Below are 120,823 nucleotides of genomic sequence, written 5' to 3' on the forward strand. Positions count from 1 at the left end.
GGGAATTCACCAACAAATATGTATTGAGTGCCTACCTTCTGTCACGTAATGTCCTTGATGCTCGAAATATGGCAGTGAACAGAATGAGGAATGGGAGAAAAATCCCTGCCTTCGGGTGGAGGATGCATTCTGGTGGAGGAAGACAGAGAAAAAACAAAAAAATCAACGATGTAGACAATTAAAAGATGAATACTTTGACGAGAAAGCCAGGAACCTCAGGGGGAGGGCAGGGAGGAGGATTACAATATGAAAGAGTGGTAAGGAAAGGCTTCGCTGAAGAAGGTAATCTTTGAGCAGACTTGAAGGAGGTAAAGCAGTGAATACTTGAGAGAAGGGAATTGCAAGCAGATGAAACAGCAACAGGTAGTGTTCCCTGAGGTAGAAACTTGCCTAACAAATCTAAAAACACCAAGAAAGCCGAGACAAGTCACTGGAGCAGAAGGGAAGTGAGCGAGGTAGCAGAGGGCAGATCATGTAGGGTACCAAACATTTTCTGTAAAGGGCAGGTAATAAATGTTTTAGGCTTTGCTGGCCATAGGGCCTCTGGTCACACTGCTGTTGTAGTGCGAAAGCAGCCATAGAGGATATGTAATATGAGTGTGACTGTGTTACAATAAAACTTTATTTACAAATAGCTGACCACCTTTGGCCTCTGGCTATAGTCTGCTGACATTTGATAAAAGGCCTGGCTGGTCACACGGATTTTAGCATTTACTGTGAGTGATATGGAGGAACCACTCCCCCTGTTAAGCATAGATGATGGGGAGAGATGATAGCGGCTTGGGTCAGAGGGCTAATGTTGCAGTTGTAAGAAATAGCCAAGATTCTGGATACATTGAGTAGGTATAACCAACAGAATTTGTTCATGGTAGGGGCGCCTGGGTAGCTCAGTTTTTTGAGCGTCTGCCTTTGGCTCAGGTCATGATCCCAGGGTCCTGGGATGGAGCCCCGCATTGGGCTCCCTGCTCAGCGGGAAGCCTGCTTCTCCCTCTCCCTCTGCTGCTCCCCCTGCTTGTGCTCTCTATCTCTCTGTCAAATAAATAAATAAAATCTTAAAAAAAAAGAATTTGTTTATGGTAAAAGATGTAAGGTATGAGGGAAAGAAAAACTTTGGCCCATCAACTAGAAGGATGGAGGGGAAAAAAAATCAAGAGTTCAGTTTCAGACACATGTCAGTCCACTCACAGACTGGATGGCTTACAAATAACAGAAATTTACTTCTCACATTTCTCTTGGCTAGAAGTCCAAGATCAGGGTGCCAGCATGGTCAGGTGCTTCTTCTGGATCCCCGGCTTCTCGTTGTATCCTCACAGGGTGAAAGGGGCTAGGGAGCCCTGTACGGTCTGTTTTATAAGAGCACAATTCCCATTCACAAGGGCTCCACTCTCATGACCTAATCACCTCTCAAAGGCCTCACCTCCTAATGCCATTACATTGGGGGTTAGCATTTCAACATGAATTTGGGGCAGGAGGGGTGGGGCATACACAAATGTTCAAACCATGGCAACATGTAAGTCTGAAATGCCAATCAGACATTGTTGTGGATGAAGACACTTGAATTTATTAATTAAATCAGGTCAGGAAATAAAAATTCGGTAATCATCAGGCTTTATATGGTATCAATATATGATACCACAGAGTGACTACAAATAGAGAATTAAAAGGTCAGGAAGACTGGACAGTGCAATAAAAAGAAGGGAGATGAGAGTGAGCCAGCAAACGAGTCTGTGAAGTTACTGGTGAGAAAGAAGGAAAAGAGCTAGCTTCCAGAAAACCAGGTGAATGATGTGTGTTGAGGATTGGGGGGGGTGTCAGATGCAGCTGGAATGGAAGATGAGCATTGAAGGCAAACATTAGATCTAACAATGTGGAGGGTATTTGGTGCCTTTGACAAAAGCTATTGTGGAACAGTGGGATGATTGAATAGGATTCAAGAAAGATGGGGAGACAGGAATTGGAGACAATACAGGGACCCATTCAAAACCCGAGTTGGTATGAAGATTATTTTAAGCTGAAGGCATTTGGGATTCAACAGATACAGAAAGAAGCCTTCTTGGAGCTTCCCTTATCTGACTAAAAGAAACTTCTAGGAAATAAGGCTGCCATAAATTCCCTCTTTGGGGAGGGGGGTGGATGGGGGTGGCTTTTATTACCAGGAAGGAGACCTAGAGAATATCTACCATAAATTCTCTCTCCAGGGAAATCTTATGGCCACAAAAATGGAAAAACCACCCCCACCTGCATGAACAACCATTATCACAAACTTTCTGATCTCCCATTTGTTCTTCTAGAAACTCATGTGCTCTTCCCCAAAGACCTCTTCTAGCCCCTTCCTTTCCCTAACTTTAACCATTTATCAAGCTACTTCTTTTGTAAGCTCCCATAAGTATATGAATAATTTTTCCTGTTCATCTTCTTTTGTCAGTTTAATTCACAGGCCCCCAGGCACTAAATCTAAGAGGGCAGAGGAAAAGTTTTTCCTCTCCAACAACAGGAGGTGTAGACTTCAAGAGGTTTTGTAATGAAGGAAAGCAGAGAGGTATAGCAGAGCTAAAAGGGGAGGTGGGGCTAAGAGTTTTGTTTATTTAAGATGGGAAAAAACCCAGTATGTTTATATGCTGATAGGAACATTCAGGCAGAATGAAATCTGAAGCAGGAGAGAGAAAGGAGACTTGCTGGAGTAATATTCTTAGGTAGGTGAGGGGATGGGATACAGTTCACAAGTGAAGGGGTTGGCCAAGTAATGAAATAAATAGCATAGCACAAGAAAATCCCAAACTATTTATGGGAATGCAATAAATCCAGTCCCCAACACAGTAAATGTTGTAGGGAACTGAGGGAAATCTGACTGTTCAATAAATGGCTTTTGAGAATAGGTTACCTATGTGGAAAAATGAAGTTGGATCCCTACCTCACACCAAATAAATACAAAGATTAAAAGGCTAACGAGATTAAAGTTAACAATTGTGAAAAGCAAACTTCAAAACTTTTAGAATTCAGGCATTCCTCAGAGATATGGGTTTGGTTCCAGACCACAATAAAGTATCACAATAAAGCAAATCAAATGAATTTTTTGGTTTCTCAGTGCATATAAAAATTATGTTTATACTACACTGCAGTCCATTAAGTGTGCAACAGCATTATGTCTAAAAAGAAAAACTATGTATGTGCCTTAATTTAAAAATACTTTATGGCTAAAAAATGCTAACCATCATCTGAGCTTTCAGCAAATCACTGATCACAGATCACCATAACAAATACAATAATGAAAGAGTTTGAAATATTGCAAAAATTACCAAAATGCGACCCAGAGACATGAAATGAGCAAATGCTGTTGGAAAAATTGTGCCTATAGACTTGCTCAACACAGGGTTGCCACAAATCTTCAATTTGTAAAAACACAGTATCCAAACAATGAATCATGGAACACTACATCAAAAACTAATGATGTAATATATGGTGATTAACATAACATAATAAAATTACATTTTAAAAAAAAAACGCAGTATCTGCAAAGCACAATAAAGTAAAATACAATAACATGAGATATGCCTGCATAAGAGATAATTTTATTATCTTGAAGGTATTATAGGATTCCTTAAATAAAAGAAAAAGTGCTACCATAAAATAAGAGATTGATAAACACGACTATAGTTAAATTAAAAACTTTCTAGTAATGGCTTTGTAGCTTATATTTTATTGGGCTAAAAATCATGCATATAACAAGTATAAACAATGTAAAAATTATAAACAATATAAAAATTACAGAAACAAATGTATCATTACAATTTTAAATTATAAACAATTATAAAGTGTAAAAAAAATGTCTACTTGAAAACATTGGAGAATGACCAAAAGTAGGCAGAAACTGGAGGGCCAGCAGCAAAAATAGTAACAATGCATCACAGGATTTTAACATACCTAGATGAATTATAGATGACAACAATAGCAAAAAGGATGAGATTGTAAATGTAAATATATCACTACAAAGGTCTTACATCTTATATGAAGTGGTAAAATATTAACTCTAAGTAGACTGTTTTAAGTTAAGGATGCATATTGTAATTCCTAAACAACTGAAAATCAATGCAATGTAGAGCTAATACATTAAGAGATATTCAAGTGGAATATTAACAGATTTTTTTTATTTTAAAAACAGAAAAAGAGGAAGAGAAAATAATTAGAACAAAGAGAAAATAAATAGCAAAATGGTAAAACCAAGTACAACCAAACCAATAATTACGTTAAATGTGCATGGACTAAAAGCTCCAATTAAAAGATAGAACCAGAGGAACCTGGGTGTCTTTGGTTAGGCATTGGACTTCAGCTCAGGTAGTGATCTCAGGCTCTCTGTTCAGCGGGGAGTCTGCTTGTCCCTCTGTCCCTCCCCCTCCCCCTGCTCGTGCTCTCTCTCTCTCTCAAATAAATAAATAAATTCTTTAAAAATAAATAAAAGATAGAATGTGTCAGATTAGACTTAACAAGCAATTCCTAACTATGTGATATATGTAAAAGACACAGGCAATTGGGAAGTCAGAGAATGGAAAATAATATATTATTCAAACAAATATCAAAAGAGCCATAGTATTATATTGAAAATAGACTTCAAGACAGGGAGTACTACCAGAGAAAAAGATATCACTTTATAGTCAAAAGGGTCAATTTGTGAGAAAGACATAAAAAACCATAAATGGGTATATACCTGATAATAGGTCTTCAAAATGCATTAAGCAGAAACTGACACAATAATAGGAAGAGAAAAATCCACAATCATAATTAGAGATTTTAATTAAAAAAAGAAAAAAGAACATAGAGATTTTATATGCTTCTTTAATTGACAGAACTAAACAAAAAAAAAATCACTAAGGATACATAATAACTGAACAAAAATATCAAAGCTTTGGACTAACTGAAATATAGAGCACTATATTCAACAAGTGTAGAACACATATTTTTTCCTTCTCCTAGTGGTATAAGTTTACTAGTTCTAAAAACTTCTTGTATATTCTAGGCTTGAGTAAATGAATAAATATACTAATGATAATGGGAGCAAGATTTCTCACTGTTGGAAAAGGCATTATAAATAAGGAAAGAGTGAATACTAGAATTTAATCTGCAGGGGTATTAGATTAGAATCAGAGGTTTTGGTATGAACTCATATATGGAATACATGTAACACACACACACCACACAACCACAATTTTCTAGCCCTGGTGAGTGGTGCTGGAGCAACAGCAGCAATGAGCACATCTGTTTGAAAATATCATTTTCCAAGAGGAACCAGGGTTCTGTGGGAAAATGGCCAATTCCAGGGAAAAGACAGGATAAGCCTAGAACATTTATTAGCCCCGGAAAATAAGGAAGTGCTCAGAGAATAATGGGAACATATCAGAACTCAGAAATTAGTTTGAAGGGCCTTCCACTGTACTGGCCCGGAACAACTGGAAAATCAAAATTCATAATAAAAGGATTAAAAAACATTGAATAATATAAAAATCAGTCAAGGGGGCGCCTGGGTGGCTCAGTCATTAAGCGTCTGCCTTTGGCTCAGGTCATGATCCCAGGGTCCTGGGATCGAGCCCCGCATCGGGCTCCCTGCTCAGCGGGAAGCCTGCTTCTCCCTCTCCCACTCCCCCTGCTTGTGTTCCCTCTCTTGCTTTGTCTCTCTGTGTCAAATAAATAAAATCTTTAAAAAAAAAAAAAATCAGTCAATACTGAAATAAATGAGAAGGGAAAACTTTCCTTACAGAATGCCAAGTAATAGATATAGAAGAAATTAAGTTAGAAAATCATCAATGGATGCCAAAACTGGTGAGTTTGTTGAGGAATGGGATATTCAGAGTATCAAAGTATCTCCCTGATTATTAAGTAAAAAGGATAAAGCAATAACTTTATAGTGGGGAAACCTGGTGGTCATCACTGTAACAAACTCGAAATGTTTTCAGCACCAGCTTCACCGAAACAAACGGATTATCCTGACCCTCTGTACTGGAGGTACTAAAGACACACCTCTGCTTTGGCTTTCCTGCCAAAAATGTATAACCTCAATCTAATCCTGAGAAAACAGACAAATCCAATTTTGTGAGACGGTCTATATAACTGGCCTGTATGCCTCAAAAATGTTAGTCAAGACAAAGAAAGGCTCAGGAATTGGAAATTAAACAGACATAACACTGAAATACAATGAGGAATCTTAGAATTACTTGATCCTGGACCAGGGGAAAAGAGCTAGAAAGGACATTATTGGGCCTATTGGCAAAATTTGAATATGGACTACAGATTAATGGCATCATATTGATGCTAAATTTCCTGATTTTGATCATTATACTGCAGCTCTATGTTCGTGAATATTCGTATTCTTAGGAAATACATACTGAAGTATTCAGGGGAAAGGGCCACAATGTCTCTAACTTCCTCTCAAATTGTTCAGAAGAAAACAAGGATAATAAAGCAAATGGAGCTAAATTTCCTGGAATTTTTCTGTAAAAATTATATATTTTTATTTATTTTATATATGTATACATATATTTTATATGAATTTTAAAATATTAAAAAACTAGCTAAAAATGAGACAGAGAACACACAACAAAATGCTCCATCTCATTAGCAGAGAAATATAAATTAATACCACACAGATACATCATTTTATGTCCAGCAGAAAGGCACATTTTTTAAATCCTGCCAATGCCAAGTCTGACAAAGATACGATTAAGTGCAAGTTTGTACACCTACTTTGAAGAACAAGACAGCCTTAATCTTCTGCACTTTCTACCCAGCAATTCTATTCTAAAGGGCATTAGAGGCTAAAGCATAAGAGCGACAGTGTTTGGGAACGGGATGTTCGAAATGGCATTATTCCATATAAAACGAAACAAGTATCTTCACAAGACAGGGTAAATAAAATCATGATAGATGCATACGATATTATATGGCAGCAAAAACAAATAGCATTTTGGATGAATGAGGGAAATCAAGAGTGAAAAAGCAAGCAATAGGTGAGTGTACAGTGTTCCATTTTCCTAAAATTCAAGTACTAGTAAACAATGCATTGACTAGGGATACATGTGGTCAAATATATATGAATGTAAAGGAATGATGAACACACCGCTCAGAACCATGATTTCCTCTTTACCTCCTTACATAGTCAAGCGAAGCAGATGAAGAGCACCACTGAGTATTGCTTTGTGTTTTTGAAGATTTTTTTTTTAAGTAATCTCTACACCCAATGTAGCGCTCGAATTTAAAACCCTGAGATTTAGAGTCCCATGCTCCACCAACTAAGCCAACCAGGGGCCCTGTTGTGTGTTTTTAGATAAAGGATGGTTTCTCCAACGTTACGTGATGCTTCTAATTTATAAAGAAGTAGTAGATAAATATTCCACCAGAATGAACACTTCTTAAGCACAAGAATTATTGTTTTGTTCAGTTATATCCCTGGTACCGACAATACTGCCTGGCACAGAGTAGGTATATAAAAGAATATAATCTTTAGAATGTATAAAATATTACATTAAAAAAGTGAATGAACAGATATGCCTCACCTAAAGATGGTGGGAAAAATGAAGATAAGAGGGATTCAAACTATGCAGACATCAAACTGCCCTTGGACAGGTAAAGTGAATCATCACTTCAGGATCAAACATTCTGATCCTGATGACTGATTATGAAAGAAAGACTCAAGGGCAAGAGAACTAAGCTTGCAGTTGAATGGGGACTGGCAAACTGAATTTAACAAGAAAGCAGGAACTCTTAGAGCCATATTAACACTCCCATCACTGTAAGGAAATGACACTTTCACTAAGGCTAGACGGAGACCCAGGGTTGCTCGAACTGTTCAGAAGACAAAGGCAAATAGTGAAGAGAACTCTCCTGAATAAAACTTCCAACAAATGACAATTCAGTACTGACTGGTGCTCCAGCTAGCCCCAGCCAGCCTGGTTCTACCCTGACGTGGCCAGCTTCTGTTTATTAGGAAGCAGAAATGCAGAAAGCACATGCCCACGAACTCTTCTTGCCTGACCGACCCCTGTAGATGGAAAACCAGAAGGGCTTTCCCTGCTGCTTCAGGAGAAGCTGCTCTGAGCTGTCTTAGGGCAATTCCATCAAAGCATACTATGAGTTCCTATCAGACAAAAGACAGTTTTCTCTAGAGGCAGAGGTAGTCATGGAAGGCTCACCACACTGCCAGTCTACCCTCCTTGCTGTGTTCACCTTCTATCACGTCTAGGTCCTGCCTGCCCTCCACGCATCTGACCGTGGGTGGTACCCTAGAGCCTGAACGAAGCCTTCATTCAGGTGGGTGGGAGATCACCTCCCAAGGGGAAGGACGGAAGGCATGTGCAGTGTTTTGTGAAAGGCTGACAGGCCAGTGGGAGAAGAACATCAGGACTCCAAAGAGTGAGGACCCCTGCTGTAAACAGCTGCCTGTGACGGGGACGGCTGGCTCCTGGGCCGTGGTCAGCCTGCAGGCCAACTCCCGCCCACCGGCCAATGCCCTGGGCTGGCCTTCACCTGCCCCAGCGAGGACACAGTGTGGAAAGGGCCTTGGGAGCTAGGTCCAGCTTCACACAGGAAGCAGTTCAGGGCTTTCCAATGACAGTTTAGAGTTTGTCTTTTCAAAATGAGGAATTCTCAAATATCTGCCATCTATGCAAGGAAAAATTCTCAAAAAATTTATTATAAAAGAGAACAATGACAGAATATAAGCTTACACATTAGTATTTACATTATATTCAAAATATATTACAGCTTTAATTTATGAACAGAAATATCCTGTCTTTTCTTCTTTTTCTTTTCTGTTTTCTTTGCATCGCTGATTTGCATTTTTACTTGATCTTGTAATTTGGAAAAGAATGCTTGAGATGACTTTAAGGCTTTGTCTTTACCTTCATCCTGCAATTAAAAATAGTAACACACTTACGCTATAAAATCTGCTTATGAGTAAAAAAAGCCAAATGATTTCAACAGTGTACAAAGTATAAAAATCCAGAAACTAAGAATAAATTATGAAAAATCACACCAGTTAGCACAGACGTATTCTATGAGCTCTATGCTGCTGCGATGTTCTTGTAACGTTAAGGGAGGAGGGAGTGGAAGACAAGGGCTGCCAGGCCCCAGGTGCCGTGAGGGCCCAGAGTTCGGGCTGTTACCCTCGCCAGGCGCCAGTGGTCTCGCACCGTCAGGCGGGCGGTGTCACCCACTGCTTGCCACCGCCTTCCCCACGAGGGCCCCCTGCAGTGGTTTTCTTTCCTGCATCCTTACCTTTAGTAGTGAAGCTCTGCCTGTTTTGGTCAGCTGTTTTAACTTCTCAGAAGCCACTGCCTTCGTGTATTTCTCCGCTTGGTCTGGGTGGTTCTTTTCAAGCAGTTTTCTCCGCTTTTCCTTCTCTTTTAGTTTCATATGCTTCTGATATTTCTTTTTCCTCCTTTCTCGTTTCTTGTCTGTAGCTGTTTTTTCAGCAGCTGTTTTTACATCTCCGGCTTTATTTTTTTCCTATTAAAGGTAACCACCAGCATACCAGTTAATCCAACTTAACACAACTCGGAAATGGGAGGAGTAGCAATTCCACAGAGCATGGCCAATGGGCTATACCTATCGCCAAGAGTTGAGTAACCAGTACCCATCTGCACCCCATAGAGCTTTGGGAGCTCAGCTCTTTAAGACCTGGAATGCATTCTTTGACAAAGCAGACTCTTACAGTGGCAGTTCAGCTCCCAAACTACATCGCAAAGGCAGCCTGGAGAGCTGGTTTATCCTGCTGACAGTCCCAGAAGCAAGCCCCCTCCAGCACTTAAGACTCCAGATGGGGGGCGCCTGGGTGGCTCAGTCGTTACGCGTCTGCCTTCGGCTCGGGTCATGGTCCCAGGGTCCTGGGATCGAGCCCCGCATCGGGCTCCCTGCTCCGCGGGAAGCCTGCTTCTCCCTCTCCCGCTCCCCCTGCTTGTGCTCCCTCTCTTGCTGTGTCTCTCTGTCATATAAATAAATAAAATCTTTAAAAAAAAAAAAAAAAAATCCTTAAAAAAAAAAAAAAAGACTCCAGATGGGCTTTAGGGACAACCTCGGAGCTAAGCTGCAGAGGACAGCCACTGGCTGGCAGGAGGGGCTCCCAGAAATGGAAGGGAAACATCTATCCAGGAGGATCAATGTCCTCTCTCTTCCCCCCAGCTGCCAGCTTATCCCGCCAGGGCCGTCACCTGCAGAGCTGGCAGAGGTCCTGAAGGGGTGGGTGTGGGTGCAGCAAAGCAAGTGCAGAGGGACAAACAGCTGTGCTGCCAGGCCTGCCGGGAAGATGAGACCTGGCAGAAACCACTGTTTCTGTGTGTAATGCATGAGCTCCAATGTTCATGAGCCAGGGACTGCCTACATTTGGTTGCATCCAACTTCTTCTAATAACCCAAATGTTCTATTCTAGACACTGATTCCATTGTTGATAAGCATTAAACGGATACAATAATGGGGGAAAATGCTGATATTAAAGGACTGCTAGCATATGAGCAACATAAACCATTTATTTTAACCCAACATCACTGCTAGTATTCAAGTTGGATTGTAACAAGATACAGACATTGGATATTTACAAGAAGCTTTTATAATAATTCTCATACCTGTACCTCATAATATCTGATTACAGAAGACTGATATTTCAATACTGTGTAATACTATTAGTTTGACTATACTTAGAAACTGCTGATACATTAGAATAAAAGCTACAAACTCCAGGATAATGACACTGAATAGAAATCTAGCTATAAACAACTAATTTATATATATATATATATATATATATGGCTAAATGTTTCAACACTGGTTTCTTACCTTGACTTCCTCTGGGGCCAGGAGAGCTGCGTCACTCACGCTCACTGGGGCTACCTCCTCCATGGTTATGGCCGGCAGATTTGACACAACTTTAATCTCTGGAACAGGCTAGAAAAGTGACAGTACGTTTAAGAGGAAGTCAGAAATAGTCCTAATATAAAATATTTATATTGCGAAACGACTTTTCTTACTATCCTTTAAAATTGACTTTACTATTATTTTTATGTAGTGGTTCATCACTTACATACAACACCCAGTGCTCATCACAACAAGTACCCTCCCTAATAGCCATCATCTATTTAGCCCACCCCCCATCCACCTCTCCTCCAGAAACCCTCAGTTTGTTCTCTATTGTTAAGGTGTGACCCTATTAATTTAAAGCATAATACATAAAATACTTTATGGCGGGGCGCCTTGGTGGTTCAGTTGGTTAAAAGTCTGACTCAGTTTTGGCTCAGGTCATGATCTCGTGAGTCATGAGATTACGTGCCCTATAGGGCTCCTTGCTCCGTAGGGAGTCTGCTTGAAGATTCTCTCTGCCCCTCCCCCCACTCACTCACTCACTCTCATATAAATAAATCTTTTACAAAAGCTCTCCTAGGTTTAAAAAAAATAAAAGTTTATGGAGATTATTTAAAATGTGAGATGGCTGATAGCAAAAATCTTAAGCTAACTGGAATGATGGCAGTGTTGGTGGGCATTCCTGCTTGAGGAATCTTGGTATCTGAGTACTTGAGGGTCTTCTCTGTCTCACTGCCGCACCAAGAAGACCTATTTCTACACGTTTGCAGGACATTCCTGCCATATTCAAACACCAGTTCTTTTGCCTACTGCACTAAACTATTCCCATCTGCCACGGATGTGGACATTTTCCAACAATCCTATCTAATGTTAAATAAATAGATTTTTGTGAATATTATCCTGCCTTTGGTTATAGAAAAAAGGCCAGCTATAAGAAATATATAGAAAAAGATGCAAGGAAAAATGCTTATCAGAACAAGAGTCAAAAATAGGCTACTTGATAAACAAATTTCCTCATCTTCCAGCTACTGAAAACCTAGCTTTACAAACAAATGTGAGATGATACAGAACTGCTTTGGAAAACTAAAACAGTATTGAAGTAAATCAAACCTATTAATTGTAAAAAGGAGAAATGTTATGCAATATTAACTGAAGAGCCTTTTTTTTTTTGTGGAAAGAAATGCCCAGGAAAGACAGAAATTAAAACAAGCTTCATACTGATCATGGTAATAACAGGACACCAGTGATTATTTACCTAACACTTACACTAATGCTCTTTGCATCTAATTCTTGCACATCTCTGAGGACCACCAGGGGGCAGGGACAGGGGCTCTGTCGCTTAAGTGGAGTAAAAGATGGAAGTGTGCCCTGGAAAGAACACAGGACTGAGGAGAGAGGGGCTCTACTGCAGAGAGTGTCACTGACTCCTTCACACACCCTTTTTCCTTACCGCAGTCCTGGCCATATGACAATCAACTAGCAGATGTGTGCCCCAGGAAATTTCAGAGAGAACAACAAGTCATTCACACAACAGGATCCTGGATTCTAACAGGAAAAAATGTCAGAGTCTGAAAGAAATAATTTCTTCCATTGGACCACTGTTTACTTATTTATTAGGAACATTGTATTCCATTCTACAATTTAAAGAGAAATATAAAGAAAATGGGAGATAGCCCAGAAAATAACAACAACACAAAAAATGATGAATGGTCAATAGGGTTTAAGGAGATCATGAAATATGAAACTGAATATGAAAAAAAAAGTTCATATTAAGGGGAACCTGTACCGAAAATTCTGTATTTCTGAAGAGGAATAAGAAAGGCTTTCAAACTGGGTCATGTAGGCCCAAATACATTCCCTCCTTCTTCAATTCCCAAGGTTCCAAGGAAGGTCTGAGTACTTCCCCATGTCAGGCTCCGTGTTAGTGTGATGGACACAGCAGGGAAACAGCGGTGAACAAAATACGTTTGTGCAGGCTTGGAAACGAGTAGAGAACGATCGTCAATCGACCAATGGCGATCACAGTGCTATGAGGGAAATGAATGCAGGGAGGAGGGAGATGGCATTCAACCTGACACCCCAGAGATAGGAAGGAGCCAGCCATGGAAATAAGGAAGTACAGCCTAACAAGCAGAGGAGAACCCAGCAGGAAGGTGTGAGGAAGGGGGCGTCCTGCCCCACTGAAGGCACTGGAAGAAGACCAGTGTGGCTGGGGGCAGAAAGCTGTGGAGACCAGAGGGGTGAGAGGGAGCCAGATCACGTGGGGCCTTTAAGGCACAGGAAGGGATCATGTTCTTCACATCAATAACTTTTTCACAGTAAGACCTGCTGGCCAAGAGGGGTTGAGAATTCCTATTTTTTCTTCATCTATTACCTAGCCTACACTAGGCGCTTTGGTATCTAAAGATGGCTCCTGCCACCAAAAACTTACTGTCATAAATTACACCTGATTAACCAAAAACAAAAAAAAAAAGCAGGTGATAAATGCTGAGTGTCTGAAAAGACAAGATACTCACACATGACAGAACACCTAGCCATCAAAGAATCAGAAGGATTTTGGTGATTACCTTTTCTGTATAGATGAAAAGTGAAGCAATTTGCCTAATTCACAAAGCTAGTTAGGGGCAGAATCAAATTCAGGTTTCTGACTTCTAGACTAGTCCCTGAAATTCACGATACCTCATTTCTAGAAAACACAAGGGACACAAAGGGGCAATAGGTGAGCAAGTACCAAAAGGATGGCACAGCATGTTTTATGGGTTCACAGAGGATAGTGAGAAGGAAAGGAAGCTCTAAAAAGTATAGAAGCACTGAGCCAAGCGTGGGGGAGTCAGACAGACAGACAAGATCACTGGAGATCTGGGCCTGGTGCGGGGAACATGATGCAACGGGGAGAACACGGACCCAGTTAGATCCAACCCTCCCAATGTCCTAATAAGCCTTGGTTTCCTCATCTGCAAAACAGAAAGACTACTATCTGCCTTAGTGTTTTGTGGATGAAGAGTTAATGGGCAGGGCCACTACCATCATCAATCCCAACTTTAGTCCTCCTCACAAGACAAACTAACTAGCAACTATCCATAGATGAGATAGCACTGGGAAAATCCCAGAACCGGAGGGTGAGGCTGAAGCAACCCTCCGGACCACAGAGACTGAGAAGGACTACATTAGAAGGGTAGGAGAGGCTACACTCTCACCATATCTCCCTCTCCCAGGCCAGCACCGTGCCCCATTGAGAGAGACCTGGCCTATGGTTTCTCCAGTGGGAAGGGAGCCCAAGGTGGCATTCCACTCCCCATAATTGCAGGACACTTCTGGGCAGGCCCAATCACGTCTGTGTCACGGGGATTGTGGAGGGAATCTGTGGGGCTTGACCACTGAGAATCAGACTGGGATGAAGAACAAGGGCAGGGCTTCTAGCAACCAGTGCTTGGATCTTGGCAGACTGTTGCTCCTCGCAGGAGTGTTCAAGTCGAGATCCCAGCCTGCAGCCTTGCCCATCTGTAGAGCCAAGCTGGTGCTCCTGTCTGGCTCAAAGAGATATCTCCACCCCCAAGATCACTGCAGCATTATTTACAACAGCCAAGTCATGGAAACAATAGAAGTGTCCATCAACAGATGAAAACAAAGATACTATGGTGCATATATAAATACACGTGCAGGGACGCGCAGTGGAATACCATTTAGCCATAAAAAGAAGGAAATCCTGCCATTTGTGATAACACTGATGGACCCTGAGGGCATTATGCTAAGTGAGATAAGTCAAACAGAGAAAGACAAATACTGTGTGATCTTGTTAGGCAGGAAACTAGGCACGCGACAGGAGGATGGACCTTAGATGTCCTGCCAGAGCCCTGCCCAGGGACCGCCACATTCTACCCATCTAGCAGTAGGTTTAGTCTTTATTTGACCTATGTCTCTAGAATAGAAATAATGTTGTGGTTGCCCACTCTTGCAGGCACTTAGAAAACATTTTGGAAAGGACATGAATACCTGGCTAATTATTAATAATCCAGGCCTATCACTCAAATGTTGCCACCCTAGGACCCTCCCAAAAGAAAAAAATGATATAAGCCCACACCCCAGAGTTTCTGGGGCCTTTGTCTCTCTTGACTGGCCCGCTCCTCCCTTGGAGTGTATTTTAATAAAACTCTGGGACCCTGGGATCATGACCTGAGCCGAAGGCAGACACCCAATGACTGAGCCACCCAGGCGCCCCTAACTAAACTTACCATGGTAATCATTCCCCAATATACACACCCAGGTATGCCATGCCTTTCAAAAGTTCACACTAAGCCACGTTGCTTTCACAAAAAGACCTACGTTAGTACCTGTTTTTGTTAACTGACAGATATCTGAAAAGAATTTTCACTTTTATAAAAAAAGTGAAAGCAAAAATAGCATTCAGCATCTGTTCTGCAGTGAGCGGCCCTGCCCAGCTCCTTCCTCAGGAACTACACCTGGTATCTCAGCATCAAGCCACCATAGCTTTAAACAGTGTCTGTGAGCATCTGTGCTTTATCTCGATTTATTTGTACATCCATTACAAGACTGGTCCTAAAGTATCAGAAAAGCCTAGAACAGGTTATTTTTGGGGTCTGAAAAGCTAAAAAAAAATTCCATTTAATTAATGGTAATCGCTTTTTTGCTTTACCCCATTTAGGTTTGTGAAAGGTTTTATAGGAACATTTTGCTTTCTGGTGGTGGGGGAACCTATATTATCAAGCCACTGTTGTACATCTTAAACTTACACAGTGTTACATGTCAATTATATCTTAATAAAATTGGGGAAAAGGGGTTAACATACATAAAGGACTTAATATGGCAAATAGCAGGTATTCAGAAAATACCAGGTACAGACATTACAAGTCTCCAGACGAACCACAGGAGGAAAATACAACTGAAGGCTGAACAACAAGAAAAGAGTGAGAAATGAAGAGACCCCGTGGCTAAGACTTTAGGTCTGGCAAGGGCCCATCTGGAGATCAGGGTCGATCAGCAGAGGAAGCCAGAACTGTCTAGGACTAGAAATTCCTACAGGTTTATATCCTAAAACCAAACAAAGAGCTAGCCCCACAGAAGCTCAAAGAGGAATTAAGGTCATATCTGCTCTGACTACACACAAAATTGTTAACACACTTACTGGTTTAGGGATGAAGTGAAAGTTTGAGAGGGCATCCAATTTTAAGAAGAGGGAATCCATCATCTTCTGAATTTCTTTGTGCTCTGGATTTTCTTCTTCTGCTGTTTTTTGCTTAGGAAATAAGTTCAACAACATCAGACTGAGCAGCTTAATACACATCATAGACAAAACACAAGGGTCAATAAGGGTATGTCCCCACTTCTCATCATTAAGGCTTTGGCTTCAAGACACATTACAAGGCAGAACCAAAGTTATCAATACCATGACAGTGCCAGCACCAGCCAAAGAAGCAATGTGGTGTGCATTTTAGGAGCTGCAGCAGCCCCTCCCTCTATGATTCAGAACTTACAATTTAATCCCCTTGGCATTTACTTCTGTCAAGAACTAAGCCACTCCCACTCAGACGGCTACCATTAAAAGAAAGGGGAGCTGGGTAACAAGAGTTGGATGTTGAGGAATTGGGAACTGTTGTGCACTGCTGGGGATGATGTAAATGGTGCAGTCACAATGGAAATGAATAAGGCAGCTCCTCAGAAAGTTAAACAGAGAACTGCCATATGACCTGGCAATTCCATCCTTAGGTAAATACCCAAGAGAATTTAAAAAGAGGTTCTCAAACACATGTAAACATCTGTTCAGAGCAACATTATTCCCAATAGCCAAAAGGTAGAAACAACCCAAATGCTCACAATCCCCTTTTCCCTTTGCCCATAATGCTTATTCTAAAAGGCTAAGACTGTTTTTATTTGTTTTATTAAGGCATAACAAAAACAAAACAAAACACACCAGAATGGGGAAGTGACTGGCTCTTTGCCTCCACAACCCTGATGCCAGAGACGCACTGGAGTCTGTTTCCAATGTCTGTCATCAGAGCCCGCCTTCAGCCACATCTAAGCACTTGCCAGTGCTTCTTTATTTTAACTTAACTCATTTTTTTATCCTGAACATGTTGCTTGCCTCATCCCAGATAGTAATGGCTGTGAAATCATACACATACAACTAGAAGTTCATTCACGTGCTGCGTACCATCAGCTTGCTTACTACCTCCAGGATGGATACAAAACTTTGGAAAATACTCATCATCATCCCCAGATGAACTCTTAATGGAATGGCTCTAGAATTAGCCTAAATTAAGTTCATGCTCAAAAACTTGTGAACTGGGGGCACCTGGGTGGCTCAGTTGGTTAAGCGAATGACTTCGGCTCAGGTCATGATCTTGGAGTCCCAGAATCGAGTCCCGCATCGGGCTCCCTGCTCAGCAGGGAGTCTGTTTCTCCCTCTGACCCTCCCCCCTCTCAGGCTCTCTATCTCATTCTCTCTCAAATAAATAAATAAAATTAAACAAAAACAAAAACAAAAAACCTTGTGAACTGGCTGCTGAATTCTGAGACATAAATAAAACTAGTATGTACAGGGCTGGTATAGCTGTCGTGTTACATATTTAATTTTTAACTCTCATCATTACAAAATGCTTTCTCTATTTACTGAACCCTCTCAAAGTAGCCAGGCAATGTTCAATGACATGTTCCTTCAACTACCACTTTGGGTTGCAAAGCAGCCAGGAAGAATTAATTCAAATCTTTCCAGATCTTCAACTTAACAGTGGCATCCAGGGCACTGATGGCTATTGCTGCTAAAGTGACATTAATTAATCAAATCTGGCAGGAATCTTAAATGGCTTTTGCAAATAAAAACGCCATCTCATCCCCAAGCACATACTGACCACATCCTCAATAAATCAAGTGTGAAGAAATAATTCAATCACTATACTGGTAATATATTATTATTGGAAATACGACTTTGTCCTATTTAACCAGGTATTTTTTTAAGAATCTAAGTGAAAAGAAACAAGAATCAAAAACCAAATAACCCACCAGACCAAAAATCTGAATGAATTTCACAGATAATGTTCTATCAGTAACTTCTAAAGTATTAATGAAAACTGATTTTAAAATTGTAGGACTACTATAATAATTGCTGGAGAGTAATTAGCTGTGGAACAATTAGGTGACCAATGAATAATTGCAAAATAAGCTCTCCTACCCCCTCAAATTCAGTGGCAATATTATAACCCCTCTATCCCTAACATACTTTCTCACATTTAAATGAGGTGAACCAAGAGCTCAAGATTTATTTCATGAATTTCAGCCATCAGGGTGGAACCAGTAGAACTGATTCTCTACTTCTCTTTTTTTAATAATGATGGCTTTGCCTTCTGGGCTTCCTTACCTGGTTGAGTTTGATGTACTCCTGCTCATAAATTTCAGCGAGGCTCAATTTGCTCTTCTCATGGTCTAACGCTAAACGTTTTTTATATTCATATGCATCCTCTTTAGGTCTTTCTTTACGTACTACATCATCCCAAGCCTGCAATGTACAAGTTGGAAGGCACATAAATTAACAGAATCTATCATTTCATTCTAGGCTCACATAAGACTCTTCCCCTGGAATATTTATGGTCAATCCAGAGTAAGCAAATTATAGCAAAAAGTAATTAATTTCAACCTGCAAAATGACTATTCAAGTCACAAAAAAATAAGTACTAATGAAAAGCAAAGAGAGCATTACTTAAGTTTCCTTTTTGTTTTTGTTTTAAATGCATCTTTCTCCTGGTTACCAACTTTAATTCCCCATTTCCCCATCACGATTTGTTTAGAAGTCAATACTTTTTGTTTGTCTTGTTGCATTCAAATTTAAGGATAGTCCACATATAGTATCTACCCTTCAAACTCTTCCTATTTGGAGCAAACATACACGTTTTAAAGCCATCCCTTATTGTACATGTCACACACCCTGTTTTATTCTAAGTTCACAAAATAAGATCAATTCTTTCTTTTCCCATGTGATTGATATTTATTGAACACCTCTGTAGCAGAGTGTGTAGATGCCCTGCTTCATATCCCCGGCCCATCTCTGAGTTCACCTGTAGCTGCAGGGAAATCATGTCTGTACATGCTGACAGCTTCCCATATCAAGCTGGGACTCTGCTTATCCTGTGGGTTTCTGGAATGCCAGGGGATCTTGCCTGCCTGTGCTCAAGACAGCTCTGAGGTGTCTAGCACGTAACACCTCCAGAGGCTGCTCCTGACCCATTAAGGACTGAGTTTAGTGGATAAATATTCCAGCAGATCCATTCCCGGTGGGGTAAATCTGAGACAAATTCTACATAGATCCTCAGGGGTCCCCAGCAGGTTTCATTCCCAGTTGCCCACTGTGATGGTTAATTTCACATGTCAATTTGACCGGGTGAAGCGATGCCTAGATGGTAACACATTATATCTGAGTATGTCTGTGTGGATGTCTCTGGAAGAGATCAGTATCTGAACTAGTAGACTGAGTAAAGAAGATGCCTTCACTAACGCAGGTGGACATCATCCAATCTACCGAGGGCCCAAACAGAACAAAAAGTGGGAGGGAGGGTGAATCTGCTCTCTACTTGAGCTGGGACATCCATCTTCTCCAGTCCCTGGACATCAGTGCTTCTAGTTTTCAGACCTTTGGGCTCGGATTGGAACTTTATCACCAGCTCCCCTGGTCCTCAGGTCTTGGGATACAGCATTCCTGGTTTTCTGCTTGCGGATGGCAAACCATGGGACTTCTCAACCTCCATCATCACATGCATCCTTTCCTTCCTCATTTGGGGTTATTGAAACACTTTTCAGTATTCGATTTTAATGTATCAATTGTGTTTTTGATTATCTTCCTATACTTTTTAAGTGGTTGCTCTAGGGATCTAAGATCAATCCTTAAACAAAAACTTTGCTAGGTTTTTTTTTTTTTAAGATTTTATTTATTCATTTGACACAGAGAGAGAGAGAGAGAGCACAAGCAGGGGGAGCAGCAGGTAGAGGAAGAAGCAGACTCCTCGCTGAGCAGGGAGCCCAATGCAGGGCTTGATCCCAGGACCCTGGGATCATGACCTGAGCTGAAGGCAGACGCTTAACCCACTGAGCCACCCAGGTGCCCTTTTGCTAGGTTTTTAACATTTGAAAAAAAATAAACCCTTTATTTGTCCCAGCAGATACTGTGCCTAGGTGAAAGGTCCCAAGTATGACCACATCAGGTAAGAACCAGTCACCATACCTATCACCCTCCACCAGCTTCACCAGGCACCAACAGACAGGTGAACAAGGGGCAAGGAAGATCAGCAGTGGCTCTGGCCGCCCCCTTCTCCTCATGAACAACTGCCCATCTTTCCAGAGCACTAGTGAAAGGCAGTGTCTCACACAACAAAAGCAACAACAAAAAATGTGGATAGTGTATACTTAGTAGTAGACTTCAGGGTAGATTTAGGGCTTTAAATGAAGAATTGATGGGCACCTGGGTGGCTCAGATGGTTAAGCAGCTGCCTTCGGCTCAGGTCATGATCCCAGGGTCCTGGGATCGAGTCCCGCATCGGGCTCCCTGCTCCTTGGGAGCCTGCTTCTCCCTCTGCTTCTCTCTCTCTCTCTCTCTGTCTCTCATGAATAAATAAAATCTTTAAAAAATAATAAAAAATAAAAAATAAATGAAGAATTGATACAAACAAAATTTCTATGAAAACAAAGAGTGATGGTCCCAAAATAGTCTCATACTATTTCTAAAAATTTCAGTGAATTTTAAATTAAGTTTCATTCTTACTGACCTGATCTCTTATCCTCTGCTTAATGATATCTTCCAGTTGAAGGGTGGTTTCCTCTGTGATCACAGGTGCTAAGGGAAATATAACATGTACTCATTAGGTAGGTATAAATTAGGCCAGTGGTTCTCAAAGGGTGGTTCTTGAACCAACAGCATCAACACCTGGAAACTACTAATTGCTGGGTGAATTAATAGTACTGTGGCTATGTAAGAGAATGTCCTAATTCTTAGAAGATACATGTAAAAGTACTTAGAGGAGTGAAGAATCATGATATTGGTAAGTTATTTTCAAGTGATTCAGGGGAGAAAAGTACACACACTCGATCACATACATACCCAAGGCAGGGAAAGCAAATATATCAAAATGTTAACTGGTGAATCCAGCTCAACAGCATCTATATGTCTGCTGTACTGTTTTTTCAACTTTTCTGTATGTTTACAAGTTTTTTTTACATTTTTTAAATTACTTTTATTATGTTAGTCACCATACATTACATCATTAGTTTTTGATGTAGTGTTCCATGATTCATTGTTTGCATATAACATCCAGTGCTCCATGCAGAACGGGCCCTCTTTATACCCATCACCAGGCTAACCCATCCTCCCACCCCCCTCCCCTCTAAAACCCTGTTTGTTTCTCAGAGTCCATAATCTCTCATGGTTCATCTCCCTCTCCAATTTCCCCCCCTTCATTTTTTTCCTTCCTACTATCTTTGTTGTTTTTTGTTTTTTTTTAACATATAATGTATTATTTGTTTCAGAGGTACAGGTCTGTGATTCACCAGTCTTACACAATTCACAGCACTCACCATAGCACATACCCTCCCAATGTACATCACCCAGCCACCCCATCCCTCCCACCCCCCACCACTCCAGCAACCCTCAGTTTGTTTCCTGAGATTAAGAATTCCTCATATCGGGCGCCTGGGTGGCTCAGTTGGTTAAGCGATTGCCTTCGGCTCAGGTCATGATCCCAGGGTCCTGGGATCGAGTCCCGCATCGGGCTCCCTGCTCTGCGGGGAGCCTGCTTCTCCCTCTCCCACTCCCCCTGCTTGTGTTCCCTCTCTCGCTGTGTGTCTCTCTCTGTCAAATAAATAAATAAAATCTTTAAAAAAAAAAAAAAAAGAATTCCTCATATCAGTGAGATCATATGATACTACAAGTTTTTAAAACGAAAAGTTGGAGGGAAATAAATAAAACTTCTCTTTCTATGAAATAGAACCGTAGAAAAAGCGAGGAAACACACACTTGCAGGAGCCCAGTGGGCTCACATACCCATGCGGACTGCGTGGTCAAAGTGCAGAGTCTCCTCTAGGAGGCTGTTCTCTGGGCGCTTTTGAGCTGTCACTTCCCCTTGAAGCTGCCAAGGTTTTTTTTCCAACAACTCTTTTTCTAAAAATGCAATTTTTTCATTCATCTAAGAAAGAGAAAAAGTTATTACACATTTAGGAAACAAAATCAGGATTATAGCTAAATAAAAGCAACTGACTTTTTTTTTTTTTTTGACAGAGGGAGAGACAGAGAGAGAGGGAACACAAGCAGGGGGACTGGGAGAGGGAGAGTAGGCTTCCCGCTGAACAGAGAGCCTGATGCAGGGCTCGATCCCAGGACCCTGGGATCATGACCTGAGCCGAAGGCAGACACTTTTAACGACTGAGCCGCCTAGTGCCCCTCAACTAACATCTTTAAAAGCACAGAAACAAGAAATGCATTATTCCTCAATACGCTTGTTTTAATCTTGCCACCGTTTTATTACTAAGCCAACAGTGACCTCCTATTCCTGACACTTGAGGTGGGGTAACACGCTGCAGATGACCCTCCTCTTTCCCTCCCTGATTTGAAATGCCATGTTTATAATATACTGAATTCCCCCAGAAGAATTTGGGTAGATTTCTGGGCTCTATTCTAATCTAATGGTCTATCTATTCACAAGCCACTATCAATTTTAATTATTAGAGCATTACAAGATTAATTTATTAGAACATTAGTAACTGAAGGAGCCTCTTTTGACCCCACACTCCCAAATCCAAATTATCTCTAACTACTAAAAGACATCTATAATGACTTTATAGCGTACAGAATGCCAGCCTTCTCAGTCACTTTACTGAGTTCTCATATTTTTCCTAATAGCTTTCAATTCATCTGCTTAGGTTTTTCCAGTATCTTTTGCAAATATTAACACTCACTTTAGTTTTTCTTACCTCTTATCTTTCTCTTTCGTAGTTGCACTAATACTTCTACAAGGATGTTAAAAAACAGTGGTAACGGTAATTGTGGACGTTCTTATTCTTCATTTTAAAAGGGTATTTCTAGAATTTCACCACTGAGCATGACAGCACTTTCTGGCTAGATGGGTTTGTATTTCACTACAAGTGAAAATTAGGAATGGATACTGAATTTCATCAAATGTCTTTTTGACATATAAAAGAACCGTATGGTTTTCTCCTTATTCTGTTATTCTGTTAAAACCAAGAATTATAGTAATAGATTTTCTAATCCTGAAATCAAGAAAATGAGGCCCATTTAGTTGTGGTGTTGTTAGTCTTCCACTGTGTTATTTTGGATATTTACATCACTATTCATAAATGAAACTGTGTGTGAGTGTTTTAACGTCAGGTTTGGGTATCATGTTATAATAGCTTCACAAAAAAAAAGTTTAGAAGGTGTACTCTTTATACGTGGGAATTGATCAAACAACATTCAATCATGTATTTCTTGAAAGTCTGATATAATTCTCCAGTAAAACTAAACCTTTTTTTTCTTCTTTTTTTTTTGAGAAGACACAGGGAGGTTAGGACACTAACTCAATGCAATTTCACATTTTCTTTCCCAATGCTGCCCACCCCCTTTTAAATCTTCTCTCTCTTCTAGGAACAATCTGACAATCATGGATTTAACTCATTCTCTTTTTCTAATAATTCTTTTGATATCCATGATATAACTGATTATTTGCCTAGCCTCGTTTCTAATTGTGTGATATAATTTTAATGTGATTAAATGGCAAAGACAAATAATTGGAACCAGGCTATATCTATTTTTGCAAATGGCACTTCATTTGTCTGAAATCATTTCATAAGGAAATAATTTTTATCAACTTTGGAAGATGTGTTTGAGATGGAATTAATTAACATTCAGACTATGTGGAGCCATCTACAAATTATCTCAAAGAAGCAGTATCCTTATGAGCAGTTGAAACAGCTACAAAGAGAGGTTCACAGGACAGCTAATTAAAAAAAAAAATGCCATTAGTATAAAGAAACCAGGGACAGAGGGAAAAAACAGGTTTTTACACAAATCGAAAGCCACACGTTGGGAAATACAGCACTTTTGCAAATTAGCTACCTTCCACATGGGGATTTTTATACAGTGTCTGGTAGAGAGTAGCACCAAGATTTTTGTTTTTTATATTTTTTTAAAGATTTTATTTATTTATTTGAGCAAGCGAGAGAGAGAGAGCACATGAGAGGGGGGAGGGTCAGAGGGAGAAGCAGACTCCCTGCTGAGCAGGGAGCCCAATACGGAACTCAATCCTGGGACTCCAGGATCATGACCTGAGCTGAAGGCAGTCGCTTAACCAACTGAGCCACCCAAGCGCCCAGATTTTTGTTTTTTAAGCATCTGCCTTCGGCTCAGGTCATGATCCCCTCCCCCATCCTGGGATCAAGCCCCATATCGGGCTCTGTGCTCAGCAGGAAGCCTGCTTCTCCCTCTGCCCGCCTGTCTGCCTACTTGTGATCTCTCTCTGTCAAATAAATAAAATCTTTTAAAAAATAAATATATAAATAAAGGATAAGTAAGCATTCCACCAAGAAAAAGAGTAGATTAGTTATCTGTGAGTTGCACAGTTCTGGTAAACATATAAAAAATTCCTTAAATTCCCAATTCTTACCTTTTCCTGTCTTTTTTCAAAAGAGGATTTAACTTCATCAGAATCTTTCTGTACATTTAAGATATTTGTATCCTCACTTTCCTCATCATCTGGCAAAGCAAAGGTCACTCTTTTCGAGGTTTCTTTATGTTGTTTACTGTCTTCACTCTCTTCAAGGTCATTATCTTCATCACTATAGTACCAAAACACTTATGAAAGGATAATACACTATTTTTCATTAGGAAAACAAAACCAATTCTCTAGAAAAGATATTCTGTATACCTTATGCAAATAGTCAGAATTCCAGTCATTCAATTAAGGAACAGAAGGTATTATTTAGGTGAAACGGAACAAAAAGTATGCAATATATAAAAAATAAATTATTCCTCAATCTATAATACAAATGTATCTCACAATAATAACAGTATTTTTATTGGCACAAAAAGCAAACAAAAGCTCCTTGTAATAAAGGTTTGATTGCCACTGCCAGCGATATTTATCTTCATCAGATTATCTCTAAAGCCCCTTTAAACTCGGAGACTTTCTTCTGGCTACCTTGTGACTATCTGATCTTAGAGAATGTAACTTCTTAGGACAAACGTATTTGACAATTATGAGTACACACATATAATTGGATGGTTCTAGCTTACAGGATTCAAAATACTCACGTTTCAGAAATGCTCCCTTCTCCTTCTTCGTCAGCAATTTCTTCCTCATCTTCATCTGAACCCAGTTCATCATCATGAACACTTGCTAGTTCTTCATCACTTTCAACTGGATCAAAGAAGTCTTTGTATTTCAAGTTTCTGGAACTTTTACCTGACTAAAGTAAAAAGACTTTTCAAACTTTCAATTAAGAACAGAAGAACACATTAAATCATGCATATATGTGAATGCCTATTACATACAGGGAACTGGTAACTGGCAACACTACCATAAAACTGTAAGAACTACTAGACTTGAACAAACTGGAAGGAAGCATAGATTCATTTATAACTGGTAAGACAGAGCACAATATTCCTAACTCTAAAGCTTCTAACTATAATTATTTCCAAAATATCCCTGCCTAAAGTATACAAATGCCTTCCTCTCCCTGTTATTTTTAGCGTTTGGTGAGAATATGTTTGAGGGAAATTCTGAATACCTCTAACGTGTGATTATGGTTCTTACGCTACAAAACAATGTGGTAAGGAAATGATAGCTTCAGTTTAATTTTTCTAGTCCATTGTTTTCAACTGATCTAAATATTTCATTTACACCCTGGTAAGTTTTGAGGTATTTTAAACCTCTTCTCAAGAAATAAAACAAAATCTAATTTAAGGAGGTAGAAAGTCCTCTCTCTCTTCTCCCAAAACTTTACCTTAGGTTTTTGACTTCTAAGCAGTTCTCCCTCATCTTCATCAGAATCAACGTCTTCAAAAAAATCAATGTCTTCCTCTTCCTCATCATCTTTTTGTTCTTCTTCCTTTTCCATGTTTTCTAAAAAGGTCTCCATTTCAGACAGTTTGAAAAATTTATCATCTACTATGGACTTCTCTCTTGGTTTCCTAGGCACTTTGTCTTGCACCTTGCTCTGTTGCTCCAATTTGCTGATATCAAAATCAAGATCAGAATCCTCATCACTGAAAACTGGACTTTTCCTCAGATCAACTTTGCTCAAGTTTTTAGCTCTCTCATCCACTTTAGAATCATCAACACTCAGGTCAGCCACTTCCTCCTCCTCCAGATCTTGTATGAGGGCCTCCTGGCCATCAGACTCCACCTCTGAGCCATCCTCTTCACACTCCTGCTCTTCAATCTCTGGAAGAAGACTGATGTCTTTGTCTTTAATGGTTTTACTAACTGCATCCTGGAAGTACTGTAAAATTGGTTCATTTTGCAATTCTAGTTGTTGCCAAATCTGCTCATCATCAAAATTGTCTATCACCAGTTTTTTTAACGGACTTCCATGGATCCTGTCATTCTCTAATATTTTATTAAAATCATAAAGTACTTTTGTTAATGAAGTGAAGTTTGATGCCAATTCATCTTGAATCCTATTAAGGGAACACAAGGAGGAAGTTTAAAGAGATTTATAATTATAGGCAATAATTTCACAGCACTGTGAATTAAAAGGAAAAAGAAGCCCAACTCTTGTGCAAAATCAAACTTGAATGAAATATCAATTTTAAGTATAGATTCTGGCCCCTAACAGTGTATTATCTTGCTGAGGCACCACACTAATATATAACTAAGTCTGTGATCTGCTATATGGATTTTAGGCAGGCAAACTATTACACACCTCTTTGCTTAAAGATATATAGTGAATCTTAGCCTTAAATGCTCAACTCTGCTATATTATATGCCACTCCATTCAGTCAGCCAATGGTTAACACTTGCTTTGGCAAGAGTGGTCAGAGAATACCTCTGAAGATGTAACATCTGAAATGAGACCTGTATATAAGGAGACAGTCTTACAAAGACCTGGAAACATATATTTCAAGCAGAAAAAACAGTGAGAACAAATTTCCTAAGATAGAAATGAACTTGGTGAGTTTGAGGAACAGAAATGCCAGCATAGCTGGAGTGTGTGAAGGAGGCAGAAGGCCAGGGAGGTAGATGGGAGCTGTATCATGCAGGGCTCAGAGGTAAGAGTTCGCTGTTTTAAATGTAAAGAGAAGCCATCAGGTGATTTTAAGCAAAGGAGGAAAATGATGTAATTTACACTTTGGAAAGATGGCCAACTGAAGGAAAGGAATGAAAGTACAGTAATTAGGTTGACACAGCCATCCAGGCTAAGGATGATAAACAACTGTGCAGGGGTTAGAGCAGCAGATACTGCGACAAGCAGTCAAATTTAGAATATAGTTTGAAGATAGAACCAACAAAATTTGCTGATGAATTAGAGGTAGAAATGAGAAAAAGGAAGATATCAAGGAAGCAGCTTAGTTATATGTCTGAATGACTGAAAAACCAGAGGTGCCAGTTACTCAGGTAGGGAAGGCAGGTGCATGTGGAAAAGATTTCAGGGAGGGCAGAGTATAAGAGAGTAAAACAGAAACAACAGGTCATTCCGGACATAAGAAATTTGAGATGCTGAGAGCGTACATGGCTGTAGCTGCTGTGCGCCTGAAGCTCAAGGAAAAGAAAGGTCGGGTATGAAACACAAATCTGAGAGCCACACTTTCACAGATCATACTTAAAGTCCTTCAACAAAATACGAAGAGCTTGTGTTGGGACGAGAGATGAAAGTCCTAATTCTCAAGAAGCTCACCGTGGGGGGGGTAGATAGACAACAAATTTAATACTTTCAATAAAGTATGAGTAAGTAAGCACTGGGTGGTTTGGGAGCGTGTTGGAGAAAAGAGCAACCAACCTAGTGCACGCGCACCTGAAGAGTAGGGGGGTGCGTAAGACTCAATGGAAGGCTCTGGGCGTTCCTAATTGAGCTTAGTTTGGTTACTACACGACTGGGAGATCTGCACTGCACAGCATTTAACAATTTAAAATTTTTTGATAGGCTAGGGGAGCGTAACTATCTGAAATCTGGGGGAAACAGATGTACGCTTCCCTTCACCTTCCCCCTACTCCAGAATTTGCTGGGGGCCAGCAGTCCGCGCCCACGTGAGACCCGGGCCGCACCCCGAGCCCGGGTTCCGCTCACTTACGTGAGAAAGCACTCTGGCTGGCCGGTGGCTTTACCAACCTCCTTCACACACCGCTCCAAGGTCCGTCGACGCCAGGCGCGCGGGGCCATTGCTGTCTACAACTCGGGACACAGCGCCGCATGCACAGGAAAAGGGCCGCCCGGAAACCGCGCCACAAAGACGCGCCTCGCACAACCTGGACCCTGGAGACAAAGGTTCCGCGGCGTACAGGTTCCGGACCCACCCCCTGCCAGGGCCAATGGCAGCGCAAGAACTTTCACTGGGCCATTGGTCAGTTCTAGCGCCTTTCTCTAAACTTTCTGTTTTGTATTCCTGAGGGGCCCACAGGGGTGACGCGTCCTTCGTTTAAGTTCCTGCTTTAGATGCACTGGGTGGCTTCAATACGTAAAATAAGAACAAGCCCACCCGCGGCAGCATAGGAACGCAGCAACGCTCGCCACGCCCCCTAACCTCGTAGGCCCCGCCCCCGGCCGCGTTGACCTGCGCGTCGACTGAGCGCCTTTCCCCGGGAGAAGCACGTCGGGCTTCAGTGGGTCACTTCCCACGATGGCGCGCGTGTTGAAGGCGGCGGCGGCGGCAGTGGCGGTGGCGGTGGCGGCCGAGAGCGCAGTAGGTGAATACCCCGCGCGGTCGGGGCTCTTCGGGGGGCGGGGCGCGCGGGACGCGAGGCCTGGAGCTGGAGGAGGCGGCCGGCGGCCAGAGCACCTACGTCCACTGCGCTCTGTCCCCCGGTCACACCGTAGGCAGAAGGGATCTCCCAGGAACGCCTCAGGTTAGCGTGAGGGTTCTAGTATTCGATTCTCACAGCCACCTGAGGAGGTGTGTGCAGTTGACCTTGCCCCTCTATATAGGTGGCCTCAGAGAGGCGAGGGACCTGCCCAAGGGGACAGACAGCAAGGCTGGGACAGAAGTAGATGAAGTAAATGGCAGAGAGACAGTGAGTGTTCATTTCCAGTACACCGTAGGAGATGCGAGAAACCAGAAAAAAGGGCAAGTCCTTTAAAAAACGTAAGCTGAACTCCCAAGTACTTCCAGTATCCCTCTGGAAACACTCGGAGGCCAGTTGTGTGAAGAATACCAAGGGAGTGTTTTTTCCCTCCTGCCTTAATATGTTTGTTATTCCGTATATAAACAGGAAAGACAAAGGCAGACGGATTTGGAAGGTTCCTTGAGTCCTCTACACCTCCCTTAAAAAAAAAAAAAAAAGCTGGATAGACTCAGTAATGACAGAAACTCAAGTTTTCTGACTCTCAAGCCACCCACTTTCTCCTCTTTCTTTTTCCTCTTCTTCATCAGAGGGCCACTATTTCAATTAATCTGAAATTCCCTGTTAGGAAGAGTGCCAGGTGGTAATGTCTCAAGAGTTACTCCTGAACATTTGCCATAAAGCCTTCAGCTTAGAACCTTCAGAAAGTGTTCAGGGATGAACCTTTAGTAATGTTAGATCGGCTTGCTAGATAATGCTCTCTCTATTCCACCCATTCAAATTTACAGTTCTAGCCATCCTTTGAAGTCCCGTCTCCAACTAACCAGTTCTTTATTGATCACTATAGTCTTCCTTACCAGTCACAACATTTCTTACACATTTATCATTGCAAGTCACCAGGGCTAAGTGATGAGCCACATACAAAGAAGTGCACCATAGTAGTTTTAGTTGTCTCCACACTTGATCAGTTTGAAGAGGTGATATGTATACATGAAAAAACATTAAAATAGGCTGAGCAGAGCTTGTTGAAATGAATCTAATAGGTGATTCTCGAGTTTTTATAGTAACACACCCTTCTGGTCCCTCCTTCCTCTCCCTGGTAAGATACAAGCAGCATCTTAGCTCACACACAGTTGCAAGTAACCCTTTGCAAAAAAACAAAGATAAAAATAAGACAGAGTCATCTCTTACTATCTCTTAGAAAGCCATCTGTTAGAATGTAGATATTGTTCATAAAACATACACTGAAGATATTAAAAGTTGAAAAAAGAATGGTAAAAATTTTAGAGGAAAGAGAAGATTCAACATTATGGTTTAGTAACATCAACTTTGATGTCAGACAGACCTGGGCTTGAGGCCCAGCTTAGTGTGACCGTGAAGAAATTACTTAATCAGGCCTATTTTCCTTGCCTGAAAATGGGAAAAATAATATTGTCTGATGCACAGAGTTATGGTGAAGATTGAAGGGCTCACTGAACTATTACTGGTATGTCTATTTTATGGCCATGAGAACTAATAAGCAGAGCTACGCTAGCGCATGATGTACTCCCACTTCAGAATTCATGATGTCACAGTTTGCTTAGGCAAGATTACAGACTTAGGCAAGCTTACAGGGCAGATTGTTGCATAACTCAAATGAAATAAAGCCATGGGTCTCTACTGGTAATGAGGTCGAATCAACAAGATGGTACATGATGGTATGCCATAGGATTCAGTTCTCTACTGTTGGTAAATCCCAGCAGTATGGAGAATGCCTAGAGACTAGGGAGTATCTGCATTGGGGATAATAGCTAGCTTATACAGTTCTTGAAAGGCAGAACTGTTACATAGTTTCCACTTCTATATGATATTAATAGGAGTTCTCAAAGCAATCGTCATGAGCAGTGTGGGTGAGTCAGAGGGTTACTATAAACAACTAATTTTAACTTGAAAAAATTGTAAATCACTATTCTTTATCAAAAAGCAAAAGGAGAACTATGCCTATAATACCTTCCAGCAGCATTATTCCACCAGGGTGTTAGTAGTCACTAAATACTGAAATACTACCAAAGATCTAAAATCACAGCCCACATCGTAAGTTTTCCAGAGTAAAAGGAGACTAGTCCCCTTGTCATAAAAAGTAGTAAGTTGTGGATTGATGAAATGATGCAGGGAATACAGAAATACTATGTGTGTCAAAACATAAATACAAGTAATACAAGTAATCTTTAGTGTTTGAGAAAGATTTTTAATATAAGTCTAGTATCATATATAGGGTAGGTGCACAGTCAGTTTTTTCCTTTAAAAGCGTAAAATTATGTTAGAAATCAGAGATGCTTACATTTATAAGCAAGTTATGGATGTAACCTTTCTGTAAGTGCTAATAATGATCGTTCTTGGAATTTGTTATATACTTTGTGCCAGGTACTTTCGTAAACCCTTTATATGTATTATTCATTTTAGTCTCATGACAATTCTATGAGGTAGGTATTATCTTCCTATATGAGAAAAGAAAGACACAGAGAGGGTACGTAACTAGCTCAAGTTAGAGAACTAATGGTAGGGTCAAGATTTTAACCAGGGCAGCTTAACACTGGAGCCCACATTCTTAACCATAAGGCATGCTGCTTCTCATATGATACTTAGACACAAAACCTGAAAGTGAACATATAAATAATAATTTGAATATTAGAGAAGATACATTTTTATATGTGTATTTTTAGAAATACTTTTATTCAGTAGTTGATGGGGGGAAACCAAGAGGAAGGGAATGTAACTTCCAAAGAGTCATACATTTATTGCAAGAACTGAATGCTAATAAAGATACATTTTTTTTGGTAAACTGTATAGACATCTTGTCATAAGGGAAAAGTAAAATGAAAAAAGTGTATTCTAAAGGCCAGCTCTGATTTATCCTCTTGTTTTAGATGCTTGAACCTTAAATAACCCCACTTTTTCTTTTATTGTGGTTAAATATACATAACATAAAATTTGCCATTTTAACCATATTTAGGTGTACAGTTCAGTGGCATTAAATACAGTTGACCCTTGAACAACACAGGTTTGAACTGCATAGATCCAATTATACTCACAATTTTTCAGTAAAGTACTGTAGATATATTTTCTCTTATGATTGTCTTAACATTTTCTTTTCTGTAGCTTACTTTACTGTAAGAATATAGCATATATATTACAAATAACGTGCAAAATATGTGTTAATCAACTGTCTATGTTATCAGTAAGACTTCTGGTCAACAGTTAAGATTTTGGGTAGTTATATGTGGATTTTTGACTCTGTCGGGGGTTGGCACTCTTAACCCCCCATTTTGTTCAAGAGTCAACTGTATATTCATATTGCGCAGCCATCACCATCATCCATCCCCGGAACTTTTTCATCATCCCAACCTGAACCTCCGTGCCTATTCAACAATAGCCCCCGTTATCCTCTACCCCCAATCCTTGGTAATCATTATTCTACTTTCTATGAATTGGACTACTCCAGGTGCTGTACATATGTGGAATTATACAATATTTGTCCTTTTGTGAGTGGCTGTTTCTCTTAGCATGTTTTTAAAGTTCATCCATGTTGTACCATGTGTCAGAACTTCATTCCTTTTTAAGGTTGAATAATAGTCCATTGTATGTGTCCACAACATTTTATCTTTTCATCTGTAAGTGGACACTTAAGTTATTCCCAGATTTTGGCTATTGTGAACAATACGTCTATGAACGTGGATATATAAATATATCCTTGAAACCCTATTTTCAGTTCTTTTGGCTATATACCCAGAAGTGGTATCGCTGGATAATGTGGGAATCTCATGTTATGACCCCACCTTTAAGGAACATAATACTTTACAGAAAAACAGGAGAAGCTTAGAAAAATGAATTCTATTAAGCACACACAGTAAGTTCCAATTTGGCTTGCAAAGGATTAACTTCATGAAAAAAGGTAGTTTTGAAAATAGAAGATGGTCCTAATAGGAGACAACAGTGGTCAAGTTATAGGACTGTGAGGAGAGATTTACTTTTATAATGGAGTCATATGTAAGTGGGGTAAAAAAAACATGGTCTATTTACTGACTGTGCTGAGTAAAAAGTTATTCCTACCAGAGTTTTAAACAGGTTGAAAATATGTATATGGTGCTGTGAATCCACTGGTTGAATGCTGAAAATATATGGGCCTCTTACCAAACAACTTGAAGGCACTTCTGATGAATGGCTGCCTAAGTATGTTATGTCTCCTCAAATAAGGTATACAAAAGTTCAGACTTGAAAACTTATTACATGCTCTAAAATTAGATTATGTAAAATTTGCACAACTTTGCAAATATATAAGAAAACATTGAACTGTACACTTCAAATGAGGGAACCTTATAGTGTGTAAATTATAGGAAGACCTTATTAAAAGTGACTATTAGACCTGTTAGGAAGACCTTATTACAAGTGACTGTTCACAGTTTTGTGACACCTTATGTACAAATTTAACATAATTTCTTTTAAACAGTAAGTACCCTTAATGCATTTGAGTATAGACCCTTGCAGCTAAGCCTTTAGTTGTTTGGAGCCAGTATTGGAAAGACTGGTCTGAGATAAGTGCAATCTAGATGGAAGGAAATGCGATGTTATTTTTAAGTCAAGGCACTGAAAGTATTTAGTAAGAGCCAATATTGAGGGAAAGATAGGAATCAGAGTTAACACACACACCAGATTTGGTAACATATCTCTTTCTTATATATCAGATTCCTGATTTGTGGAAGTCATTTGTTTCTTAAATCTGTAGACACTCATCTTTGCAATCCTTTTGTGTTTTACACTCCTGTTTGGTTGTTTTTTGTTTTTTTAAGATTTATTTATTTATTTGAGAGAGAGAGAGCAGCACGTGCAAGCAGAGAGGAGGGGCAGAGGGAGAGGGAGGGAGAAAATCCCAAGCACACTCCACGCCAAGTGCAGAGCCCAACATGGGGCTTGATCTCACCACCCTGAGATCTTGACCTGAGCCAAAATCAAGTCAGCCGCTTAACTGACTAAGCCACCCAGGCACTCCAACACTCCTGTTTTTAAATATCTGATACATTTATTCACATATTTATACATTGTAGTTTATTGTGAAGCGATGTGGAATAGTCACAAATTACACATTATGGAGTTCAAAATGATGTAGTTGTACCTTTCTGAGATGGGAGGCAGAGAAACCTAAAACTAGAATTGTGAATTCCTGCCAGTCAGAGGGCAAACTAATTAAAAATATCTTCTAAAAGTTGCCAAAGTCAGAGGAGAAAGTATAATTTTTTAAATGTTGACAGCAAACTTTTCAGAAATTTTTTTATTAAGTACCTATAAGGGTCTATATCACAGTACCCCTTTATTCCATGTTTCCTGCCCCAGTTTGCTTGGTCTACAGGATTTCACTTTAGACTTTTTTTTTTTTTAATATTTTATTTATTTATTTGACAGAGAGAGAGAGCAAGAGCAGGAACACAAGCAGGGGGAGTGGGAGAGGGAGAAGCAGGCTTCCAGCGGAGCAGGGAGCCCGATGTGGGGCTCGATCCCAGGACCCTGGGATCATGACCTGAGCTGAAGGCAGACACTTAACCCACTGAGCCACCCAGGTGCCCCCACTTTAGACTTTTAGCTAAAGTCATCCCATTGTTGTTGTTTGTCCTTGTTGTTTTAAGGTAATTCACATAACGTACCATTTTAAAATGTACAATTTAGCAGCATTTGTTACATTCACCATGTTGTGCAACCGTAATCTTTATTTAATTGCAAGACTTTTTTTTTTTTTAAGATTTTATTTATTTGACAGAGAGAGACACAACGAGAGAGGGAACACAGCAGGGGGAGTGGGAGAGGGAGAAGCAGGCCTCCTGTGGAGCAGGGAGCCCGATGCGGGGCTCAATCCCAGGACCCTGGGATCATGACCTGAGCCGAAGGCAGTTGCTTAACCAGCTGAGCCACCCAGGCGCCCCTAATTCCAAGACATTTTCATCACCCCAAAAGGAAATCTCGTGCCAGTTAAGCAGTCAGTCCCCATTCCCACCTCCATCCAGCCCTTGGCAACCACTGTCCTGCTTCTTGTCTGTGGACTTACCCATTCTGGATATTTCCTATAAATGGAGTCATATAGCATATGACCTTTTATGTCTGGCTGCTGTCATTTAGCATAATGTTGTCACTTGGTATAGTGTTTTCAAGGTTCATCCATGTTGTATCATTGCTTCAAATCCACTTTATGGATAATATTCCACCGTACGAATATGAATCATTTTCCATGGCTATTGGGAATAGTGCTGTCATAAAAATTTGTGTACAAGTTTTTGTTTAAGTACATGTTTTCAATTATTTTAGGGACCTAGGAGTGGAATTTTTGAGTCACATGCTAATTGTATGTTTAACTTTCTGAGTTTTCCGAACTGTTTCATGGCAGCTCTATCATTTTACATTCTTGCCAGCAATGTACAAGGATTCCAGTTTTTCCACATCCTCATCAACACTTTTAGTTGTGGGTGTGAAGTGGTATCCTGTTGTGTTTTTGATTTGCCTTTCCCTAATGGCTATGATATTGAGTATCTTATGTGCTTTTTGGCTATTTTTATCTTCTTAACCCTTTATTTTTTAAGTTTATTTATTCAGGTAATCTCTACACCCAATGGGGACCTCATGACCCCAAAATCAAGAGCCTCATGCTCTACCAACTGAGCCAGCCAGGTGCCCCTCTTAACGCTTCATTTTAAAGAATTATTGAATTCTCACCAGTATCACTGGGTTTATTTTTGTTCTATTCCAAGAGACCAAATAAGACCAATAAAGTGATATTTTTTTCTCAAGCTAGTTTACATTTCTAGAGATAAGATAAACCTGTAACCACAAAGTCTTGATTTTTACATTATATAAAGATGTTATTATCTTTCTATTTTCCTAACATATAATGAAGATTTTGTGTTCCATTAAAAAGAAAAAGAACCAGTCATTCTAATAACTCTTTCCTCATGATAAAATGGTTGTGGAGAAAGGTAGACCACAGGGAGGCTTCCAATAGCATGAGTTGCTTGGGCTTCCTTTTCAGTGTCAGAGATTTTGGAATGTCCCCCAACAAACTGGAACAGTATATAAAACTTCACCTTCACTTGGACATCTTGTAATTTCTTCCTTTGATATTTCCATGTGTTCCATTGCTGGTAATAGGATGCCTGCCAAAGAACCACCAGCTAGCTGCCCCAATTCTTTTTTTTTTTTTTAAGATTTTTTTATTTATTTATTTGACAGAGCGAGAGAGCACAAGCAGGGAGAACAGTAGAGGGAGAGGGAGAAGCAGGCTCCCCACCAAGCAGGGAGCCCGATGTGGGGCTCGATCCCAGGACCCTGAGATCATGACCTGAGCCGAAGGCAGACGCGCAACCATCTGAGCCACCCAGGCGCCCCTAGCTGCCCCAATTCTTATAAAGATAACACTGATAAGGATAGGGTGCCTGGGTGGCTCAGTCATTAAGTGTCTGCCTTCGGCTCAGGTCATGATCTCAGGGTCCTGGGATTGAGCCCTTCATCGGGCTCCCTGCTCGGCAGGAGGCCTGCTTCTCCCTCTCCCACTCCCCCTGCTTGTGTTCCCTCTCTCGCTGTGTCTCTCTCTCTCAAATAAATAAATAAAATCTAAAAAAAACCAAAAAAACAAAAAACCACTGATAAAGAGAATTCAGAAATACCTAGAATCAATATTTGATACCCTTAAGATTTCACAGAGCAAACGACTTCTTTTGATGTGCATTTTACTCTAAAGATCATTGCCCTTACCTACAATGTTGGGGTTTTTTTAATACAAATACGTTCTGTATTGAACTTTCATTGCAGATGCACAGATAGTAGAGATGCAAGGGAAGAACAGTTTGTTGGTGGTTAGCATTTTTAAAATTCACTGTCACCATGCTCTTGAGATGGTTACTTGGTCTCCACAGATTACCCTGCATACCACTCAGTTAGCAAATGATCATCATGAGAGTGGCTGAATTTATTGTGTACCCATTATGTATGTCTGGCACCGTATTGTATTTTTACACCAAATATCTAATCTTTACAGCAAACTTAGCAACATAGATATTTAGTGGGTAGTACCAGAATTTTTTTAAAAACTGAAATAAAATACAACAGAGTAGAAAATATCAGAGCACATCACATCTATTGAGGATTAGGTATGCTTTTCATGAAATTTACTTTCAATTGTACATTTATGTATGTACGTACTAGTTTGGAATACACTTGAATTTCAAAATACAGTGAGTCCATAGAACTGAGCTGTGTCAACCTATTGATAATGACAACCTTTGGGTATTTCCATAATCAGTAATACAGGCTCGAGCATAGCAGAAGACTATCTTAGGCTGAATTTTGCCTTCTCTTTGGTCAAGCAGTACCATACACTGGTTACCAGTCCCAGGGGAGGACTCTAAACACTTCTCCCTATTGCGTCTTGGTGTCAGAGTCTTCAAAGAAAACACAAGCAGTAGATGGAACAGTGCTTTACTTACATAGAAAGGAAACAGAGCAAGATTACCTTTAATAGTGGCTGTTGGTCCACCATTGCCAATGAGTTTCTCCCAGTGGCCATGCAGGACAGTTTACCTATGCACACTCCTCTTGTGCTGTCCCCTCTCTGCAGAGGACTGATATAACAGTGAGGACTCATGTAACACATGACGCGCACACTTTAAGCTGAGACCTAAGAGCATTCATTGAGCCTGAAAGAGGGAAAGATACTCCCAGGGCAAGATGATAAGCCCTGCACAGGCCGTATGGGCTCTTTATCTCTTGGTAAGGAAGTTTTCATCCTTAGGCGGTTGAGTGGGGGTTGAAAGATTACACACATGAGACTGCAGTTCCCCACAAGGTTTGTGGTCTTAAATAGTGTCACTTTAATCTCATTATCAATAATTTCAGTAAAGGGGAATTAATTATTTGTTAGCTGGAGCTCTGTGATACTAAGTACTGTTTAATGTATTTTCCATTAAGAGCTAAATCTAATTGTTTAGAATATGTATTCTTCAATTTGCTATTTTGTACCTTTTTTATTAAGTGATGTAGTTTTACAAGATTATTTTTAGACTTCGTATATGTATATAGTTTTAGTTCTGGGCAGAATCTGGCTCTTAAAATCCAGTGTGTTGGGGACTGGGGAAGCAGTAATCCACAGGGAGAACACATTACAAGTCTCTTCTGTTTCTAAATGAAAGCGATTTCTTCACATTCAGAAGCAGTTCTGCTTCTAATTCTTCAAAATTACAAAAAGAAACAGTTTTTAAAAATCTGGTTTCAGAGGGAATTCTCACAAGTTTAAGGACAATCTTAATCTTTGCTTGTTTTTCTCCCAACAATGAGATATTTTCCTTAGTAATCATCCAAAAAAAAATCACATTAGAAAGCACTGTAATGGTCATGACTTTAATACATATTACTATAAGACAAAAAAATTGGTTATAGGTAGGGAAGAAAATTACTTGTTCTCATCATCAAATGTGTGTTGTTTCACTGTCACATTCAAACTTACGTCTTGTGAAATGCAGAGAATAGCAAGTAATTCTTAATGCTGTGCATTTATCCTTTAAGTGTTATCAGTAAATAGAAATTATCATGAAAAATGCCATCTTTGTTTTAAATCTATAAAGCTCAGAATTAATTTTTTGATTCCAGACAGTTGTTTCGGAGCAGAGTAATTTTGACATAGTTTTTCCATTTATCTCTATGATTTAATTTCAGTAATTAAAACCAGAATAGGTATATAAATGATTTTTACATGTATTATGCATTTAGTTTTTTAAAAAATTAATTTTATAAATCCATTAATTTTCAAAAGAAGGATATCAATGGCTGTTCCATTTTTCAGGGCTTTATTCCAGACTTAAGACTCCAGTTCCAAAAGTAAGAACTTTTTCCACATCACAGTCCTCGCTTCAAGTGGCAGGTCCTGTGTGGAACCTGGGTCGACTCAATCATGTAGCAATTGCAGTGCCAGACTTGGAAAAAGCCGCGGCATTTTATAAGAATGTTCTGGGGGCCCAGGTAAGTGAGACGGTCCCTATTCCTGAGCACGGAGTATCTGTTGTTTTTGTCAACCTGGGAAACACCAAGATGGAGCTGCTTCATCCATTGGGAAATGACAGTCCAATTGCAGCTTTTCTACAGAAAAACAAGGCTGGAGGAATGCATCATATCTGCATTGAGGTATTTTATTTCAATGTTTGGTGTTTCAGATTTCTCTTTTACAAAGTGTCTTTTTTTTTTTTGCATTTTTAAAATTTTATTATGTTATGTTAATCACCATACATTACATCATTAGTTTTTGATGTAGTGTTCCATGATTCATTGTTTGCGTATAACACCCAGTGCTCCATTCAATACATGCCCTCTTTAATACCCACCAGCGGGCTAACCCATCCCCCCAACCTCCTCCCCTCTAGAACCCTCGGTTTGTTTCTCAGAATCCATAGTCTCTCGTGGTTCGTCTCTCCCTCCAATTTCCCCCCCTTCATTTTTCCCTTCCTACTATCTTCTTTTTTTAACATATAATGTATTATTTGTTTCAGAGGTACAGGTCTGTGATTCAACAGTCTTGCACAATTCACAGCACTCACCATAGCACATACCCTCCCCAATGTCTGTCACCCAGCCACCCCATGCCTCCCACCCCCCACCAACTGTCTTTTACTCTTTAAGACTACATATTGTCACTGTCATCAGAAACTGGTATTAAGTTCTTTAAAGGGAATGGTAATATTGGTCTTACTCAAAGATGGATCCATGGATATATTCTCTTTCCCTCTAGAAAACTAAATAATAATAATAATGTATTTTATTGAAGTCTGGATTTAACAGCCACAACAAAGGCCACCAAAGCTGGCCGAAATAGATTTTCATCTTTGCTATAGTATTTATTGATTATACATAACCTCCCATGTAATAGGAATATAGCTGCTTTCACTCTCACAAGGCAATTAGAAGAAGAAGGTGAAAAGACTTTATAGAGTAAGAATTTCTATATACATGCTAAATTCTTATGATTATTTACTATCCTTTAAATTCTAATAACTTGTTCCTTATTACAATAGCAATACATTTTCAATTACTGACCGTGATTTTTAAGACCTTTCAATTGCATCTGCTTACAATTCCCAAGGAAAACTTGAAATGTTAGACAAGAACATTCTCATTAGAGAGCCTGTATCTGTAGATATTCATGTTCAGATAACTGCCTTTTGTAATATCAGCAATACTAATTATGCTTCACTTTAAATTATTTTGATAGGACAATTCTTTTGATAGAAAGAATGGCATAATTAATTGGTAGGCCTCATTCCTAATCTAGAAGAGATGGGGGTTGATTCTAGAGTGAATTCAAGGATTTATTTGGTTCATTTTGCAAACATATTTGAGAACCTACAATGTGTACTCTACTGAGTAGTGGGATTCAGCAATGAAGAAGAAACAGACCATGCACACAGTGAGGAGGGGGCAGCTATTTAAACAGGCACGTACACTATCCTCTGATAAAACAGAATTAATACATACGTCTTCTCTGTAACATCAATAAGGGAAAGGTTGCTCCCGGCCAGCGGAGGAGGTGAGAGGGTATCACAGAGCATGAGTTGTAATGAATGTGAAGGAATTCCCCAGATCAACAAGAGGAGAGGGCGCCTGGGTGGCTCAGTTGGTTAAGCGACTGCCTTCGGCTCAGGTCATGATCCTGGAGTCCCTGGATCGAGTCCCGCATCGGGCTCCCTGCTCAGCAGGGGGTCTGCTTCTCCCTCTGCCCTCTTCCCTCTCGTGCTCTCTGTCTCTCATTCTCTCTCTCTCAAATAAATAAATAATATCTTTAAAAAAAAAAAAAAAAACAAGAGGAGAAAGGTATTCCATGCAGAGGGACTAGCATATGCAAAGGAACAGTTACACTAACAGCTCCCATTGAATCCTCAGGCAGTATACCAAGTACTCAGTGTGTACTATCTTCTTTAATTTTTACAGCTACTCTATGAGCTATTCTACTCACCTTTGACAGTTAACTTGCCCATAGTCAAATTAGTAGTAAGTGGGAAGGCTGAGAGTCAAACCAGATTTGTTCTGATTCCAGGATCTGCACTATTAGCCATGGTACCACATTGCCTCCATTCTATTGGCTGAGTTTAAAATTTGAGGTGGGGAAGCCATAACATGTTAGTAGATAAACAAGCCTAATATTTAACCTTTACACCTTTTTTAGGAGGTTAATTTTGGCTGCAAGTCTTTATTTCTGTGGACTTGTCTAAGGGTTTGTCTAAGACACGCCCCCCCAGGATGAGAAGCAGGATCATCAACCTTTGAATTGACTCTTCCCTCTCCCACACTACAGTGTCTGTGTTCCACATCAGAGAGTCCAGGCCTTCAAAGGAAGCTGCCATGTGAGTTAGAGTTCAGTTAAGTAAAGAACAGTGGAAGTTCAGTACTGTAACAGCGAATTCAAAAGTACAGATTAAAAGGGGGAAATGAAAATGTATGTCAGTATAAAATGAAGGTGTGCAATAGGAAAAGGTGTGAAAAGTTAGTTGCTAAGTTAGTATGACACCCCCTGTCATTGTTCTCTGCTCTCTGTAAAAAATAAAGTGGCTTAACTAGGTAGATGGATAGATGGATTTTATTTTTCTCTTCTCAGTCTAAAAGTGAGGTGTCCCAGAGGGGAGGGAAGGCAGAGAGAGCATACAAGGCAAAAGAGAGGATCTAGAAATTACACATATCACTCCTGTTCATGTCCCATTGGCCCGAGCTTCGTCACATGGTACTCTGGGCTGCAAGTGCGGGCTGTAGTCAGGCGGTTAGGTACCCTCCTAAAACTTGCACTATTGCTCTAATTAAAAGGAGGAAAAGGGGAAGGCGTATTGGAGACCGCCCACCTATGCTGCACTTGGTAATTTTGAAAAAATGGTATTGCCAGAATAACGACACTTTTTCTGAATGACGATATGCTGTAGGATGGGAACCATAGGAGAGTTAGTGTCGCCTGCTGCCGCAGTCTATGAAATGAAGTCATCATCACATGCAGGGGTTTGATTCCCTGACTCACCAGATAGAGCAGAATTCCTCACCTGTCCTTAAACAGGACACACTTCTGTTGAACGAAGCCACTGAGATTTCAGGGTAAATTTTCTTTTTTAATGTAAAGACATATTTAATGATTCTTATAATCACAGATACAGGATTAGGGAAATAGCAAGAAATGCATGGCATATTAAACTGGGTGATTCTAGGAGAGTTTAATAAGGGAATTCCTTATAAGACATGGGCAAAGTTTAGGTAGTCAGTAGTACATGGCACAGTATCCTTAAGGCTAGCTCTGGGATGGGATGGGGACTATTAGAACCTCTAAGTCTGAAGGGGCAAGTGAAGGACCATTACCAGGACCTACCGAGGGAAGTGTACTGAGCAGGTCTCTAAACAAGAATGGTGGCCTTCGTTAGAGGGAGCAAGCCAGGGAAACTGGGCAGGGCGGGGGCAGGGGACTAAATATCTCCACTTCACCCGTCCCCCACCCTCCTATCTTCCTGTTAGTGGACCCAGAGGAAAAGCAAGTTTTTGAATGCAGATAAACTTCCTGACACACAGAGCATTATGAAGCAGAGTGGAACACAGCAAAGAAGGAAACCAAAGGGGCGAATGGAAGATATCTGGCATACCTTCCATCCCATTGACTCTTCAGGGTAAATTATTTGAGCACAGTATAACCTAGTCTGTTCTGGCTAATACCACTTGGGTCTGAAATTGCCTTTTACTGAAGGTACAAAAAGTAATAGAATTGGTCAGAAAAATACTTCCTTGGTCATTACAATTACTGTTGCCATTGATATACATTATCCTACAACTTTGGGGTGGCAAACAACAACTATTTGATTTTGCTTAGGATTTTGTGGGCTGGGAGTTTGGGGGAGGGCTCTGCCAGGCACTTCTAACTTGGGATCTCTCATGTGCTTACAGTCAAATGCTGGCTGGGGGTACAGTCATGTGAAGGCTCGCTTCATTTGAGGTGGCGGTTGATTCCAGCCAGCAGCTGGGTGCTTGGCCAGGCCTTCCAGTAGGAGCCCTGCATGTAACCTGTTCAGCTTCAACTGCTGATGGTAGTTTTAAGGATAGTCGTACTTCTTACTGGGCAGCTGGCTTCCCCCAGAGTGAGTGTCCCAGGAGAGCCAGATGGGACCACATGGCCATTTCTGTCCCAGCCTCTGAAGTCCCACACCAGTCTCTTGGTCATACACAAGCTTTTCAGGCAGACCACCTGCAAGAGAAGAGGGCATAGACCCTGCCTCTTGATGGGAGGAGCAGCAAAGAATCCATGGACAAGTGTATAGCCATCAATATACTAATGTGTTCTAAGCAAAAGGAAAATGTGGGAAACTTCTGAATGCTATTGAATGATTTTATTTTCAAAGATCCAGAAGTGGGAACCAGCAGCATTCTCATATGCATGAGGAAGTAACCTATCTGGCCTTTGAAAATATAAGGAGATTCGAGATGGGTGCTTGATAAGGTAGAAAATGATAAATATCATCTACACAGTGATATTTAAAAACCAGTGACTTTGGCTTTTCCTGTTTGGGGGATAGGCAACATTCAGAAATGTGTCTTCTGAAAATGCTCACAATCTTCTATAGCTTTATGGCTCTTAGCCACTTATTTCTTAATGCCCTTCCTTCTTTTGAAACGTTAAATACACCCCATCAGAGAAGTGACTTTCTCCTCTGTAATTATCACCAGGATACTTTATATTCTTTCCCACTTGGACCTCATATAAAACCTCTGGTTTAGCAGTGTGTCTGCTATGGGCAAACATCATAGCTTTTAGTTGACTTAACAGATTTTAGACAAAATGCACTTTTTTCTCATACGTGAATTAGTTTCTCACCAACTTATCAACAGCTTTCTGTCAAAGTTGGCTTTCAGTTTCATTTTCATGTACATGCACACATACACACAATTCATTAACACTTTCAGCAGGGGTCTTCCAGAACTGATCCCCAACAAGTTCCCCTCTATTCTATTTGGTTTGTGTCTTTGTCTGCATTATATTGCTCATTGTTAAGTATTTTCAGTTTCACTCTGATCCTCGCTGCCTTAGGTGCTGGAGATATGTAGCTGAACAAAACACAGAGTCCCTATCTTCCTGGAGTTGTGTGTGCCTCATTTATTCACACAAGCCCTGCATTTTCCACAGAGGATTGGTGGGTGACTGACCAAAATGTAGTTTATAAGATATAAAAAATGAACATAAGTAATAGTGCAAATTAGAACAAAAAAGAAATGTAAGGCAAAATAAAACTGAAGGCAAGATTAGGGTATCTATTTGTTTTACCCAATATCACTTTGTAGTTTCTAAAACAAGAGGGAAAATAAAGAATATTCAGAATAATTATGGTTCTTTCCCCCTTCCTTCCTTTCTCTTCTTGAACAATTCAGTATTGAAGACTTTAGGTAGGACACAGCAAAATAGTTTCCGTGTTTGTGGGGAGAGCTGGAGTAGCCCAGAGCAGGGTATTGGGGCCAGAGTTGGGTAAGAAGAGCATCTGCAAGTGGGAGCTGCCTGCCATGGGAAAGCCAGGGACTGAGTCAAATGCCCATGCATGAGGAGGTCCAGCTCAGGGTGTCAGTATCTGAACAGGATGGGGTCGGGGTGTACCTGCAGGGAGACAGCTCAGCTTCAGATATCAGCATGAGAAGGGCATCAGCATGGAAGGCTAGCCCAGTGCGGGGTGAGGCTAGTGCAGCATTAGGGTGGCATCCATGTGGGTGGGAGGGGGCGTCATGGAGTGTAAAAGCCTAAGTAGTGTGAGGGAGGTATTAACACTGTGTGGGGGAGGGTGGCGGGGGAGGGTACCCTGCATGTAGAGTCAGGACCTGAGTCCTGTGAGGAGTGTATCAGTGCAGGGGGAGATGGTGACTCAGAGTGGGGAATTGAAGCCAATGGGATGGGATGGTAAATGTTCTTGCATGAGGTGGCCTGATACGGGGAGCCAGGGCCTGAGCAGGGTGAGGCAGATATCCACATGGGGTGGAAGCACGTATAGGGAATCAGAGCCCAAACAGAGTGAGAAGCATGTGTACACCTTGGGACAATTCTGTGCACAAGGTTGGGGCCCAAGCAAGGTGAGGAGGACTATTACACAGGGAGTGTCCGAACCCAAGTGGGTTAGGAGGCCTCCACATGGGGGGCCTGGTGATGTGGGGTAGTGATTGGGAGCTCAGATGGAGGGGGGAGGGGACACACGTGGTGAAGAGTACATTGCTGCGGGAAGGACAGCAGCAGGGATAAGGGCTAATTTCTTAGAAGGTTTAATCAAATAAGTATAGTGAAGATCATGGGAGTCAGGTTCGCCAGTCTGAGAAATGGCATTACAAGTACAGAAAGAATATTAGATTTCATCTAGAGGTAATCCTGCACCAGGCTGATGGGGAAAAGCGCATGATAAAAATGTTATGTAAAAAATAGGATTGGGGTGCCTGGGTGGCTCAGTGGGTTAAGTGTCTGCCTTAGGCTCAGGTCATGATCCCAGGGTCCTAGGATCGAGCTCCGCGTCCAGGTCCCTGCTCAGTGGGGAGTCTGCTTGTCCCTCTCCCTCAACCCCACCCAGTTTGTGCTCTCTCTCAAATAAATAAATAAAATCTTTAAAAAATAAAAATAAAAAATAAGATTAAAAGAAGTGTAAAGAAATGCAGCAGTTTTATTTTCTGAGTAGTCCCATAGTAGAGGGACTTTGCATACTGGGGAATGTCTATTCTTCAACCAAAAAGGCAGAAAAGTCTGCTTTTTAAAAAGACTTTTAAAAAGTTCCATTTTCTTTTTGGCTTTATGATAAACCCTAGGGGATAGCTAAGCTCCATGAGTGATCTGTATGTCACCAGTTCCCAAATGTGAGGGTTTCATAGAAAGATAACATTTCCAGAAAACAGAACAAAACAAAAAAAAGTAGACAGTTTAATGAGGTTTTAAACTTTGTGTTAAGGAAAAAAAATCTAAACTTCCAACTATTGCTAACATCATTTTGTAAAAGAAAATGCAAATTTACTACCAACAAAAAATAAGAAGGAAAAGGAGAGATCCTCTTAGACTAAAAGAATCCTGTCAATTAAACAAATGTGGAAGTTGAGGTGATCTATGCCCTTCTGACATAATTCTGAAGAATACACAAGAACCCTGTGAACCCCATGCAAAGTAACATTGTTAGGTTTGCATAATTTACTTAGTTTTTAGTTTGGGAGGGGGGGGAAGACAGTTGAAACAAATATTTTATCCAGACTTTTCATTTTAACTTTAATGGGTTTATGTCAATTTGAGGATTAAATTTCATTCATTATTGATACCATTTAGGATCATTCTAATATTATATAAAATAAAAAGCCTATATTTTTGGAAGTAGTCAAAATATGCACCATTGAAAGCACATTATTCTGTACATTACTCAGTGTAGAATTATTGAATCAATATAATTGTATACCTGAAATTAATATGTTGTATGTTAATTATACCTCAATAAAAAAAGTTTTTTAAGTAGCACACTATTAGTGTGAATCAAGCTAATAAATTTGCTTGTAGTTCATAAAATTTGGTCACAGAGGATTACATACCTTAAGATTTTTAAAAAGATATTACTTAGTCTAACTCCTTATCTTCAAACAAGTAAGACTGCATTGACATTTTTTAGATGAGGCAGTTCAGGATCAAAGAGAGCATAAGATTTACCTGAGGATTCTGAATTCCGATTGTGACAGTCCAAACATTTTTTATTTGGAGTACTGGCACTCTTAATTTACAGATGATAGGAGAAAATCAAAATAAATTTCCAGACACAAGGTACAACCCCCACAACCACTACCACCAAAAAAAAAAAAAAGCTGATAAGAAGATGAAATAAATAGCCCAGATTTTCACTTAATGGCATTCAAGGTCATACAGAGCTATAAGATGCATAACTGTAATTGTACAAAGGACTGTAAAATTAAAAATTTGTAGATGGGTTATTATTGACTGTGTTATTTTTATTCCTTAGGGGGAAAGACTTAATTTCCCAAATCAAATTGCTTTGCATTTCTTATAACCTTAAAGTACATAATGCATCTACTTTCAATTCAGAAGATTAAGACAGTTTTCTTTCACTGTTTTTATTACTGCCAAGCAAAATATTAGGAGTACTTCTGAAGAATTGTAAATTTTATAGCAACACTCTAACAAAAGGATGAATATGGTACAAGATCTTTAAAATCAAAATCAGTAATATAGAAATAGTAACAGAAATAGAAATAGATGCTAGTGCAATGTTAATGTAGGCATCAGACACACAGGGGTCAACTCAAAGCGCCCTGTTAAGTGTCTGTGTTAGTGTAGGCATTTTTTCAAAATATAAATCTAATTTATTAAGTCTTAGAAGTATTTCTTGAATTAAGAGATATTGAAGAGGTAGTATACTAAAAATGGAGATGCAACATCAGAATTGTAGACACTTGTACTTGGGTAGAATGTTCTATGAGAATATCCATGATTATATTTAGAGTAGAAGTTACCAAAAGGGCACTTGGAAAAAAATCATGATTCTGTTACAAATTTTTTCAAACATACAAGAAGTAGAAAAAAATAATGTAATGAACTCCCATATTCCCATCACACAGATTCAACAATTTTTAAGATCTTGGTACATTTGCTTTATTTTTTTTCTTAAAACTATTTAAGAATCACAACATGTCATTTCATCTTTATGTAGTTTGTGTCTCTAAAAAATTAACCATGATGACATTATCATATTGATCAAAATTAAAAATAAATCTTTTGTCGCCATCTTATACACAGTACATGAGGCAAATTTATTAGCTTGATTCACAAATGTCTCTAGGTTGACTTATTCTAATCAGGACTCAAACAAGGTCCACTTATTACAAATGGTTGTTAATCTCTTTAGGTCCTTTTTTAAAAAAAAAATTAATCTCTTGCTAGTATAGTACATTTGTCACGATTAATGAACCAAGTTGATAAACATTATTATTACCTAAAATCTGTATTTAGATTTTCTTAGTTTTTACCCAGTGTCCTTTTTCTGTTCTAGGATCCCATCTAGGATACCGCATTACATTTAGTTATCATGTCTCCTTAAGCTCCTCTTGCCTGTGACACTTTTTCAGAGTTTCCTTGTTTTTGATGACCTTGATATTTTTGAGGATTACCAGTTATTTTGTAAAAAGTCCCTCAATTGAGATTTTTCTCATGATTAAATAGACTAGGGCTATTGATTTGGGGGAGGAAGACCACAGAGGTAAAGTGTCATTCTCATCACATCACATCAAGGATACATATTATCAACATGACTTATTACTATTAATATTGACTTTTATCCCCTACCTGAGGAAATGTCATCATGTTTTTCCACTGTAAAGTTACACTTTTTTCCCCCTTCTCCGTATGAGGCCAACACTGAAGGGATGGAGAGAGAGGCTCCATCTCTTTGATAATTCCATAAATTATTTGGAATTTTCCTGAATGGAAGATTTGTCTGTTTTTCCCTGTTTATTTATTTAATTATTCGTTATTCAGTAAGTTACTTATCCATTAAGACATTTATATCAGTGAAGATTTATAGTTATTTATACTTTGGGCTATAATCCAATACCACTTTATTTTGTTGCTCAAATTGTTCCAGCTTTGTCAAAAGGTCACTTTGGATTGACTCCTGTGGCTCTGATGTACCCCATCTTTTTGTTTGTTTTCCTCCCACACTTCCTTATTTTCTGGCACTGCAAGATGCTCCAGACTTATTATCTATATTCCCTGCCCTAGCCTGAAACCAGACATTTCTCCAAGGAGCCCTGGTGCATTTTATTGGAGAATGGTATTAGAAACCAAGATCTGGGCTCTGGTATGCTTGTTGCTACTGGGGTGTCTGTCACTGTTAATTGGCCTTTTGAGCTAACAGAGCAAGGACATATATGTGTATATACTAGAGAGAGAGAGAGATAGATGATAGATAGATAGATATTTATTTACATAACCAGATAGAAATTTTATGATGTATATATAACATACTCATGAACTCATGAGTTCATACTGGTGTCTCTGACTATGACCCATTATCATGTGAATCCTGGAGCCTTCTTTGATATTCATAACTGCCCATTCCAACAGTGAGAAACTTGACTCCCAGCATCTGCCATGCATTTATTTACTTGTTCAATTTCAGTATGGATATATAGTGGTTGTATTTGTTTCCTAGGGATACTGTAATAAATTACCACAAACTTGGTGGCTTAAAACAGCAGAAATTTATCTTCTTAAGTTCTAGAGCCTAGAGTCCAAAATCAAGAGGAAGAAATATGGAAGGTGAAAAAAACCAGAATAGATCATAAGAGAGATGTAGAACATGGTCAAAGGTTTTATAGTTGTATAGTTGGAATCCCAGAAAAAGAGAAGAGAGAAAATAGGAAAGAAGCAATAATTGAAGAGTCTGCAAGTACACTACCAATCTGAGGTAAGACATCAACCCACAGATTCAAGAAGCTCAGCAATCCCAAGTAGGGCAAATTCAAACAAAACCATACCTAAGCACACCGTGGTCAAGCTGAAAGCCAAAGATGAAGAGAAAATATTAAAAGCAATCAGAAAAAAAAAAAAAAAGACAACAGAAATTATGAAATAACATAATATGTAATGACATTTTTTTAGATACTGACAAAAAACCCTGCCAATGTGGAATTTTAATTTAGCTGAGATAATATAACAGAGGCCAGATTTATCCATTTGCCTCAAACAAACAAGCAAAATATCTAAACAAAATATATGGAATGATTTTTGGCATTGGACATTAGATGGCACAACACATTCCTGAAAGAAGGGAAACAAGATGAGCCCTACTATTTCCCAGCTTACTGGCTGGGGAGAGTTTTGAGGCTGCAGTGCAGGAAGGGGAATCCAAGTGAGAGTTAGCAGTCTCCCTGAGTTGAGGAAATAGAAGTTGGGAGTCTGGGGAGGCCAGGGTGATTGAGTTTGCAGTATAAAGTATGGGAAAGAGAGCTGCATAGAGAGTGTTTTCTAGAGATCTGCAGTACCTCTCAGGTCTTCATCTGAATATTGAGCAATGCATGCATATGAGGAAGCTACTTGAGGTTGGGAATAGAACATTTTGAAAGGATTAGAGGGGACAATCCTTACACCAATTGGAATAGTTTGTGTTCTTACCCACCATAGTGGAAGTCCTTGTGATTTATGGGACATGGGGTAGAGTATTCAGGACTGACTTATCCATGAGGAGAATCAGTCATAGATTAAAGGCTGCTCTGATCCTTCAGTAAGGGAATGGGTAAATAAACTAGTACATCCAAACAGTGGATTATTTTCAACACTGGAAAGAAATAAGCTATCAAGCCATGAAAAGACATGGATGAATCTTAAATATATATTACTAGTGAAAGAAGCCAGTCTGAAAAGGCTATCTGCTATGTGGTTTAACTATATGACAGTCTGGAAAAGGCAAAACTATGGAGATGGTAAAAAGATAAGTGGTTACCAGGGGTTGGGGATGGGGGAAAGGATGAATATGCAGAGCACAGAGGATTTTTAGGGTAGTGAAAACACGTTGTGTGATATCATAATGATAAATACATTTGTCCAAACCCATAGAATGTACAACACCAAAATGACCCTAAGGTGAACTGCACTTTGGGTGATAATGCTGTCAGTATAGGTTCATCAGTTGTAACAAATATCACACTTTGATGGGATATGTTGATAATGACAGAAGCTATGCGTTTGTGGGGGCAGGGGTTATATGTATGAAATCTTTGTACCTTTGGTCAATTTTGCTTTGAGCCCAAAACTACTCTTACAAAAAGTTTAAAACAAAACAACCTGTCATCCTAGAATTTTGCAACTGATGAAACTATCCTTCAAAAATCAAAGTGAAATGGAAACATCTTACGTTGAACAAAAATGAGAGTATTCCTGTCCAGTAGACCTGCACTACAAGAAAAACCAAAGAAATATTCAGGATGTCTTTCGGTATTCATCCCTTTAGGATAAAGGGAAATAATACCAAATGAAAACTCAGATCTTTACAAGGAAAGAAGAGCACCAGAAATGGTAAATTTGTAGGTTAAAATAAAATAACTTTCTTCTTACCTTAAATTATGTAAGAGAAAATTGACTTGAAATTTTTAAAATGTAGGGTTTATAACAGAAGAAAAACTTATGATAATAGTATAAAGGAGGGGAATTGGGCAAAGGGAAGTATACTGTTGTAAGTTTCTTATATATGAAGTGGTAGACTAATAAGATTAAAATGTACATTGTAAACTCTAGAACAATCATTAAGAAAATTAAGCAAGGGATAACTAAAATACAATTAAGATAAAATTGAATAGTACAAAAATACATGTTTTTTTCCCCAAGGTTTTATTTAAATTCCAGTTAGTTAACATACAATGTAATATTAGTTTCAGGTGTAGAATTTAGTGATTCAACACTTATATACAATACCCAGTGCTCATCCCAACAAGTTGCACTCCTTAATCCCCATCACCTATTTCACCCCTCTTCCCAGCCACCTCCCCTCTGGTAACCATCAATTCTCTATAGTTAAGAATCTGTTTCTTGGTTTTACTCACTCTCTTTTTTTTTCTTCAAAAATACATGGTTAGCCAACAGAAGTCAAGAAAGGAAGAATGAAGTATTAATGAGACAAAAAAAATAAGATGATACACAAATTCAACTATATGAATGTTAATTAAATGTAAATGGATTAAACAATTAAAATGCAAAGATTATGTATCTGGATTTTTTTTTAAAACCCTCACATCTGAAAATTGAATTAAGAAAGCAATTCCATTTATAATAGCATCAAAAACAGTGAAATACTTAGGAATAAATTGAACAGGAGAACTGCGAAAATTGTACTACAAATCATTGTTGAAAGATTAAAAAGGCCTCAATAAATGGAAAGATATTCTATGTCATGCATCATATGACTATTGTTAAAAATGGCAATATTCCCTAAAATGATCTATGGAGTTAATGCAATCCCCATCAGATTCTAGCTGGCATCTTTGTAGAAATGGACAAACTAATCCTAAAATTCATATGGAAATGCAAGGGATCCCAAATAGCCAAAGCAATCTTGAAAGAGAATAGCAAAGTTGGAGGATTTACACTTCCTGATTTCAAAACTTTATACGATGCTACAGTAATCAAAATGGCATGGTACTAGCATAAAGATAGACATAGAAATCAGTAGAACAGAGCTAAGACTCAGACATAAACCCTCATATTTACATTAAGTTTTCAACAGAGGTAGCAAGACCATCCAATGGGGAAAGACTAGTCTTTTCAACAGATGGCATTGGGACAGCTAGATAGCCACATGCAAAAGAATGCCTCACACCTTATGTTTTATAAGATTTAAAGATTCTTTTGATGGTGCGATGATGAAAAGCAAAACTCTTTGTTCCTTAGAACTCCAAATGAGAGAAAGCTGCCCTGTAGGCCACATGGGATTGCACCTGGGGACAAAGTAACAGCAAACTGGAGCTGTAGGGGGCAGCTTAGTGGGGCAAGTGGGGTGGGGTTAGGTTTCATAGGCTCCCTTTAGATTGGCTAATTTGAATAATTCTGTGGGCTCTGGGGCATAGGGACTGTACCTGGTTGTCTGGTATCTATCTCTGGGGCAATTAGAGTGGGCACATAATGGCTCAAGAGTGTAAGGCTGATAAGGGAAATGGTTGGGATGTGGACTTTATCAGTTGCTCGAGAAGAACTGACCAGCCTCGAGCTAGGGCCTCAGAACTGGGTCAAGACAGCATTTCACTACAAAGCTGTAGTACACCATATATAAAAATTAACTCAGAATGGGTCAAAGACCTAAATGTAAGAGCTAAAGCTATAAAACTCTTCGAAAAAACAGGCATAAGTTTTCATGACCTTGAATCAAGGAATGGTTTCTTAGATATAACACCAAAAGCACAAGTAATAATGCTGGGCTTCATCAGAATTAAAAAGTTTTGCGTAAAGACAGCTCACAGAATGGAAGAGAATATTTGCAAATCACATATCTGATAAGGCACGTATATCCAGAGCATACAAAGAACTACTACAGCTTGTCTTTATCCTTAATCTTTTGTCTGCTTGATGTATGAGAGACTGAGAAATATGCATGTTCGGTTTGCTTTCTATTTTTCAAGGCCGTACTATTAGGTACATGCAGAGTCAAGATTGTTTTGTCATCTTGGTGGATTGTTCATTTTATTTTTAGGATATATCTGTTTTTATTTATTTAGCGTTATTTCACCTTAAATTTTGAAGACATGGTTGAACTGTCTCCAGATCTACTGATACCATGTGACCCACAGCTCCTACCTTAAATCGCATGGTTTCTGGCATGGCCAGCCCCTACCCTAAGACTTGGGTATGGCCAGCTCTACTTTAAGAATCAATCTGGCCAGCCTCTACCCTAAACAAAGACACTCCTCTCGGGTTACTTAGATTATCTCCCAGACATTGAAGCAAGACCTCTCTTTAGACAAAGCCAATTCTTTACTAGTACACATATATGTAAGTTTATAAGTTTATTTCAGGATTTGGAGGAACATGTGCTGAACTGAGGATAATAGTTCCCTCTGGAGAGAAAAGTGATAGTGGTGGTAGTAAATGGGTACTTAACTTTATCTGGATGATTAAATTTTCAGGTACTGCATAATTTTTTAATTATTTTAAAATGAAAAGACTAATTAAGACTAACTTTGGGAAAATGGAAAGAGAAGTTACATTCAATAGAATGAAATTCATTAATTATATCCAGATATGGAAAGATAAGCCATCAGGAGGAATTCTACTGTTATGAGAGTAGACCAATTATTTCAAGATACATGAAGTAACTATGATCATAGTCTGGGCATGACTTTGATATAGCTATCAAGTTTAAAATGAAACATTGTCAGGAATGTACAAATAGGATGTATACCATTTGAAGAAATCATCATTTATTTATAGTAACATCTAGTATCCTCCTTCTCAGTTGTTTGTCAAATTTTAGAATTTAGTTTATAATCCTTGGCTCATTGAAAATCAGATTGTATAAATATGAACAATTGTTTTTGTTTTTTTCAAAGATTTTATTCATTTATTTGACAGAGACACAGCAAGAGAGGGAACACAAGCAGGGGGAGTGGGAGAGGGCAAAGCAGGCTTCCCGCTGAGCAGGGAGCCCAATGCAGGGCTCAATCCCAGGACCCTGAGATCAAGACCCGAGCTGAAGGCAGACACTTAACGATTGAGCCACCCAGGTGCCCCAATATAAACAATTGTAAATCTATATGTTGGGTACATGGGTATTATATTCTCTGTGCTTTTTTTTTTATGTTTAGAATGCCATTAGATTATTAAACTCAGGGTGATTTATGACTGCCTAGGAATAGGGGATTTCATATAGCTTTCCATCCATTTACTGGGTTCTCAGTCTAAGAAGGATGACTTTTCAAGATAGAGGAGCATCATTCTTTCATCAAGTGTATAGATACAGCCACTCTGGAAAACAGTGTGGAGGTTCCTCAAAAAGTTAAAAATAAAGCTACCCTATGACCCAGCAATTGTACTACTGGACATTTACCCCAAAGATACAGATGTAGCGAAAAGAAGGGCCATATGCACCCCAATGTTCATAGCAGCAATGTCCACAATAGCCAAACTGTGGAAAGAGCCAAGATGCCCTTCAACAGACGAATGGATAAAGAAGATATGGTCCATATATACAATGGAATATTACTCAGCCATCAGAGAGGATGAATACCCAACTTTTGCATCAACATGGATGAGACTAGAGGAGATTATGCTAAGTGAAATAAGTCAAGTAGAGAAAGTCAATTATCATATGGTTTCACTTATTTGTGGAACATAAGGAATAGCATTAGGAGAAGGAAGGGAAAAATGAAGGGGGGGATTCAGAGGGGGAGACGAGCCATGAGAGACTATGGACTCTGGGAAACAAACTGAGGGTTTTAGAGGGGAGGGGGGTGGGGGGATGGATTAGCCTGGTGATGGGTATTAAGGAGGGAACATATTGCTTGGAGCACTGGGTGTTATACACAATGAATCCTGTAACACTACATCAAAAACTAATAATGTAATGTATGGTAACATAACAAAAAAAATAGATACATATTACAAATACCCATCACCTTTTCACTCTATTAGGGGGGTCTCTGAGGAACAGAAGTTATTAATTTTAATTAAATCAAATTTATCTATCTTTAAAAAAAAGTATATAGAAACACATTTGCTTCTTTCCCAGACTGCCAATAAATATGAAGAAAATAGAAATGATTTAGAAGAGAATTATAAAAGTATAAATGTTTGGATTTTTTAGAATGGGAAAAAACATTTTGGTGGCAATTTCACAGTAATTTACATGAAAATATGAAGTTTTAATCTCAAAAGTAATAACTAGGTGGTTTGGCGGGTGGGAGGTTTGGGGATCCAGAGAAGCACTCCTATCTTTTGAATACCTACTATAACCTGTGTCATATGCTGCAAAGAGCTTCTGTTGTCTCATTTATTAGGCCTCATCTCTCTATTATAAATTAGGAACTCAGAGCTCTTAAGAAAAAACAATATGTGTAGTATTGCCAATAGTACAGCTAAAAGAAAATATTATAAAGTGTAACAAATTTTTTAGGTTATAAGGAGAAATGTTTACTAATGGTGAAAACTCTTAAGCATTGTGGTTGCTCATCTATGAAAATTTGCCAACTTCTTTTCCTTCTCTGGAAGCATTAAGCTTATTTTTGTGATGGTTTAAGAATGATTGTACCCAAAGGCCGAGGAGATGGACCTCATGAGCTTCCAAAGTTTCTTCTAAGTCTTAAGATCTTATAGTTTGGTATTTTTGTGATCTCAAAAGTGTCCTTATTTATTTCCCTTTCTCAAGGTGGATGATATAAATGCAGCTGTGTTGGATTTGAAAGAGAAGAAGATTCGTAGTCTAAGTGAAGAGGCCAAAATAGGAGCACATGGAAAGCCAGTGATTTTTCTCCATCCTAAAGACTGTGGTGGTGTTCTTGTGGAATTGGAGCAAGCTTGATTTATATTTGCAAGAAACTTTAAAAATCCCCACCAAAATATACTGAAAATCCCCATTGAATTATACTCCAGCATTGAATCCTGCACTCCTTCCATCACTTAAGAGTTCACAATTAAAGGGGCACCTGACTGGCTCAGTCAGTGACTCTTTACCCCAGGGTTGTGAGTTCAAGCCTCACATTGGGTATGGAGATTACTTAAAAATAAAATCTTTTAAAAGAAGTTCAAAATTAAAAACTAAATTACAGGGGTGCCTGGGTGGCTCTGTCGATTAAGTTTCTGCCTTCGTCTCAGGTCATGATCCCAGGGTCCTGGGATCAGGCCCCACGTCAGGCTCCCTGCTCAGTGGGGAGTCTGTTTCTCTCTCTCCCTCTGCCCCTCCGCCCGCTTGTGCTCTCTTTCTCTCCCTCTCTCAAATAAATGGATAAAATCTTTTTTTAAAAAAAACTAAATTACGGAAAGAGATTTTTTAAATTGTACATATGTATAATAAATGTCAATATATATAATTGACATATTTGTTAATTACTTTGGTTTTTGTCTGATTTGGAGGAATCCTTGATTATTAAATACTTAGGGAATATTATTAAAATCATAGAAATAAATTATTCTTGTCCAAAATGGGGTCATTGACTACAGTATGTTACTGTGTGAAAGAGTGTATCTGCACGCGTGCGCATGTGTATGTGAGTTGGGGTGGAGTTAGGAAAGGGTGCCTGATAGCTGCATAGCTACATATTTGGGACAGAGTGCTTTCTGAGGATGTCATGGAGAGTTTTTTACACCGACTTTAAGGTTAAGGAGTTTTGACCTCAACGTTTTTGCTCTTCTACAACAATTCTGTTCACAGGTTCCATATGGGCAGGTATTTTTGGTGCTAGTGCTAGATATATGAATAAGAAGTTTTGTGGAAAACTTCATTCATGATCTAGTGAGTGCATAGGTAGCTGAATTTTTTTTTTAAAGATTTTATTTATTTATTTATTTATTTATTTGACAGAGAGAGAGACAGCGAGAGAGGGAACACAAAGGGAGTGTAAGAGGGAGAAGCAGGCTTCCCGCGGAGCGAGGAGCCCGATGTGGGGCTCGATTCCAGGACCCTGAGATCATGACCCGAGCCGAAGGCAGACGCTTAACGACTGAGCCACCCAGGCGCCCCGGTAGCTGAATTTTTTTATTCTTTATTTAAATTCAGTTTAGTTAACATACTGTATTACTAGTTTCAGGGGTAGAATTTAGTGATTCATCAGTTGCATATAACACCCAGTGCTTGTGACATCAAGTGCCCTCCTTAATGCCCATCATCCAGTTACCCCATCCCCCCAGCCACATTCCCTCCAGCAACACTGTTTGTTTCCTAGAGTTCAGCATCTCTTATGGTTTGCTTCCCTCTCTATTTTCATCTTATTTTGTTTTTTCTTCACTTCCCATATTTTCATGTTTTGTTTCTTAAATTCCACGTATAAGTGAAACCATATGATAATTGTCTTTCTCTGATTGAATTATTTTGCTTAGCATAAAACCCTCCAGTTCCATCCACATCATTGCAAACGTTAAGAGTTCATCCTTTTTGATGGCTGAGTAATATTCCATTGCATATATCTATACCACATCTTCTTTATCCATTCATTTGTTGATGGACATCTGGGCTCTTTCCATACTTTGGCTATTATGGACATTGCTGCTATAAACATTGGGGTTCAGGTGCCCCTTCAGATCACTGTTTGTATCCTTTGGGTAAATACCTAGTGGTGCAGTCGCTGGGTCATAGGGTAGCTCTATTTTTAACTTTTTGAGGAACTTCCACACTGTTTTCCAGAGTGGCTGTACCAGCTTGCATTCCCACCAGCAGTGTAAGAGGGTTCCTCTTTCTTCACATCCTTGCCAACATCTCTTGTTTCCTGAGTTGTCAATTTTAGCCATTCTGACCAGTGTGAGGTGGTATCTTACTGTGGTTTTGAGCTGTATTTCCCTGATACTGAGTGATGTTGAACATTTTTTCATGTGTCTATTGGCCATTTGTATGTCTTCTTTGGAAAAATGTGTTTGTTTCTTCTGCCCGTTTCCTGACTGGATTATTTGTTTTTTGGCTGTTGAGTTCAGTAAGTTTTTTTAATAGATTTTGGATACTAAACCCCTTATTAGATAAGTTATTTGCGAATATCTTCTCCTATTCTGTAGGTTGCCTCTTAGTTTTATTGATTGTTTCCTTTGCTGTGCAGAAGTTTTTTTTTTTATCTTGATGAAGTCCCAATAGTTCATTTTTGCTTTTGTTTCCCTTGCCTCCAATGACGTGTCTAGTAAGAAGTTGCTACAGCCGAGGTCAAAGAGGTTGCTGCCTGTGTTCACCTCTAGGGTTTTGATGGTTTCTTGTCTCACATTTAGGTCTTTCATCCCTTTTTAATTTATTTTTGGTATGGTAAGAAAGTGGTCCAGTTTCATTCCGCATGTGGCTGTCCAATTTTCCCAACACCATTTGTTGAAGAGACTGTCTTTTTCCCACTGGATATTCTTTGCTGCTTTGTTAAAGATTAGTTGACCATAAAATTGAGGGTCCATTTCTGAGTTCTCTGTTCTGTTCCATTGATCTATGTGTCTGTTTTGTGCCAGTACATACTGTCTTGATGATGACAGCTTTGTAATAGAGCTTGAAGTCTGGAATCATGATGCTTCCAGCTTTGGTTTTCTTTTTCAACATACCTATAGTTATTTGGGGTCTTTTCTGGTTTCATACAAATTTTAGGATTGTTTGTTCCAGTTCTGTGAAAAATGTTGATATTTTGATAGGGATTACATTGAATGTGTAGATTGCTTTGGGTAGTACAGACATTTTAACATTTAACAATGTTTGTTCTTCCAATTCATGAGCATGGAATGTTCTTCCATTTCTTTTTGTCCTCTTCAATTTCTTTCATAAGTGTGCTGTAGTTCTCAGAGTACATATCCTTTACGTCTTTGGTTAGGTTTGCTCCTAGGTATCTTATAGTTTCTGGTGCAATTGTAAACAGGATCGTTTCCTTGATTTCTCTTTCTTCTGCCTCATTGTTAGTGTTTAGAAATGCAACAGATCTCTGTACATTGATTTTATATCCTGTGACTTTACTAAATTCCTGTATGAGTTCTAGCAATTTTGGGGTGGAGTCTTTTGGGTTTTCTACATAGAGGATCATGTCATCTGAAAATAGAGTTTGACTTCTTTGCCGATTTGGATGCCTTTTATTTCTTTTTGTTGTCTAATTGCTGAGGCTAGGACTTCTAGTACTATGTTGAACAACAGTGGTGAGAGGAAATCCCTGTCGTGTTCCTGACCTTAGGGGAAAACCTCTCAGTTTTTCCCATTGAGGAAGATATTCGCTGTGGGTTTTTCATATATGGCTTTTGTGATATTGAGGTATGTTCCCTCTATCCCTACATGGCGGGGAGTTTTTATCAAGAAAGGATACTGTAGGGTCGCCTGGGTGGCCCAGTTGGTTAAGCATCTGCCTTCAGCTCAGGTCATGGTCCCAGGGTCCTGGGATTGAGCCCTGCATCAGGCTCCCTGCTCAACGAGGCATCTGCTTCTCCTTCTCCTTCTCCTTATCCCTCTGCCCCTCCCTTCCACTTGTGCTCTCTCTCATGCACTTGCTCTCTCAAATAAATAAATAAAATCTTTTAAAAAAGGAAAGGATGCTGTTATTTTGTTAAATGCTATTTCTACATCTATTGAGAGGCTCATATGGTTCTTGTTCTTTCTTTTATTAATGTGGTGTATCACATTGATTGATTTGTGGATGTTGAACCACCCTTGCAGCCCAGAAATAAATCCCACTTGGTTATGGTGAATAATCCTTTTAATGTACTGTTGGATCCTATTAGCTAATATCTTATTGAGAATTTTTACAACCATGTTCATAAGGGACATTGGTCTGCAATTCTCCTTTTTAGTGGGATCTTTGTCTGGTTTTGGGATCAAGGTAATGCTGGCCTCATAGAATGAGTTTGGAAGTTTTCCTTCCATTTCTATTTTTTGGAACAGTTTCAGAAGAATAGGTATTGATTCTTCTTGAAATGTTTGGTAGAATTCCCCTGGGAAGCCATCCTGCCCTGGAATCTTGTTTGTTAGGAGATTTTTTATCACTGCTTCAATTTCTTTGCTGGTTATGGGTCTGTTCAGGTTTTCTATTTCTTCCTGTTTTAATTTGGGTAGTTTTATGCATGTCTAGGAAGGCATCCATTTCTTCCAGATTGCCTAATTTGTTGTTATATAATTGCTCATAATATTCTCTTATAATATTTTCTATTTCTTCAGTGTTGGTTGTGATCTCTTCTCTTCGTGATTTTATTTATTTGGGTCCTTTCTCTTTTCTTTTTGTTAAGTCTGGCTAGGGGTTTATAGGTCTTATTAATTCTTTCAAAAAACCAGCTCCTAGTTTCATTGATCTGTTCTATTGGTTTTTAAAATTTCTATATCATTAATTTCTGCTTTAATCTTTATTATTTCTCTTCAGCTGGATTTAGGCTTTATAGCTCCTTTAGATATAAAGTTTGGTTGTGTATTTGAGACTTTCCTTGTTTCTTAATAAAGGCCTATATTGCAATATACTTCCCTCTTAGGACTGCCTTTGTTGCATCCCAAAGGTTCTGAACTGTCGTGTTTTCATTTTCATTTGCTTCCATGTATTTTTAAATTCTTCCTTAATTTCCTGGTTGACCCATTTATTCTTTAGTAGGATGCTCTTTAACCTCCTTCCAAATTTTTTCTTGTAGTTGGCTTCAAGTTTCAAAGCATTGTGGTCTGAAAATATGCAGGGAATGATCTCATTCTTTTGGTACCGGTTGAGACCTGATTTGTGACCCAGTATGTGATGTGTTCTGGAGACTGTTCCACGTGCACTCAAGAAGAATGTGTATTCTGCTGCTTTAGGATGCAGTGCTCTGAATATATCTGTTAAGTCCATCTGGTCCAGTGTGTCATTCAAAGCCCTTGTTTTCCTTGTTGATCTTCTGCTTAGATGATGTGTCCATTGCTGTGAGTGGGGTGTTAAAGTCCCCTACTCTTATTGTTATCAATGAGTTTTTTAATTTTGTTATTAATTGGTTTATATATTTAGCTGCTCCCAAGTTAGGTGCATAAATATTTACAATTGTTAGATCTTCTTGTTGGAAGACTCTTTTATTATGATATAGTGTCCTTCTACATTCCTTATTACAGTATTTGGTTTCAAATCTAGTTCGTCTGATACAAGGATTGATACTCCATCTTTCTTTTGATGTCCATTGGCATGATAATGGTTCTCCATCCCCTCACTTTCAATCTGGAGGTGTCTCTTTGTCTAAAATGAGTCTCTTGTAAAACTGATGTGTCTTGTTTTGCTATCCATTCTGATACCCTCTGTCTTTCGATTGGAGCTTTAAGTTCATTTACATTCAGAGTAATTATTGAAAGATATGAATTTAGTGCCATTGTATTACCTGTAAGGTCGCTGTTCCTGTAGATTATCTCTGTTCCTTTCTGGTCTTTGTTACTTTTCATCTCTCTCTTCACTCAAAGGATCCCCTTTAATATTTCTTGCATGGCTCCATTAGTGTTCACAAATTCCTTTAGTTTGTGTTTGTCCTCGAAACTCTTTATCTCTCCTTCTATTCTGAATTACAGCCTTGCGGGATAAAGTATTCCTGGCTGCATATTTTTCCCATTTAGCATGCTGAATATATCATGCTAGTCCTTTCTGACATGCCAGGTCTCTGTGGACAGGTCTGCTAACAGCCTTATGTGTCTACTCTTGTAGGTTAAGGACCCTTTGTCCCGAGCTGCTTTCAGGATTTTCTCTTTATCTTTGAAATTTGCAAGCGTCACTATTATATGTTGAAGTGTTGACCTATTTTTATTGATTTTGAGGGGGGTTCTCTGTGCCTCCTGGACTTGAATGCCTGTTTTCTTCCCCAGATTAGGGAAGTTATCAGTTATAATTTGTTAAAATAGACCTTCTGTCCCTGTCTCCCTCTTCAACTTCTGGGACCCCTATTATCTGGATATTATTTCACTTTATGGAATCGCTGAGTTCTCTAAGTCTCCCTTCATGATCTGGTAGTTTCTCTCTTCCTTTCAGCTTCCTTATTTTCCATCATTTTATCTTTATCACTGACTCTTCTGCCTCATTTATCCTCACTCTTAAAGCCCCATTTGGGACTGCATCTCGGTAATAGCATTTTTAATTTCAGCCTGACTAGATTTTAGTTCTTTTATTTCTACAGTAAGGGATTCTCTAGTGTCTTCTATGCTTTTTTCAACCCCAGCTAGTATCTTTATAATTGTTGTTTTAAATTCTAGCTCAGACATCTTACTTATATCCATATTAATTTTATCCTTGGCAGTGAGTTTCTTTTGGAGTGAATTTCTCTGTCTCATCATTTTGTCCAGAAAAGAATAGAAGAGAGAAAGAGAAAATACAACAAAACCACAATGACAGCAGAAACAAAACAAAACAAACCAGAAAAAAAACAAAAACAAAACAAGAAACAAAACAGAACAAAACAAAAAACTAGATCCTAGGTGTGTTTTGGTCTGCTTGTTAAAAGAAACTAGATCCCAAAATAAGAAAGAAAAACTTATATATATACAAAAATTAAGAAAATAAGGTAAAATACAATGAAAGGAAACAATAAAACAATATGTATATATAATGTATATAAAAATAAAAATTCAAAAGAATTCAAAAAATAAGGAAATAACTGAAAAAATAATACTGAAAGACTTAAGAATAAAAAGCCCATGGGTGCTATATACTGTTGTCCCCAAGACCTGAAGCTTTGCAGCTCTCTATTATCAGTATACTTGGTGCGGGCCAGTTGTTCCTGCTGGTCTTCTCAGGGAGGGGCCTGTTGTGCTGATTCTTTGGTGCCCTTACCCTGGTGGAATTTTGCCTCCCTTGCCGGGGGTGGGGGTGGGGGTGGGGGTGGGAGGGGTGAAGAGGACGGGCTCAGTGTAAGCAGCTCCAGATTCTACTATGTGGTGTTCTTTTGCTCCCTGAAGTCTTTCAGCACTGATGGGTGGGATGAAAATGGTGGTGCCCCTGTCTCTAGCCCTGAAGCTGAAAGTTCATGGCCTCCACTCTTCAGGGAACCCTCACAGAAAAGCAGTCAATCACTCTTGTCTCCCTGGTTTCCATCTGAACTCTGTGTTCACCCAGGCTGTGACCAAGCATTTTTATCTCAGGCACAAGACTGAGTTTCAAAAACCAAAGTTTACAGACTCCTTTGGCGTGAACCTGAGGTATTCCTCCTGGGGGAGGGAGGGGGGGATCTCACCATGCTTCCGCCTTTTGCTGGGCCCTGGCCAGGAGAGCAGTCGTGTGACCATGCAGTCGTTCACTGTTTATGGCAACAGAAAGCAGAAAGCTGGGACCTAGACTTGCTATTTTCAGCCAACTTCCCCTCTCCCATGCCTGGGAACTCTGCTGCACTCAAGCACCCCCATTCTTCTTGTGACCTTGGGAATCCTGAGACAATGCTGTCCCACCTGGGATTCCAACCCACTCCACCACCTGAGCACCTTTAAGCCAGGGACACACCCCACTGTAGCAGACTTCTAAAAGTTTTGATTTTGCACTCCATTGTTTGTAATACTTTGTGGTAACCTTCTTAAGCAGGCTCCCTCCCCTCCACTGTATCCTCCAATATATTACCCTGGATTCAAGTCTCCGCACGTCCTACCTTCCAAAAAGTGGTCACTTTTCTATTTGTAGAATTGCAGCATTTCTTTTCTCAGATTTCTGATTGATTTCACAGGTGTTCAGAATAATTTGATAACTATCTATCTATATTTGAGGGACCAGAGAAATTTAAGGTCCCCTACTCCTCTGCCATCTTAACTCCTTCCCCTCTCTATTTTTTTTTAGACACGGAGAGGGCAGTGAATTTGTAGGGTTATCTATCACTTCATGTGGTGGAACACCACAAATCCTAGAGGAAGATACAAAATAAATAGAAACCCATTGCCAAGAAGCTTATGGTCCAGTTGGGAAAACTACTTCATGAAATAAATGTAAATACTTAAAAAGCAACATGAATGAGTTGAAAGGAAAAGAAAAGAGAAAGGAATATAGATCTCAGAGGATGGGCTTAGTGGCACATCAGGTTAAAATATAATAGAAGTGATCAGGAGGAGTTTCAAGAATCATGGGTGGGTGAAATGCATAATGTATGGGAATGTGGCTAATGTCTTCAATTCATGGATGATTGGATGTTGAGTAAATGAGTAGTTGTGTACACATTGAGCTTGTTATGGAAGACAAGTACAACATCCGGTTATACTTGTCACTTAAAAGTTAAAAGCAAAAATCATAATATCTGATGTGGTTGTATGTATGCAGAGGTAATATTTAAGACAACTGTAACATAAGGGAGGTGGGAAGGATAATGGGACTTAAGTAGTGATTAAGTACCTACATTCCACTTGAAGAGGTACTTGTTGACACTAGTGGACTGTGATAAACTGCATATGTATATTGTAATCCCTAGTGCAACCACTGAAAATACTATACAAAGAATTACACTAAAATATGTAGATAAATCAAAATGGAATACTAAAGAATGCCCAAATAACCCAGTTGAAGACAGATAAAGAGAAACAGGAAAGAAAGAAAGAAAGAAAGAAAGAAAGAAAGAAAGAAAGAAAGAAAGAAAGAAAGAAAGAAAGAAAGAAAATAATAAAATGATGAACCTACATTCTAACGTATCAATAATTACATTAAATGTAAATGGTCTAAGCATACCAATTAAAAGAGATTAAGTAAATGGATAAAGTACAAGACCCAGTTATATGCTATGTATAGGAAATTCACTTCAAATATAATGGTAGACAAAAAAATGAAAAATATATATACTCTGCAAATACTAATCTAAAGAAAGCTATGGTGGCTGTAGGCTTCAGAACAAAAGAAAATTGCCAGGAACAAACAGGTACATAGCATATGATAAAAGTGCCAAATCATAAGAAAACATAACAATATATGTATGTGCACCAAACAACAGAGCTGAAAAATAATATGAAGCAAGAATTGAAAACAGGACTGGAAAAAAATAGATTAATTCACAGTTAAAATTGGGGATTTCATCAGCTCTCTTGGTATTGAATAGAACCACCAAAAAAAAGTCAACAAGTACACAGAAGAATTGAACAGTACCATCCTGTGTACAGGATACACATTCTTTTCCAGCATGTATGGTACATTCACCAAGATAGACCGTATCTTAGGTCATAAAAAGAACATTAACATATTTTTAAAAAGTAAAACCATAAAAAAAATGCTTTGTGATCATAACTGAATTAAACTAGATATCACAGATAACAGGAAAAAATCTCCAGAAATTTGTAAATTTTACAGCAAACTTTTTTTAAATTTAAATTTTAGTTAACATACAGTGCAACGTTGGCTTCAGTAGTAGAATTTAGTGATTCATCTTACCTACAACCCCCAGTGCTCATCGCAAGTGCCATCTTTAATACCCATTACCCATCTAGCCCATCCCCACCCACCTCCATCCATCAGCCCTCAGTTTGTTCTCTATTGTTAAGAGTTTCTTATTTTTTTCCCTCTCTCCTTTTTCTCTTTTCCCCCTTCCCATATGTTCATCTGTTTTCTTCTTAAATTCCACAGATGAGTGAGATCATATGGTATTTGTCTTTCTCTGACTAACTTATTTCACTTAACATAATGCATTCTAGTTCCATCCAGGTCTTTGCAAATGGCAAGATTTCAATCTATATCACATCTTCTTTATCCATTCGTCAGTAATGAACATTTGGGCTCTCCATAGTTTGGCTATTGTTGATAATGGTCCTATAAACATCAGGATGAATGTATCCCTTCAAATGTGTATTTTTGTATCCTTTGGGTAAATACCTAGTAGTGCAATTGCTGGATCATAGGATAGTTCTATTTTTTAACTTTTTGAGGAACCTCCATACCGTTTTTCAGAATGAACACAGCAAACTTCTAAATAATTAATGCATCAAAGATGAAATCTCAGGGAAGTAAAAAACATTGAGCTAAATGCAAATATATAATCTTTTTAATAAAATTCACTTTGTGAATTTAATTCATCAATTGATAATTTAATACAATTCTGTTTTCATAAGCAGAATAAAATGTGGTAGCAAAAAATAGTATGTGGCAATAGTTTGATAGCTTCATAGCATCCATTCATCATTTTCTCCCTAATAGAATTCTGACTCTGTAGGTATCAATGCTTATTTGCACGCCCCTCCCTTCCCACACACACAGATAAGCCTCAGATAGTCTTGTAGTTGGACTTAAATTACATTCCCCTTGCCAATGATGGGTTCCATTCCCCTTGTCAGTGATGGGTTCCATTCCTCTTGCCAATGATGGGTTCTCTAATCTGTAACACCTCATTACATTTTTCTAAAAATTTTATTTTTTTATATTTTTTAAAGATATGGTAATATTTTATTTTAAAATACAAAAATGCTTAAATTTTCTATAAAATTATAATTGAGACTTTATATATTGGAAATTATTGATATATCTAATTCTTCTGTGTGGAACATATATGTTTTTTCCTTTTAAGGGGCTTTCTTTTTAGAGCAGTTTTAGGTTCATAGTAATATTGAGCAGAAAGCACAGAGTACCCATATAACCCCTTCATCATAAATGCATAGCCTCCCCCCACTATCAACATCTGCATAAGAATGGTACATTTGTTAAAACTAATGAACCTACCTTAACACACCATTATCACTCAAATTTATGAAATTTGTTTCATGATTGAGTTTACCTAAGGGTTTACTCTTGGTGTTAGATCTTATACGGGTTTTGACAAATATATAATGACATGTATCCATCATTATGGTATTATACAGAATACTTTCACTGTCCTGAAAGACCTCTGTGCTGTCTATTCATCCTTCCCTCCCCCCTTTCCCCTGGCAACCACTGATATTTTTTCCGTCTCCATAGTTTTGCCTTTTTCAGAATGTCATATAAGTGGAATCATTGAGTATTTAGGGTTTTTTAATTGCCTTTTTCATTTGACAGCTCATTTCTTTTCAGTGCTGAATAGTATTCCATCATCTGGATGTAATAGAGTGTATATATCCATTCACCTAGTGAAGGATATCTTGGGTACTTCCACATTTTGGAAATTATGAATAAAGCTACTATAAATATATATGTGTAGGTTTTGGTGTGGACATATTTTTCAGCTCATTTGAGTAAATACAAAGGAACATAATTGCAGAATCTTACAATAAGAGTACATTTACTTACTCTTAAGTATCTTTCTCTTAAGAAATCACCAAAATGTCTTCCAAAGTGGCTGTACTGGGCCCGTGTGTGGCTCAGTCAATTAAGAGGCTGCCTTCCACTCAGGTCATGATCTCAGGGTTCTGGGATTGAGCCCTGCATTGGACTCCCTGCTAAGTGGGGAGTCTGCTTCTCCTTCTGCTCCTCCCCTCCTGCTTGTGCTCTCGCTCTCATATAAATAAATAAAATCTTTTAAAAGAACCCTAAAAACAGAGTGGCTGTACCATTTTATGTTACACTACATCCCTACAAGCATTTGGCATTGTCAATGTTCTCAATTTGGGCTATTCTAATAGGTATATAGTGAAATCTTGTTGCTTTAATTTGCATTGCCTTGAGGACATATGATGTGGAGCATCTTTTCATATGCTTATTTCCCGTCTATATATTCTTGATGAGGTGTCTGTTCAGGCCTTTCCCCCATTTTCAAATTGGGTTGTTTGTTTTTTTTTATTATGGAGTTTTAAGTGCTCTTTGTTTATTTTGGATAATAATCCCCTATGAGATATGTTGTTAACAACTATTTCTTTCCAGTCTGTGACTTGTCTTCTCATTCTCTTGACATTGTCTTTTGCAGAGAATTTTTTGTTTTAATAAAGTCCAGGTAATCAACTTTTCTTCAGCTTATCAATCCTTTTTTTTTTTTTTTTTTGGATGGGTCATGCCTTTGGTGTTATATCTAAAAAGGCCCCACCATGACCAAGGTCATCTAGGTGTTCTTCTATGTTATCTTTTAGGAATTTTATAGTTTTACATTTTACATTTAGGTCTATGATTCATTTTGAGTTAATTTTTGTGAAGGGTGCAAGGCCTGCACCCAGATTCTTCTTTGTGTGTGTGTGTGTGTGTGTGTGTGTGTGTGTAGATGTCCAGTTGCTACAGTTCCAGCTTGCTTTGATGAAGTGATTATCTGCTCCATTGTATTGCTTTTGCTCCTTTGTCAAAAATCATTTGACTATATTTATATCAAATGTATACTTATACATTTGATTATACTTAAGTTCCTGGGCTCTCTATTCTGTTTCGTCTCTTCTTTTACCAATATCACACTGCTTGAGTCCTACAGGTTTATAGTACATCTTAAAATCAGGTAGTGTCAGTCCTCTGGTTTTGTTCTTCAATATTGAGTTCTCTGTACTTACTCTTTTGCCTTGGCATATAAACTTTAGAATCTCTTTATTAATCTCCACAAAATAACTTGCTTGAATTTTGATTGGAATTGAATTTAATCTATAGATCAAGTTAGGAAGAACTAACATCATGACATACTGAGTTTTCCAACCACGAATATGGAATATCTCTCCATTTTTTAGGTCATCTTTAATTTCTTTCATCAGAGCTTTGTAGTTTTTTTATTACATTTTATTATTTATTATTTATTTTTATTTTATTTTACCTGTCGTTCTCTTAGTTTCTCAGATCTATGGTTTGGTGTCTGACATTAATTCAGGGAAATTCCTATAATTGTCACTTTAAATATTGCGTCTATTCTATCTTTCTTTTTCTGCTATAGATCTTGTATATTTGGTAGATTTACACCAAAGTATTTCATTTTTGGTGGAGCACTAATGGAAATGGTAATGTGGGGTTTTTTAAAGACTTTATTTATTTGAGAGAGAGATTGAGCATGAGCAGGGGGAAGGGGTAGAGGGAGAAGCAGGCTCCCAGCTGAGCAAGGAGCCCGATTCAGGACTCAATCCCAGGACCCCAAGGATCATGACCTGAGCCAAAGGTAGATGCTTAACTGACTGAGCCACCCAGGCACCCCCCCCATAATGTGTTTTTAATTCCAAATTCCACTTGTTCATTGCTGCTATATAGTAAGGCAATTGGCTTTTGTATATTAACCTTGTATCTTGCAACCTTGCTATAATTACTTGGTAGTTTTAGGAAGAATTCTTTGGATTTTCTACTTGGATGATTATATCATCTGTGAACAAAGACAGTTTTATTTCTTCCTTCTCAATCTGTATACTTTATTTCCTTTTCTTGTCAAATTGCATTAGCTAGAACTTCCAATACAAGTTGAAAAGGAGGGGTGAGAGGGGACATCTTTGCCATGTGCCTGATCTTAGCAGGAAAGCTTCAAGTTTCTAACCACCAAGTATGATGTTAGTGGTAGGGTTTTCATATTTTTTTTTAAATCGATCAATTCTGCTCTCTTCGTAGTTTACCGAGATTTTTTTTTTCTCTATCATGGATAAGTGTATTAGGGTTCTCCAGAGAAACAGAATAGAATATATATACATAGAGATAGACAGATAGATAGATGATGATAGATGATAGATAGATAGATAGATAGATAGATAGATAGATAGATAGATAGATAAAAGATGATAGATAGATAGATGATAGAAAGATTTATTGTAAGAATTGGCTCATATGGTTATAAAAGTCAAGAAGTACCAAGATCTGGTATCTGCAAGATGGAGAACCTGGAAAGACTGGAGTAATTCAGTCCCAGTCCCAGGCCTGAGAATTGGGAGGCTAATGGTATAAATTCCAGTTTGAATCTAAAAGTCCAAGACCCTGGAGTGCCAATGTCTGAGGGTGTGAGAAGATGGATGCCTCAGCTGAAGCAGAGAGTGAATTTGTCCTTCTTTTACCTTTTTATTCTGTTTGGGCCCTCAAAGGATTAGATAATGCCCACCCACCCAGGGAGAGCCATCTGTTTTATTAAGTTTACCAACCCACACAAATGCTAATCTCTTCCAAAAACACGCTCACAGACACACCCAGAAACAATGTTCATCAGCTATCTTGACTTCCCTTAGCCCAGTCTTGAGTTGACAGATAAAATTAACCATCATAATGAGTGTTGGATTTTGTCAAATGCTTTTTTCCATATCTATTGATATGATCATGCGATTTTTCTTCTTTTGCCTGTTGATGTGATAGATTGCATTAATTCATTTTTGAGTATTCCTCCCTCTCATCCCTTATTAACATTGCTGTCATTCATTTCATTTATATATAAGCTATAATCATCAAATATATTGTTGCTATTATTATTTTGAATAAACTGTTATCTCTTAGATCAATTAAGAATAAGAAAAATAAAAGTTTTTATTCTTACTTTTCTTATTCCTTCTCTAATACTCTTTCTTTCTTTATGTAGATCTGAGTTTCTGACCTATACCATTTTCCTTCTTTCTAAAGAACTTCTTTTAATGTTTCTTGCAGGACAAGTCAATTGGCTTCAAGTTCCCTCAATTTTTGTTTGAGAAAGCCTTTATTTCTCCTTCACTTTTGCAGGATAATTTTGCAAGCTACCAGATTCTACTATGGTGGGGGTTTTTTGTTTGTTTTTCTCTTTCTTAACGCTTTATATATTTCATTTCACTCTCTTGCATGGTTTCTGGGGAGAAGTCAGTTGTAATTTTTATCTTTGCTCCTTTATAGGTGTTTTTTCCTCTGGCTTCTTTCAAGAATTTTTCTTAATTTTTAATTTTCTGTAGTTTGAACATGATATGCCCAGGTGTAGTTTTTTTTATTACATTTTATTATTTATTTTTATTTTATTTTACCTGTTGTTCTCTTAGTTTCTCAGATCTATGGTTTGGTGTCTGACATTAATTCAGGGAAATTCCTATAATTGTCACTTTAAATATTGCGTCTATTCTATCTTTCTTTTTCTGTTATTCCAATTACACATATATTCTGTTCTTTTTTTTTTTTTTTCAGTCTTTTTCTTTGCATTTCAGTTTTGGAAGTTTCTATTGATATATCCTCAAACTAAGAGATTATTTCCTCTGCCACGTTTAGTCTACCAATGAGCCATAAAGGCATTTTTTGGGGTGCCTTGGTGGCTCAGTCAGTTAGGTGTCTAACTCTTTTTTTAAAGATTGCATTTATTTATTTGAGAGAGAGAGTGAGCAAGAGAAAAAGAGAGAGAGCAGGCACATGAGAGGGGGAAGGGGCAGATGGAGAGGGAGAAGGAGGCTCCCCGCTGAGCAGGGAGCCCGATGTGGGGCTCGATCCCAGGATCCTGAGATCATGAACTGAGCCAAAGGCAGCCGCCTAACTGACTGAGCCACCCAGGTGCCCCAGTTAATTGTCTAACTCTTGATCTCCGCTCAGGTCTTGATCTCAGGATCATGAGTTTGGGCCCCGTGTTGGGCTCTATGCTGGATGTGGAACCCACTTTAAAAAGAGAAAAGACATTCTTTATTTCTGTTACAAGGGTTTTTTTTTTTTAAGATTTTATTTATTTATTTGAATGAGAGAGTGAGATATATAGCGAGAGAGCATGAGCAGGGGAGGGGAAGAAGGAGAAGCAAAGCAGACTCCCTGCTGAGCAGGGAGCTCGATGCGGGGCTGGATCCCAGGACCCTGGGCTCATGACCTGAGACAAAGGCAGACGCTTAACTGACTGAGGCAAACAGGTGCCTCTATAGTGTTTTTTTTTTAATCTCAAACATTTCTTTCTGTTTAATTCTTATAATTTCCATCTCTCTTCTTACATTGCCCCTGTTCTTGCATGCTGTCTACTCTATTCATTAGAGTGCTTAGCATATTAATCAGAATTGTTTTAAATTCTCAGTCTGAAAATTCCAACATCTCTGACATATTTGAGTCCAGTTCTCCTGCTTGCTGCTTCTTCAAATTGTGCTTTGCCTTTTAGTATGCCTTATAATTTGTTGTTGTTGTTGAAAGCCGATTATGACGCACTGGGTAAAAGGAATTCTAATAAACAGGCCTTGTGGTGGTAAAGTGTGGAAGGAGGGGAAGGGAAGCTTTCAATAGTCCTATGATTAGGTCTTTTCGTGAGCCTATGCCCCTGGGCTGTGAACTTCACAGTGCCTCTGGGTTCCTCCCTCTTCCCCCTTAAGTGAGACAGAATGGCTGGAGGGGGCTGGAGTGGGGTATTTTCTTTCCCCCAGGTTGGTTAGGGTCTGATAAAATACCAGTAAATTAGGATCTGGCAAAATTGTTTTCTCTTGTTAAAAAGAGTAAAATGCCCTGGTCTGTTTCAAAATGGGTACTTTCCCCCTGTCCAGGGCTGTTTTTGTTTTCTTACATTCACTGAGAGAACATGGTGGAACTTCTGGAGCTAAAGCGTACAGAAGTGTGGGGCTTTTAACTCACGGACTTGTCCACACTGAGCCTCCAACAATTCATCAGTTACAGTTTACATTTTCCCCTGGCTCCCACAGTGGTTTCTGACCGTGGATTTCTGCTCTGGTAAGTTGTGGTTCTCAGCATCTGCCTGTCTGGGCCTCCAATTTTGGGGCCCTGGAAATGACCTCACCTCTCTAATGGCTGTAAAAAGAGTTACTAATTTTTTTTGTTTCTTTAGCTTTTCACTTGTTGTGAGGATGGACTGGTGAATTCCAAGCTCCTTATATGCCAGACCAGAAACTGGAAGTCTACAGTTTTCAAAGACATTTTTAACTGCTGGATTATTCAGTTCTGAAATCACTCTTCTTCCTCTGAACTGCCTTTTATATGAGTTAATTAATATCCTTAGTTTTTAAGCCAGTTTGATTTGAGTTTTTTGCTACTTGTAGCTGAAAGCGTCCTGCTAAAGTACAATTGACCATAAAAGTGAAACAAACTAAAGCCGCCAGAACTACATGAAGAAGCTCTAATTAGTTTCAAGTATAGAAAAGAAAAGACTAAGTGTTCATAATTCATGTCAAGAATAACCCAAAAGTATATCATTGGGGAGAAAAGCTAATGGTCAAATAGATTTTAAAATATTATATTTTATCTTGTTTAACTATTTGAACAATTAGTTACTAGTGATTGCATGACCTCGTGAGACGTTGTGAGAATGGTTTAGGGTGTAAGCCGTTTTGCTCACTACTGTGTCCCAGTGCCTCACACAATACTTTGCATTTAGTTGGTGCTCCGTAAATTGTTGAACAAATTACTTTCGTTGGTTTAACCTCTTTAGAAAGCAGTTTAATAAAATATAAAATACGGGCTTCTTAATCCTGATAAGTTTCCTCATAGCCCGCATGGGCAACTAAACCACATCTTTGACCTACTTGAACTTCAAATTAGCGTTGCAGGTGCGCACCTTGTTACTGTAAATGGGGGTGATGACACTAATCTCAGAGTGTTAGGGTTGCGGAGTTCAGATCAAATAAGGCCCCCAGAAAAGACAAATACTTGTGAGCCGTTCCACTTGACACTTGCTTGGTGGCTATCAGATACTTCACTGTCTAGGGAATACATAAAGGCATGAGGGTTTTGAAGCAGTTTTTTCAAAGGAGTTTCCAAATATCTTGCTCCAGAGTTACATATCTTTCTTGCCCTTCCGTGTTGAGACTTCAGAGAAAGCCAGCTGGATTAAAGATTCATGATAAACAAAATTAACGGACAAATTCATTAACTAATGGCTCAGGAATAGTGACATGTGAAGAAGCACAAAGCGGTGACTGCCTTCACGTTGCTTTCACAATGGATATAAGCCAACGCCTATTGGTTTTACCAAATCTAGATGCTTATATATTTGAGTTTTCAAATTTTGCAAAAATTTGGTCACCAAAATCTAAAGAACCTGTGGGGAAGCTGGAGAAGCATTTTTTAAAAAACATTTTATTTTTTTTATGATTTTATTTATTTATTTGAGAGAGAGAGAATGAAAGAGAGAGAGAGAGCATGAGTGAGGGGAGGGTCAGAGGGAGAAGCAGACTCCCCGCTGAGCGGGGAGCCCGATGCGGGACTCGATCCCGGGACTCCAGGATCATGACCTGAGCCGAAGGCAGTCGCTTAACCAAGTGAGCCACCCAGGCACCCTAAAAACATTTTATTTTTTAAAGTTATCTCTGCATCCAATGTGGGACTCAAACCTACAACCCTGAGATTAAGAGTCACTTGCTTCACTGACTGAGCCAGCCAGGCACCCTGGAGAAGCATTTTAAAGACATGGCAAAATGGTTCTTTGGTGGAAAGACTAGACTTGAATTTCCAAGCCCAGTTCAAGTTTCCTTAAAGTTCCCATTACTATAACTTTTTCTTAGTCTGAAGTTAGTGTTTCTTAATCTGAAGTTGGGGAGGGGGGGAAGGTGGAATCCCCAGAGTTTTACATTGTGCATTAGACAATCCACTGGAATGCAGAAAGGTTTTTTCTTTCCATTTTTTCCCTTTTTTTTTTTCATTTTTTTCCATTTCCATTTTCATTTTTCTTTTATGTCATTGGAAATTTTCTGCTTTTATGTTACATAATATACATACTAATATTTACATAGAGATATAATAATTATACCTATATAGGGAGGTGTACTCAAGATGTTTTTATCAAAAATGTAATTAAGAAAGTCTAAAGACCATTACACTCTCTGGTCCTATCTGTGTCCTCTCTGTCTGTTGAGGACAAAAGGGAAAGGTGAAGGAACAGGGGTTGCCTGGAGTGGGTTCACTTGCCATTGGCCCCCTTAGTGTTGGCAAAGGAAGGAGACCACTAGGAGTGTGGAGATCTAGGTGGCTTCATGCCACTGGGCAGATGAACCAACAAATGGAAGTTTTTCTCTCTGAACTCTGAGGAGAAAACTGTCCTGGAGTCTATTTCATCTTGCAGTGGCTTGCCAAGTCTTCTCCACTCTACTTAGAATAGGCATTATGACAGGTGAAAGCTTAACTGTCAGTCCCAGCTGTCAGAGCCTTCAGTCTGGGGGCAGGGGGACTATCTTGTCCCTCCTCTGTCCCGAGGGTTTGTTCCACCTATCTTCTCTCTGAGTTCCCTCCCTGGGTAGATGATTCTCACCTCCTCCTAAAGATAATTTTTTTATGTGGGCACAATCTCCATCCCTCAACTTATGCTAAATATTTTAAACTCCCAACAGCTCTATCAGACTGGGCTCTAACATGAACCCTCCTTTACAAATGCGGAAATAGCTGGGGGTAAAAACCCACTTCTGCATGATCTCCCCAAAGCATACTCCCTCCACTATTTCTGCCTCCAAGGAATAAATAATTAAATGTCTTAGGGGACTCTACACCTGCATAGAGGCCAGAATCTGGACTTGCACATTTCTAGATATTTCATCTAAATCTGTGGTTCCTTGCTCTGTTTACATTGACAGTGGGCACAGAGTGCATGTGGGTACTTAGGCAACAAGCACATTCCTAGAAAAGAACAGGACCAGAGTGATGTCCTAGTGAAAGAGAGGATCTAGTTTTGAAAATTATTCTTGGAATAGGAGAGTAAACTTTTTTTTCTGTATCTCTCTACCAAAGCATTTTCTAATTTCCTTTTCTCAGAGCTGTTGAATGAACTGAGAGTTTTATGGGCTTCTATGTACCTGCGGGTCAGGAAACCATGCTCAGCTTGCAGCCACAGAAACAACAGGCTTCTGTGTCTCAGGGTGACTTACAGATGTGACACAGGTTCCCCAACATCCACAAGGTATGAGTGTGGATGGTGTCACCTTGCTGAGTTTAAAGCAACAGTAGGTGTTAGTTCTGAGCCTTTCGTCAGTTGGACAAGTATTTCATCTTTAAATGCTTATTGTGTATAGAAAGCTGCCTCTGTTTTAGTTCAAATCTTAGTTGTTCAAAAGCCAAAATATAGTCTTCGTTTCTATAAATCAAAAGAATTGGCTTTTGAAAATGAGGAAGGCTGCCATGTTTTTACGAAAAGAAGCTCCTTTCGAGAATGAAGAGATAAGGAAAATAGGGTTGACCTCTGCAAGATACACAAACAAAATCCACAGGTAGCGGATATCATTGGCAATCTTTTCCAGAAAACAAACTAAGATACTGTTTTCAGATGTATAATTAAGCAGTTATCCCCAAAATGAATAGAGACTGAAGCTCAGAGTGGAAAACAGGAATGCAAACATAATTTACTAACTAAAATTTTAATTGTTTGTAACAAGGCTATGGACATAACAAGGAAGATTGAGAACAGGGAAAAGGGATGGTCAATGAGCTGGAGATTAGCAGAACCTTTCTAATCATCATCCCAGAGCATACCATCCCAGCTATGTATGCTGGGCCTTAGGGTTTATTTATTGTTGTTTTGGGACATAAAATTAACTCTCTTGGTTGTCATTACATGTTCATAAAACATGTCCATGCCAGCATCTAAAGTCTACATGATGAATATATTTTTCACCCATAATTAATAATATGAAGTTCTGACTCACATATCAGTTTCTATTGGTTTGGTTAATGTATGTCTGCCCCTATAAGACAGGTTCATTTAAGTTATGCCCAAATCAATCTTTTGATCTGCGCAGGCTGGGAGACAGACCAAAGTAAATGTCACTTCTAAGCCTCTTGGCAGAGAGCTGGCCTTTCGACATCAGTATCCATTGTTGCAAGATAGCCTGATATGAGCTGCAGCAAAAGACAATGGAAATGAATTTCAACACTTCATTTGTTTTTGACTTGGCATTCATTTTATGCAATTCATTTGAAAGCAACACCACACACACACACATATATAATCTACACATATGTGTGTGTGTGTGTTACAAAGATACATATAAAATGACAGAATTAAATAGATTTTAAAATTTACAGTAAATGAGGGATGCCTGGGTGGCTCAGTCGGTTGAGCATCTGCCTATGGCTCAGGTTGTGATCTCAGGGTCCTGGGATTGAGCCCCACATCGAGCTCTACACTCAGGGAGAGTCTGCTTATCGCTCTCCCCCTGCTCCTTCCCCCACTTGTGCACTCTCTCTCTCTTTCAAATAAATAAGTGAAATCTTTTAAAAAATAAAAATCACAGTAAATGGAAATTTAGAGTATAATAGTAAAATAGTGAAGTAATGCACATCATTAGTTCCTGTGCAATTTCCAGAGGTCAACCACACATTTATTTCTGATTTTCTTAGTAGCCAAACAGCACAAAAAAACAACCAGTTGCAAATTGCCTGGGTTCCAGAAGATAAAACCTCACGCATAATCTAAAACAATCAGGTCTCCTAGTAGTGACACCTGAGAGAAATTTTTCTGTAGGTTCTCATAAAGAAAACACTTTGACTTTATGGAAAATGTTCTCAACAGTATCCCCATGATAAATAAGGAGGAAATTTCAAACAGCTATTTCCCGTAATGTCTCTCTATGCAGACTAATGGAATAATGCCAGAAGGCAGTCCAGTAAAAAGCAATTAGATGAGGAACTAAGACTCCTTAATCCATATGAAATAAAATGAACTGAGACCTTCAGTCCTGTTGCTTGTAAACCAAAGAATATCCGTACACTCATATCATTGTGGCATTATTCACAATAGCCAAGATATAGAAACAATGTAAATGTCCATCAGCAGATGAATGGATAAAGTAGATTATATCTATATCTATATATCTTCACAATGAAATATTATTCAGCCATGAGAAAGGAGGAACTCCTGCCATTTGTGACAATATGCATGGATCTTGAGGACATTATGCTAAGTGAAATAAGTCAGACAGAGAAAGACAAATATTGTATTATATGTGGAGTCTTACAAAACTAAACTCAGAAATAGAGAGTAGAATGATGGTTACGAGGGACTGGTGGAGGAGGGAGTTTGTGGAGGAATTGGGGAAATGTTGACTGAAGGACAAACTTGCAACTAAATGATGAATAGGTTCTGGAGATCTAACGCACAGCACAGTGATTATGGTGAACAATACTGTATTACATTCTTCAAAGTTGCTAAGAGACGAGATCTTAAATGTTCTCACCACAGAAAACAAATGATAATCATGTGATGTGATGTGATGTGATGTGATAGAGATATTAACGATTGCTATGGTGGTAAACATATTGCAAATACAAGTGTATCAAATCAACACATGGTACCTCTTAAACTTACACAATTATATCTCAATAAACAAAAAGTCCAGGAGAAAATTTTACAATTTTGGGAAGAGTTAAGATGATGGAGGAGTAGGGGGACCCCATGCTTCCCTCGTCCCTCGAACACAGACAGATAAATATCAAATCATTCTGAACACCTAAAAAATTGATCTGAAGGACCGAGAGAATAAACTGCACATCTGGAGGGAGAAAAATGACCACATCATGGATGATAGGAGCTGCAGAGAGTTGATTTGGGGGAGAAAAGAACTGTGGGTGCTGCAGAGGGAAGGGAGCCCTGATCATGAAGAAAGGAGCAAGAGAGATAGAGAAAGAGATAGAGGGAATGAAAGCAGCATGAAGGGGACTGAACAAGAAAAACTTTTCCCTAAGATCACTGGCTGCGAAAAAGGGAGGGGCTGACTACCACAAGTCTTTATAAGCAGTAGAGCACAGTCTGAAGTTCTAGAATTCTGCACCAAAACCAGGGTTGTGCCTTGTGGGCTTATCAGTGTTCCTGTGGGGAAGGAGGGTGGAGGTCCGGGAGCAGACAATGTGGTTGAAGGATCCCCTGGGTCACACAGGAAGAGATAGTCTCCCTTCTTGGAGTGCATTTGGGGGAGGTGGCACTGCCTCTCAGGGGACAAAAGAGCTGGTGGGCACCAACGTGCTGCCCCGCTCATTAGCATAGGAACAGAGACACTTGTTGACGGCAGGAAACCTTGGTGCCAACTTTTAGCTGCACTTTACCACAAACTCCAAACCACTATGTGGTCACACAACTGCTTTTCTTGGACAAACCAGCACTGGCCACAGCCTGGGGAGACCCTGCCCCAGAGGATCAGTGTGGGTCCACACTGCGCCAGGTCCCTAAAATTTGGAGTTTTGAAACCCAGCCAAACACTTGAGATAAAACACAGGGGAACTGTGCTGCCTGGCAGGCAGACAGCTTGGACACAGAGTATAGGCAGGGATCTGATGGAAGCCAGGCACACAAGATGGGAGAATGTTTGCTCTCCTGTGAGGGCTTCCTGAAGAGTGGCAGGCGCAAACTCCCCTGTCCAGGAGGAGAGAGCTGGGTGATTCCACTCCCCTCATCCCACCTCCCCACCCCTCCCACCCCCCTGCCATCAGTACTGACCAACTTCAGTGAGCAACACAGCACCCCTCAGTGGAAACTGGAGCCACTCACACCAAGCCCCATCCCCTTAACACTCTGCAGGTGCATCTCCATTAGGGCAAGTCCAAGTGAGAATCAGGGCAGCAGACCCCTCCCCCAGAAGACCAACACAAAGCCCTTGCATGAACCAAGTCTATAGATCATAGAGTGCTGCAAAGCTTCAGCTCTAGGGGAAATAGGATCTAGCTTCTTTTTCTTTTTCTTTTTTTTTTAAGATTTTATTTATTTATTTCAGAGCGAGAGAGAGCATGAGGGGGAGGGGCAGGGGGAGAGGGAGAAGCAGGCTCCTCATGGATCAGGGAGCCCAATGCAAGGCTCAATCCCAGGACCCTGGGATCATGACCTGAGCCAAAGGCAGTCGCTTAACTGACTGAGCCACCCAGGGACCCCAGACCTAGCTTCTTTTAACAAGCAGACCAGAATACAGCTAGTTAAAACTTGCCACACGCTGGATAAGGTCCAAACACTCCCCACTGCAGAGTACTGACCTGAGGGAAAGAGCAGCCAAAACAAAACAGCAGAGTGCACACTCTGAAGCACTTCCTGAAGCACCAGGCCCAAAACAGTACAGGACCTCTTCTTAATATAGCCATTACTCTCAGGAGCAGGAATATAACAGGCTTAACACACACACACACACACACACGGTGACCTACACAAAATGACAAGACAGAGCACCCCAAAAGAAAGAATAGGAAGAAGTCTCAGCCAAGGATTTAATCAACACAGATATAAGTAAGATGCCTGGACAGAATTTAAAACAATAATCATAAGGATACTAGCTGGACTTGAGGAAAGCATTGAAGACACTAGAGAATCCCTTACTGCAAAGATGAAAGAACTAAACTAGTCAGGCCAAAATAAAAAAATGCTATAACTCAGATGCAAAACTGACAAGATGCAATGACAATGAGGATGGATGAAACAGAGGAACAAATCAGTGATATAGAAGATAAAATTATGGAAAATAATGAAACTGAAAATAAGAGGGAAAGAAAAGTATTAGATTATGGATGTAGACTTAGAGAACTCAGTGACTCCTTAAAGCATAATAACATTTGTATCATAGGAGTCAAAGAAGAAGAAGAAGAGAGGGGGGAAAGGGCAGAAGATTTATTTGAGCAAATTATAGCTGAAAGCTTCCTAATCTGGGTAAGAAAACAGACACTGAAATCCAAGAAGCACAGAGAACTCCCGTCAAAATCAACAAAAGCTGGCCGACACCAAGACATACCATAGTCAAATTCAAAAAATACACAAATAAGGCAAGAATCATGAAAGCAGCAAGGGAAAAAAAGTCCTTAACCTACAAGGGAAGACAAATCAGGGTTGCAGCAGATCTGTCCACAGAAACTTGGCAGGCCAGAAGAGAGTGACATGATATATTCAACATGCTGAATGAGAAAAATATGCAGCCAAGAATGCTTTATCTAGCAAGGCTGTCATTCAGAATAGAAGGAGAGATAAAGAGTTTCCCAGACAGACAAAAACTAAAGGAGTTCATGACCACTAAACCAGCCATTCAAGAAATATTAAAGGGGACCCTTTGAGTAGGAAAGACCAAAAACAACAAAGACCAGAAAGGAATAGAGAACATCACCAGAAACACCACATTTACAAGTAACACAATGGCACTAAATTCATATCTATCAATAGTCACTCTGAATGTAAATGGACTAAATGCTCCAATCAAAAGACATAGGGTATTAGAATGGTTAAAAAAAAAAAGAAAAGAAAGAAAGAACCATCGATATGCTGCTTACAAGAGACTCATTTTTTGACATAAAGACACCTGCAGATTGAAAGTGAGGGGATGGAGAGCCATCTATCATGCTAAGGGACATCAAAAGAAAGCCAGACTAGCCATACTTATATCAGACAAACTAGATTTTAAATAAAAAACTGTATGAAGAAGGGCACTATCTCATAATTAAGGGGTCTATCCTCAAGAAGATCTAACAATTTCAAATATTTATACCCCCAACTTGGGAGCACCCAAATATATAAATCAATTAATAACAAACATAAAGAAACTCATTGATAATAATACAATAATAGTAAGGAACTTTAACACCCTACTCACAGCAAATGGATAGATCATCTAAGCAGAAGATCAACAAGGAGACAAGGGTTTTGAAGGACACACTGTACCAGATGGTCTCAACAGATATATTCAGAACATTTCATCTTAAAGAAGCAAAATACACATTCTTTTCAGGTGCACATGGAACATTCTCTAGAATAGATCACATACTGGTCACAGATCAGCCCTCAACAAGTACAAAAAGTTTGAGATCATACCATGCGTATTTTCAGACCACAACACTATAAAACTTGAAGTCAGCCACAAGAAAAAATCTGGAAGGACCACAAATACATGGAAGTTAAGAGTATCCTACTAGGGGTGCCTGGGTGGCTCAGTTAGTTAAGCATCTGCCTTCAGCTCAGGTCATGATCCCAGGGTCCCGGGATCGAGCCCCACGTTGGGTCCCTTGCTCAGTGGGGAGTCTGCTTCTCCCTTTCCCTCTGCCTGTTGCTCCCCTTTGCTTGTGCATGCTCTCTCTCTCTGTCAAATAAATAAATAAATAAATAAATAAATAAATAAATAAATAAATAAATAAATAAATCCTAAAAAAAAAAAAAAAGAACATCCTACTAAAGAATGAATGGGTTAACCAGGAAATTAAAGAAGAAATAAAAAATACATGGAAGCAAATGAAAATGAAAACATGACAGTCCACAACCTTTGAGATGCAGCAAAGGCGGTCCTAGGAGGGAAGTATATAGCAATACTGGCCAGCCTCAAGAAACAAGAAAAGTCCCAAATACACAACCTAACCTTGCATCTAAAAGAGCTAGAAAAGGAACAGCAAATAAAGCCTAAAGCCAGCAGAAGAAGGGAAATAATAAAGATTAGAGCAGAAATAAATGATATAGAAACCAAAAAATAGAGCAGGTCAACAAAAGTAAGAGCTTGTTCTTTGAAAGAACTAATAAAATTGATAACCCCCTAGTCAGACTGATCAAAAAGAAGAGAAGGGACCCAAATAAATAAAATCATGAATGAAAGAGGGGACATCGCAATCAAAACCACAGAAATACAAAAAATTATAATAAGATTAGTTGACCATATAGTAGTGGGTCCATTTCTGGGTTTTGTATTCTGTTGTACTGATCTGTGCATCAGTTTTTATGCTAGTACCATACTGTCTTGATGACTACAGCTTTATAATATAACTTGAAGTCTGGAATCATGATGCCCCCAGGTTTACTTTTCTTTTTCAGGATTGCTTTCCTATTTAGGGTCTTTTCTAGTTCCATACAAATTTTAGGATTGTTCGTTCTAGCTCTGTGAAAAATGTTGATGGTATTTAGATAGGCATTGCATTAAATGTGCAGATTGCTTTGAGTAGTATGGACATTTTAACAATGTTTATTCTTCCAATCAATGAGCATGGAATGTTTTTCCATTTCTTTTTGTCCTCTTCAATTTCTTTCGTAAGTGTGCTATAGTTTTCAGAATACAGATCTTTTATCTCATTGGTTAGGTTTATTCCTAGGTATCTTATTGTTTTGGGTGCAATTATATATGGGATCAATTCCTTGATTTATTTTTCTGCTGCTTCATTATTGGTGTATAGAAATGCAACAGATTTCTGTACATTGATTTTATATCTTGCAACTTTGCTGAATTCATGTGTTAGTTCTAGCAATTTTTTGGTAGAGTCTTCTGGGTTTTCTACCTAGAGTATCATGTCATCTGCAAATAGTGAAAGTTTGACTTCTTCCTTGATGATTTGGATGCCTTCTATTTCTTTTTGTCATCTGATTGCTGAGGTGAAGACTTCCAATACTGTGTTAAATAACAAACTCCACTCATATGTAGAATTTAAGAAACAAAACAGATGAACCTATGGGAGGGGGAAAAAAGAGAGAAGCAAACCATAAGAGACTCATAACTATCAAGAACAAACTGAGGATTTATGGAGGGAGGTAGATGGGGGATGGCTAAATGGGTGATGAGTATAAAAGAGAGCACTTGTTATGATGAGCACTGGGTGTTATATGTAAGTGATGAATCACTAAATTCTACTCCTGAAACCAATATTATACTATTTGTTAGCTAATTAGAATTTAGATAAAAATTTGAAATAAAAAAAAGAAAAGAAAATTTTACAATTAAAAAAAAAAAGTCCAGTTGTCTGTGAGGAGCTGAATCCTGCCAATGACCATCTGAGTGAGCTTAAGAAGCAATCCTCCTTCATTTGAGCCTTTAGATGAGACCCTAGCTCCAGCCAACACCTTGATAGCAGACCTGAGATTACATTCAGATTCCTGACCCACAGAAAATCTGTGATAAGTTTGTTGCTCTAAGCTGCGGTTTTAGGGTAATCCGATACATAGATATAGAAAGCTAATATGCAAATTAATAGAAATTGAGATGTATCCATTCTTAGGTTGTTATAAGGAATACTACAGTGAGAATCCTTGCATTTATAACATGTTTTTGTGCAAAGTATCTGAGGGTTAACTCCTGGTATTGAAATTGCAGGATCAAATAGAATGTGTAATACTAAATGAAAAAAAATCAAAACTTGCTTATGATTATGATTATGATGAAGTTAAAATTCAATTATAATAAAAATGTATCACATATGAGGTGAGACCTCTCCACATTTACCCCAGGATAACTACTCAAAAATTTATTGTATATGCCTCCAACTATTTTTTCAAATACACATTTTAAGATATCTTTGTGGGATCTTATTATGTGAGGTTTTTTTTCTCTTAGTTCTATATCTTAAGGAGATTTTTCAATATCAGGACATGTAAAGCTATTGTATTCTTTTAGAAACAGCTTTATTATAATGTATGCAATTAAAATACAATAAATAGCATGTACTTAATTGCAATTGATAAAGTTTTTTCATTCTGAAATCAAGTCCTCCACCAAATATGTGACTTTTAAATATTTGTCTCTTAGTCCTGTGGCTTGTCTTTTGATCTTCTTAACAGTGTCTTCCATAGAGAAGAAGTTTTAAATTTTTATGAAGTGCAATTTATCAATTCTTTTTTTTATGGCTCATGATTTCCTTATTAGAAATATTTGCCTAACCGAAGGTCACAAAAATTTTCTCATATGATTTCTTCTAGAATTTCTATATTTTTAAGTTTTACATCTAGGTCTATGACCCATTTGAGCTAATTTTTGTATATGGTGAAAATATGGAGTAAAGTTCATTTTTTAAAACATAGATATGCACTTATTCCAGTATTGTATCTTTTTTCCGCTGAATTACCTTTGTACCTTTTTGAAAATTAATTGTCCATATATGTGTGGGCCTACTTTTACACTCTTTATTCAGTTGTATTGATCTTTTTGTCTATATGTCTATATGTTTATATATCTTTATATCTATCTTTTGTCTATAAAACCTTTTTTGTTGATTTTGTACTAAGTCTTGAAATGAAGTAATACAAAGCCTCCAACTTTATTCTTCTCTTTAAAAGTTGTTTTGACTATTGCAGTACCTTTTCCTAAAGCTTTAGAATCAGCAGTTAATTCCTACAAAAAGCCCGATAGGGCTTTGTTTGGTTCATATTGACTCCATATATTAATTTGGGGAGAATCAACATGTTGACAATACTGAATCTTTTGATCTATGAATGAAGTATATCTCTCTATTTGGGTCTTCGTTAATGTCTCTCAGCAATGTTTTTTGTTTTTTTTTTTAAGATTTTATTTATTTATTTGGGAGAGGGAGAATGAGAGAGAACACATGAGAGGGGATAGGGTCAGAGGGCAAAGCAGACTCCCTGCCGAGCAGGGAGCCCGATGCGGGACTCGATCCAGGGACTCCAGGATCATGACCTGAGCCGAAGGCAGTCGCTTAACCAACTGAGCCACCCAGGCGCCCATCAGCAATGTTTTTTTGTCAGTGTATATCTTTTATCAGATTTATCCCTAAGTATTTACTATTTTTGGTGCTATGGTAAAGGTCTGTTTTATTTCAATTTCTGATTTGTTACAGGGTAATATTTGCTTCATAGAATGTGTTGGTAACCACTGTCTCCTTTTAAACTTTCTGGAAGAGTTCATAATATTTCCTTATTATCCTTTTAATATCTGTAGGACCTGTAATGATGTCACCTCTATCATTCTTGATATTTGTAATATGTGTTTTCTTTTTTCCTCATCAGTCTAATGGTTTATCCATTTTATTGATCTTTTCAAAGAACCAGCTTTGGATTTTACTGATTCTATTATTTTTCTGTTTTCTATTTCACTGACTTTCACTTGATCTTTATTATTTCCTTGCCTCTTCTTATTTTGGGTTTAATTTGCTCTCCTTTTTCTAGTTTTTTAAGGTGGAAATTGAGTTAATTGATTTGAGACTTTTCAAATATAGGCATTTAGTAATGTACTGCTTTAATTGTATCCCATGAGGGAAAATTATAAACTATCTAGAAACAATGAAGAGTCAGACATTCCATGCCCAAACCTATGGGACACAGTGAAAGGCTTATGTAAAAGAAATGTTATAAACTTAAATGCCTTAATAATTAAAGATGCTGAAAAATAAATATGTACTCATCTTTAAGATGGATAACACAAAACTATATATTAATGAGAATAAGAATTAGAAAGAGGACATAATAAAAGTCCAGGGAGAATTTTTTTTTTCTAGTGAAGTATGAATTACCAGAATTAAGAAGTGAAAAACATAAATAGACCAATATCAAATACAAGAGATTGAAATTGTGATTAAAATTTGACCACTGAAAAGTCACCAAGAACAGATGGGTTCATAACTGAATTTTATATAAACTAAAGAACAGTTAATTAACATGTTATTTAAACAAGTCCAGGAACAAGAAAATGATGTAAAGCTCTTCCAGCTCATTTTACACTGCCCTATAACTTAAATTCAAAACCTAAGAACATTGACAAAAGAAAATTATAAATGTATAAATTCTAAATAAAAAATAAGCACATAAAATCCAGGAATATATCAAAGAAAAACCAGGTGCTCTATCCGCATAATCCATTACATTTAGGATGATTAGGGTTATGTCCAAGTGCCCCATTAAGACATTACTCCAAAGCATGCTGTGAGAAGAGTCATTAAAACTCTAATTTGATCATTGAGGGTTGGACTTCATTTGTTTTACAATTTTATCACTCTAGAAACCAGAAACACAAATTTTCTTTATTGTTACTGGTTGCCCGACCCTACTTTAGTGTGAAACGTCAAAAATATATGTCCCCAAATTAGAAAATGGGCAGTTTGATCCTCCAACTTTATTTACAGCATGTACGTTCAGTGTGCAAAGTCAGCCCTCCTCCACAATCTGCTTCTAACTTCTGTTTGGGGACCACTCATGCTTCCCTGTTGGGCCATCTGGGGGGCAAAGCTTTGTTATTCATTTAATGACCACAGACGATCCCTTATCATCTGTTCTTTTTTTCCTAAGCTTTCTGCTCCTGATTTCCTCTCTCAGAACTGACACAAACATGGTGTTTCTATGACCATGTGACAGAAAACTGCATTTTTTACTTAATTAGTTATTTACTTTTTAAAAACTAGCTGCTTATGTATGTATTCTATCTCCCAAATATATAACCCCACATTGTCCATACCCTCTTGGACCTGGCACCAGGCACTCTTTCACCCTCTCACTGATTCTCTTGTTAGCAAGTTAATAAGCTTTGACATGCGCTCAAGATCAATTTGTTTAAGAAAGTTTGTGACAGAAGATGTGGTAAAAGTGGGTCAAAAATAATTAGACCACACATAGTTTAAATCATACACTTCTCAAGAGTTTTAGTGAAAAACAGCAGTCCTCCAGTACCAACACCCCATTTGCCCATTTCCCTCTCTCCAGACACAGGCCCTTTAAAATATCATAGCTGATTCTTTTAATATTTACCCTCATATCACTAAATAACATACTTCTATTCCTAGTTCTTGCTTTTCCAGTTTAACGTTTTTTAATGGAAGATAAAATCAATCTCTTCAATATCTCCCTTGGCACCTAGTGTGCTTTCACACATATGTACCCCATTCTCTTCCCATCATGCAAACATAATAATTTTGGTTAGATTATTATTAGGCAATTATATTATTACACTCCATTGTTATGGCCATGTATGATTATGGCAGAGTTATGTAGTGTCTATGATTTCCTTCCTTGCAAAATGCTTTGCTTTTTCTTGAGTAAATAATTGAATTTTGTTTCTTTGCTTGATTAGTTATATATGACTCTAAAGCCCTGAATTGCCTTATCATATATCAAAAGTTGAAACAGCTTTAAGATGTTTCTTAAAGGGTGCTTAATTTTCATCTTCAGCATGCCTCTCCTAAAACCTTTGACCTGCTCCAGTATGGTTAAATTGTCCTCTGCACTCAGCAGGGAGGACTCAGTCAAAATTCTTTCCTATGCCTATAGTAAACATAACTGGGATATGGCAAAATAACTTATTGCTTACTTCAGGAAACACTTTCTCTGGGAGTGAACCAACAAAAATAGTTTACTTATCAGGACTCACAAGGTACTCATCAAGACCACAGGAACCCTACTTTATGGTGCCTAGTGATCCAAAGCCATCAGGTCATAAACTTTACTCATCCACCCACTTTCTCACCTTGTAAGACCCTCCTGAAAATCATCCAGCTCAGGCCCTAAAACTCTATAAATATCCTTCACTGATTTCCCCACTTTTGAGACATTACTAAGATCTGTCAATATGATTTTCTTCCCTACTGCAGTAGGCCTAAGGTATGTTTTTTAAAAAATTTTTTATTGTTATGTTAATCACCATACATTACATCATTGGTTTTTGATGTAGTGTTCCATGATTCATTGTTTGTGCATAACACCCAGTGCTCCATGCAGAATGTGCCCTCTTTAATACCCATCACCAGGCTAACCCATCCCCCCACCCCCCTCCCCTCTAGCACCCTCGGTTTGTTTTTCAGAGTCCATCATCTTTCATGGTTCATCTCCCCCTCCGATTTCCCCCCTTCATTCTTCCCCTCCTGCTATCTTCTTCTTTTTTTTTTTTTTAACATACACTGTACTATTTGTTTCAGAGGTACAGATCTGTGATTCAACAGTATTGCACAAGTCACAGTGCTCACCATAGCACATGCCCTCCCCAGTGTCTACACCCAGCCACCCCATCCCTCCCACCCCAACCCCCACTCCAGCAACCCTCAGTTTGTTTCCTGAGATTAAGAAGTCCTCATATTACTGAGGTCATATGATACATGTCTTTCTCTGATTGACTTATTTCACTCAGCATAACACCCTCCAGTTTCATCCACGTTGTTGCAAATGGCAAGATCTCATTCTTTTCGATGGCTGCATAATATTCCATTGTATATATATACCACTTCTTCTTTATCCATTCATCTGTCGATGGACATCTTGGCTCTTTCCACAGTTTGGCTATTGTGGACATTGCTGCTATAAACATCGGGGTGAACGTACCCCTTCGGATCCCTACATTTGTATCTTTGGGGTAAATACCCAGTAGTGCAATTGCTGGATCATATGGTAGCTCTATTTTCAACTTTTTGAGGAACCTCCATACTGTTTTCCAGAGTGTTTGCACCAGCTTGCATTCCCACCAACAGTGTAGGAGGGTTCCCTTTTCTCCGCATCCCCGCCAACATCTGTCGTTTCCTGACTTGTTCATTTTAGCCATTCTGACTGGTGTAAGGTGGTATCTCATTGGGGTTTTGATTTGGATTTCCCTGATGTTTCCGAGTGATGTTGAGCACTTTTTCATGTGTCTGTTGGCCATTTGGATGTCTTCTTTGGAAAAGTGTCTGTTCATGTCTTCTGCCCATTTCTTGATTGGATCATTTGTTTTTTGGGTGTTGAGTTTAAGAAGTTCTTTATAGATTTTGGATACTAGCCCTTTATCTGATATGTCATTTGCAAATATCTTCTCCCATTCTGTCGGTTGTCTTTTGGTTTTGTTGACTGTTTCTTTTGCTATGCAAAAGCTTTTTATCTTTTTTTTTTTAATTTGAGCCAGAGAGAATGAGAGAGAGAGAGAGAGAGCACATGAGAGGGGGTAGGGTCAGAGGGAGAAGCAGGCTCCCCGCCGAGCAGGGAGCCCTATGCGGGACTCGATCCTGGGACTCCAGGATCATGACCTGAGCTGAAGGCAGTCGCTTAACCAACTGAGCCACCCAGGCGCCCAAAAGCTTTTTATCTTGATGAAGTCCCAATAGTTCATTTTTGCCCTTGCTTCCCTTGCCTTGGCGATGTTTCTAGGAGGAAGTTGCTGTGGCTGAGGTCGAAGAGGTTGCTGCCTGTGTTCTCCCTTACGATTTTGATGGACTCCTGTCTCACATTGAGGTCTTTCAACCATTTTGAGTCTATTTTTGTGTGTGGTGTAAGGAAATGGTCCAGTTTCATTCTTCTGCATGTGGCTGTCCAATTTTCCCAACACCATTTGTTGAAGAGACTGCCTTTTTGGCCTAAGGTATGTTTAATCAACAGGATTTTCTGGTAGTAGTTTGCGGGGGTCAACAGTCAACAACTTTACTTGAGATTTTCATCATCATATGGGGGGTTCCTTTTGCTTCTCTTTTGTGATGGTCATACTTTAAAAATACTTTATGCTAAATCAGTTGGGAATGATTTGAGCAGCAAGGAAGAGAAAACCTAACTACAGTGGCTTAAATAAATAGAGTAAATTTCTCTGATGTAATTTGAGGTGGACATTTGCAGTCATTGGTTGAGAGGCTTCATAATGTCAGGGTCAACCATCTCTGATTCTTTCAGCCTATCCTGCATGATGAGAAGATGTCTGTGTAGCCATTCCATTTGCATGGAGAGCAGGAAGACAGAAAAAGGGGACACATAAGCAATGTCTTTCTGTTTATTAGGAAAGCCACAGAACAAGCACTCCACACTCAGCAGACCTCCTCTTTTGTCTCATTGGTCACATCTGCATCCCATGGGTCCCCCTAAAAGGAAAGAAGTCTTGGAAAGTTTGCACTCAGCTATTCAGTCTCTATCATGGTGACTCATAGTGTTATATATTCCCTGAACTGTATTCTAAACCTTTGTGTCTTACACTCTTGTTTTCTCTACCTAGAATACACTTCACCCCATTTTCCTGCCCATAGAAATCCCCAATTGTCCTTCAAGTATTTGCTCAAATTGTATCTCATCATGAAGCTTCTCCTCAATACTCATAGTTAAAATTCATTTCTTCCAACGTACTCACAACGTACCTCTGTAAACAAGACCACTTGGCATACTCTGCTTACTGGTTCACCATGTCTTAGGTGTTTCCCTATTAAGCAGTTCTGTTATCACCAGTGTTTCATTGTTTCATACAATGCTGCAGAGAACATCTTCTACAAATCTCCTTAGCAATATGTGTTTTTCTAGGGCAGACCCTTAGAGATGTCATTATTGACCATGTGAAATGGTCATACCATTTCACATTAATTCTTTTTAAATTTGAGTATAGTTGATACACAATGTTACATTATTTTCAGTGGTACAAGATACTGATTCAACTTTTCTATACATTACACCATGCTCACCACAAGTGTAGCTAACACCTATCACCATACAACACTATTACAATATCATTGACTATATTCCCTATAATGTGCCTTTTATTCCTGTGACTTATTCATCCCTTAATTGGAAGACTGTTTCTCCTACTCCCCTTCACTCATTTTGCCCATTCTCCCTCTCCCTACCCTTCTGGAAATGATGTGTTTATTCTCTGTATTTATAGGCCTGATTCTGCTTTTTGTTTGTTTGTTTATTCATTTGTTTTTGTTTTAGATTCCACTTATGAGTAGAATCTTATAGAATTTGTCTTTCTCAGTCTAATTTATTTCACTTAGCACAGAATTGAGAGCCCTATGAAATAAATCCATACTTATGTGGTCAATTAATCTATGGCAAAGAAGTCAAGAATATGCTATGGGGAAAAGACAGTCTTTTCAATGAATGGTCCTGGGAAGACTGTATGTAATTTAAGGTGGACATTGTACATGTAAAAGAATGAAACTGGACCACTTTCTAACACCATACACAAAAACAAACTCAAGTTGAATTAAAGACCTAAATGTGAGACATGAAACCATTAACATCCTAGAGGAGAAGTACAGGCAGTCATTTCTCTGACATTGGCCATAGAAACATTTTTCTAGATATGTCTCCTAACATAAGAGAGACAAAAGCAAAAATAAACTATTGGGACTACATAAAATTAAAAGGTTTTTGCACAGTGAGGGAAACTACCAACAAAAAAAGGCAACCTACTGAATGGAAGAAGATATTTGCAAATGCCATATCAATAAGGGGTTAGTATCCAAAATACATAAAGAACTTATACAACTCACACACACACACACACACACACACACACACACAAAACCAATCTGATTGAAAAATGGGCAGAGGACCTGAGTGGACTTTTTTTTCAAAGTATTTCACATTTTTATTTTTAACAGATACTACAAAGTGGTCATCCTTACTTTTCCACTAGCCATTTGTAAGGGTAACTGTTTACCCAAAATCTATCAATGCTTAATCTTATCAAGCTTAATTATTTTCCAATTTAATGGAGGGGAACAGTATTTATTTTTTTGTTTTAACTTGCATGTCTATGGTTACTAGTAAGTTTGAATAACTTTCATAAGATTATTGAACACTTCAATTTTTCTTTCATTAATTGCCAGTCATGTCACTCGTCCACTTTTTCTATTGGCAGGCCTTCCTTTTCTTATTGATTTGTAGGAGGTTTTGTTGTTGTTGTTTTGTTTTCTTTCTTTCTTTCTTTCTTTTCTTTCTTTTTTTTTTTTTTTACATGTTTGGAGCACTAATCATTGACCAGTAATGTATGTTGAAAATATTTCTCCCTTTTTTGTGATGTTATTTCCTCCATTGTGTTTTCTGTCATACTGAAGTTTTAAAGATTTTTGTAGTCAGATTTATCAGTCATTTCCTTTAAGTCATTTTTTCTTTTTCTTTTTTTCCATTTAGGTGTCTGGTACTAGAGACATTCTCTTCATTTGAGTTGAATTAAGTGATATCCCTAATAAATTTAAGGGCACTCTCCTGTATTTTCTTTTAATAATTTAAAATTATTTTTACTGATTTATTTTCTCTGGATTTTATTTTAAGCTATTTTTCTTCTTCTTTTCTTTTAGTTCCCATACAGTTAACATACAGTGTTACACTAATTTCAGGTGGACAATATATTTTTCCAAATGGGTGGCTAATTTTCCCAGAATCATTTACAAAATAACTAGTCCTCGCTCTCCTGAATTAAACTTCCCCTTCCATCACATACAAAATTTCCACATAAATGTGTATCTGATCCTGGGTGCTTTATTATTTTTTTGTTGAACCAGCCTCTCCCAGAGCCAGTTTAACACTGCTTGATTATTCTGACACCAACTGGCAAATTCTCCCACTTTCTTATTCTTTTTCAGAATTATTTTGATTATTCTTGAAACTGCATTCATACTTCTGAATATTAAGATAATTTGTTTCATGCAAACATCATTAGATTTTAATTGTGATTGCATTGAGTATGTAGGTTAATTTGGGGGTATTGACATCTTAACATAGTAGATGCTTCCCATCCACGAACATGGTACATCTCTCCATTTATTCAGTCATTCTTCCCCTTCATTGTCTTTTTTAAAAAAAATTTCAGTATAGTTGAAACTCAATGTCACATTAGTCTCAGGGGTACAACTTAGTGATTTGTTGAGTTTATACATCATGCTATGCTCACCACAGTGTTGTTACCATCTATCTCACAACATTGCTATTACAATGTCATTGACTATATTCCTTATGTGGTGACTTTTATTCTTGTGACTTATTCATTTCATAACAAGAAGCCTGTATCTCCCACTCCTCTTCACCCATTTTGCCCACTTCCCCACCTTCCTCCTTTCTAGCAGTCATCAGTTTGTTCTCTGTATTTATAGGTCTGATTCTGCTTTTTGTTTGTTTTTTTTTTAGATTTCACTTATGAGTGGAATCATATGGTATTTGTCTTGCTCAGTCTGACTTATTTCACTTAGCATAATACCCTTTAGATCCATAGATCCATCCATGTTGTCTCAAATGGCACAATCTCATCCTTTTTTATGGCTGCATAATATTCCATGATATATCTATATATCTCTCATTTTCCTTATCCATTTGTCTGTTGATGGACACTTAGGTTGCCTTCATGTCTTGGCTATTGTAAATAATGCTGCAATAAACACAGGGATGAATATATCATTTCAAATTAGTGTTTTCATTTTCTCTTTGGGTAAATACCCAATAGTGGAATTATTGTATCATATGGTACTTTTATTTTTAATTTTTTGAGGAACATCCATACTGTTTCCCACAGTGGCTATACCATTTATATTCCCACCAACAGGGCACAAGAGTTTCTTTTTCTCCACCTCCTCGCCACCTCCTCACCTCATTATTTCATGTCATTTTTTTTTTTTAAGATTTTATTTATTTGACATAGAGAGACACAGCGAGAGAGGGAACACAAGCAGGGGGAGTGGGAGAGGGAGAAGCAGGCTTCTTGCTGAGCAGGGAGCCCAATGGGGGGCTTGATCCCAGGACCCTGGGATCATGACCTGAGCCAAAGACAGATGCTTAACAACTGAGCCACCCAGGCGCCCCTCATGTCATTTTTATTTCAGCCATTCTAATTGCTGTAAGGTGATATTTCATTGTATTTTTGATTTGGAGTTCCCTGATGATTAGTGGTGTTGAGCATCTTTTCATGTGTCTGTTGGCCATCTGTATGTCTTCTTTGGAAAAATGCCTATTCAGGTCCTCTATTTTTTAATCAATTGTTTAGGTTTTGTTTTTCTGTGTGTGTGTGTGTGTGTGTGTGTGTGTGTGTGTGTAGAGTTGCATAAGTTCTTTATATATTTTGGATATTAACTCCTTACCAGATGTATCATTTGCAAATATCTTCTCCCATTCACTAGGTTGCCTTTTTGTTTTGTTGGTAGTTTCCTTCACTGTGCAAAACCTTTTATTTTGATGTATTTTTATTTTTGTTTTCCTTGCCTTAAGAGACATATCTCTAGAAAAATATTTTTATGGCCAATGTCAGAGAAATGACTGCCTGTACTTCTCCTCTAGGATGTTAATGGTTTCATGTCTCACATTTAGGTCTTTAATTCAATTTGAGTTTGTTTTTGTGTATGGTGTTAGAAAGTGGTCCAGTTTCATTCTTTTACATGTAACTGTGCAGTTTTCCCAGCACCATTCATTGAAGAGACTGTCTTTTCCCTATTGTATATTCTTGTTTCCTTTGTCATAGATTAATTGACCATATGAGTATGGTTTATTTCTGGGGGTCTCTAGTCTGTTCCATTGCTCTATTGGTCTATTTTTGTGCCAGTACCATGCAGTTTTGATTAGTACAGATTTGTACTGTATCTTGAAGTCTGGTATTGTGATACCTCCAGCTTTGTTCTTATTTCTCAGGACTCTTTTGGCTATTCAGTCATTCTTTTATGTCCTTCAATTAAATGTTATATTCTATTACTAATATCACCATCCTTCCTTTTTAGTTTTTTGATTAATTAAAGATGTAATATATGAAAACTTTTTATTTTTGTATGCTTGGTATTGTATCTGATCACCTTGCTGAATTATTTTAACAGGTTAAGAGTTCCTTAGTTGGTTTTTCTAGGATGCTAGGGAGGCAATCATATAGTCTGCAAATAATAATAGTTATTCACCTTCCTTTCTAACATTTATATATTATGTATTTTTCTTGTCTGACTTTATCATATAGAATAGTCATCCAATGTTACTTAACAGCAGTAAAAAGAGGCATCATTGTATTATTACTAAACTTAATGCTCTTATTATTTATTAAGCATGATGCTTGCTATAGATTTTTGGTAGAATAATCAGGATAGCATTTAGCTGCATAAAAAAGAAACCTGGTTCAATGACTTAAAGAAAGAAATATAGGTTTCATTTTTGTAACCTCAAATATGCAGAGGAAGGTAGTCCAGGTCTCTTTCCAGCTTCCCAATATCATCTTTACTGTGTGGTTTTTGTTCTTACAGTCACAATATGGCTGCCATTCCTCCAGGCCTGGGTTGCATTCCAGGTAGAAAAAGTGGGAAGAGCAAAAGGCTGAGTCTTTCTTCTTTTATCTGAAAAACATAGATTTCTCAGAAGTTTCAGGATTAGACTTCCATTTTCATCTTTTTGGCTGCAACTAGGTTTTGTCACAATCCTCGGCTGCAAGCAGTGAGTATTTATAACTGGGCATGCTGCTACCTCTTCCATTAATAAGGAAGAAGGGGATAATGGATAACAAGTAAGCAACAAGTAGTATCTTCAATTATGCCCGTATCACGTTATAAATTTCACTTTTATTCTCACTGGATGAACAGGTATGAAATCCTATTGATTTTATTTAGAGGGGCTAATATGGTTTTTAATCTTTTACTACAATTTTTTTAAGATTTTATTTATTTATTTGAGAGAGAGAGAGTACAAGCTGGGGAACAGCAGAGGGAGAGGGAGAAGCAGGCTCTCCATCGAGCAGGGAGCCTGATGCGGGGCTTGATCCCAGGACCCTGGGATCATGACCTGAGCCGAAGCAGACACTTAACTGACTGAGCCACCCAGGCGTCCCTTACTACAATTTTATAATGTTAAATTATCCTTAAATTTCTGGACTAAACCCTACTCTGTCATCTTATAGTATTGAAATACAATATGCATAAAGAAACATGCATACATCATAAGTTTACACTTTGAGGAACTTGACAAAGTGAACTTGCCTCATAACTATCAGCCAGATTTTTTAAAAAGAACTCTATAAACAGCCAGCAGTCCCTTTCATATCCTTTCCCAATCTTTTTCCCCTTTCTCCACTGCAGAGGTAACCAATACCTTAGTTGTTAATATAGATAGTTTTTCCTAATTTTGTACATTGTATGACTGAAATTATACAAGATGTATTAATTTGGTTCTGGCTTCTTCTTTTGGTCATAAATATATTCATGGTGTTCATCCATGTTATTGTGTGAAACTATAGTTTGTTTTCATGCGATGAAACAAACATGCTTTCACTGTATACATATATCAAAATGTATTAATTAGTGCTACCACTGATGGACATTTAGGTTGTTTTCAGATAATGTCTATTACAAATAGTATTACCATAAACATTCTTATATATGTTTTTGGTTTTGAGTAATAGGGTATGTGATCCTTCAGCTTTAGTAGGTATTGAAAAATAGTTTTCAAAAAGGCTGCACAAGCTCATATTCCTGCCAGCAGTGTATGGCAGTTCCATTTGATTCACATCCTGGCCAACAGTTAGTATTGTTTATCTTTTACATTTTAACTGTTCAGATAAGTGAGTGTTGTTGTGATTTTAATATATACTTTATTTATTTGTAATGAGATTGGAAATATGTTTTTCATATATTTTTTAATTATTTGAATATTCTTTTTGTGATGTGTTTTTTCAAGTCCTTTACCCAGTTTTTCTATTGGGTGTCTGCCTTTTTCTCATTGAATTTTAGGAATTCCTTATATATTTATATAACCTGGACAGAACTCTTTTGCTAGAAGATATATATATATATAATCTTTTCCCACTCTGTGTCTTGCCTTTTTGCTTCCTTAATGATTATTTTTTGATAACAGAAGTTCTTAATTTTTAATTATAAGATTTATCTATTGCTTCCTTAATTTATAGTACTTTTTGCATCCTTCTTAAGAATTTTGTCTACCTCAAGATCAGGAAGATAAGTTTTACAACAGATTCAATTATAGATCCAACTTCTTGTGTAACTATGACTCTTCATCTGGGTAAGTTGTGTTTTTCATAGGATTTGTTCATTTTATCAAAAGTTTCAAACTTCTTTATAATATCAATTTACATTTTTAATGCCCATAATGTCCGCCAGTGATGTGCTCCTTTTCATTCTTCATATTAGAAATGTGTAATTTGTGTCTTTTTTCTTAATCAGTAGTGCTAGGGCTAATCAATTTTTTTAGTGTTTTCAAAAAAGCAAACCTTGACCTTTTAAATATTTTATTTATTTTTTGACAGAGAGAGAGACAGCAAGACAGAAAGAATACAAGCAGTGGGAGTGGGAGAGGGAGAAGCAGGCTTCCTGCTGAGCAGGGAGCCCAATGCAGGGCTTGATCCCGGGACCCTGGGATCAAGACCTGAGCCAAAAGTAGACAATGACTGAGCCACCCAAGCACCCCCAAACCTTGACCTTTTAAAAAAAAATCTCTTTACCATACTGTATTTTCTATGTCATTAATTTAATTAATATGCTCGTGTTGATTCTTTTCTATTTTCTTTGACTTTTATCTGATTTTCAGGCTCTCACTTTTTCTAACATATACATTTAAGACCAAAAATTCACTCTGGTTATGGCTTTAGCTGCATCTCACAAATTATAATGTGTTGTATTTTCATTATTATTGGCTACAAAATATTTTGTAATTTACCTTGCATCTTATTTGACAGATAGGTTATTAAAAATTATTTGCTTAATTTCCAAACATTTAATTATTGTGTGACTACATAATATTTTTATGATTAAAACTCTTTGGAATTTGTCATGATGTGCTTAGTGACCTAGTAGGATATGATTAATTTTTATAAATGTTGCATGTGTACTTGAAAGGAATGTGTGTTCTGGATGTTCAATGTGTACCGCATATTTTAATTAGATCAAGTTTGCTAAATGTATTGTTCAAAGATTCTATTACTTTACTGGTATTTTTGTCAGTTTTATCAATTACTGAGAAAGATATATTAAAATTCCCCACAGTTATCATTAATTTACTTCTTTTAGTTTTGTTAATGTTTGCTCTGTGTGTTTTAATTAGGTATAAACAAATTTAGAATTACCATTTCTTACTAGTGGCGTCATCCTTTTATCATTATGAAATACTCTCTTTATCTTGAATAGTGATCTTTCATTAAAGATTACTTGATATTAATATAGTTACACCTGTTTTCACTTAGTCTTTGCTTGGTCAGTCCAATTTTTCTGTATCTGCATTTTTAACATGTCTTTTATAAGCAGAAGGTAAATAAATTTACTTTTTTTTCTTTAAGTCCAATCTGACAACCTTTTTTTAATTTGGAAAATTTATTATATAAATTTAGATAAATATGATATATATATGATATATTTATGCATATATATTCCTATACTGTGGTTGAGGATTGGAGATGTCTCCTTTAGTTGAAATAGATTTCATATTTCTGTTTCTTGGTGTTTTAATTTTTCAGAGTGATTTGTAACAGGAGAAGGAGGCAGATAAATCTTTTTTTTTTTTAAAGATTTTATTTATTTATTTGATAGAGACAGAGATAGCGAGAGCAGGAACACAACCAGGGAGAGTGGGAGAGGGAGAAGCAGGCCTCCCCTCGAGGAGGGAACCCGATGTGGGACTCGATCCCAGGACCCTGAGATCATGACCTGAGCCGAAGGCAGACGCTTAACAACTGAGCCACCCAGGCGCCCCAAGGCAGATAAATCTTAACCCCCTCCTCTTAAAACCAGCAATAAACCTTTTATGTATTATGACTTAGAATAGCATCTCTGCAGCCATAGTCTCTCATCCCTTTTTGGCCCTAATGTTGATTTTTCTTATCATACTTGCAAAAGGTTTATTTTATTGTTTCTTTCAAATAGTGTTTATAAACTCTTTTCAAATTACCCAGGTTGAGTGGATCATCAACTTCCTGTCAAGTATATAATAATTATATAAATGTATTCTATTGTTAAATTAGTATATAAATATATTTTTGAAAACATTCAATATGGGAGTCTTTGTCTTATAATAGGTGAATTTAATCCATTTATATTTACTATGATTAAAGATATGTTTGGACTCTTTTCTGATATCTTATTTTCTGTTGTGTATTTATTATACTTTGCTTATGTTTCTCTTTTTTTAATACTCTTTTCCTGCCCATAGCAGAAAATTGTCATGCTTTTGGGGGCTATTCGACATCTTCCTTTTTTTTTTTTTTAAGATTTTATTTATTTATTCATGAGAGACAGAGACAGAGAGAGAGGCAGAGGGAGAAGCAGGCTGCCAAGGAGCAGGGAGCCCGATGTGGGACTCGATCCCAGGACCCTGGGATCATGACCTGAGCCGAAGGCAGACGCTTAACCATCTGAGCCACCCAGGTGCCCTATTCGACATCTTCTTAAGTTTCTAAGTTTGAAGGAACTTCTTTTTTTGAGTCCATGTCTCCCCAAGGCAGGAGCCAGAAACTCACATCTCAGCCTCCCTAGCATCCAGGTTATAAGCATGCAATCAGTCAGACTCCTTAAGATTTTATTGAAGGGAGAGAGATCAAGAAGTAAGCATTATGCAGAATCCATTATGGTCTCAGTGGTAGACATCTAGCTTCCAAGGGCTGTAGTGGTAGTAGTATGAACTATGGAGAGTGACTTGCCTATGACTAGGAGAAGTAGAAACAGGCATAGCAGGAATTATCCTGTGGTGTCCTGAAGTATAATCTGAGCACTGTTTCTGCCATCTAGCTCCTGCCATGAGTCTCTGGCCCACCTGCAGATTCTGTGATCTATCCCATGTCATTTAATAGGTTCCTTTTCTTTTTTTTCTTTTTTTCTTTTTTATTTATTTATTTATTTTTTAAAGATTTTATTTATTTATTTGACAGAGAGAGACACAGCGAGAGAGGGAACACAAGCAGGGGGAGTGGGAGAGGGAGAAGCAGGCTCCCCACAGAGCAGGGAGCCCGATGCGGGACTCGATCCCAGGACCCTGGGATCATGACTTGAGCTGAAGGCAGTCGTTTAACCAACTGAGCCACCCAGGCGCCCCTTCTTTTCTTTTTTTTAAAGATTTTATTTATTTATTTGACACACAGAGAGAAAGCACAAGTAGGCAGAGAGGCCGGCAGAGAGAGAGGCAGAAGCAGGCTCTCCACTGAGCAGGGAGCCCGATGCGGGACTCGATCCCAGGACTCCAGGATCATGACCTGAGCCGAAGGCAGTCGCTTAACCAACTGAGCCACCCAGGCACCCTAATAGGTTCCTTTTCTACTTCAAGTAACCAGGAGAGATTCTGTTGTTCCTGCCCAATGAATTTTACTCCCAGTCTGTTGTTCAAAGACATTCTCCCAATTCCATCAGATCAAAATTTATTTAAATTTACTAAAGTGTTTTACTGACTTATGTGCTCACTAATATTTCTGGAATTCTATTACTTCCTCCTGGGTTCACTTTTTTCCATGCATTATCCTTTAGTAGTTCTTTGTACAAAGATATCTGGGTGAAAATTTTTCTTTTTTTTTTTTTTTTAAGATTTTATTTATTTATTTGACAGAGAGAAACACAGCGAGAGAGAGAACACAAGCAGGGGGAGTGGGAGAGGGAGAAGCAGGCTTCCTGCTGAGCAGGGAGCCCTATGTGGGGCTCGATCCAAGGACCCTGGGATCATAACCCGAGCCGAAGGCAGACGCTTAACGACTGAGCCACCCAGGCGCCCCTGGGTGGAAAATTTTCTAAGTATGCCTGAAAGTTTGTTTCATTCTCAGTCTGGAAAGATAATTTTCTGGGTTTGGAATTCTGGGCTCAAAGTTATGCAGGTATTTTCCCTCAGCACTTTGAAACTCTTATTTATCATCTTTGTGTATCAAAGGTTGCTAATAAGAAATCTGATGTTGCCAAATTTTTATTTCTCTATAACAGTTTATAATCTACTTTTTCTCTCTGGAAGTTTTTCTCTTTTTTCTTTATCCTCGATGTGTTGAAGATTCACTGTGTGTGTCTAGGTATGTGTATGTGTGTGTATGGCATGATTCTTTTCAAGTTCTGTTCAGCACCTTGCCTGTTCATCCACTGTATTTGTTAATTTCAGTAATTGCTTTTTTTCTTAATTTCCAAGGATCGAAATTGGTTCTTGTATGAGTTCCTCCTTTATTTCTCTAAGGTATATGTATTTTAAAGTTTTTTTTTTTTTCAGATGCTCTACTATCACTATACCCTTGGTTATTCCATTAATTGTATTGTTTTGCATTTGTGGTATAAAACTTCCTCGGTATTTGTTAATATTTGGTTCTGCACTTATCTTCTATGAGAAAATTCTCCCCAGTGTGTTCTGAGCTGTGAACGGCTCCTTGCAGGCAGCCAGCTGGAGGCATCTCCGTGAAGCCAGTATCAGTCCTGGCCTCCTGGCTACAGATGGCTACAGCCTCTCCTAGTTCCCATATGCATTTTCTTTTCTTTTCTTTTCTTTTCTTTCTTTCTTTTTTTTTAAGAAAAACTTTACCATTTCAAGGAAGTTCCCTCTTTTGATTTCAGTCTTAGCTATGAATTTATTGCTCTGATTTTACATATATTTTCTACCATGTCTAAAGATGTTATGTAGAAGGAAGAAATTTTAGCATGTAGTCAAGCTGCTCCCTTGAGAGAAGACACTCACGTCTAGCCCAATCTGGCACCAGACTGGAGTGGAGGTGGCAGGGGCAGGACAACATCCGGGCCTCATTAGGGGTCCTCTGTCTCATGCTGGTAACAGTGTAGTGTCTTCTCTTGTGCCTACTCGGCCCTCCCTGCCTGCATCCACTGAGGTGTCTGCGACTCCTCTCTGGGCCCTGGATTTCTGGTCAAGCTCCATGTCCCAGTTCAATCTGTCATGGGTCAGAGTACCCAGCTGGGTGTGTACCATCTGCATCCACCAGGCCTCCAGGCCTTGTGGGGAGACATTTGGCTGTTCCCCAGGGAGTTCTGTGCAGCTGCTGCCTTAGACCCCACTGCTCAGGTAACCCCTTTACTACCTTTAATCCACTCTTCCACATTGTGACCTGGTAACTCTCTCAGCTTGTAGTTCCCAAACTTTACTGTGCATCACAATCACATGGAGGGTGTCAAAAGATAGATTTCTGGGCCCCACACATGAGAGCTTCTGATTTTGTAGGTCTGGGGTGAAGCCCGAGATTTTCATTTCTAACCAGGTGCCAGGGGATGCTAATGCTGCCGGTTGGGAGGGCACAATTTGAGAATCATTGTCCTAGACAGAGGAGCAGAGACCTATTCTTTCTCTCTTATACACAGACCTGGCTAGGAAGTAGAAAAGCCAGGAATTTGACTGATGTATTCTCTGATTTTGGTGGCTTGGGGACAACTTTTACAGCTAGGGGTCTGAGCTGCAGGGTTAGGAGAAGCGTGGGGTCATGGGGTAAAAAATGACATGGATTATCATAATATCATCTGTCCAGTGTAGTTGGTATTTTAGATGATAGTCTTTGTTTTTTTCCTCCAAGAAGATATATACATATGTAATTGTAAACAACATTTTTTTGTTTTGGTAGTTAGTCTCTCCTCCACCTGGAATAACACACTCTAAGAACTAGATGACACCTGGAGAACATTAATATTACACACCCTGGATCAGAAGTCTCTTCAGAAGTGAAAAATTGAAGAACTTCGGATACTTCAGCTGGCTTCACATGCACAGACAGGAGAAAAGCAATTTCAGGGAGCCCTGTTCACCTGCATCTTTTGTCTGAGTTTATATTGAAGCAGCTACATCCGGCTCTGAACACCGTTCCAAGTGATTCTCAGCCTCCGCCACTTTCTTCCGCACCTGATTCCTCAGCACATGGTAGAAGACCAGAGAAATAATTAACATTTTATAGATGGACTGACATATCTCTTTGCACGTGTGTGATTTACTCGCTTGGCATTTTAAATATGTTAAATCCAAGATACATGCTGAAATTTAAAACTCCACCAAGGTGTAGGAGTAACTAACTCGTAGCATTTAGTAAAGGAACGAAGTTAGTGGTTCTCATAGCAACAGTGGAAAACATAGTTGATCTTCCCCAACAAACCTGGCCCTCCTTCAGCATTGCCTGTCTCAGTGAAGGGCACCATCCTTGCTCGAGTCGCACAAGCCAGAGACTGAACAGAAATCCTGGCACTGCCTCTCCCCAACCAACCGGCTTCCTAAGTGCGCATGTGCGCGTGCACACACACCGCTCACAAAGGCCTCTTTATTTAGTCTTTCAAAGAGCTCCGGGTCCATCTGCTGCACTCCCTTCCCCTTTGTTTGGGCTCCTTGCATCAGCTCTGGTCCCACAGTCTTTCTACACTCTGGTAGCCAGAGTGTTTTTTGTTTAATTTTATTATTATTGCTATTATTATTATTACAACACACCAATAATCATGCCCCAGCTTCTAAATGTCAAAGGAGTCTCAACCTCATGCAGAATACAGGAAGGATAACTTCAAGCCTTACTGAGATACCATTTCCCACTGATCAGATGGGCAAAGACAAAAACGTTTGATAACACTGTTGACAATTGTGGGGAAGCAGAAGCTCTTACTGTTACTGATGGCCCGGCACATTAGGAAGCCTCTATCCTGCTTTACCACTGCCATGGTAGTTTGGCAATAATTATCAAAATTAGGCATTTGCATACTTTTGTATTCATTTTTACAAATTTACCCAATAGGGGAAAATATTGTATGGTGATCGTTATTTGTTGCACCATTGTTCGTAATAGCAAATGATTGGAAATTAACAAAGGGTTTATCAATAGGGGACAGGTTAAGGGGTACATTCATATAATGGGATTCTATATGGCTGTGAAAAGCAATGAGGCAATTCCCTATGTATAGACATAGAATGTTCCTTAAGATAACGGTTTTGTGGGGAAAAAAACCCCACAAACAAGTTGTAGTATAGTGTTGTGAACCAATGTAGACACTTAAACAATGCCAGGGTTTGGGTGTCAACTCCTTCCTTCCCATGGGGTCAAAAATCTGTGTATAACTTTTGACTCCCCAAAAACCTAACTGCCAGTAGCCTGCTGTGGACCAGAAGCCTTACCAATAGCATAAACAATCGATTAACATATTTCGGATGTATGTATTATATACTGTGTTTTTATAATAAAGTAAGCTAGAGAAAAGGAAATGTTATTGAGGCAATCATAAGGAAAATACATTTACAGTACTGTACTATAAAAATCCACATATAAGTGGATGCATTCAGTTCAAACCCATGTTGTTCAAGGGTCAACTGTATATTTGTTTGTACATGCATAAAATCTTTCTGGAAGAGTACACTGGAAACTGATAACATTAAGTAAGCCGTGGTAAAGGAGCTGAGGGTCTGTGGGGAGAGATTTTTCCTTATGTCACCTATTGTTACTTTGGAATTTTTTAAACCATGTTACATTGTTACCTACTCAAAAATTACATAAAAGTTTACAAAATGTATCATGTCAGCACTTACAACATGCCTAGTATATAGTAGCTCCTCCTTATTTGCTGAATGAATGAAATATACCAACCCCCTAAGGAATATGCTCTGTATTAATGACTTTTTGCTATGTAACAGATTACCCCAAAACTTGCCAGTATAAAACAACAACATTTATCATCCCCTGGTTTCTGTGAGTCAGGAACCCGGGCGTGGCTTAGCTGGCTGCCCCTGGTCACGGTCTCTCATGAGACTGTAGTTGAGCTACAGTTACCTGAAGGCTCAGCGGGGGCTGGGGCATCTGCTTGCAGGTGCTCACTTGTGGATGTTGGCAATGACCTCACCTGGGCTCCTCACCACATAGGCCACCCATAGGCTGCCTGAGTGTCCTTCCAACATGTAAGCTGGTGAACCAAGAGACAGAAAACAAGAGAAGGCATCCAAAATGGAAGCCCCAGTCTTTTTTGTAAATCAGTCTCAGAAGTGACCTCCCATCCCTTCTTCTGTGTTCTGTTCATTAGAAGCAAGCCAATGAGTCCACCCACACTCAAAGGGAGAGGAATCATAGGGCATGAATCTCAAGAGATGTGGATCATCCAGGCTGTCTAAAAAAAGGCCACAGATCACATGCTCTGATGATGTCTTTACTTATTCTTCATTAGGAAAGACTTTGATGAGGCCTAGTAGGCTTGGCCTCCCACCTGCACATACCCTCCTGTCTGTCCTTCCAGCCTCTTCTTATTAAGCCTTTCTTAAATTCCTCAAACATGCTGTGCTTCTGACAGTTCTGAGACCTTCACACATGCTGTTCCCACTACCTGGAATGTCAACTCAACTATAAGGGAGAAACACTACCTTCTCCCACTATGAGATTTTGTAGCACCATGTGTGTATCCTTCCCTCTTTTTAATTTGTAATTTTCCTTAGTTTGTGTGATTGTTGGACTAATGCCTGTCCCTCCCAGAAAGCTCTGAGAGGGCAGAGAGTGTATCTGGTTTTATTTCAATGGTTTCCCCAGTGCCTAACACTAATTACATGGTAACTACTCAATAAATATTAGGTGAATGAATTAATCCTTGTCCTTAAATTGCTCAGGGTCCCAGTAGGAAAGAGATGGTACCATTAGAAGAAATAAATGAGAAGAATTTAGGGAAAGGACTATCTACAAAGGTGGGGCAAAGGTAAGAGAAATCAACAATGTAGCACTCTGGGGCCGGCAACACTTGCAAGCTGTTAGTGCCCCAGGAGCAAGTTGAGGGATCAGTTATGGCAATCCAGTGAGACCGGCAGTTGTGGGAAAGGCCTGTGAGGTAGGAGATGTGTGGTCTTTGCTAGAAGAACATGGCCAGTTCATGGAGCTCTGGAAGGAAGAGAGCTGGGGGGAATCCACCAACATCACCCTTTTTATTCCCTCCAATGTCCTGCCAGTATCTCGCATTGAACAAACCCAACTGAAAGCTAGGGGGCCAGGGAGCCCATGGACAGCTACAGAGGTCAGCTTCCTGGGCATAGAGCAGGGCAGGAAGAGTACACAGTGAGTCCGGAGGGGCAGGCAAGGAGCTATCCCATGCAGTCCACTGTTTTCCCCTACTGTCCTTTGTCTGCATGAAGAAGTCTCATCAGCTACCATATGACTGTCAGACCATGACAACTCAGTCACATTCTCCGTTGGAACCTAAAATGTTAAGCCGTGTTGTTCATGTGGGAAAGTAGAGGGGCGAGGAGAAAAGAAACAGCCGGTTAACCTAAAACATACCAGGTGCCAGGCACTATGTTGTGCTGCACTCAGGACACACATCTGGACTATTTCCAGACCACATCGGGGACAGCAACTGCAGGTGGAGTCACCACCAGATGAAATTTATGACAATCCGTGGTCATTTTCCAAGATCCATATGCCATCTACGCAGGCTGAAGAGGCAAATCAAACGGGGCTGTGACAGACCTCCAGCCCTGCCCCTTCCAGTCTCTGGTGGTGACTGTGGTCTCTGCAGCTTCCCCGGATGCAGTGCTCCTTCTGGTTTGCTATCCCGGGAGGGGAGAGCAGTTCCTTACCCCTTCTTCCTACAGCGGTCCTCATCCCATGGGTCAAGGGAGCCGATCTGGGGACTCTGCAAGATGCCACGTAGGTCTGTTCCAATGACCTCTTCTGGAACTGGGGGGATAACTACACTGTGGGTCTGCAGGCCTGTTAGGCCCACTCTGAGTCAGACTTGGGCCCAAGCTCCATTTAGCTGACCACCACGAACCCCCACTTTGACAGGGAGAGCACAGTGGCACTTTGATTTCCTAAACAATTTTTTATAACATGTCCTCAGAATTAATGTCACTGCAGAGCCAATGTCCAGAAATCTCCAAAAGGTCTCGCATTTCCCTTTTCCCACTGTATACATGACCCTAGTAAATGGCCGAAAGTCGCAGGAGGGAAGAGCATGTATTTTGGGCAATGTTGCAGGGTCGTTCCTCCAGATGCTCAGTCTCCCCTTTAATCAAAAGAGTCTGGGTCTGGGAACTGGCTTCAGTCTGGAAATTTGGCTGCTATTAATTTCATTCTCCAGGGTCCATTAGCCACTGTCACAAGTTATGTGGGTCAAAGCATTCTGGTTTCCTCTGTCTTGCTGCTTATTATGACAAATACACACCCTTGTCTTTGGTTTCTGCCACTGTGGAATCCCACCATCACCAAGGACACCAGGGGGACCATCTCAGTAGTGAGATTTCCCACCGTCAGACCTGGTCTACAGGAGGCCAAGCACCTTCTCTTTAAGCAAGAGAAGGCTAGTCTCCTTAGACACAAGAGGGCAGGCCCTTTCCACTAGCTGGAAAAAGACTTAGACTCAGAAAGACTCAAGGTTCAAGATTCTCAACTTCATCTGAGTCTACTGACATGTTGCCTCCCAAACCTCAAGGCCATACTCCTTCCCGTGTTCGCTTAGATACCCGTCAAGTCTTTGAATTCAAGTGACATTGTAATTCTGCAATGTTCACATCATCTGTACCTGACTGCAGGCCGAGGTAACTCTCTGGCTATAGCACAGAAAATGCCTGAAGTTCTCCGGTTTCCTGACTGGGACATGAGCTCTCAGTTTCAACTCCAGATTTGTCATTTTCCTTCTGGAGGGGCTCTGGTGTAGTAAGAAGAGCCACCCAGCCCCACATTCCTTGAGGCCATCCTTGCCACGGTTAAGGGCAGCGGTCACCTGGTCCCCCGGGGCTCTGGCTGCGGTAAGGACTTCACCCAAAGCAACCACAGGAAGGAATTTGACCAGTTGTGTGCCCAGCATGGCGTGGATTTCTAGCACCATATTTTCCGCCATCAAGGAGCTTAGCGCTGTGGTCCACGCCTGAGACATGACTGGGCTAACCTTAGAATCTGTCAAGGAGTGTCTGTTTCCGGGGAACATGACTAGTACTGACTGTGTTAGGATCCAGGCTGGGAAACAAAACCCACACTGGCTATTTTAAAAGAGAGATTTTATACACAACCCATGAATCATGGAACACTACATCAAAAGCTAATGATGTAACGTATGGTGATTAACATAATAAAATAACATTTTTTTTTAAAAAAGAGAGATTTTATATAGAATTGTTTAAACAGGTATTGGAGGACTCAGTTAGCCAACTTTAGCTGACTCTTATGTCACTTCAAACTCCAACAGCCAAATCTCAAATGAGGGCATCCATTCCAGCACCTTCTGTCTGGCCAAGCCTCCTGGTCCATCTTTCTCAGGCTGTACCCTGAGCATCCATGCCCATGCACACTGCCCTGCTGTCTGCTCCCAGCGAGGCCCTTAGTATCAGTGTGCTGGTGGCAGGGCTCAAGCCAGTTTGCTATTGCTACAGTCCAGGCCCCAGGTCAGTGTGCAGCCCAGGAGTATTTTTAATAAATACGATTAATGATGAACTAAATTCTCACAACCAATTTCTAAAGAAGAAACCATGACTCTGTTTTTTCAGGCGAGGAATCTCAGCCCCACCTGGAACCCCATGAACCTGAAATTTCAGGTGGGAGTTTAAAAAAAAAAATGTCAAGCAAAAAACCCATCATAGGAGGATGTCTTCATTCTACAGCAATGACGATTATAATAATGACCAACGAGAATTGGCCCTTTTTACATGCTAGTCTCTGGGTTAAGAGACGTACATCTGCCACCTAATTTAACTCTTAAAACAACCCCTAAGGCAAATGATGGTATTTCCCCCATTTTACAGCTGTGCAAGCTGAAGCTGTATAGAGGAGAGTCACGTACCCAGGGTCATAGCCCAGGGCTGAGTTTTGGTGGGATCATGGTTGCTTAACCATGATGCACACTGCTTCCTTTGAAGAGACATTTCTAAACAGTTGTGCACTGTGGTAGGCAGAACAGTAGCCCCCCAAAAGGTGCCCACATCCTAATCTCTGGACCCTGTGAGTATTTACCTTGTAGGAAAAAGAGATTTTGCAGATATGGTTGAGGACCTCGAGATGGGGAGATTATCCTGGATAACCTGGGTAGGCAGAATCTAATGACTTGAGTCCTGAAAGCAGAGAACCTCTCCCACCTGTGGTCAGCAAGAGATGCAAAGACAGAGGCAGGGCCAGAGAAATAGGATTTTCTTGCCATGAAGATGGAAGAAGGAGGCTATGAGTGGTCTCTAGAAGCTGCAAAGGCAAGGCATAGATTTTCCCCTGGAGCCTCCAGAAGGAACCAGCCCTGCAAACACCTTGAATGGTAGCCTAGTGAGCTCCGTGCAGGACTTCTAGCTTACAAGATCTGTTAAAAGAATCAGTTGTGTTGTTTTAAGCCACTAAGTGTGTGGTAATGTGTTACAGGTGCCGTGCAAACTAATACATGCACCCACCCCTGAAACCAAGTAGATGGCTCCAGGGAGCTTTGCTTCGACTGCTCGATGGGACTCTTGTCTTCCTCCAACTGCCACATGCCCAGCAATGGCACACTGGGTATGAGTCTTGAGCAAACTTTCTCTAGAAATGGCTCAGTCATTTCCCCAAATGAGCTCAGATGTTCAGCGACATACAAACATAGACGTCCAGTGATTAAGCAGAGAAGACACCCACAATAACCAATTATTATTGTTGCTATTATTATTATTATTATACCATTATATACAACAGTCATTGTCTTCAGGCTGCTCTGAGGGTCTATAAAGTCCGGACGTGTCCAGCTCTCCACCCACAGCAACTTCAGTAGCCCAAGGGCTGGTCTCTAGAGAGAAGTGCGGTGCAAGTTGCAGCCAGGAGCCCACAATGGGGAAGACGTGCTAGTGATCCGACAGGAACTCTCACAGTGTCGGCTAAGCCCCGCCCTTGTACCTCTTGGGGCTGCTTGCGTCTCATGGTCAGTTCACTTAACCTTGTCCTGGCTTCTTCAGGATCCTGGTTGGTCACATTATCTGAGGGAGATCTTGCCAGGGAGGGTCAACGGGATGAACTGCAGACCCACAGCTGGAGTTGGTCTTGAGGCCATAAATGATATTCAGTATCTCCCTCCATGTTATGGGCTGAATTGTGTCCCCGACCAGCATCCCCACCCTCAACCCCACTCCAAATTCATAGTCCTCAGAATCGCAGACCGTGCTGTGTTTGGAGATGGGGTCTTTACAGAGGTGCTCAGGTTAAAATGAGGCTGCTAGGGTGGCCCTCATCCAGTAAGTTGTAAAAGGGGGCAACTTAGAGAGACAGATGTGGGTACGTGGAAGACAGTGTGAAGACACAGGGAGAAGGTGGCCATCTACCAGCCAAGGAGAGAGGCTTGGAACAGATTTTCCCTCATGGCCCTCAGAGCCCGCCCTACTGACACCTTGATTTTGGACTGCTGGCCTCCAGAGCCGTGAGACATTCCTGTTGTTTAAGCTGTCCAGTCTGCGGTAGTTTGCCATGGGCTCCCCAGGAAACTAGTACACACAGCTACCATTTGTCCTAAACTCCCCTCACACTTGGCCAGCACTGCTGGCTGGGTGCTGTGCCCAGTGGGATCACCTCCATCTCTGGGGGGCTGAGCCCCTGGTTACCACACTCTCACCAGGTTATGGCGACAGTGCTGTCTAGTCAGGGTTCAAACCAGGCATGGGAGCACCCCCAATTCAAGTACAGTTCTCCTTATTCCTCTCTCAACATGGCAATTAGGGTTAATTCCCTTACAGAATGGCAACCCTCTTCTTTACCCGCTTGTCTCCTGGCACAAGGAACCCCAAATCACCAGGTAGCCCCTGTTGTTGTTTGTCCAGTGAGACTGTCCTGGGTCTCCAGTGGAAAATCTCGTCCTCTCTGGCAGTGAGGACCTCTGGACCCTCAGGAGACCCACAGAACTTAAAATGGTGATGGTGGGAAGCACCAATCCCCAATGCAGGTCACTAGGAATGATAATGAGCAGGGTCATTCCTACAAGGGACCGCTGCTGGCTCCTTGGCTTGTGCATCCAGTCATTCTAAACCTGCAGTTGAAGGCGTGTGCCAGTCTAAAGAGCAGTGCCCAACCTTGCAGGATGTATCCCTAAGTTGGCAACTTAGCTGCAATGTCAGGAGGCTATTTCCACGTTCCACCAGGCCAAAAGCATCCAGGTGGTGCAAAATCTTGTAGGAACATGGATCTTATGATCATGTGCTCCTTGCTCCCTATACCTCCTTTGCCATAAAGTGGGCTTCTTGGTCCGAGCTGACATGGTGCAGGATCCCATGTTGGTTGATTAGAAGACATGAGTACTCAGAGAGTGATTCTGACAGGAAATATTAAACCATCCCTGGAAATTATGTGACTGTCCCAATCAGGATGAATTGTCGGAATTTGCGGAACAGAAGGGGTAATCGATTTGTCTCTCTGAGGGGTGGTGACATATTTGGGGCTCGACATGGTCTCTTTTGCTGACGGGGGGACATTCAGCAGTGGCAGGGGCTAGATCAGTCTGGGTGAGAGGGAGTCCAGGCTGTTGGAACATGCATCGCCTCCCTCTCTGCCACCATGGCTGCTCTTCATGGGTTCCTTGTGCCCTCCCTGTGCTGGCTGAGGACAGACACTGGTTGACACCTCTCAGGTGAATCCCCTTGTCTACCTGTTGATGTCATGCTTCCTCTGGACTGGGTGCTGTCAGATGGGGATTAATGAACCACACCAAGACCCTTCCACAGCGCACCTACTCCCATAGGTCCATCTACACGTGGCCACCACGACATAGAGCTTCCTCATTTGCTCCTTGGCCCAGACCAACCAGCCAAGCCACTTACTTGTGCCCAAGTCCAACCTTGGGCCATTTCTCTCTCCATTCAAGGTGGGTGACCAGGTATGCTGTCTGAAGTCTGTCTATGGGAGGATTTTCCTTCCCTGCTGGCTTTCAGGGACGCCCTTGAGCAGGGCTTCCCTCCTTGGCTGACGGGGCCATGCCTCTGCTCCAGGAGAATTGCTGAGGCTCTGAATGAAGCCATCTCTGAAGTCCTGCTTCTCTTCAAGTGACCTGGGCCAAGTCTCTGATGCAGGGGAGGAGGGTTTGCTCAAATGCTGCCACGTGCCTTAACGTGGTAATTGATCAACCTGAGCTGATCATCTTCCCTCATTTCTCTCTTACCTTTGATCCCCAGGGATTCTGCACCATTAGAGGGTCCCCTTCCTTTTGGCTTCCAGTCTAATTCAACACAGGTGAGAATCTCAGAACTGCGATGCGCCAGAAGGGGACTTGGGGGGGAAGGGTGGTTCTCGGCACTCCACTCACCTCTGCCTGGCAAGTCAGCTGTCTCCAGAGTCCCTTCCTCAGGGGCGGCCTCCTGGGGCCACTTCTGTACCCTTTTTAGGTCTGGAGCCCCAGAAGCAGAGGCTGAGATGGAGGTGCGTGTGGAGGTGACTTCTAGGGAACTGCTCCTAGGAGAGCCCCGTGAGGGGGCCCCGGGAGAAGCTGAGGAAGGACGCATCTTCAGGTGAGTTCCCAGATCAGCTTGACCCCATGTGGGACTGGAAGGGTTAAATACCTCTCTGGGGTTGTCCCATTTGGAGGTAAGAGAGCTTCCCTACTCCTGTACCAGTTCCTGCCCTGGAGGATGTTTCCTTCCAGGAAGGTCTAGCTTCCCAATGGTGCGAAGGGTGGTTCTCCAAGGAGAGCAGAGGGACCCATCTGGAAGAAAAGCCCATCAAAGCTGGCAGAGGGGCGCACAATGGACCACATGGCACAGCTGGGGTTGGCTGCAACATGCCTCGGGAGCATCCTAATTTCAGAGATGTATTGGTTCTCTGGGGCTGCTGTAACAAAAATCCCATGACCTGGGTGCCTTCCACAACAGAATTGCATTATCTTACTGCCCCAGAATCTGGGAGTCCGAAATGAAGGTGTTGGCAAGGGTCGGTTCCCTTTAAGGGCCATGAAGGAGAATCTGTTCCAGGCCTCCATCCTTGCTGCCGGGGGCCTCAGGCATGCCTTGGCTTATAGATGGTCTTCTCCCTGGGTCTTCACATCATCTTCCCTCCGTGCATGTCTGACTCTGTCCAAACACCCCCTTTCTAGATGGACATCAGTCATATTGGATTAGGGCCCACCCTAAGGATCTCATCTTCACTTGATCATCTGCCAAAACCCTATTTCCAAATAAGTCACATTCACAGGTACTAAGGGTTAGGACCTTAACATCTTTGGGGGGTGACAATTCAGACCATAACAGCTTCTAAAATATAATGTCCTAAAGTCGATCAACTACGGCCTCCCCTGGGCTCTCCCGAGCTGCGTAGCTGTGGGCATGTATCTTTACCTACTTTGCTGGCCAGGACGTGGCCTCCTAAACCCACGAAATATTCCCAAACATGCTATAGCCCTGTGGTTACCCATTTGACTGAAATGGCCACAAGGCAGGCACAGAAGTTGACCCTGAGTGGCCTCATGCATCAGCTGAATGTACAGCCTCCAGTATCCAAGAGAACCGCTAACCGAACGGCCATGCAAATATATAAAGAAGCGCAAGCAGCAACAAAGCCGTGTAGGAACATGTAGGCAGGCCAAGAAGGCTCTCTTGGAGAAAATGGAACAGTTGTCAGGCAGTGGTGGGGGGCGGCTCGCCTCTGCTTCCTGCCAGGCTCCGGCGGGGGGGCTGGTGGGGGTGGGGCTGGGCCCTCCCCCCAGCCCTGCACTGCCGGGAAGGCTGGGCTTTCTGCCTGGGGTTTCTTTAACGAGAGCTTCCCTGACAAAGCATCAAAGAGCCCACTCCAGAGAGAAAGGGACCCTGCTGCAAAGGAACAATGCCTCCAAGTCCTTTCTCTGGAAGCTATAAGGAGGCTCCCTGGGGTCAGTGCATTCAGTGTAAAGGGTTCTAGGACTATTTCCAAGACCAGCAGCCAGACCCAAGGAAATAGCAGGGATCCAGACTAGGGATTGGTGCAGGGTAATGGGGGGAGGTGGAGAGTTAGGGGGATGTGGCAGGGAGGGAACTGGAGTGCAAGGCAGCCCCAAGGAGCACGAAGGTGGGCTCGATGCACTCCTTCCAGGAAGCCCTCCCCACAGCCCTTCTCACCAGGGAACCATCTACCTGTCACCTGGCCCCTAATGCAGGTGTCAAGGTTGTCATCAGGCCTTGCCCCACGAGGCCCTGGGATCTCAACCAGCAGAGCAGGAGCTCAGTCATGCTTGAGGAAGAGGAGCAGGGAGCACGCCTTGAGCCAGTTCCTCCCTCCGGCACTGGGCCTGCATTTGTACCTACATGTGGGGTGGGGGGCTCTAGGCCTCTGGCTGGGGGTGGGTGACAGGGAATGGGTAACTTTTACGTATTTATAAGGTTTTTTCTTTCATGTAAATAAATGGACACATTAGAAGAGAATATGTCAGGGTTTCTCAATCTCAGCACCATTGACATCTGGGCTTGGGACAAATCATTTCTTCCGTGGGGAGCTGCCCCTGCATCGTAGGCTGGTTAGACGCATCCCTGGTCTCCATCCACTAGAGGCCAGAAGCATCGGCCGCAGCCGCGACAACTCAAAATGTCTCTGGACGCTGCCAGATCATTGCAAAATCACCTGGGTTAGGCTCCCAGTTCTGATGTGGGACGGGGAAACATGGCTAACCTCGTATGAACCAAGTACAGCAGGTTCGAAGACAAGGTGATCTCTGAGCCTGGAGTGAGGTCATTCAGCTTGGGGTCCTGCCCCTGGAAAAGCCACATTGTACAGTTGTCCTTGGAACCCCCACATGGGCTCCTCCGGGCCACCCGGTGAGCCCACGCAATGTGGAAGGTCCCTGCAGAGCCTAGCACCAGTGGCCGCAAGGCCGCGCTTTACAATCACACCCCCACTGTTGACCCCGTGGTGACCCAGCAGGGGTCTCTCTCCCCATTTGATAGCCGGTCCAGCCACAGAAGGCAGCTCTCTGACAACCTCCTGGAAGCTCTCCTGCAAGCTTCATGGACCCAGTTTTTAAAGTTCCTTTTAAGACGTGCCTCCAAGGGGCCGGAGGTGCTCCAGTGAGATTGGTTTTGGAACTGAAATAGACCCTTTGGCAATAAATGCTGCTGTACTTTCTGGAATCTCACGGCTCTGTGTCTTCCTAGTATTTCCTGGTACTAGCTGCACTAAATAAGTCTCATGATTCTCGTTGTATCAGACAAGACTCTTCAGGTTACAGGAGACAGAAACTCAACTCAGACTGACTTACATAACTGAGAAGTCTGGTGGCAGGGAGATCAGGCACGGCTGGATCCAGAGCTTCAAATGATGTCATTGTGGCCTACTGCCTCCTTCAGGCCTGCTTTCCTCTGGCTTAGCCTCAGTCTCCAGCAGGTCCCTGCACAGGGGGCCCTGGCGGCTCTAGGCTTGCATTATCCTTACTGCTTACAATCTCCGCGGAGAGGGTGTCTCTTTCACAGTACTTCCAGCAAAAGTCCTGGGATTAAATCTTAGGGAGAATATGGCAGGGTTTCTCTTAGGGACAATATGTGCTTGGGTCACATACCCACCCCTGAGCTAAGTCCTAGAGTCAGGGGGATAGAATATACAGATTTGGCTTGGCTCAACTCATGTGCCCATCCCCATTGTCCATCCCCTGGGAGGGGTGAGTGGGCTGGTGGCGGGGGAGGGGGAGGGGCGCTTCTCCTAAGAGAAGGATAAAGGAAGGGTGGTTCCTCAGAGGAGCATCTCTGTGGCCATTACCAGAACATCTGATGGCCTCTGTGCTCAGGGAAGAGCAGAAAGGGGAGCTCCACAGCTCGGAGTCAAGGGTGTGTCATCTTATCACACCACCCACCTCACAAACACCAGTGACAAATCCAGGGTACTGCCGATTTATCTTTTCTTGTTAATTGCTGATGCTCCGTCTGCCTATCAGCGTCCTCTTTGAGACTGCTCCTTGCTGAGGGGGTTCAGACCCCTTCCAAATGCTCAGCGGCTCCAGAACAGGTGTAGTCAGGCCTTGAAGGCAGAAGCTTTTGATACCAACAATGAACCTTCAAGATGGGTCCTACTGGAGCTCTGGGCCCCTGTGGGCCCCTGCCATGATGAAGTTCCATGGTGGGCTCTGCCCCCAGTCTCTGACTATGCCTGGCCACTGCTTCCCAAACACATGCCCTCTGGACATGCCCAAAGCAGACCTCTCTAGAACTGTTAGGTTGGGTCCTGGGGTCCTGTCTGGATGCCCCTCCAGGCTTTAATCTGGGTCATCCTGGTCCCTCTGTGGCTTCCTTCATGTTGCATCTCAGAGAACAGCAGCTGGAGTCGTAGTCCGTCCCTCCCAAGAGGGCCCACCGCACGCTCAGGTGACTGTCTGCGCTGGACCGTGCTTTGTCCACCCTGCTCTCTCTGTTGCACTACCTACCTACTATCTGCACCTACATCCATACCTCATGGCTTCTACCAGCTCTCCTCCGTTATCTACCCTAGAGAGTCTCTAGAGTAAAGAAGGTCTGCACTGTGGGCATCACCCAAAACAACAAACCTCTGCTTTTCCCAGACCCATGCCAGCACCCACACCAGGGGTCCCCCCTCCAAGGTCCTGCTTGAGGGTAAAGGTCGTGCTCCATGCTCCTGAAGACTGTTCTGTGTGGTTCCTGAGGCCAAGATCTGGAGGCTCAGGAGCCAGGGGTTTCATTGTTTGTAATCATCTATTTATTGCTATAAAGCCTGAATTTTGTTGCAGAATCTGTGTCCTGAAATCAGTAAAAAAAAAAAAAAAAAAATCAATGATATTTACTTTTTAAGAAGGTACTTTGCTTTCATGGTATTTAAAGGCATGGGGTCTTGGAAAAACCAGAGTGTGACCTGGTTGGTGAATCTTCCCACTGACTTAAATCCTGAAGGTAAGAGCATCAAGAGATTCTCAAGGGCGGGGTGGGGAGTTAGATGACATTTCTTCTCATACGTCCTGGACCTTTGGGACTTTAGAGGCCAACTTCCTCACCCGAACAGACAAGGAAAACTATGCAATGGAGGCTTCAGGTGATCTACCCGAGGCCTTGTCCTGGCTGGTGCCTTAGCTGGGATGAGAATAGTGGCCCCTTGGCTCCCAGTTCAAGGCACTTTGACTACACAAGGATGAAGGGGTGAAGAGGTAAGGAAGAAAAGCTCAAGGGCTTGGAATTAACGGGAGAGGTGAGACCCAACTTGGCCTAGCTGTAACTTTATGGGAGATGAGTTGTTCTGCCATCCCCACAGACAGGGGACATGTCCTTATCAGTCAAACCCATTTATATACTCGGCTTCAGAAGAAAAATTAATATTCTGTCATGCAGGAGTTTTATGAGGGAATGTCCTCCCCAGACGTTAAGACAGAGCATTAATCTTCTGCCCTATATAAGGAAGGCGTGTGTTATTTTTTAAAACAAAGTTATGGTGAGGGACACCTGGGTGGCCTAGTCAGTTAAGCATCTGCTTTTGGCTCAGTCATGATCCCAGGGTCCTGGGATTGAGTTCTGCATCGGGCTCCTTGCTCAGCAGGGAGCCTGCTTCTCCCTCTCCCTCCGCCTGCCGCTCCCCCTGCTTGATAAAAAATCTTTTAAAAAACAAAACAAAACAAAACTAAGTTATGGTAAGTGCTGAGGAATTGACAAAATTTGGGCTCCATTTTATAAATGCCCGGTAGGAAATCTGTTCTGGTGGGGAGCTTCTCTGGGCTGAAAGGGGTTGGCACCACGCCTGCAATTCATAGATACTACCACTAAGTGGCGGTAGGTCGCATGGCCATGTTGTCCAAAGGTGGGGTTACTGCAGTATGCATCTTCGTTTCTGGATCAGAGTGTGTATTGTTTTCCTCCCCAGGGGAAAAGATCAGAGATTTCAGAAGTCTGTTACCCTTTAAAGGGTTAAGAACCAGGGTTATGAAGGATAATTTAAGATTTTGTTTGGGGATAAATAATAATACTATTATAGCGTAATATTATGTACTTCAAAAAATATATAATGAATGAAAAGTCATCCTGGCCCTCCTGCCCTAGTCACCAGTTTACTTTCCACAGACGACCAATATTTATTAGTTTCAGATGATCCTTCAGGAAAGGCTTTATGATCGTGGGCAGGCATGGCTGCACTCCCTCTTTTTTCTTGTTCTCTGTCTTACGCACCCTGGCACACTACACACACCTTCTGCTCTTTGTTCTTTCTTTTAACAGTGTATCTTGCACGTTCCATGTTAATTCATCATGTTTCCTTTTTTCCTCCTCTTCTGGCTGCATATAATCTGAGTGGATGTACCCTCACATCCTGAACAGTCTGCTGTTCACGGATATCAAACGACACAATGGATAATTCTCCTCATGCTATTTTGCATGTGTGTAGTGTATGTGTATAAAAACTCCTAGAAACGGAATTTTTAGGTCAAAAGGCTTGTGCATTTGTAATTTCCCTAGAAGTGATCTAATTTTCCACCATAGAAGTCGTACCAATTTCCACTCCCCCACAGTGTGGGACTCCGAAAGTTTCCCCTCGTCCTTGGGACATATCGTGTGTACGCCTGGGTCTCTGAGAGGTAAAAACCATGGTGTCTAGGTGTAGTTTTAATTTGCATTTCTAATTATGAATAAGGAGGATATCTTTTCAGACGTTCAAAAATCATTTGTGCTTCCTTACCTGTGAACTGTTTCATATCTTGGTCTGTTTTATTTTTTCTTCTATGGAGTTGTTCTTTTTTCTTATCTATTTTTGATAAGTATATATACTCACATATATATATGTACTTATATATATATGTAAGTATATATTTTGATATGTATATATTAGGGAAATGAACTGCTAATGGTCCTGAGTTGCAGATATTTTGTTCCTGATTTGTTCCTGCTTATGATGATGATTGGCATGCGGGAAGTTTTCTGAAATCAAATTTAGCAATCTTTTATGTTGTGGCTTTTTAAGTTTCGTGGAAGACTTGGGTCTTTCTTGTTCCAAAATTCTTTCAAAACTCTCTGAATAATGACGGTTGGCCAGACTCACCAGATTTAGGAGTCTTGAGGGAGGCGGAGGCAGGCCTGTGCCTTCAACCCTGTGGACTGTGGACCTCAGCCATGACTGCTCCTGTGTGCAGGGATAGGGTCTGACCCCAGTGGTTGGCCCAGACCTTGCCCATGGCAAGAGTGCTAGGAGAGTCGTGGAAGGGAACAGCGCGGAATTAGCCACCTGCCCATATTCACAGATGCGCAAGGCTGTGCAGATCATTTCCAGGCATAAGTGCCTGCTATCCTAAGGAACCTGACCACACTGGAGCTAGGTAAGATGAAAAGATGAATGCACCTGGATTTCATACTTGACATTTAAGGCTATGGAATTATTTCTTCCCAATTGTTTCTATCCAGTCATTGGCATTTGGGGAAAAGCTGGGGCCCTAGAAGGCTAGATGAAGCTGAACTTTTTGTTGGCTAGAGGAACAGAATGCTTAAGTAGGTGGAACACAAACAGTGGAGATAAGCTCACCTCCAGGGGCAAGGGGCAGTAGGTCAGGAATCTGCCCCTGGCCCGCTTTTGGGCTCTGCCTTCTCTGCCTTTGCTTGGCACTTGGGCTACAAAGCTGCCCTACTAGGATCAGTTTCCCCCTGACTGGAGGCTCTGGCTTACTGGGCTGGCAGAGGCGACTGGGGAGTGGGAGGGAGCCCAGGGCCACGGGAAGTCCACCCCAAGTCTGCGGCTGGTGCTAGTCCGGCTCAGGATTTAGCTTTCCCCAGCCCCTTTTCCTCTGGGTCTGGGCTCTGACCCTCAGAGGAGCGCGAGAAGGGGCTCCCCCCCCACCCCGGCCTCCTCTTCCTCCAGGAGCAATCCTCTTCAGAACTGCCCCCACCACATTTTCACCCTAATCCAGCCAAAGGACAAAAGAAAACAGAAGGCAAATAATCAGGATGTGGGAGAGGAGGCACCTGAGCCCTTGCTCTGAGCCTACAAGGCACCCCGTGCACTCATCCAGGTTGAGCCCTCAGGTTACTCCATCTGCCCCAGGACCGCATGAAAGGGCCAGGGGGGTCAAACGTGACACCAGCGTCTTCAGGACAACCTTCAAGGGCTTCAGGGAGGATTATTCACACTGTGTGTGTGTGTAGGGGGGGTGCATCACCGACTCTCCTTGGGAGGTGCGTAGGTATCTGGAAATGGACGAGCTTAGGGTCCTCTCCATTCAGGACGGCTAGGAGAGCGCGCGTTCGGGCCGGGCCCCAGGTAGGGGAGGTCAGCAGCGGAGGGCTCAGGTAGCGCTGAGTATTAGAAACAAGAGGCTGGAGAAGACCTGGAATACAGCCCGCGACTGGGGGGCCTGCGGTGGCGGAGCCTCCCCTCCCAGGTGGCGCTTCCGGAGAGGCTGCGATCCCCGAGGGCTGCTCGCCTGGGGCCTCCGCACGCCGCCGCGCGGGGCCGAGCTGGGTGCGGTCGCCGCGGCCCCTCCGCGCCGCACGCGCTCCCGAGGCCGCCAGGGGGCAGCGCGGCGCCCGGGGCAGAGTGCGGCCGCGGTGGAGCTCGCCGTCACCTGTTCGACCCGCCTGAAGACCAGACCCTACGGCTCCCGATCCGGCAGGTCCGGGGCGCGCCCGGGAATCGGTGTGCTCCCCAGGGCCGGGGGCGGTCGGGGCGCCGCGGCGGCCAGAGCCCGGGCTCCGGTCCTTGTCCCCGAGCCCAGCCCCGAAGGACCCGGGCCCCAGGTGCGCCCGCCGACTGTCCAGGCGCCGGGCTCCGGGAGGGGGCTGGGCACCGACGCATCTTTGTCCTCCCTTCCTTCCCGCTGCCCGCTCTCGCCCGCGGGCGAGCTCCGACCGGCGGCTCCCGGGCGGGGGGCGGGGAGGGGGGAGGCGAGGCGGGGCGAGGCGGGGCGGGGGCGCGGGGCGGCCCCCGCAGGCCGGTGCCGAGAGCGCCCGGCAGCCGTGCCGCGTGCGCCCGGCAGAGGCGGCCCTGCGTGCCGTACGCCGCGTCCGGGGCGCGCCCGCCGCTATCCAGCTTCCCGGGCTCATTAGCAGTCTCGGTGTGCGGCTCGGCGCGGGCTCACAA

General features: G+C 40.3%; 2 protein-coding genes across 3 annotated transcripts; one reads left to right on the top strand and one right to left on the bottom strand.

The window, feature by feature from the left end:
- Positions 1-7,217: 7,217 nt before the first annotated feature.
- Positions 7,218-28,288, bottom strand: MPHOSPH10 (M-phase phosphoprotein 10). Its single transcript, XM_035023969.1, has 11 exons — positions 28,115-28,288; positions 25,828-26,503; positions 25,136-25,290; positions 24,489-24,660; positions 21,875-22,016; positions 20,604-20,671; positions 18,209-18,346; positions 15,980-16,090; positions 10,816-10,923; positions 9,262-9,492; positions 7,218-8,892 (listed from the first exon to the last, which is right to left on the bottom strand). Exons 1-11 carry the CDS (start codon positions 28,201-28,203, stop codon positions 8,743-8,745), a joined length of 2,040 nt encoding a protein of 679 aa, XP_034879860.1. The 5' UTR covers positions 28,204-28,288; the 3' UTR covers positions 7,218-8,742.
- A 222-nt stretch (positions 28,289-28,510) lies between these two features.
- Positions 28,511-104,166, top strand: MCEE (methylmalonyl-CoA epimerase). Of its 2 annotated transcripts, none has more exons than XM_035023971.1 (3): positions 28,511-28,727; positions 38,674-39,011; positions 102,518-104,166. In XM_035023971.1, exons 1-3 carry the CDS (start codon positions 28,661-28,663, stop codon positions 102,557-102,559), a joined length of 447 nt encoding a protein of 148 aa, XP_034879862.1. In that variant the 5' UTR covers positions 28,511-28,660; the 3' UTR covers positions 102,560-104,166. The 2 variants fall into 2 exon arrangements, with proteins under 2 accessions (XP_034879862.1, XP_034879861.1); XM_035023970.1 differs by lacking the exon at positions 102,518-104,166 and adding an exon at positions 55,757-56,117 and having other exon boundaries at positions 28,570-28,727.
- The last annotated feature ends 16,657 nt before the right edge of the window (positions 104,167-120,823 follow it).

The sequence above is a fragment of the Mirounga leonina genome, unplaced genomic scaffold (assembly GCF_011800145.1).
Source record: "Mirounga leonina isolate KUSES-001 unplaced genomic scaffold, KU_Mleo_1.0 Mir_178, whole genome shotgun sequence".
NCBI classification, from domain to species: Eukaryota; Metazoa; Chordata; class Mammalia; order Carnivora; family Phocidae; genus Mirounga; species Mirounga leonina.

What these genes read in the sequence shown, in the direction of transcription:
- MPHOSPH10 (XM_035023969.1), bottom strand. Translation starts at nt 28,203, where the DNA reads ATGGCCCCGCGCGCCTGGCGTCGACGGACCTTGGAGCGGTGTGTGAAG. An exon ending in TTAGAAGTCAAAAACCTAAG is followed by an intron (nt 25,291 to 25,827) that starts GTAAAGTTTTGG and finishes TTTTTACTTTAG; the next exon opens with TCAGGTAAAAGTTCCAGAAA. An exon ending in GCAGAGCTTCACTACTAAAG is followed by an intron (nt 8,893 to 9,261) that starts GTAAGGATGCAG and finishes TTTTAATTGCAG; the next exon opens with GATGAAGGTAAAGACAAAGC.
- MCEE (XM_035023970.1), top strand. Translation starts at nt 28,661, where the DNA reads ATGGCGCGCGTGTTGAAGGCGGCGGCGGCGGCAGTGGCGGTGGCGGTG. An exon ending in GGCGGCCGAGAGCGCAGTAG is followed by an intron (nt 28,728 to 38,673) that starts GTGAATACCCCG and finishes TCCATTTTTCAG; the next exon opens with GGCTTTATTCCAGACTTAAG. An exon ending in TGCATCATATCTGCATTGAG is followed by an intron (nt 39,012 to 55,756) that starts GTATTTTATTTC and finishes CCCTTTCTCAAG; the next exon opens with GTGGATGATATAAATGCAGC.